The following is a 144,179-nucleotide window of genomic DNA, read 5'->3' on the forward strand; positions in this document are numbered from 1 at the left end:
AGTGGAAGGTGTTTTTTTTTCAGGATTCTTTCTCACCAAAATTGCTAGGCTTTTGGATTTCAGTTTTTAATTCAAACAGTGAAACCAATGATGGAGGAGGGATGGTCTCTGAATCTGTGGTGTGTATTAGAACATAACTTCATAAGATTTGCCATGCTGGGTCAAAACCAAGGGTCCATCAAGCCCAGCGTCCTGTTTCCAACAGTGGCCAAGCCAAGTCACAAGTACCCGGCAGGATCCCAAGGGGTAGAGAGAATCCAAGCTGCTTATCCCAAGAATAAGCAGTGGATTTCTGCAACTCCACCTTAATAATGGTTAATGGACTTTTCCTCCTGGAACTTGTCCAAAGCATGTTTTAAATGCAGCTACACTAATAGCTTTCACCACATCCTCCGGCAACAAATTCCAGAGCGTAATTATGTGTTGAGTAAAAAAATATTTTCTCTTATTAGTTTTAAATGTATTACCCAGTAACTTCATTGTGTGCCCCCTGGTCTTTGTACTTCTTGAAAGAGTAAACAACTGATTAACATTTACTCATTCTATTCCACTCATTATTTTATAAACGTCTATCCTATCTCCCCTCAGCCATCTCCTCTCCAAACTGAAAAGTCCTAACCTCTTTAGCCTTTCTTCATAGGGGAATTGTTCCATCCCCTTTATCATCTTGGTCACACTTCCCTGTACCTTTTCTAATTCTGCTATATCTTTTTGGAGATGCAGTGACCATAACTGTATACAATATTCAAGATGAGGTCTCACCATGGAGCGATATAGAGGCATTATGATATTTTTGTTATGTGCGCCGGCTGCAACAGACCCGCGGCTTGGCCCCCTCACCTCTTTCAGAGTAATCCAGTGCCTGGTCCCTCGTCTCTGGCGGCTGTGGGCCGCCGGCTCCATCCTTGGGTCGCCCCTGGTGCTTCCGGCTCTGTTACTGCTCCCAGTGCTCCGAGCCAGGCCTCTCCACGTGGCCCATGGAGAGACGCCGTTCCGACCAGCGCCGCGCCCCTCCCTAGGCACGCGCGCACAACCAGACCTTAAGTAGAGCCTGCAGCGGGAACCTAGCCACAGTCCCCGGATGATGTCGTCGGCGCAGCTCCGGTATATAGGCCGGGGCCCCGTTACCTCAGATTGCCTTTGCAACAGGTCCCCTCACTAGTCGAGTGCTCGTTGCTTCTACTGTTCCTGGTTCCTGATCCTGATTGCCTTCGTTCCTGTTTCCTTTTTCCTGAGTTCCTGTTCCTTCGTCTCTCTTTTGGATTGCTAACCTGATTTGACCTTTGCATTGTCTGACTACTCCATTGCCTCTCTCCAGCCCCGGACCTCTGCATCGCCTGACTACTCCGTTGCCTCTTTCCAATCCCGGACCTCTGCATCACCTGACTACTCCGTTGCCTTTCTCCAGCCCCGGACCTCTGCATTGCCTGACTACGCTGTTGCTTTTCTCCAGCCCTGGACTTCTGCTTCGTCTGGCCATCCTTGAGTCTCTCCTCATCCAGACCTCAGCCTTGCTTGCCACTGCTTCCAGCCTGCCAGCAGCCCTGAACTCAGCTTGCCTAAAGATGCCTCTTCAGCCTTTGTCCTGGACGTGGTTCATTCAGACTCCAGCCTGCTCTTGCTCGGGCGCTCTTTGTCAGACTGTGTTCCTATTGGCGCCCGGGTCTCCGGCACGCCGCCTTGTCCAGTACAGACTGTTATCTACCCTAATTGCTGCCTCTGGGCTGACCTCGTTCCACCCATTGACGACCACAGAAGGAGGCCACCTAAGTCCGTCCGGCCCCGGTACCCAAGGGCTCAACCTGCGGGGAACGAGGGCTGGTATTGGTGAAGCGCCAGCCATTCTCTGTCCGTCAGCCCTCTCTGCCTACCGATAGTGGGGACCCGTAGGATCCTTCCTACAGGTAGCATCAACCCCACCTCTGCCCACGGGTCCACCTCCGGTGGAACAGATTGCAAAGGCCATGGTCTCGGTGGAGCCACATGCCCTCCAGGCTATTCCTGGCCTGGCCCTAAAGTTACAAGAACAGCAACAGTTTCTTGAGGATCTGGCCTCTTCCCTCAAGCGTCTACATACATGGCTAGATGCCATATCCAGCAACTCAGTTCCAGCGATGGCTTCCTCTCAACCATAGCTGTCTACTTCCTCCTCCCAAGCCCTACTGGCCCTGCCAGCCCCGCCTTATTTTAACAGTGGCTCCAAACCGTGTAGGGGGTTTATTAACCAGTGCTATATGCAGTTTGCTCTTCAACCTCCATCTTTCAAGATGAATTAACCAAGGTCACCTTCATCTTGTCTCGCCTAGAAGGGAAGACGCTGGCATGGGCTTCTCCCTTGTGGGAGTGATAGGACTCACTCCTAAGGGAACTGTCTCGGTTTGTGGCCATGTTCCGGCGAACCTTTGATGACGCTGTGCAGCATGCTGTGGCAAATACTAGTCTATTACATCTTCGACAAGGCCAAAGAAGCCTTTTCGACTACACCATTGAATTCCGGACTTCAGCGTCTGAACTCACTTGGCAGGAGGACTGCCTGCAAGCTATCTACCTGGACAGGCTCATCCCGCAACTAAAGGATGAATTGGCAGCACAAGAGCTCCCTTCCTCTTTCGAGGATCTTATCGATCTAACCGGCTGAATTGACCATCATCTCCAAGAGAGTCACCAGGAGAATCGGATGCCCAAGAAATCCTCTCGGGTCCATTGTCACTCACCGCCTGCTACCAACCCTTCTACTGGTAGGAATTCTGCTGTGACCGAGACCGATGAACTCATGCAGTTGGGACATGGACGTCTGTCTCTGGAAGTGTGCCTCCGGAGGAGACAAACAGGCCTGTGTTTGTACTGTGGAGCACCCGGCCATCACCTACAGACTTGCCCAGTCCATCCGGGAAACTTCCCCGCCTAAGTTCAGTTGGGGTCCTGAACTTGGGCACAACGTCCCTGGCCCCTCAACTATCTGTGCCTGTTACCATAGTCTGGGACTCTTGATCGTTTCCTGTCCTTGCTCTGGTAGATTCCGGAGCAGTTTGTAATTTTATCCTTAAAGACCTAGTTCAACTCATGGGTATCAATACCAGTCCTCTCAAGCTTCTCTGTGCATTGCCTCAATCTATGGAGAACCGTTACCCGGTCGTATCTCCTTATCTACAGAGCCAGTTTGACTTCTTACAGGCGCTCTCCATTCCGAAGAAATTGAACCTTTGGTCCTAGAGAAATCCATCCACCCGGTAGTTCTGGGACTACCTTGGCTCCAATGTCACTCCCCCCAATTTGTTTGGGGGTCTCTTCAGCTGACAGAATGGGGCTCTGCCTGTCACCAGACCTGTCTATGTAAAGTGGCATCCCCACCAGTGGTTCCTCTGGCGACCACTTCTTCAGGCATACCTGCTCCCTACTCAGACTTCGAAGACGTGTTCTAGAAGCAAAAGGTGTACCTCCTACCACCTCTTTGGAGATTTGATTGTCCCATCAATCTTCTACCTGGGACCACACCTCCCCGAGGGCGTACCTATCCTCTGTCTCTTCCCGAGACCAAGGCCATGTCAGAATACATCCGGGAGAATCTTGTGAAGGGGTTCATTCGCCCCTCTACCTCCCCTGCTGGCTCAAGGTTCTTTTTCATCACAAAAAAGGATGGATCTTTAACACCTGTATTGATTACCGCGGTCTGAATGTGATCACTCTCAAGGACAAGTACCCTCTGCCCTTGAAATCTAAATTGTTTGATCAGCTACACGGAGCTTCTATCTTCACCAAGTTGGACTAATGTGGAGCCTATAACTTGATGCTTATTGACACCAATGACATCTGGAAGACTGCTTTCAACACCAGAGATGGACATTATGAACATTTAGTGATGCCCTTCGGCCTTTGTAACGCCCCTGCAGTATTCCAGCGAATGATTAATGAAATCTTTAGAGATCTCTTGTACATCAAGGTTGTGGCGTACCTGGATGACATTCTTGTCTTCTCTAAGGACCTGGCTACGCACCATACTGATGTTTGTTCCGTACTTCAACGTCTTCGAGAAAACCATCTGTACGCGAAATTGGACAAGTGCCTGTTTGAAAAATCCAGCTTGCCCTTTCTGGGGTACATAATTTCCCAATAAGGGCTCGCGATGGATCCTGAGAAACTCAAAGGAATCCAAGATTGACCACAAGCCCTGGGCCTGAAGGCATTGGGGATAAAGAACTGTTGGCAATAAAAATGGCATTCAAAGAATGGCGCCCTTGGCTTGAAGCTGCCCAACATCAGATTACTGTCTACACTGATCACAAAAATCTGGAGTACCTCCGTCACACTCAGCGCCTCAACCATAGACAGGCGAGGTGGTCCCTGTTCTTCAACAGATATGACTTTGTGCTGAAATACTGCCCTGGTGATAAAAATGTCACAGCAGACGCATTATCTCTCTCTTTTCTCTCAGAAGACGTACCTGATGAACCTCAGCATATTATTGACCCGAAGAGAGTGATTCTCTCAGCTACACATCCGGTACCCCCCAGGTAAGACCATTGTACTCTGCAATCTAAGGAAGAAATTGCTAAGATGGGCTCATGATTCAAAAGTGGCTGGACACCCTGGTCAATGGCGAACACTGGCCAAGCTACAAAAGTACTATTGGTGGCCCACCATGAAAGAAGATACTCTAACTTATGTGGCCTCCTGTGCCAATTGTGCCAGACAGAAGCCTCTGCCAGTACGTCCTTGGGGCCTGCTTCAACCCTTACCAGCACCGGATGAGCCCTGGACTCACATTGCAACAGATTTTGTGGTGGCCCTGCCACTCTCCGGAGGTAACAACACCATTTGGATTACAGTGGACCGATTCTCGAAGATGGCTTATTTCATGGCTCTCCCTGGCTTTCCATCAGCCATGGAACTTGCTAGGTTATTCATCACCCACATCTTTCGCCTACATGGCATGCCTAAACACATAGTGTGTGACAGAAGAACTCAATTTACAGCAAAGTTCTGGAAAGCCCTGTGTAAGAAATTCGACATCACTCTTGACTTCACCTCTGCGTATCATCCTCAGTCGAATGGCCAAACAGAGAGAATGAATAGAACTCTCAAACAGTTTCTCCGCGCCTATGTCGGTTCACGACAGAATGACTGGGCTGAACTGTTGCCCTGGGCTGAATTTGCCATCAATTCTCATCCAGCATCATCTACTGGATCTACACCATTTGAAGTGGTCTATGGATGACAACCCTTACCACCTTTACCACTTCCACTTTCTGTATCGTCCCCAGCAGCTCAATCTACTGCCGTAAACATCCAGCAGCTTTGGAGAAAGACTAAAGAGATGCTTCAAAAAGCAGGACATAGAGCAAAGAAAGGCTATGACGCTCACCATAGCAAGGATCCTGAATTCCAGCCTGGAGATAAAGTCTGGCTGTCTACCAAACATTTGAGATTTAAGCTTCCATCTGCTCGATTTGCTCCATGCTTCGTTGGACCTTTTCCTATTCTCCGACAATTGGGCTCTCTTACCTATAGTCTGAAACTCCCTCCAGCCATGTGGATCCACAATGCTTTCCATGTGTCGCTGCTGAAACCGCTTGTCCTCAGCGAGTTTTCCACCAAGACACCTGAACTATCTCCAGTTGATGCAGAAGAAGACATTGAATACAAGATTGATGCCATCCTTGATGTTAGAAAGAGAGGCAGAGCTTGGGAATACCTCCTGTCATGGGAGGGATATGGACCTGAAAAAACTCTTGGGAACCTTTGGCTAATATCAGGGACAAAGATATGCTCTGACAATTTCATCGATCGCATCCTCAAAAACCTAGACCAGGTAGGGGGTCTGGAGGGGGCCCTTTGAATGGGGGTACTGTTGCGTCCATCAGTCTCAGTTGGCTTCGACCTCTGTGCCTCAACTTTCTTCCTTCTCTCTCCTCAAGCCTTGGGAAGATGGCTGCTGCCGCATCTTCATGCCGCTCTCTCCGGCGTCCCCGGATCGGCAATGGTGATGATGTTCACCATGATTTCCTGAGGGCCTCCTAGGGTGTGCGCGCACATGCCACCCATGTCTATATTCACGTCATGGCAGGAACCTCGGGGGTGTCCCCTCCGAGTGACATCATCCCAGCCGGATATTTAGCCTGCCCTGCTTTTGCTGACAATTTGAGTTAGCAAGGATTGGAATGCTCTGGTCTAAGTTGCTCTGCCGCTTCCCATTGCCACAGGAAGCTCTCTCTGCCCTTTAGGGTATTCTCTCTAACCTGGGTACCCGCTCCTCGGGGGCCCTTCTTCTTTATTTCAGGTACCTATCCTGGACACTGGGTACTCGCTCCTCGAGGGCCTGCTCTCCCTAATCTGGTGCCTGCCACTGAACAACTTCTGCCTGACTGGAACTCTATAACAGCTACAGCTTCAGTGAGTACTAACCCTCTCAGTCTGTATTCAGCTGCTCCAGCGCTCTACTCTACATCTGGGACCTGTTCCTGCTACGCCGCGCTGCCTACCATTTACCTGAGTGTGAGACTGGTCTCCTCTGCTGAGGATCACCGGACTGCCTTCCTGGGTTACCTCCACAGCTGCCCGTTCCCCGGGCAGTATCATCAGCTGTATAATAAATTCAACTCCTCTGTGTTGTCGTGTCTCGAATCTAGCCTAGTACTGCGATTCCTCATGGGGCTCCTCCCCGTGGGTGTAGCCATCACCGCAGTACCCAAGAATCCACTCCAACACCTCAAAACCATAGCACATACATGCTTGCCACACTTTGTGATCCATGGGTGAAAGGGAATATCACCCTCTGGTCCCAGAATCTCGCATTCATGAAGGAGACGCTGGTAAAGAAGGTCTGTCAAGTGGCGCACAAGAGTCAGAGGCAGATCAGGAATGTAGCACAGGAGACAATGGCCACTTCAGAGACCAGTGCAAGCAGGAGCAGCATCCTGTCAGCTAGCACTTTGTCCTTCACCTCAATTTGCCAAAGTCATGTTGCTCACAAAGAACCATCTCTCTTGGCCCAGGCCGTAGCTAAAGCAGCTGGCAAGAAAGACCCTCGGCCCACTCTAGCAAAGGAGATGCCAGCACAAATGTCTGTGACACACTATCTCACTGAGCCCATTGAGGACATGGACACAGATTCACTGGCATATTGGGTCCACAAGTTCACCATCTGTCCAAGCCTAGCCAAAGTGGCTCAGCACTATCTTTCCTGCCCACCAACAAGTGTGCTCAGTGAATGTGTATTCTCAATAACAGGAGACATTGTGAGCTTTCATTGCTCAAGACTGGCACCACAGTTGATGGAAAAACTGATGTTTTTTTGAAAATCAATCTGCCTTTGTGTGAGTTTCCACTTTCCATGCGAGTGGCAAGATGGATGAAAGCATCTTGAGGGCCATACTTTTACTCTGCCTATCTGCTATACCCTGTATATCACCTTAAGGGTCTTGCTTCTGTCACTTTGCCTAACTGCCATGTCTCTTATACCACCATAAGTCCTTTCTGTACCACTCTGCCTGCCTGCCATACCCCGTACACCACCTTAGGGGTCTTGCTGCTACCACTTTATCTGCTTGCCATGCTCCTCATACCACCACGGGAGCCTTACTGTTACCACTCTGCCTGCCTGCCATATCCCATACACCAACTTAGGGGTCTTTCTGCTGTCACTCTGCCTGCCATGCCGATACACCACCTCTTGCTGCTGCCACTCTGCCTACTTGCCAGCATCTTATATCAGCACAGGGGTCTTATTGTTATTCTTCTGCCTGCCTGCCATTCTTCTTACACCCTGCTAAGGGTATTCTACCAATTTAGTTGCTATCCATTGCCCCTCATTTGGAGCCTTGGGGTAATCTTGTCACCCTGGGTGATTGTTTTGTATCTCTCATGGTACTGTGGGGGTCTTCATACCACTCCTTCACTTGCTTTCACCTGATATCACTGCTCTGAGGGATTGTTTTTGCCTCTTTTGGTGTTTTGTTCCCATTTCAAGGTGCCTTTAGCTATTTATGCCACTTTGACCTTCTTATACAGCCTTGGAGGGTTCATACCACTGTTGTTGGTCCCCTCTTTTGAAGTCTTGGAGTGTTCTTCCCATTCTAACTTTCTTATTTGTTGATTATATTGGGATGTTTTGTCCCCAGAGCAAAAATATAAAAAAATACTAAAAATACAAATTTTTCCTCCCATTCCTTCTAATTTATAGTTCTTTGTTTTCTTCAATTCCAGCTGGTTTTCCCACTCTTTTTTGTTGATTATATTGGGGTGATTTTTTTTCCACAACAGTCCTCAGTCAGAAGGAAGAAATAAAGGAAGAAAAAAATATACCAAAAAAAAGACCATTTCAATGTTCTGAATGTGATATAAGTTTCAAAAGGAAGCGAGAACTAAAGCAATACCTGAAAATCAACAAAGAAAAGAGACTGTGTTCAGTTATAGAATATGGTAAAACATTTTTTAACAAAGCAAATTTTACAACTTTCCAGGAAAACCACAGTGATGAGAAACCATTTACCTGTTCTGATTGTGGTACAATTTCATTTGGAAAGCAAATTTCAAAAGAAACCCATAATTCCATCCAGTAGCAAGAACAAGCTCAAGTAAGGAATGAAATAAAAGCTCATATCAAAAAAATTATACTGATGACATGTCATTCTCTTACACTAAATCTGTCAAGTGGCAGGAAGACAGACATCTCCCATGCTTCTCTGCCTTGCTGATTTACCCTTCATGCTACATATTGGGGTCTTTTGACACTCAGACTTGCTTCACACTTTGGGGTGCTTTCTGCCTCTCTGCCTTGCTGCCATTCCCCAGATTCTACACCTTGAAGTGTTCTTGCCAGTGTGGGGGGAACTGCTTTCCACTTCTTATGTTCCTTGATGTGTTGATGCCACTATTTGAGCTGCTTTTATCAGTGCCTTGGAGCTTTTCTTGCCACATTGTGTGCTTTGTTCCCCACTTCATTGTGCTGTAGGATGTTGATGCCATTTTTGGTGCCACTTTGCCTCCTGTCCTTCATTTGAGGGATCATGCTAGTGTTATTGGTGCCCTCTTCTGAAGTCATGAGGTGTCCTGGACACTATGTATACTTCTCTATACCTTTCATGGTGCCTTGGAGCACTCCTGCCACTGCTGATACCCCTTTTACCCCTTTATGGTGCCTTATGATATTCATGCCACTTTTGTGCCATTTTGCCACAGTCTAGGTACCTTGGTCTTCTTTTCCCCTTTTGAAGATGTCTTCCCACAAATTTCATGAGAAATGCTGAGAAACCTCTAATTCCAGAGCCAAAAATAGGCTGCAGTGCTTCCCCCATTGACTTTTATGGCAAACAAATGAATGAATAAATTTAATACATTTATTTTATTTTATTTATTAAGGCTTTTATATACCGACTTTCTTGATACAAATCAAATCAACTCGGTTTACATCGAACTAAGCAGTAACTACATGAATAAACCTTTCAGATTTGAAACTAAAGAAACAAATTGAGGTGCCCACAAAATGAATGAATGAACCAAATTGAATTTTTTTCTCTGCACATCCCTATTGCCCAGAAGTATTTTCTCACCTGATGAGGACTGAGGGTTTTTCTGGTTAATTGTTTCACAGTGACAAAATCTCCTTGAAATTGAGAAGGGCTTTTCAGCCCTTTGCTGCCAGCTGAGTATCAGTCATTCAGATCTGTTGCTTTCTGTCTGTTTGTTGTATCATATTTATGCCTGTTTTCGTTGTAAGCCATTTAGAAGTTGGGATAACCTGGCATGCAAATGCTTTTAAATAACTAAATAGACATCCTTTATTAATGCTCACTCTCCCTTTTCCAGCACACCCAAATTGTTAGCAAAGAAGAGCCTCAGAGGAATGGCTGGGATCCCAATGCACACCCGATAAGACAAAACTGCAGGAGACTGGCCTGGGGGGAACCCGCGAAATCAAGGCGGGCGTCTCTCGAATGTTTCAAAGGAAAGTTCGTGTTGCCAGATCCCAGCCCTGGTTCTGATCGAGCTGGAAGTCCAGAGGAGCACGAGAACAAATAAAGATAACATCGAATCAATAAACAGCAGGAAGAATGGAGGCGTGAAAGCGGTCGGTCTATTGCCTCCAGATGTGTCCTGTTGTTTCTGCAATACCACGCTTGCCTACATCTGCAGAAGAAGGTGAGAAGGGGGGTCTCTACGTGGGTGATAGATGTGCTGACCTCGTTCCCCTGGTCCTGCTATGAGCGGTATGCACGAAGGCAGAGCCCCTGTATGACTCTCGTAATATCTTGCCAGGTAGGTATGGCAGAGATGGAGTCCTTGTATGAGGAAGACGAGGCTCTGCTTACTAGAGATGTGAATCGTGTGCCCAATCGTCTTAACGATTGGGTTCGGCTGGAGGGAGAAAAAAAATCTGATCGCTGGAGATGTGAATCGGAATCGGTTCGATTCACATCGTTAATTTTTTTTTAGTGAGGCCCGACCCTTTAAAATTGACCCCTTACCTTCCCCCACCCCCGAACCCCCCCAAAACGTTTTACGAGTACCTGGTGGTCCAGTGGGAGTGCGGGGACCGATCTCCCGCTCTCGGGCCATCAGTGCCATTTTGACTGCCACTCAAAAATGGCGCCGATGGCCCGATTAAAAAAAAAACCCACCCGACCCTTTAAAGATGACCCCTTAACTTCTCCCACCCTCCCGATCCCCCCCAAAACATTTTAAAGTACCTGGTGCTCTAGTGGTGGTCCCGGGAGCAATCTCCCGTTCTCGGGCCGTCGGCTACCACTCATAAAGATGGCGCCAATGGCCCTTTGCCCTTATCACGTGACAGGGTATCCGTGCCATTCACCGGCCCCTGTCACATGGTAGGAACACTGGCTGGCCGGCGCGAGAATGGGAGATCGCTCCCGGGACCACCACTAGAGCACCAGGTAATTTAAAATGTTTTGGGGGGATTGGGAGGGTGGGAGAAGTTAAGGGGTCATCTTTAAAGGGTCGGGTGGGGTTTTTTAAAATCGGGCCATCGGTGCCATTTTTGAGTGGCAGTCAAAATGGTGCCGATGGCCCGAGAGCAGGAGATCGGTCCCCGCGCCCCCACTGGACCACCAGGTACTCGTAAAAAGTTTTGGGGGGGTTCGGGGGGGTGGGGGAAGGTAAGGGATTAGTTTTATAGGGTCGGGGTGGGTTTAGGGGTTGTTTTGGTGTGCCGGTTTTCCCGCCCTCCCCCCAAATTACTCCCGTTAGTGGACACTAACGGGAGTAACGATTTTTCACGATAAATCGTGAAAATTTCTATTGTATCGCGCACTGTACCGATTTTTTTAAATCGTCAAAAAACGATTCACATCCCTACTGCTTACCACTGGGTTGCTGTGTTTAATACTGCTGCCAGTTGTCCAGCCAGGCTACCATGGGAGGCGTTCACCTTAGGACCTTCTGCTACAGAGAAAGGTCTGCTTGGTCACCTGGCCTCACCCACTGTTGAACCTTAATGGGCAGGAGAGCTGCATCGATCACAGAGTGCAGACAGGGAAGCTTATTCTTTTCTATTTTTGCTATCTTCCATGACTGCCGTTCTTTTTGATGCTTACCGGTTTCCTAAGGTATGAGATTTTTTTTTTATATGGGGAAATAAGCCATTTTTCTTTCTGCGTGTTGCTACTGCTATTTTCCTGGGCTGCACGAGTGTTTGAGAGCATTTTTCAAATGAGACCAAATATGAACTGAAGTGTGGGGAAACTTTTTTTTTTAATCTCTTGCTCTTAGATGGTGTTGGTGGCCAAATCAGGACTCTGCCCTGTGGGCTTCCTCCGCTTTATTCCAGATGTTGATGATGCAAGCAGAGTGACTGCATTTCCAGAAAGGGGATAACCGGCCTCGTGCATATTACCGCGCTGCCTGAAAATCTATGACACACCCAAAGAAAAGAGGGTGCGGGGAGGGGCATACATCCGTGAATATAGGGGTCCATTTGACCTTTTCAAGATCTGCAGCTTTCTTTCAACGTGTACAGACATCCTAGTCACCTGACCTAGCAAATATCTTTCAGTCATAGGTTCTCTAAATCAAAGGGGGCTGAATCAAGATCAACGTGAATAAATGCACAAAGAAAAGAAACTGCAGTAACCTAAAGACCGCATGGCAAATAGTTTGTTTCGTTTGGTTTTGTGTGTGCTAATCGATTTGATGTGCATTAAATCATATTTGAGGGGCATTAAATGGGGTTTTACTTAATGCACACTAAACTGAAATGACATCAACAGAATGAAAAAAAACAAAAAACCAAACCAAAGTGAAATGAAATGAAAAAAAAAAATATCCCTTTTTGGCTGCAGACCCCTAGTAATGAAGCTTCCCAGCTCCGTAAAATCAAATCTCTTTTTTTTTTTCAAGACTTTATAAAGACCAGAAGGAGACACAATAAGGCCCTGAAATTCCATTCCATGAGGACCAAAAGCAGGTGACGGGAATTGGCTTAGGCCACACGGCTTTCCTAATGTCGCATTCCTGCAGGCCGCACTCTGTGAGGAAAAGCCTCCAGGGAGCCGGGCGCTGTTCTTGGAAATGGCAGGGACAACAGGAGAATTTAGATGTCAAAAAACAGAAAAGGGTGTGACCAAGCACGCAAGTTCATCTATAGACAAAAATATGTCTCCGATGCATATAGTAATTTTATTTATATGTAATTCAGCACAGTCAGGCGGTCTTAGTATTCACAATTAAGCTCACAGCACCGCCGGTCCCCTGTCGTTTCCCAGTGGCTGCATCGGGAGGGACAGAGAACGAGATCAGAAAGGTCTTCAAAACGGTAATCTAGCATCTTCAAGCAGGTGCGATGCACACTCGGGACTGTTTGGCTATCACAGACTGGCAAAATAGATTAAGGATCAGTACATTACCAAGTTGGCCATGAAATCCAGCAAGTTAAAGCCACACAGTTAAAAAAAAAAAAAAAAGGGGGTGCTAGAGCACCAAAGCAAAATTCATGGTGGCAAATCATTTTCATAAAGAGCCAGGTCCAAATGCAGAACAATCACCACAGTCATGGAAATGTAAAACGTGGTGGCAGAGAGGAACGCTGAGGCCCATCCAGTCTGCCCAATTCTCTTCCTGGCACAGTGCCAGAGACCCCTCTTGATCTCTGGCTTTCACGTCACTTCTTGCCTTTTCCACACATCCACCACCAGCAGCAATACTGTCTGAGGCGACTCCCTCGGTGTTTGGAAGTAGCCTGCCACTCCATGTCCACAGCACCTGGGGCAGCTTAGAGAAGACAAAACAGAGACTTGGCAAGTCCTAGAAGCAAACTGTGCACTGTGTGCAGGATACTCTGCTCCAAAGAAATCAGCTAAGACGTTTGCAAAAGTCGTGGACTGTATCAAAAGTTGCAAAGTTGTTTTGCAAGTGAGAGAAGAGGATATACAGCAAAAAAAAAAAAAAGAAAAGAAAATATTTGTCAAGGCCTCAGGAGAAGAGATTGGGAGCATGCAGGAGGAGGAGCCACTACAGACGCATTAATGCGTCATTAATGCGTCATTAATGACGCATTAACCTTCTCCACTCCAACTAGAGGCCTGCCCACAAACACCTGTTCACCTAAATACACAGGCACCTTCTATTCACCTCTGGCAGCCCTCGGATTCAAGTGTATATTCACTCCTGCTGAGGAAATGCTGCAGCCATGTGGGAATGAGTTTTACATATTTATTTATTTATTTATTTATTTATTGTGCAAATATAGGAAAGCTACCTGCACAGATCCTGCTTTTATGCTAGTAGATGATAGTATAGGAAAGTTTTAACCATCTCCCATTCATTTTAAACACTGACGAAAGTTTTCAGATGCAAAAATTGCTTTGATAGAGCCACTGCCACTATTCCCTTTGTGATGGCAACAATTGCCTCCCCCATTGCATTACTCTATACAACATTTCATGCCTGGTCTTTTATCCTAATCAAAACCTCTTCCTTTCCTCTACAACTTTACGATCTCCTCCTCTCTCTTCCCCACTCTCACACTCACCGCTGTATTTTACACTACCTGCACAGGCATGTAAATCCTTTTTCATATAGCCACGTACAAAACTCTTCCATGGGACTAGGGATTCCCAGGACTAGAGGGAGATCAAAAGACATATATTCCTGCCACTCTGCGCAGGTACATTACCAAACACGACTCAACCAAACTGAGTATTCATAGCTCTAGATAGCCCTATTGCATAACAGTCATTTCTTCAGCACCTAAGTCATTGCACATGTCTATCATCCCATATATACCCCCCTTAAAACCACACACATACCACCACTGCTAATAGTTCAATACTCATGTCTTCTCTGCCATGCTAAGGAAGCATACAAGAAGTAGCAATAGACCCAAGAGATGACATTTGAAAATGTTATCGTCAAAATATTACAGCCAATATCCAATCGTGCCACACCATTGTAAATCACTTTAGATTATTGTCCAACTATTCTATGTGATTTAGCAGTGACTTGTAAAGCATTGAGCACAAGCATAACTCTTCACTAAATTGTTAGAGGCACTCACTGATGTCTGCAGCATGTCATGTTTAGTGGTTGCTGGAAAGCATTTTCCTGACTTTGGGAGTGTGCTGATAGTAGCAGGAGGTTTTCTCTTTTTTTTGCTGGGAGCTGGAAACCCCCCCAAGGTATTCGGAGGTGAAAAACAACAGAACAGGGTCTACTTATGTCTCGGACATAGAACAGGCTGCTTTGTCTCCTCCAGATATCTTCCGTCTTCTCCTGCACTTCCTTTCATCCTGGCCACCACATCACTTCTCAAGGCCATGGCAGTGCTCAGTGTAATCACTGAAATAAGCTTCCGAGACCCAGTCCTTCCTTCTTAATGTGTCTTATGAATTCTTTATAAGTGGTGTATGTCGTACCAATGATACAGCTGGGATGACTGTGCAGTCTAGGGGAGGGGGGTCAGAATTTGGAAATATGAAACCTGTGAAGACCCAAATTCTAATTTCACCTCCACCACTTTGCAATCTTTAGCAAGTCAATTATGCTCCCTGTGCACAAACTGGATTGTAAACTGTTTGGGGTGGGCACCTGATATCTAGGTTATCTATCCTATACCGTACTACACATCAATATCACGATGAAAGCCACTGATGGGAGATGTGGATTGCAGTTTTGTGAACGTGTAATAGGAACAACATTTTACTCCCTCTCACAATATAATAATTGCTGGCACCGCAGTGCTGCAGAGTATGCGGCACTAGGTTAAGGGAGTGCATCATTCTGAGAATCTAACACGCTCTGCCTTCACATGTGGCAACTCAGAAGATGTCGAGCCAGTCTTCCGCTATTAATATTGATCTTTGGTCTCCTCCTTCCCTCTGCCATTCAAGTCCATTTGGGGGTACATTTTCAGCCATGGCTGAGTGACTGATCTAGCCGGCCAAATTGTATCTGCCTAGGTTTAAGGTAATTTTCAGCTGCAACCTAGCCAACAAACTAACAAATTTCCTATCTCTAGCCATCCTGATATGTGTTTGCTCAGGCTCAGCTCTCTGATTTAGCCGGCTAGCACTGTGCCAGCTAGGATCCACCTCCTGAGCTCTCCACACCTCCGGGAACTCCCTCTCTGAGAGTGGCTAAATCTATCTGCCTAGTGAAACTAAATGGCTGGAGTCTGCCAAGTTGAGGGAGAAAATGTTCACCCCACAGGAGGTCTAGAACGGGTAGATGTGAATCGGTTATTTACTCTTTCAGATAGTAGAAAGACTAGAGGGCACTCCATGAAGTTAGCATGGGGCACATTTAAAACTAATCAGAGAAAGTTCTTTTTCACTCAACGCACAATTAAACTCTGGAATTTGTTGCCAGAGGATGTGGTTAGTGCAGTTAGTATAGCTGGGTTTAAAAAAGGATTGGATTAGTTCTTGGAGGAGAAGTCCATTACCTGCTATTAATTAAGTTCACTTAGAGAATAGCCACTGCTATTACTAGCAACGGTAACATGGAATAGACTTAGTTTTTGGGTACTTGCCAGGTTCTTATGGCCTGGATTGGCCACTGTTGGAAACAGGATGCTGGGCTTGATGGACCCTTGATCTGACCCAGTATGGCATGTTCTTATGTTCTTAACTCCTTAGCTGGTTCGATCCCAGTGAAAATATCCCTCTGTGTCTCTCCCCATGAAGGAAGAGAGGAAGGGAGTTTGGTGGTTCTGTCATTTTTTTCTCAGCATGTTTCTGCAAATCTCAGGAATGTTTATTTGACTAGCTGCTCGGATCTGAAACTTTGCATCTTTCAGTGGCTGACTGGATTAGAAACTGGTTGAGTGGGAGGCAGTGGTAAATGGAGCTCACTCAGAGGAAAGGTCCTCAGTTCTGTTCGACATTTTCATCAAGCGATATTGTGGAACAGCTGTAGGGAAACATCTGCCTTTATGTAGATGATACCAGAATCTGCAACAAGCCAGGCACCCTGGAAGATGTGGAAAACAAGAGGAAGGGATCAGTGAAGTTTGAGAAATGGTCTAGAATCTGGCGACTAAGATTTAATGCTAAAAAAAAATGCTGGGTCATGCATTTGGGTTACAAAAACCCAAGAGAGCATTACAGTATAGGGCAGGAGTGGTCAACTTACGTCCTTAAGTGCTACAAACAGGTCTGGTTTTCAGGATATTCATAATGAACAGACCGCCTCCATCGTATGCAGCCACACCTCATGCGTATTCTTGGTGGATAAATCCTGAAAACCAGGCTTGGATTGCGGACTGGCACTGCCTACCCTTGCCCTATACTGCACTGCTCTCTTGGGTTTCTCCAACCCAATCGTATGCCCCTGTGTTTTTAGCAGTGGGGGTGAAGTTCTCCTGGGTACAGGACGAGAGCAGGATCTGGGGGCTGATCATAATCTGATGATCTTAAGGTAACCAAGCAGGTAGACAAGGTGACGGTAAAAGCCTGGGTGCCTAAGGACAGAAAGAGCCACTCTCTGGTGAGACCTCCTTTTGGAGTATTATGTACAGTTCAGAGACCGCAGCTTCAAGAGGGCATAAACCAAACCGAGCTGAGGGCAGGTACTAAAGCAGTGAATGATGTCTTCGTCTTTAAGCAGATGGGGGGGGGGGGGGGGGCTGACGTAAGGATCTACACATTTATGGAAAGGAGGGGAAAAGGGAGATGTGATAGAGAGACATTTAAATACCTCCAAGGAATAAAATGCACAGGAGGTGGGCCCCCGTTCAATGGGCTGAAGGAGAGAAGGAGATGGTCTCCAGAGTAACCGATGGAAATATTTCTTGACAGAAAGCGTGGTGGGTGCCTGGAACGGCCTCCCCGAGCAGGTGGAGCAGATAGTTGACCATTGTCAGAATGCAAGCCCAGAGGAGCTCTAAAGGAGAGAGGACTGTAAAACTGAAGAGGAGGTGAGGCTGGGTAGGCCGGACGAGGTGGATGATGTCTATCTGCCCTCATGTTCTATGTTTCCCAACTGGGGTGGTCTGGTTAAATAAATGCAAGGTGGATTCACTGTTAACCTGGCAAGGACTGACTATTCGGGGTGGCCGGGGCCTAGCTTGCTTGCTCCTAGACACAGAGATAGCGGATCATCGGGGGTGGGGGCTCTCTGGAGGGGGAGCTGTACTCTCAGCTTTGAATTTAGTTGCTGTGAATTTTTATTTTTTTTTTCTTAAATCAGATTCCAGCACATTTACAAGTCAAGTTATTTTTGGAATCATTTTCTTCATAAACAAAAAGGGATGTACCCCACGGGAAGGAGAGAATCTTAGCAGCTTACAGCTCCTGTCCAAGAGCCAAGAGAGAGGAACCGGGATCGTGTTTTACAGACGGCGTCTGCGCTGTGGCTGGGGACGGTGAGTGACACCGTGAGCCCTTCCGTCGTTTGCTCCCCTTCTCTCAGGATGTTAGGATAAGGAGACGGCCTGAGCCCCTACAGCTGATCCCTCGGCTCCAGGCTGGAAGGCCTGCAATGCTGCCGGTGTCTCAGGGCGGGGAAGACGTTCAAAAAACCACTGCTCCTCTCTTGTTTTTCATCCCTCTTGGATCTCTCCTGCATCTCCAACTCTTTTTTTTTATCTTTTGTCTTTCTTCCTGCTATCTCATCCCATTTTTCCGTCTTCTGTCCTACACCATCTTCTCATCCCTTCTCGTTTCCTCCCCTTCCATCTCACCTTCTACTGCTCTCCATCTCCACCTGTGTCTCGTCCCTCCATCTGTCTGGACTCCCTCTCCCACTGCCCCCCTCAATCTTTGCTTCCCACCCCACACCTCCCTTTCTGTTTTTTCCCAGTTCAGTCTTGCCTGTCCACCACCTTCACCATCAATGCTTCATGCCCCTCTCAGTCTTTCTTACTCCTCAGTCTCCCTTTCACTGCTTCTCTTGCCCTTCTATCTCTCTATTTCTCTCTCCGTCAGTGTCGACTCCCACCCATCCACTTTTTCTATCCTTCCTTTGCCTCTTTTCTCTCCACCACCCAACCACCTCCCCCCTCCGTTGGCCCATCACCCCCTTCTCATGCTCCTTCTCATACAATCTAAGCGGTCCCCTCTACTCCTAAAAATAAATCTTAAAAGTATCGGTTTTTGTCTCTGCTTTGGTGCCTGATGAGTTAATTGGGATGGTGTAGAAAGAGAAATCCTGCAGAAAAGATTGACAACAATAGGAAAACCCTGAAGGTCTGAAGCTGGAGGTGGGAGGGGAGAAGGTGTCCCTTCACCTTGTGAACTCTCCTGCTCGGTACCCCGCAGAGTTTGCCTCTGGTTAGCAGGTGGCCGAACCAGGAAGGACCTAAACGTGTCCCCTATTCAGGGAATGTAGGGCTGGCTCCAGATTTACTACTCCATCACTTTCCCCTTTCCCCTTTCCCCTTGGCTGCGCCGAATGCCAGGAACTGACTTCCTGAGTCTCGCTGCGTCACGCTCCCCCTCTGGCTGCATCCCAATCCAGTCCATGAACTCACCTTTCTGAGGCTGCTTTGAACTCCTAACCACTTCTCCACGTTCAATAAATAATTTCCCGTAGACTCTTGCTTGTCAATTATGTTTGCCAGGGCTAGACTGTAAACTCCATGGAGTAGGGGGTTGTCTCTTACGGGTGTCCCTGTACACATCTAGCAGCATTTTAGAAATGAAAAGCAGCCAGGGGTGGTAAACATACATTTCAGTGACACCCTGCCCCCTGTAGAAGATAAGCTCCAAGAAACAGGACGGTAGACGGTCTAGAAAAGCCACGAAGTGAAGAAATCAAAAGCTCGACCCATGCCTTGCAAAGATTTTATTAGACAATGCAAGTGCCCGACTCTGGCCAAAGTTTTGCCTTATGGCTGCATCAGGGGCTCTACAATAAAATATAATATAAATCAAATTTATTGCTAATATAAATAATAGAACAACCCAAAAAAATTATCATAAAGGTTTGGCAGGAGAACAGATAAACTAAAGAACAGAGACGATGTATTCAACATTACCTTTGATATTATCTACATGTAGATGCAAGGCTCGATGTCTTTTTCCAGCTAGTATCTATTCAATTAAAAATGAAAATAGAAACAATAAAATGTCATTTCACAAGATAAGCTCCAGACCTGCCCAGATTAGGAAACTCGTACCTCATTCTTTAGCCTAACTACTGACCCTTAACTAGATCCAGCACCACAGACCCTTTGAGTGATCCCTGGCCCTCTCTGTCCTGCTTTCACTCAGCTTTCGGGCTTGCTAGCCACTTAACCCCCCTGCCGTCCTAGAGTCCTAGCCCGGCCATGGGTTTCCAACCCTCCTTCTCCCGCTTTCGCTTTTGGATCGGGATTTCCGTGCTCCTTCTTCAGCGTGGACGTTTTTCCCCCTCGTTGGCGACGCTGGCCAGGCGTTTGCAGGTAATGCCGAGGCAGCAGGGCAGAGGACGGAGGGGAGCGAGCCTGCCTCTGCAACTCAAAGCGGCACTGGCGGCTGGAGAGGCAGCTCGGGGGAACCTGAAGCCAGCAGCATGTGAAGCTTTCAGGAAAGATGTTTTCTAGGGAGGAGCTGAGGAAAAGTGGATTTAACTTCTCCATCCTAGAAATCAGCATCTTCATTTTGATATTCCCATAAATACCTGACTCTAAATCAAGCCATACTGAGGACAATTATCAAAGACAGATTACCCAGCTAGATTGGCCTGGCGGGCTTCTACGGCACAGATGGGTTTAGCCAGTTTGAGGAGAAACATTCATGGGAGCGGAGCAGGGAAGCAGCGTGCGTAGATCTGACTTTCAAATCTACATGTGTTATTTACCAGAAAACGTTTGTCCCCAGTAAAAAGCGGGTGGAAAGTCCACAGGTATTTTATCCCTGTAGGCAATTACCCATATAGTTTTCCTCAGAAAATTAGCTATGATCCAGTCCTGATTTTTTGGAGACGTAGTTCCGATTCATCCAAGGAAAGCAGAAGCACGTGTCCGTGCAGGCAATGGGTTTAAACCAGGACTGGGTCAGCCTGAACCGGGAACCCTAGCTGCCAGCCTCATCGCTCATGGCGCTTATGCAGTGTGTTGGGGGAAACCTCTCCCTTAATGCTGCTTTTCACCATGGATGTCTTTCGTCCGATGTGCAACGGAGTAACCAGGGTACGTGAGGCCTTTTCTAGGTCGGTCTATGTATGCCTTAATCTGTGATTGACCCCACTTGGTCAATCACAGATTAATGCAATACATAGTTTCATGGAATTAAGGCATACATAGGATCATGGGATCTTCACTTGCACGGAGAGACGAGCATGCAACGTTCAGGCAGTATTGCTTTCCAGGGCCTTCAAGACCACATAGCGGAGGTTCTGTGCGCAGAGAGATTAAAAGTGTTTTGCGACAGGAAGGAAGGTTATTATCAAATGTAGGCTCTTCATGGGAACTGGGGCAGGTCTACTTGCTAGATTTCGTTGTGCTGACATGTTTGCTGGAGTTATGAGTTGTTTTGCTCTGTCATTGGGCTTGTATTGTGGGTATTATTGACTGTTGGCTCTGTGCGGCATTTCAAAATAAAAAGTTTGAAAAATTAGCTATAAGGTGCCCGTGAATGTTGCAGCTACGCCGACCGCCCCCACTGATTTTCCTGGGGGTTTATCGACGGACACGGGCAGCCATGATTCCCGCAGGAAGGCTCCCCAGCGTCAGGAGTCGGATCACAGGCCCGTGCTTTCAGGTGTCCTGTGCGCACGTCACTTTAATTCACAAATGTCAATGAACCAGATTTACATTCTGGATAGAGACGAAGCCAAGAGCCTTACATGTCAGTCTGCATCAGGAAGGAGAAGCAATTAAAAAAACAAACAAACCGTGGCTGCAAAAACTTGCACAAAAAGCACAAGCGTGGGGCTTTTTTTTTTAAGAATTGGGGAAAAGCTTGCAGGGCTATTTCAGATTATTTTGCTCGTGTGATTTATTTTGATAGGGAATTTTTTTTTTTCACTTTCCCTGAAGCTGGAGGAAATGAATCCATCAGCGGCAGGACACAATGCTGTTTTAAAATGTGTGCAGATGCTTTCTGTGCTTTGCTCACGGGGGATCACTTTCTCCACAAGGATTTCTTGCAATGCTGCATCATGGGGGAGGCTTTATTTCCTTAGACAGTGGCTACACAACTCTCCGGTGAGTCCCCCACCTTGAGAACGATGCTTAGCTCTGGAGATCACATCCACAAAAGGTAGGAGCATTTCAAGGAGGGCCATCAGAATGGCGAATGGCCACACACCGAGATCGAGGGGGCCAAACGCATCATTGGCATTTCCTATTTCATTTGAAACAAAAGCGCATCCCTCGTGTTTTTCTCTTCCCTGGCCCAGCCTATTTTTCCTATAGGTAAATATACCCCTCCCCCTCTCCTCCAGATGTAGCTAGATAGCGCCTTACAAGTTGCATTTTCGAAAAAGTTAGGTGGCTACACCCCAAGAGGTAAATCTTCCTCCCCTGCTCCCTCACTGTGGCTAGAATAAGCCGCTCGAGGTACGGGCAGGCCCCCTTAGGCGAGGTTAAGTCGGAGGAAGGAAATTTAGGTAACACACCATTTGTTTTTCAGCACAGTCGGGCCGGCGCAATATCGGCGCGCGTTAAGCGGGCGCCGATGTTTTGAGGGTCCCACTTTCTTTAACGCGCGCCAAACTACCCCCCTCTCTCGGGAGCTCGATTTAATATTAAAACGGGCTGCCGCGGGTAAAAAGAGGCGCTAGGGAAAATTTTCCCTGGGGCAGACGTTAAACATTTTTTAGGGTAAAAATGTGTGGGTCAGGCTCACGTCATTTTTTTTGCCTCGGGAAGAAATAGCTAATAGCCTCATCAACATGAATTTACATGCGATGAGCGCTATTACCCACGCACTCGGTTGGATGCGCGTCTCGTACTCGCCAACCCCCATTTTGCGCCAGGGGTTATGGACACGTGGCCGATTGCCTGGTGAGCCATGCGTGGCGGCTGGTGCACGGTATTGCATCGGTCTGTATGCACCTTAGCTTAGGCACCCAGAACTGGGCTTTACAATAACTGTCCTAAGTCTAGGCAGCCCAATTTAGGGGACCTTTCAGCCACAAACCTAGCTGCCTAGGTCCAGCTGACAGGCAAATCAGGCCACCTAGGCTGCATGGTCAGCCTGAACCGAAAATCTACCTCTTAACCACCCGGCTAGATCCCTTACAAGACTGCCCTTGGTGAGGGTAATTTTATAACTCCTCGTGACAACGCTTTGGGATCACCACTACGGTGCTCCTAGCGCCAACACCCGTTCAGTGTAAGGAGTAGGTAGCAGAGGGCGGGGTGTGCCTGCCATTGCAGAATAGCTCCTGCGCCGAGGTTGCTGGAATAGCCAGCCCCCTGCTGTGATAAAAGCAACCTAGCTGGGCGCAGCCTTTTTGGTTAGAAGTTGAAGATGAAAGAGCTATTTTTCTGAGTTAAACATTTGTTCCCCTACTCTCTGAGCTAGGCCTCAGGGCCCAGAACACTATCTGGAGCAGAAAGGGGAGCAATATCCCTTTAGGTGCTAGTTCCAGGGGATTATTTAAGGATTTTGGTCTTATCATTTTAAGGTTTTCTTTCTGCGAGAGCCCTGGTACCCCTGGCTGGAGGATTTTGGGGAACCAACTGGCTAGGTTAGCTCGGGAGGTAGGGAAGGGTTCTGCTGCTCATCAGGCCACCCAGAGAGGGCTGGATCAGGGTTGACTAGCGATAGGAGAGTTCCCAGAGAGTTTTTATGAAGCGTTTTTGCCTTCAGTCTCGTGAGGGGGGTGTTTGCTGCCACACTTCCTGCTCCGAAGAGGGGAACATGGAAGGGAGCTGCTGTGTTAGCTGCTGTTTGCACCTTTAAAAGGAAAGGCCTGTGTTTAATCATCTGAAGACAAGAGCTGTGAGCAAGAACGTTGTGATGTACTTGCCCAGTAGCCTGGGATCTTCTTGGTGTTTGGGTAATTGCCAGGTTCTTGTGTCCTGGTTTTGGCCACTGTTGGAAACAGGATGCTGGGCTTGATGGACCCTTGGTCTGACCCAGCATGGCATGTTCTTATGCTCTTATGTCCTTAATGCCCCTATTCAGAGCCTTCACCCTGGACAGAGGAGGTAAAAGTGGTGGGAGCTTGTGCTAAAGACGGTTAGCTTGTGGTTTTTGCTCTCAGTAATTTTGGAAGGGAATTTTTCCTCCCCACTGTCCACCTGAGAATCTTGCTTGTCCAAACCTGGATGGTGAGTGGTTTTCCCTGCCCCATCTCCTGAGCGTCACTTGCATTGGGAGAGAACATTTTGGAGAACTGGGACTCTCAGCTGATTGCATAAAGAACTGATGGGAAAAGTGCCATTTTTTTTTTGTTTTGCCATCTAAGGATTTCTATAGTAAAGATTTATTTTGGACACTTAACTTGAGCCTCCAGAGTACTTTGTTGGCACTCACATCCCTTACTAGCGAGCTTTAAGTGATACCTCCCCAGATGAAAGGAATCGAGTGTCACCCCGGTCACCTTGGGCCCTGGAGTATTTATTCCTCCCCCCCATCAGTAAGAACCTGACCCCCCCCCCAGGCCTTGGACTGTGAATGGAAGGGAGAGAGAAGTGGTAAAGTGGCCCTGGGACTTTCGTGTGCCCCAAACCAATACAGGGGTTACACCAGATAGCGGTACAATCTTTACCGTGTGCAACGAAGGTGCCGACTTTACTGAGAATTTTCAAAGCAAGCAGATGTGCAGAAACGTGCCCTCTTTCCTATGTTCTAAAGCATGTGCCTAAGTATCTAGGCAGGAGTTCTGCCTTGCTGGGAGCAGGTGTAAATCTGTGCGTGGAGAATTCTGTGCATGCCCAGCCAATCGGTGAAGGAATTGTATAAGGCGTATCCCTGCACCACCTCTGCCCTCCAGAAGGCCCACTTCCCGTGTGCTAACAACAGTCTGCACAAAATCAGGTTGTGCCGGGACTTTTACGCGCACTGGCACCCCGGTCGTGCACATGCGAAACGGTTTTAGGCACGCAAGTTGTTTGCAAATCAGGCTCAATATGGATAGTCCGTTTACTGCCAGGCTCATCCCAGCCTTGTCATGATTACAGCAGCGCGAGGGTGCTCCGACAGACTAACCAAAGAGGAGCGAGGCCATCCGTCCTGACTGGACATCAAGGAAGCGCCGCACGTGCACATCACCCGCCACGTCACCCCAGTGGCAGCCTGAAGAAGGAAATGTTTCGACCGAGCTGGGATCTTCAATGAGCCAGAGCCAGAACCTTTCCTGCTAAAGTTAAGTCCATTTTGGTTGTTATCTGTGCTTAGAAGTAGGGCATTATATCTGCCAATACTAGTGCACTGTCTTGTAAAAAAAAAAGCACAACTGAAATAGATATTTGGGAGGGCTGTAGTCTGCTTTAAACTGTTTCAAAAGCAGTCCCTTCCTCCTCAGCCTGGGTTTGTAAGGGGAGGCAGTAATTGGATTAAGTTGCCAGAGCCTCATGTGCATTGGGAACTGAATTCACTTTGGAGCTGGGATCTTCAATGAGCCAGAGCCAGAACCTTTCCTGCTAAAGTTAAGTCCATTTTGGTTGTTATCTGTTGTTATCTGTGCTTAGACGTAGGGCATTATATCTGCCAATACTAGTGCACTGTCTTGTAAAAAAAAAAAGCACAACTGAAATAGATAGTTGGGAGTGCTGTTAGTCTGCTTTAAACTGTTTCAAAAGCAGTCCCTTCCTCCTCAGACTGGGTTTGTAAGGGGAGGCAGTAATTGGATTAAGTTGCCAGAGCCTCATGTGCATTGGGAACTGAATTCACTTTGGAGCTGGGATCTTCAATGAGCCAGAGCCAGAACCTTTCCTGCTAAAGTTAAGTCCATTTTGGTTGTTATCTGTTGTTATCTGTGCTTAGAAGTAGGGCATTATATCTGCCAATACTAGTGCACTGTCTTGTAAAAAAAAAAAAGCACAACTGAAATAGATATTTGGGAGGGCTGTAGTCTGCTTTAAACTGTTTCAAAAGCAGTCCCTTCCTCCTCAGCCTGGGTTTGTAAGGGGAGGCAGTAATTGGATTAAGTTGCCAGAGCCTCATGTGCATTGGGAACTGAATTCACTTTGGAGCTGGGATCTTCAATGAGCCAGAGCCAGAACCTTTCCTGCTAAAGTTAAGTCCATTTTGGTTGTTATCTGTTGTTATCTGTGCTTAGAAGTAGGGCATTATATCTGCCAATACTAGTGCACTGTCTTGTAAAAAAAAAAAGCACAACTGAAATAGATATTTGGGAGGGCTGTAGTCTGCTTTAAACTGTTTCAAAAGCAGTCCCTTCCTCCTCAGCCTGGGTTTGTAAGGGGAGGCAGTAATTGGATTAAGTTGCCAGAGCCTCATGTGCATTGGGAACTGAATTCACTTTGGAGCTGGGATCTTCAATGAGCCAGAGCCAGAACCTTTCCTGCTAAAGTTAAGTCCATTTTGGTTGTTATCTGTTGTTATCTGTGCTTAGAAGTAGGGCATTATATCTGCCAATACTAGTGCACTGTCTTGTAAAAAAAAAAAAAGCACAACTGAAATAGATATTTGGGAGGGCTGTAGTCTGCTTTAAACTGTTTCAAAAGCAGTCCCTTCCTCCTCAGCCTGGGTTTGTAAGGGGAGGCAGTAATTGGATTAAGTTGCCAGAGCCTCATGTGCATTGGGAACTGAATTCACTTTGGAGCTGGGATCTTCAATGAGCCAGAGCCAGAACCTTTCCTGCTAAAGTTAAGTCCATTTTGGTTGTTATCTGTTGTTATCTGTGCTTAGAAGTAGGGCATTATATCTGCCAATACTAGTGCACTGTCTTGTAAAAAAAAAAGCACAACTGAAATAGATATTTGGAAGGGCTGTAGTCTGCTTTAAACTGTTTCAAAAGCAGTCCCTTCCTCCTCAGCCTGGGTTTGTAAGGGGAGGCAGTAATTGGATTAAGTTGCCAGAGCCTCATGTGCATTGGGAACTGAATTCACTTTGGAGCTGGGATCTTCAATGAGCCAGAGCCAGAACCTTTCCTGCTAAAGTTAAGTCCATTTTGGTTGTTATCTGTTGTTATCTGTGCTTAGAAGTAGGGCATTTTATTTGCCAAAACTAGTGCACTGTCTGTTAAAACGAAGCACAACTGAAATAGATAGTTGGGAGTGCTGTTAGTCTGCTTTAACTGTTTCAGCCATTAGTTCAAAGCAGTCCCTTCCTCCTCAGTCTGGGTTTGTAGGGGAGGCAGTAATTGGATTAAATTGCCAGAGCCTCATGTGCATTGGGAACTGAATTCACTTTGGAGCTGGGATCTTCAATGAGCCAGAGCCAGAACCTTTCCTGCTAAAGTTAAGTCCATTTTGGTTGTTATCTGTTGTTATCTGTGCTTAGAAGTAGGGCATTATATCTGCCAATACTAGTGCACTGTCTTGTAAAAAAAAAAAGCACAACTGAAATAGATATTTGGGAGGGCTGTAGTCTGCTTTAAACTGTTTCAAAAGCAGTCCCTTCCTCCTCAGCCTGGGTTTGTAAGGGGAGGCAGTAATTGGATTAAGTTGCCAGAGCCTCATGTGCATTGGGAACTGAATTCACTTTGGAGCTGGGATCTTCAATGAGCCAGAGCCAGAACCTTTCCTGCTAAAGTTAAGTCCATTTTGGTTGTTATCTGTTGTTATCTGTGCTTAGAAGTAGGGCATTATATCTGCCAATACTAGTGCACTGTCTTGTAAAAAAAAAAAAGCACAACTGAAATAGATATTTGGGAGGGCTGTAGTCTGCTTTAAACTGTTTCAAAAGCAGTCCCTTCCTCCTCAGCCTGGGTTTGTAAGGGGAGGCAGTAATTGGATTAAGTTGCCAGAGCCTCATGTGCATTGGGAACTGAATTCACTTTGGAGCTGGGATCTTCAATGAGCCAGAGCCAGAACCTTTCCTGCTAAAGTTAAGTCCATTTTGGTTGTTATCTGTTGTTATCTGTGCTTAGAAGTAGGGCATTATATCTGCCAATACTAGTGCACTGTCTTGTAAAAAAAAAAAAGCAAAACTGAAATAGATATTTGGGAGGGCTGTTGTCTGCTTTAAACTGTTTCAAAAGCAGTCCCTTTCTCCTCAGCCTGGGTTTGTAAGGGGAGGCAGTAATTGGATTAAGTTGCCAGAGCCTCATGTGCATTGGGAACTGAATTCACTTTGGAGCTGGGATCTTCAATGAGCCAGAGCCAGAACCTTTCCTGCTAAAGTTAAGTCCATTTTGGTTGTTATCTTTGCTTAGAAGTAGGGCATTATATCTGCCAATACTAGTGCACTGTCTTGTAAAAAAAAAAGCACAACTGAAATAGATATTTGGGAGGGCTGTAGTCTGCTTTAAACTGTTTCAAAAGCAGTCCCTTCCTCCTCAGCCTGGGTTTGTAAGGGGAGGCAGTAATTGGATTAAGTTGCCAGAGCCTCATGTGCATTGGGAACTGAATTCACTTTGGAGCTGGGATCTTCAATGAGCCAGAGCCAGAACCTTTCCTGCTAAAGTTAAGTCCATTTTGGTTGTTATCTGTTGTTATCTGTGCTTAGAAGTAGGGCATTTTATTTGCCAAAACTAGTGCACTGTCTGTTAAAATGAAGCACAACTGAAATAGATAGTTGGGAGTGCTGTTAGTCTGCTTTAACTGTTTCAGCCATTAGTTCAAAGCAGTCCCTTCCTCCTCAGTCTGGGTTTGTAGGGGAGGCAGTAATTGGATTAAATTGCCAGAGCCTCATGTGCATTGGGAACTGAATTCACTTTGGAGCTGGGATCTTCAATGAGCCAGAGCCAGAACCTTTCCTGCTAAAGTTAAGTCCATTTTGGTTGTTATCTGTTGTTATCTGTGCTTAGAAGTAGGGCATTATATCTGCCAATACTAGTGCACTGTCTTGTAAAAAAAAAAAGCACAACTGAAATAGATATTTGGGAGGGCTGTAGTCTGCTTTAAACTGTTTCAAAAGCAGTCCCTTCCTCCTCAGCCTGGGTTTGTAAGGGGAGGCAGTAATTGGATTAAGTTGCCAGAGCCTCATGTGCATTGGGAACTGAATTCACTTTGGAGCTGGGATCTTCAATGAGCCAGAGCCAGAACCTTTCCTGCTAAAGTTAAGTCCATTTTGGTTGTTATCTGTTGTTATCTGTGCTTAGAAGTAGGGCATTATATCTGCCAATACTAGTGCACTGTCTTGTAAAAAAAAAAAAAAGCACAACTGAAATAGATATTTGGGAGGGCTGTAGTCTGCTTTAAACTGTTTAACACCCTCCCACCCTACCCCTCTACCCACCCACCCCTAGGTTTGTGTTTCTTATATACCCTGCCTAGATTCATAAATGGCAACAAGGTTAATTAGTATTTCCATAATTGCTATTCATCAATAGTCAAAACTTACCAAAATGAGGATTATCCAATGTAACTGCTGTGGAGCCTTTATTCTGAGGGAAAGCATCTGGAAACATAGAGCTTGCCCAATTTGTGCACAACTCTCTTCCTTGAGAAAGGAGCTGAATGAGGTTAAAGCTCAATTAGCTTCAATTACAAGAATTACACCCACATTGCATTACTCGGAAAATAATTCCCCAACATCACAGAAAAACCAGAAGTCAAGAAAAAGAGATTCATTAGGCTCAGGCAGGACCCACAGTCACCCATTCTTGACAGATGGACAGCCAACAGGTACACCCTCCCACTCAAACAGGTCATTAAAAAATTATTTAAAATCCAGGATTACAGTGGGCTCTGGTAGAATTAGACCTGTGATGAGGAGACACACAATGTACCGAATGCAAAAAGAACAAAAAGCCTTCTCTAGATTAAAAACTGAAGAAGTTCTTGAGAAAAACATTGAAGTGCTACCAGAAAAGAGAAAACAAACACAATGCATGCAGAATTTCAAGATCCATAAACAAAAGAAAAATCTAATTGAGATGGATAACTCTGTCAACAGTGGCACAACTGCAAAAGGAAAGAGTGAAGTGAATAACAAATCTCAACTAAAATCTCATAAGCAGTCCAGGAAAAGCAATAACCTTAAAGAGAGTACCTGGAAGGCTATGACCACAAATGCTCATAGTTTGGGAAATAAAATCCCAGATCTGCAGGCCCTAATGGCTGAGGCAGAATTGGACATTGTTGCTATCACAGAGACATGGTTCACTGAATCTCATGATTGGGATACAATAATACCAGGCTACAACTTGTTAAGGAAGGACAGAGAGGATAGAAAAGGGGGAGGTGTGGCTCTTTATGTCAGAAACAACATCCAAGCACCTGAGCTACAAGGAAGTTGGGGCAAGGAAGAAGCTCTATGGCTCTACCTAAAAAAAGATGACGGAGCGTCCATTTATATTGGAGTGGTTTACAAGCCTCCAAACCAAAAGGAAGAGCTGGACAGAGATCTGGTTGAAGACATCCATAAGATAGGCAGGAAGGGAGAAGTGGTGATCGTGGGAGACTTTAATATGCCAGATGTAGACTGGAAAATCCCATCTGCTGAAACTAAAAATAGTAGAGCGATAGTGGATGCCATGCAAGTATCTTTGTTCAAACAAATGGTGTTGGAACCCACGAGAGAAGGAGCTATACTCGACTTAGTGCTCACTAATGCAGATAATGTCTCAGATGTCCAGGTGGGCGCCCACCTCAGCAGCAGTGATCATCAAACGGTATGGTTTAATATCACTAAAAGAATAGGGAAAAGAACCACAAAGACCTGAGTTTTACAGTTCAAAAACACAGACTTTGAGGAAATGGGGAAGTACCTGGAGGAAGAACTAAAAGGATGGGAGAACGAGAGAGATGTGGATCAGCAGTGGTCCAATCTAAAAGGAGCAATCACCAAGGCAACTGCTCTATATGTTAGAAATGTAAAGAAAAGCAAAAGAAAATTGAAACCTATCTGGTTCTCAAAGGAGGTGGCTGACAAAATTAAAGCGAAAAGAACAGCATTCAAGAAATATAAAGGATCCCAAAGGGAGGAGCACAAAGAAGAATATTTATATCAACTGAGGGAGACAAAGAAATTAATCAAGTTGGCAAAAAGTCAAGCAGAAGAGAGGATTGCCAAGGAGATAAAAAATGGTGACAAAACATTTTTCAGATACATCAGCGAAAAGAGAAAGGTCCAAAGTGGTATAGTGAAATTGAAAGGTGGTAATGATCAACGTGTGGAGAGAGACGAAGAAATGGCAGAAATATTAAACGAATACTTCAGCTCTGTGTTCACTAAAGAAGACCCTGGAGAAGGACCATCTCTACACAACAAAAAACTGGAGGGAAGTGGAATAGATGAAAATCCTTTTACAGTAGAAAATGTGTGGGAAGAGCTAAAGAACCTGAAAGTGGACAAAGCCATGGGGCCTGATGGGATACATCCAAGGATATTGAGGGAGCTCAGAGATGTTCTGGCGGGTCCGCTGTGTGACCTGTTCAATAGATCCCTAGAAACGGTAGTGGTGCCGAGTGATTGGAGAAGAGCGGTGGTGGTCCCGCTTCACAAGAGTGGGAACAGGGAGGAGGCTGGCAACTACAGACCGGTTAGCCTCACTTCGGTGGTGGGAAAAGTAATGGAGTCACTGCTGAAAGAGAGAATAGTGAACTATCTACAGTCCGGAGAATTGATGGACCAGAGGCAACATGGATTCACCAGGGGAAGATCCTGTCAGACAAATCTGATTGACTTTTTTGACTGGGTAACCAAGGAATTGGATCGAGGAAGAGCGCTCGATATCATATACTTGGATTTCAGCAAAGCTTTTGATACGGTTCCGCACAGGAGACTGGTGAATAAAACAAGAAGCTTAGGAGTGAGTGCCGAGGTGGTGACCTGGATTGCAAATTGGTTGACGGACAGAAGACAATGTGTGATGGTAAATGGAACCTTCTCTGAAGAGAGAGCGGTTTTAAGTGGTGTACCGCAAGGATCGGTGTTGGGACCGGTCCTGTTCAATATCTTTGTGAGCGACATTGCAGACGGGATAGAAGGTAAGGTTTGTCTTTTTGCGGATGACACTAAGATCTGCAACAGAGTGGACACGCCGGAAGGAGTGGAGAGAATGAGACGGGATCTAAGGAAACTGGAAGAGTGGTCGAAGATATGGTAGCTGAGATTCAATGCCAAGAAGTGCAAAGTCATGCATATGGGGAGTGGAAATCCGAATGAACTGTATTCGATGGGGGGGGAAAGGCTGACGTGCACGGAGCAGGAGAGGGACCTTGGGGTGATAGTGTCTAATGATATGAAGTCTGCGAAACAATGCGACAAGGCGATAGCAAAAGCCAGAAGAATGCTGGGCTGCATAGAGAGAGGAATATCGAGTAAGAAAAGGGAAGTGATTATTCCCTTGTACAGGTCCTTGGTGAGGCCTCACCTGGAGTACTGTGTTCAGTTCTGGAGACGGTATCTACAAAAAGACAAAGACAAGATGGAAGTGGTACAGAGAAGGGCGACCAGGAAGGTGGAGGATCTTCATCGGATGACGTACGAGGAGAGATTGAAGAATCTAAATATGTACACCCTGGAGTAAAGGAGGAGCAGAGGTGATATGATACAGACTTTCAGATACTTGAAAGGCTTTAATGATCCAAAGACAACGACAAACCTTTTCCGTAGGAAAAAAATCAGCAGAACCAGGGGTCACGATTTGAAGCTCCAGGGAGGAAGATTCAGAACCAATGTCAGGAAGTATTTCTTCATGGAGAGGGTGGTGGATGCCTGGAATGCCCTTCCAGAGGAAGTGGTGAAGACCAGAACTGTGAAGGACTTCAAAGGGGCGTGGGATAAACACTGTGGATCCATAAATTCAAGAGGCCGCCAATGAAGAGTGGGGGACTCGCCAGAATGATGGCTACTGCCTGGAAACAATACCCTTATCCAATAAACATATACATGGTTACTGTGACTCCAACATCACTCTAAGCTTCAACAGCAAGAGGAAATATGGAAAAAAGGATTTGCACTCACAAAGAGGGGAGTAGCTGGCTTGTTACGGCGGTTACTACCCCAAACCAAATAAGCCTGATACTTCACTTTCAATGCATATCCAGCATAGTTCTCTGCTTCAATGGCAGGGCTGAAGAAAAACTGATACTTCACACATCCAGCAGAGCTCTCTACTTCAACGGCAGGGGAGAAGAAAAAAGGGTTCGCACTCACAAAGCGGGGAGTAGCTGGCTTGTTACGGCGGTTACTACCCCAAACCAAATGTGCCTGATACTTCACTTTCGATGCATATCCAGCATGGCTCTCTGCTTCAACGGCATGGGAGAAAGACTGATACATCACGCATTTCCAGCATAGCTCTCTGCTTCAACGGCAGGGGAAAAGAAAAACAACCAATAAGGGCTGTATAACATAGTCTGGGTAAAACAAATAAGCATGGGTGTAGCTTGCTTATTGTGGCAGTTACTACCCCTACAACCCCTAACTAATCAAGCTAGACATTTCACTTGGATGCAGCTCCATCACTGCTCTCTACATTAATGGTGGGGGTGGAAGGGAAATAGATCCAAGAGCTAAGAGAAACAGATAAGTATGAGAGAAAAAATGTGTGAGGCTTGCTGGGCAGACTGGATGGGCCGTTTGGTCTTCTTCTGCCGTCATTTCTATGTTTCTATGAATAAAGACTGGCAGAACGCTTGAAAGGGACACTGGAAGGACGCTGAGAAAACACAGCATTGGTGAAATCCTTCAGGTTACCTACCAAAGACCTAAGGTTAGATTTTAATTTCGAACACATTAAAACATGCGTGATAACAATCAAATGGGTCTTCTCTCCTTCCCTCAAGTGAAACCATTTGGCTTTGAATACTATTGACATCAGACACAAGATTACAACTCAACAGTGATAACATCCAATAGTTTAATTGACATCTTGAATATATAATACCAGGGGAAGGAATGATAGCATATATCTGAAATCTCCACCAATATTTATACATATATTCCTGTACATTTATAGACACTGTATATATGTGTACAATGTAATAATGGTAACATATGGTCTTAAGATAGAAAAGAGTATTTACTTTCTGTTCGGTCATTAACAAAGAGGATGATGTGTGCCCTGGATAATCTCTTGGGTTTGTGTCATCTTGGACCCCCAACTGAAAAGACCGTAATATCTTCGGGAAACTAACTTTCAGTCCTGCCTTCCATTTGGCCACTGAAAACCATTATCACCTCCTGGTTGAGGCATGGCTTGGATACTGCATTCAGTGCTGGGGGGCAAAAAAAAAACAAACAACAACCACCCTCCAAACAAAATATGGCAATGAAATCAATTTGACAGAAATGACGACAAAATGAACAATTTACTAGGGATACTCTTGGAATGTGCCCAACTTTCCACTGCTATTTTGTGGGCCACTTTGGACCCCCATGTACTGGTGAGTAAAGGACAAATCAATAAAACCCCTTTGAAATGCACTGGACTGGATACTTGGTTTTCTTGGACACAGCATAATTATGTTAGATAAAAAAAGAGACTGGGCCCACAAACACAGGGCCATTAGCCAACCTAATGACTGGCCAAATATGAAATAAATGGAGACAAGGGCAAACAGTAGTATTGCCACTGATCCCAGGTCAGTTCTGACAGGCTGATCTAGTTCTGGTTATGCCCATTGGCATCCAAGGACTTGTGATCTCCTGTCTTCCCTTGATAAACTGGAACCACAAGTAACTAGACAACCATGAGTCAAAATCAGAACTGGATCGGCCTGTTACGTTTGTCCTGGGGCAAATAGAAACACTAGGGAAAGGACACTAACCAATTTGTAGATGAGTACAACAGAAATCCTGGTCTTATGCCATCACTGGCCACTCTCTTTATAAAGAGGGAAATATATCTTGAGCTGGAAAACAAATGAAGGTGTTGACTGATGTGCTGAAATACTCCTTTATATCCTGTTATAGCTAAGCTGCAACGAGTTGCAACCAAACACAAGGACCACGGTTGCCCCTAGAATCCGACTACAGAACTGAGGTAGACTTGGAACAGTGGCTTTCCTGGCTTCCTGAAACCTGCTGAATGGCCACCTCTTAGCCCCTTGGTTGCTGGTGCTACAGCCTTGGCCTGGATCCACAGTCAGGCAGTGCCTACAGGTCTCACTCTATCCCCGCCGTCGAAGTTTGCCTCCTCACACACAGCCGCATGATTTGGCTGACAGTTCCTTGATGGTGTAATAGTGGTTGAAAGCATCCAGGAACGAGACATCGTCATCATAGAGAAGTGGCCGGCAGCAGGGCCGGGCCCTCACTTTCTCCTTCTTGATCTTTTTTTTGCTCCTCATGTTTTTAAGCGACAGATCATAGTTCCTCAGGGAAGTGTCACAGGTCCCACTGCAGTAGCGAAACAGTATGGTCTCGTCTGATTCGTAGCCCAAGCCCAAGTCACTGACGCTAACCTCCAGCTCCTTCAGCTCGCAGGGTTTGTGCCGGGCCCGCGCCCGCTTCATCCTGTTCCCGCCCTTTGGGGAAGAGGGCAGTTCATGTTCCCCAGAATTTGTGGACTGTCTGTACCGTTCCACGAGCGTAGAGATCAGCTCTTTCACTTCTCCCTCTGTGTAACTCTCAAACAGAGTGCTATCTGCAATGGAATGGGAACAGCCATTACTCTATTTGACAAGGAAAGAGCACAGAACAAATACAAAAACCAAGACATTACAGGACTTAATAAGGAGGTAGCAACCAGATCGGGTTGTTTTAAAAAGGCTCAGCTGCATCAAGCTTCAACATTGACTGGGAGCAGGTCGAATAGCTGGCGAGTTATGCAGTTCAATTTATAATCACAGAGGCATTAATATGGCCAAGAGTGCTGATTCTTGTTCCTGTTGTAGGCTGGGCTCTTGACTCCATCTTTGATTAAAGAAGGCACAGAGCCCTTGGAAACTAAACAGGAGAGGGAATGTAGGAAAGCATGAAAACAGCCACTTCTTCTCACAATTTCCAGAAACAGCTGCTCAAGACCATACAATACACAAATAATAATAACGTATATAAAAATCTGCTGTTCCCTTGCATTTAAGTATGCAGCAGATTCCCTAGGATTCCTTTGAGTGTTCAGTAGGACTTTTTGTGATATTCAAAGATGGCCACCAAGAGTCTGTGACTTAATCCTATGATGAGTACACAAGATTTACTATGAACTCTATGCATACCATACATATTATCTGCTTAATTACAGCCATTTCCATGCCAAGTCTTTTAAAGAATTAACCTGAACGTGTTACATGAGGAGGGAAACCATTTTGAAAAGATGACCCACTGTGTTCATAAAGCATCATTTATTTTAAAGAAAAGAATTTGAGAATGACAAGGACTCAACATTTTTTTAGCCTCAATCTCATGTTGATGAATTGATAGGAATTTATTTTTCATTTCAAAAAGGGGACAAAATTAGTAGGAAAAATTGGTAACCCCTAGTTTAGACTCTAGACCAGTGGTCCCCAAACCTGTCCTGGAGGGCCACCAGCCAGTCGGGTTTTTGGGATATCCACAATAAATATGCATGAGAGAAAATTTGCATGTTATGGAGGCAGTGCATGCAAATTTTCTCTCATGCATATTCATTGAGAATATCCCAAAAACCCGACTGGCTGGTGGCCCTCCAGGACAGGTTTGGGGACCACTGCTCTAGACCTTTGCTCAGCAGACTTTCTGCAATGCTATTATCCCAGCATTATTTATTGACACTAATGAAAATGTGAATATGCTAGGATCACAATGTACCATGATGTCATCTCTAATATTTGTTTATATCCATGGTGCAATGGGAGAGATATGCAAATTACAATCAACAGAGACTCAACAGCTGAAAAGGAACTGGACTCTTAAGATGGGTCAATTCACTTACTGCACGGTAAACTACCGCTACCCTCAGGAACGAGTAATAAGAAATAGATCTAGTTTTTGGAATTGGCCGGGTACTTGCAGCCCATACTGGCCAATGTCGGAGACAGGATGTTGGGCTCAGTGGATCTTGGTCTGATCCAGCAGGGCATTTATTATGTTCTTATGTCCAGGATCTCCAGACTGTTAAGAAATTGGCAAGTTCAATGGTGAACATAATGTGTGATAATTCAAGGAGACTCACTGTGTGGTCAGATGGACACAATCTCCCTGTTTTCATGACAAGTCATAGTGAATGACTTATGTGGAAGAGGTTATTTACTCATTCTGGGAGTAGCCATCTTAAGTCAGCAGAGGCGCAGGAAGTTTTGCTACGGTGCCTCTGATTTCCCACCTCGGAAAGTGCTTTCTGACATATTTGCTCAGCCAGTGCAGGGGTAGAGATCCACTGAGATCTGAAACTTTTCAGGTGGGATGGTTATCCTGGCCACGTAGTCATCCAACATTTTGGCACCAGGTTTCTCCTCTAAGGATTTTGCCTTTCAAAACGATCCATATTATAAGTTTAAACAGCCACTCTTGGGTATGGTGAAGCAGACTATACCACACTTTCCAAGACGGTTTTAGGTGCATAAATGCTTTTGAAAATGACCCCCAATAGCAATGTTTTAATATCAGAAAACAGCAGAAATAAAATGTATAATTCCTTCATGCTTTATGCTCATTTTCCTTCCCTCAATGACATTCTGACATATTTAATACAGGAGTACAATAAATTAAAGAGAGAAACCTTGTTAAAGTGTAATATGCCAATGCATGTCAATCTTTTTCTCTAAAAATTACAGGCTCAATATTCAGCACTATTTAGCCAGCTAAATGGCACCATTTGAATACCTGTCTGCAGTCAGTAGCTGCTACCTAGCCAGCTAACTTTTCATCTGGGACAGAGCCACTTGTTTGGCTAACTTTACCAGATAAATGCTGATTTGCAGTGTTAATCCAGCTTAATCTATGTATTTATTTATTGATATCTCTAACTCACAAATTCCATGTAGTTCATGGTGGTTTACACTTTTACATATATAAACTGAGTATGTACAATGATAATAAGGCGATAAAACAATAATATTCAGGTGTAACAGAAGTACAATGTGGACCACTTAGATTTGGTATGCTAGAGTGAAGAAGTGGGGGGGAGGTAGCGGTTTTTGAAGGACTTTTGTGACAGTGAGATCCACAGGTGTGAACCTGCCAGAGAAGTCTAGGATTGCTACTTAGTTGTCCTCAACTTAGCTGGATAAGCTTCCCCAGCTAACTTTAAGATAGTCAGGCCCCATATTGAGCTGCTACCCAACTGCCTACATTGCCGGATAAACTTAAGCAGCATGAACCATAGCATGAGCACCCCAAGGCACTGTGAGATGGGCAAAGCAACATGAACCATAGCATGAGCACCCCAAGGCACTGTGAGATAGGCAAAGCAACATGAACCATGGCATGAGTAACCCTAAGGTGCTGTGAGAGAGGCAAAGCAATATGACCCATGGCATGAGTAACCCAAGGCGCTGTGACAGAGGCAAAGCAACATGAACCATGGCATGAGTAACCCCAAGGCAGTGTGAGAGAGGAAAAGCAACATGACCCATGGCATGAGTAACCCCAAGGCAGTGTGAGAGAGGCAAAGCAATATGACCCATGGCATGAGTAACCCCAAGGTGCTGTGAGAGGCAAAGCAGCATGAATCATGGCATGAGTAACCCAAGGCACTGTGACAGAGGCAAAGCAACATGAAACATGGCAAGAGCACCCCGAGGCACTGTGAGATGGGCAAAGCAACATGAAACATGGCATGAGCACCCCAAGGCACTGTGACAGAGGCAAAGCAACATGAAACATGGCATGAGCACCCCAAGGCACTGTGACAGAGGCAAAGCAACATGAAACATGGCAAGAGCACCCCGAGGCACTGTGAGATGGGCAAAGCAACATGAACCATAGCATGAGCACCCAGAGGCACTGTGAGATAGGCAAAGCAACATGAAACATGGCATGAGCACCCCAAGGCAGTGTGAGATAGGCAAAGCAACATGAACCATGGCATGAGTAACCCCGAGGCACTGTGAGATAGGCAAAGCAACATGAAACATGGCATGAGCACCCCGAGGCACTGTGAGATAGGCAAAGCAACATGAACCATGGCATGAGTAACCCCGAGGCACTGTGAGATAGGCAAAGCAACATGAACCATAGCAAGAGCACCCCGAGGTACTGTGAGATGGGCAAAGCAACATGAACCATGGCATGAGTAACCCAAGGCACTGTGACAGAGGCAAAGCAGCATGAACCATGGCATGAGTAACCCCAGGGCATTGCAAGTATGGCAAAGCAGCAGAACTATGGCATTAATAGCCTGAAGCACCAATAATGGTGATATGAACACCTAAAACCATGAGAGGGGATAAGCAACACTAACAATGTCTTGAATGTTTCAAGGCACCATGAGAGGGGCAAAGCAGCACAACTGTGGCATGAACAGCCCAAGCCACCAAAAGAGGGACAAAGGGTACCAAAACACAGTGGCAAGAACACCCAGCCTAAGGTACAGAATGCAGAGTAAGGCAGCAGGAAGAGTAACATCAACATCCCCAGGCACTGAGTGAGGGGTAAGACTTCAAGTACATTGGCATCAACATCTCAAGGCGTAGAGTGTAGAGTGAGGCAGCAAAAAGCAGTGGCATCAGCACAAGAAAGAGGCGTGATAGAAGGAGCAGAACAGAGAACAGCAGCAGCAGCAGTGGCAACAAGATCCCAAGGCATGCCGAGAGGGGCAGAAGCTTTTTCTTTTCTTTTTTTACAGTATGTTTATGGTTTTGGGGCCTTTTGCCCAGAACAGTGATGTGGAACACCACCCCATTTGCTCCATGGTGGCTTGCTGCTAATGCAGGGAGGGGGGCTTTTGGCCTAGGAACAGCCTAGGGGTTCAGCTTGGGAAGTGGACCCCTTTTCTGTGGCCTTCCTGTTGCTGTTCTGAGGACTGCCTCCCCTGAAATCATCACTAATGGGTGTTGCTTTTGCAAATGATACTAAATAGCACTATTTAAAAGATGGCCTAGGATTGGGGAATCCAAGATGGCCGCTGGTTAACGAGAGCAGCTCCGTGGTTCTCCTTTACCTCTTTAAAGATTTTGCTTCACATTTACCTTTTTCTTCTTTTTGGTTATGGGTAAGAGGAAGGGTAAGGCCAGAGTATACCCAGAGGTTTCCGAGGCCTCTACTCCAATTGGCCTGGTGGTCAAGCATATCTTCCAGAGCTTGGATCTTCCTAATTCTTCTGGTGTGGTGTCATTGGACTGCCTACTGAGCAGTGGTCTGCCGGTGACCATCCCAGACATGGAGGGAGTCATCTTTAACCCCAGAGATGCGCCATATTCCTCTGCAACCCGGATTTCCCTTGGTCACTGAAGCTGTCAATGGTAGCATTTTTCTCCCATTGCGCTCCTATGACATCAGAGCGACCATCTCAGCGGCGTCTGGAGGTATCTGAATGTCGGCGTTGAGCCAGGTTTCTCTTGATCGGTGTGCTCAGGGATCTGAATCTCTGCCTGCTTCATTGTCTTCGATTTCCATGAAAGAGACCATTTCTAAAGAGGTACAGTTTGTTCCTTTGATTAAGCCTACCAATAGTATACTGGATATCATCTTGGGAAGCTATTGTAAACCTTTCCACTCAGGTTGTAGAGTTTGTCTTACAGCAACAAGACCTTTCCAACTTGGTTCAAGCTACTCACTCTCAAATGCTTGATATTTCATCTAGAGTTGATTAGTTGGAAATTAAAGAACTCCTGTAGAGCTGTTACGCAAATATTTTATGGAAATGTTGTCTATTTCTGAAAGTTTGCTTCCACCTATATCAAAAGCCTATTATGCTCCTATGAGCCAGAAAAGTAATCAAGTGAGTGAAATTCCTGCTGTTGCTGATCTACTTGAATCTTTACATCTCTCTTCCTTCCTTGAAAAATCAGAAGTCAAAGATATCCAACCTTCAACTTTGCTTGTTACCTTTGCGTTAAACTCTGATTGTGACTTTATTTTAAAATTGTTTTTTCGGAAGAGGGATATTCCCTTTTTAGGGCTCAAGATTTGCATGTTTCCAGATGTAGCTAAGACCACCCAATCCAAAAGAAAACGTTTCCATTTGATGCATCCTGCTGTTTTGAACTTGGGGGCATTATTTTGGTTGTTTTTTCCTTGTAAGTGTGTCATAAAATATCAAGGAATCAAATATGTTTTCTTTGATCCCTCTCAATTGAATGTTTTCCTCAATGATTGAAGCAGACAGGATCCTATTCCCCCAATAACCAGTCGATGATTTTCATGGTTTAGTGTGGCTATTATATTTTGTTGAAGATCCCCCTTTATTTTATTTATTTATTTATTTATTTAAAATCTTTTCTTATACCGTCATTAAGTTATATACTATCACAATGGTTTACATACAGGCTAGAGATGTGAACCGGAATCGGTTCGGTTCCGGTTCAAATCTTATAATTTTTATCGTCCGGCCCGATTGGTTTTTTGTTTATCGGCTGCGCCCGATCCGATAAACAAAAAACCCACCCGACCCTTTAAACCTGATCCCTTAGCCTCCCCCACCCATCCAAACCCCCCCCCAAAACGTTTTAAAATCACCTGGTGGTCCAGTGGGGGTGCGGGGAGCAATCTCCCGCTCTCGGGCCGTCAGCTGCGCTAATAAAAATGGCGCCGATGGCCCTTTGCACTTACCATGTGACAGGGTATCCGTGCCATTGGCCGGCCCCTGTCACATGGTAGGAGCACTGGACGGCCGGCACCATCTTTAAAAATGGTGCCGGCCGTCCAGTGCTCCTACCATGTGACAGGGGCCGGCCAATGGCACGGATACCCTGTCACATGGTAAGTGCAAAGGGCCATCGGCTCCATTTTTATTAGTGGCAGCCTCCCCTTCACCAGGAGACCCCAGTGAACCCTGCTTGGAACTGTACTCTCCGGCACGTCTCTAGTCTCTGGCCTCCACCTGCTGCACTACCTCTGCTCCACCAGGGGATCACCATGAGGACATCCCTAGGGCTGTCCAGGCCCCTCTCTCCTGCCTGCACCACACCCAGACCCTTATCCTACTTAAGCCTGCCTGTCCTTTCCCTCAGTGCTTCAGCATCGAGTGCTATTCTGCTCCTTGCTCTAGCCACCTCTGCTTTGTGGCCTTTCTAGGCCTTTCTACTGTCTGTCTCGTGCATCTGGGCCTTCTGATTTCTAGTCTGCCTTGTTTTATCTTGAGGTCACTGGCTCTCTGTTCCTGGTCTTTTTTGTGACCATCTGGTCTTCTGAACTTTGTTCCTGTCTTGTGGCCTCCCGGCCTTCTGCTATGTCTGCTCTAGCCCTGAGGCCTCCGTAGGTCTCTTCCTTGATAGTAGGCCTCTGTCCGCCTTGCCCCTTGGGGCCTTCTTGCCTACGCTACCTTCATGTTTATGTTTCCTTGTCCTGTCCTGTCCTGTCTGAGTCCTGTGTTCCAGTCTGTCCCTGAGTTCACCCTTACTTCCACGCACCTTCAGTTTGTTCCTGTGTTTACTCTTACCTCCACTCAGCTCCGGCTCAGCCCCTGCTCCATTCCCAACCTTTCCTCCAGTCTGCACTCCACTCCTGAGCTTCAGCGCTGCCTGCACATCATGCCTTGCTCCAGCCTCACTAGACTGTCCGCACCTAGTTCCTGCCTTGCTGTCCTGTGCCACTCCAGAGATGGTGTCCACAGCGCCCCCTCTATAGCAATTCCCTCAACAGTGGTCTTTCTGTAAGAGATTGAAACCAGGCCCGCTTTCCATTTAGTAGCAAGCAAAGCATTTGAGGAAGCTCCCAGGAGAGAGAGAGAGAGACCTTTAACACTCTGCGGTGCTCAACTGTTTGGTTTTTCATCTAGCAAGTGCCACCATCAAGAGGGACTTCTCCATTTTTTTTTTTACTGTTTTTTTCCCACACAATTTTGTGTGTGGGACAGGGTGCATCCTTTACAAACTGATGACATTGGGGTGGATCTGTTTGACCCCCTCCCCTTTGGAGTACTCAGGGGTAAAGATAATATTTGAAAGCTGCGTGCTTCACTGCTTTCCCCCCAGCCTCCCTCTATCTGCCTTCCTTAGTGTTTGTTACTAGCCATATGAGTAGAGTTGGTTGCCCTGGCTAACAGGCCATACCCAGTGTTAATTCTGCATTGCTTGATTTAATATAAGAAAACTGCAAGTTTATATTATACTGCACTGCTGTACTTTTCCCATTTAATGTTCCTGTTGGATTTACTGTCTTCTTACACAATACTAGACAAAGGGTTAATTACTGTTCTATTCTGGTGTGATGGTTTTATCTGGTCTGTGGTGCCACAAGTGAGAGGTTGTTTGGGAAGGGCACAGAATTCTGGTATCAGGGTAACCAGGAACCTGTCTCATCCCCTACTCAGGCTACAAACCCAAAGATAAATCACATTAGTTAATATCATTTCTCATGTGGCACTCCCCACCCCAAGCCGAGGATCCTAGACTGTAGGAAAACTATACCTTGTGTTACAGGGAAAATGATGGCAACCAGGGTGCTCTACTTTGGTATCCAGACCAAGGGGAGAGGAGAGGGGGTCCACAATAGAGAGAAGCTGGGATAGGCTAGTTGAAAACTGCTTGCAAGTGATTGGTCCTGCTCTTTGCGCAATCCCCCACTGCCTTAAGCAGAGACTAAATATTTTTTAAAAAAGCATTGCTTAATGCATAGACTTGAAGAGTAATGAAACAAAATAAATGAAAACTAAACACATTTCTCATTTTCTGTATTATTTTATTCTGATGCCAACGAAACAAAAGAAAAATTGTTCATTTTGTTTTGAAGTGATTGCACATCCCTATTCTGCAGAAGAACGTAGTAACAGGCTTCTCCTTCCTTCAAATCACAACCTTTGCATAGTGCTCAGCAAAAGGCTATTCTCGTTAAGGAGAATCAGTCCTCGCTTCCCCAAAAAATGCCGTCACTAAAAGTAGTTGCCTACCAGCATTCCTGAAGCTAAAGGAAGACAGATATAAGGACTGGGTTAAAAAACAAGTATTAAGATTATACGGGCGTGGGAATGGTAACCGTCCAACCAGCATGAAACGTTAGCGATTGTAACTCCCCACACCACACTCTCAAATCACACCACAGCAGAACATCCTGTCTCCCATCGTTTTCCCGGTAGTACAAGGTCACAGGCAGACAAACACACTCTCCCTATTAGACATTCTTGCTTTTCTTCAAGCAAGACCACCTAAAAACTATTTATATTAGAAATTAATTTTTATATAACAGTGGTCTCAAACTTTAAAGATAAGCAGTTGGGATTTTTTTTTTTTAGCACACGTTGTGAGATGTGTGGTTTTTGCAAGGTTCTTGTGGAATATTTGTGGAGGGCTCGTAGACTATTTATTTTTTAGAAATAACACTTGTTTTAGTGTGGCGATTTTGTCTGAAACAGATGTCCTATTTTGTGAATATGGTATCTGTCAAAAGTTTTCACCAGGAACACTGAGACAAGTAGGTTAGTTGTCTTTAAAATATTTCCTTTTAGTTTTGCCCCCTGTTCTACTTCTCCTAGATTGTCCCATGCAGATAACGACTCTTTGAGTACTCTACCAGTCTAGGATCCTCTCCTCGGAATGAATAGTCATCTCCTGTGCTCTAACACTGCCCCACACCATCCTATGGTCACTGGATCGCAGACGATGGTCCACTACAACATCAGAAACACCGTTGCCGTTGGTAAGCACCAGGTCCAGTATCACCCCCCTCCCGTGTGGGTTCCCGTTACCAGCTGACAGAACAGTTCTCCCTGCACAGCATCCAGGATCTCTCTGCTTCTGGCATACACCACAGCTGGGATGTCCCGATCAACATCCGGCAGACTGAAATCTGCCAGCAATCAGCAATTTTGTGAACGTCCTCCATACAATCTCTATCCATTTCTTCTGTCTGTGATGGAGGTCTGTAAGGTATATTACACCAATATAAGCAGATGTTCCATTCCCTCTTTCCAGATTAACCCAGTTTCCTCCTCCTTACCTCGTAAGCCCTGCACGTCCATTGATTTAATATTATGTTTTATATATAATTCCACTCCTCCTTCCTCCCTTGTCCTTCCTGAATAGATTGTAGCCTGGTATAACCTTATCTCAGTTATGGCTTTCCGTGTACCACGTCTCCATGACACCTCCTACATCCAAGTCAGCTTCTTCCATGGCTGCCTCTAGATACGCGACTGCGCTTTAGTGTACATAGCTTTCCAGATGTTGCTCTTTTTTCCCCCCATTTTTATAAAAGTATTCAATGTTTTTTTTAGGGTTTTGTTCACCCATCCCCAGGGATTGTCTGAAGGAAGCCTTCCAGAAAGGGTCCTGTCTGCACCATGCCGACCCTTATCGTCCTTTCCTAGTGAAAGTTGATACCTCCGCCATTGGGGCTGGGGCAGTCTAGAGTCAACGCACCGCTTCAGGTACCATAGTTCCCTCCTCTTTTTATTCCTGTAAATTTTCATCTGCAGAGAAAAATTACAGGATCGAGGATCGTGAGCTGCTCGCCATAAAACTGCCTCTTTAAGAATGGCATCCGTGGCTAGAGGGCGCACAACACAAATTCACTGTGTTCACCAATCAGAAGAATCTGGAACATTTGAGTCAAGCACAACGTCTCAACGCCGCTCAATGGGCCTTGTTTTTCTCCAGATTCGATTTTGAACTTCGCTATCGCCCAGCCAACAAAAATCTCTGGGCAGATACCCTATCACAATCCTTCAAGCCTGAAGACACTCCGGAAGAACCTACTCATATCATAGACCCGGCCTGTATTAGTTTATCTGCCATTCATCCAGTTCCTGCTGGAAAGAAGGTCGTGCCCCGACGAGTTCGTGAAAGAGTTCTCCACTGGGCACATGATTCCAAATTGGCTGGTCACCCAAGACGAGCACGAACGTTGGCACTGCTCCAGTGGTTCTTCTGGTGGCCCACCATGGTCTCCAATGCAAAAGCATAAGTTGAATCCTGTGACATCTGTGCACAGCAAAAACCTCTGGTCGGTCAACCTTGGGGTCTTCTACAACCACTTCCAGCACCCAAAGAACCATGGACTCACTTGTCTACGGATTTCACCGTGTATTTGCCGCCTTCAAAAGGTCACACCGTAGTATGGGTAAACATAAGATTGATTTTCAAAAATGGCCCATTTCGTCCTTCTACTGGGCCTATCATCTGCTCCAGAGCTAGCACATTTATTCTTCCACCATATCTTTAGACTGCATGGCCTACCCAAGGACATTGTTTCAGATAGAGGTCCTCAATTTGTTGCTAGGTACTAAATTCGGTATTTACATCAGCTTAACGACCGCCCATCATCCCCAAGCCAACATAAGAACATGCCATACTGGGTCAGACCAAAGGTCCATCAAGCCCAGCATCCTGCCTCCAACAGTGGCCAATCCATGCTACAAGAACCCAGCAAGTACCCAAAAACTAAGTCTATTCCATGTTACCGTTGCTAGTAATAGCAGTGGCTATTTTCTAAGTCAACTTAATTAATAGCAGGTAATGGACTTCTCCTCCAAGAACTTATCCAATCCTTTTTTAAACACATCTATACTAACTGCACTAATCCTCTGATCCTCTGGCAACAAATTCCAGAGTTTAATTGTGCGTTGAATAAAAAAGAACTTTCTCCGATTAGTTTTAAATGTGCCCCATACTAACTTCATGGAGTGCCCCCTAGTCTTTCTATTATCCGAAAGAGTAAATAACCGATTCACATCTACCCGTTCTAGACCTCTCATGATTTTAAACACCTCTATCATATCCCCCCTCAGCCGTCTCTTCTCCAAGCTGAAAAATCCTAACCTCTTTAGTCTTTCCTCTTAGGGGAGCTGTTCCATTCCCCTTATCATTTTGGTAGCCCTTCTCTGTACCTTCTTCATCGTAATTATATCTTTTTTGAGATGCGGCGACCAGAATTGTACACAGTATTCAAGGGGCAAGCTGAGCAAATGAATCGCTCCTAGAAGGCCTTCCCACGAGATTACATCAATGACCAACAAGATATTTGGTCTGACTTCCTATCCTGGGCAGAGTTTTCGCACAACTCTCACATCGCCACTGCTACTGGAACATTACCATTCTCAATTGTCTATGGGAAACAACCACGACCACCATTGCCCATACCTTTCTCAGTGATGTCCCCTGTGGCACAGGCTACTGCGGATGCCCTTAAGACGTTATGGGAGCAGAAAAATCTCCGCTTGCGTCAGGTTGCTTCCTGGACCAAGAGAACTGCTGAGAGTCGACGTCGCTCGGCTCCTGAATTTCTCCCTGGCCAGAAAGTCTGGTTAAGTACTCAGTATATCTGGCTTCGAATACCATCCCAGAGATTCGCCCCTAGATATATTGGACCTTTCTCTGTTACCCGACGCATTGGACCCGTTACATACCAGCTTCAGCTGCCTCCTTCTCTGGGAATACCTCCTTTCCTGGGAGGGTTACGGACCCAAAGAGAATTCGTGGGAACGAGCTCAGAACATCCTGCACAAAACCCTCTTCCTGAATTACCATCGTGCCCATCCGGGCAAACCCCGACCTCCAAGAGGGGGCCTAAAGGGGGGGGTACTGTTACGCGTACCGTCCCCAGCGGACCTGCAGCACAGCCCTCTCACCTTCTCACACAGACTCCAGCTCCTGGTTCCTCCTTGCTAGCAGTAGTGGGCCGCCGGCTTCGACCTCAGGATACCCCTGGTACCTTTGGCTCTGCCTTGGTCCCCAGTACTGCAGCTCAAGATGCCACTGCTAGTCAGGCCTCTCCACGTGGTCCGCGGAGAGACTCCACTACCCGCGCCGCACCCCTCCCTAGGCACGCACGGGTGCATCTTTGATCCTTATGAAGGGCCCGTGGCGGGAACCTGGCCGCGGCCCCGGATGATGACGTCAAACTCTTCAGTGTATTTAAGCTCAGGCCTCGCTGCATAGCGTTGCCTTTGCAACAGGACTCCTCACTACTCGAGAACTCGTTGCTGTTAGAGAATACTTTCTACTCTTCATTCCTGACCTCCGTTGTTCCCGGTTCCTGTCTTCTTCGTTCCTGCCCTGCCTGTGTGTCGGACTGACTCTATGGATATCGACTTCGCTTCGCCTGACTACGCTACTGCCTATCTCCAGACCCAGACCTCCACTACGCCTGACTATGCTACAGCCTATCTCCAGACCCAGACCTCTGCTACGCCTGACTACGCTACTGCCTATCTCCAGACCCAGACCTCTGCTATGCCTGATTACGTTATTGACTTCTCCGTGATCAGACCATTGCCTTGATTGACTAACGCTATAGAGTTTCTCTGAGATCAGAACTCAGCATTGCTTGCCATGACCTCCGCTTTGCTGCCGGCCCTGATCCAAGCCTGTCATTGATGCCTCCTCCAGCATATTCCCTGGACGTGGACTTATTAGGCTCCAGCCTACATTTGCTTGAGAACCCTCAGCTAATCTCTGTTCCATTGGTGCCCGAGTTCCAGTACCGTACCCAGTCCAGGGTAGGACTACGCCATCTATCATCTGCTGTCTCTGGGCTGAACCAACCTTTCCTATTAGCCAACCTTGAGGCCCACCTAAGTCCTGCTGGCCCCAGCACCCAAAGGCTTAACTCACGGGGAACGAGGGCTGATATAGGTGAAGGTCCAGTGGCCTCTACCTTCAGCCCACTCCACCTGCCGGCGGTGGGGACCCGTAGGTCCTCATGTACGGGTTGCGTCAACCCCACCTCGGCCCAAGGGTCCACCTCTGACACAACAGTAATTGCAGGCAAGTGTAGCCAGGTCATTCTGGCACGCTAAGCATTTCTCGTATCAGCTGAGTCTGTCTGGCAGGCCAATAGCAGCCGGATAGGTGTGCCAGCTAAAACCAGCAAATTAGGAATGACAGATCAATACGATGCAATATCTTATATTTTGTTTGCACAAGCTGAACCTTGAAGAGATAGTTTGGATGCATTGGATGTATTGTGTTTATGTTTTGCTTATAAATAAAGCTGTGGCCAAAATGTTTTCCACTAAGACTCCTCATGATTCTTAATGTCAGCAGGCATGTGGGGGGAGGGGAGGACAGTGCTGTAGATTAAATTGGGCCTGTGCTAGGGACAGGCCTAAGATGCCCACTTTTTATAGCTGTGCTGAAAAGCACATTTCTCACCAAGGCTGGCTAAAATTGTCCAGATATTTTAATTAAATAAGAAGGATAGATGTCTTTATGAAAATGTTCAGTTTATATTGTCAAATTCTGCAATTTTGGTGAATGTTTAGACATCAAGCTTCAAGACCGTCTTGTCTGTATGGTTCATCACGAAGCTCTTACAAAGTCACCTCCTCATAAAGCTCAACCTAACGATCACAGTCCCTCAAGCAAAGGCCATTGCAACTGAGATCACAGCAGAAGACATGAAAGAAATCTGATCAGATTGTACTAATGGAAACACTGCACAACTGCAATGATTGTTGCCCACATCACCCATCGAGCCAGTAAATGCAAGAGAAGACAGATTCCGCATAAATACTTCCACTGTGGTTGAAATCACAAACTGGATTCACTCCATTTCAAGGATGCTAAGTGTTGCTTTTCTAAGAAAAAAGGTCACACACAAATACACGACATCAAGGCAGAAAGAAGAACCACGCGAGTGGCTGTCGACCTTTTCAATGCATGTTATTAAGTCAGCGAAAGGATCAAAGCAGCCATATCTCTGAACGATGATGATTCTAAATTAAATATTGTGACATGGAAGTGGACTCGAAAACCACTTTTACCATTGTCTCACAAGGAACATTTACCAAGCCCTCTAGACTCAATATTGTCCAAATGTACAATAGTATGAGAAAAAAAAGTGCAAAACTTGCTGGGCAGACTGGATGGGTCGTTTAGCCGCCTTCTGCCGTCATTTCTATTTTTCTATGTTTCTATAATTGTCACCCTTGCTACATGACTACCAGATGAACAATGTGAACACTGCAACATTTTATGCTATAAAAGTCCAGAACAGCTAGGAGCTCTTCAGGATCAGGAGGGTTTAGTCAAGTCTTTGGAGGCGTACTAAAGGAAAAATTCTCACTGGAGTTGGACCATTTACTGAAACTTATCAGAAGGAAAATACAAAATGTCTTTTTCACTCAAGCTGCAAACTGATCCATAGATTTAATAAAATGTTTCACAACATGCTTTATTATGTTCCCCAACTGGTCAACATTCTTCAGGCCTGTGGAGAAGCTAGAAGAAATCAATCCTGCCAACGTCAAGAAAGAGGTTACAGTTAGGAAAGTCCTTACGCACATCCCTATCTAACGCAGTTGTTGTCAATAATCCAAGGCGTAATTTTTGATAACACAGATGTGGCCCAGGTCTGTCTGCAGCAAGAAGTTGATAAAGAATCCATGAATACACAAAGTCATTACACATTGATGAGAGCGCCATAGTAAATTCTGAGAGTTCACAGTGGCACTTGCACTAGGAATATTTTTTCAATTCATGGGTACCCTTTTAGTTAAATTAAAAGGAGTCCTTCCATGCTTTGATAATATCTTGATTTTTCAGGCCCAGTAGAGTTACCTGAGATCGTGCTAAAGTCACTATGCTGTCTAGGTAAAGCTGGCTCATGTCTATAGATGGAAAAGCTGATGGGTTTTTTTGGCATGCCTAACATAGTTGTGAGGTTATTGCAATGATGAATGATTTCTTCGTCTGATGGATCAGTAGGTCCCAATAATCCATGAAGCTCCTTTGCTTCAATCCTCAAGAGAGTCACAAATATTTTCTTAGTTTTTTGAAATACAAGGTCACTATCACCATCTTCTGGACATGAAAACACTGCAGAAGTAGATGATCTGTCATAAAGATACCTTCCATGCAGTTAAGCATCTGTTAGGATCCGTGGGTTACTGGGCCCTTGGCCCAAGGTGAGAGTTGGTACCACCCACAGGGAGGAGCCCCACTGGGCCTCATGTCGGGAGGCGAGGTCTGTAGCAGTAGATGACACAGCCCAGAGAGTACGCAGACAGAGAGAGGCTGGGATGTGGGTGCAAGTGCAAGAGTAGGAACTCACTGTGGTGGAGCACAGAGCAGGCCCCCGAGGAGCAGGGAATGTGAGACAGAGTATTGGAGGAGTGCCAAGGGGACAACCCCGAGGGGCGGAGCCACGTGGTGAGTCAGCACAGGAGAAATCACATAGGTTTACCCAAGGAGCGGGGAAGCCCTCTGGTAATGCACGTAGGCACTACCCCGAGGAGTGGGGAAGTGTGAGCACAGTCCCTGAAGTGAATCAGGGTGCTGCCCTGAGGAGCGGGGAAGCACGGCACAGTCACTGAAGTACACAAGGCGCTGCCCCGAGGAGCAGGGGAGTGTGGCACAGTCACTGAAGAACACAAGGCGCTGCCCCAAGGAGTGGGGAGTGTGGCACAGTCACTGAAGTAGAAAGGCAATGGCCCGCAGAGCGGGGTACACCAACGCTGAGTCTCCAAAGAAGCAGTGTAGTTCCAGGAGCGACCCCAAGGAGCGGGGAAGCCAGCTAGCAGGTCTTCTGAGGTGCAGGGCCTTCCCGAGGAGCGGGATAGCCAGAGTCAGTAGCGAGACCCTGAGGAGCGGCTACCCGGAGAGTGTCTCACGCCAGGAAGTGCAGGATACGGGAACCACAGGTCTGAGGAGACTGCAGCAGGAATCAGCAATAAAGGAACTCGTTGCCAAGTCAATTAGAGCCAGGCCCAGGTGGTGCTTAAGAGTCCAGGGCTAGTGATGTCATCAGGAGGAGACGCCCCTGAGGTTCCCGCACTAGAGTCCTTAAAGGAGGGCCGAGTGGCGCGTGCGCGCGCTTAGGAAGGCCCGGAGGAGACATGGTGGTCAGCGGCGTCCCTGCCGCCATTAGGACTACCAGGACAGGGCGACATGCGTCGGGAGCGGCTAGCCACAGCCGCGAGTTCACCCAAGGAAGAGAGGGCGGCAGCCCATGATGTGAGTAAGAGCAGTCGCAGCCGTCTGCGACCGACGGTCATAACAGCATCTAAGCATCTACTATCGTCTGAAGCATTAGGTGAACTATGAGAAGTTTTTGCTGATTCCCATGAGTGAAGCTTCAATATTCAGTGAGGGTGCTTTATTGAGATACATGATGCCAGACGATATTGTCAACATTTACTTCACACTCTAGGACATGACCATCCACCATTTGAAACTATGGGATCAAATTTATTTATTTATGTATTTATTTTTAGATTTTTATATACCGGTGTTCCTATATGAAATAAAGATCACATCGGTTTACATTGAAACAGAACATGAAAATTGCCAAAAGGCATTACATAGAACAAGGTTATGAAACTTGGAACAGTGTACATAAGTTCAAAATTTAACAATAACGTTGTAACATTGATGACCAAAAGATAAAGGAGAAAAAAAAAAAAAAAAGACTTAAACAATTAAGTTGACAGGTCTTATTGAGCATAAAAATTATAACGTATAAGTGAGAAAGTCTCAAGTGTCCTGCAGCAAGAGATTAGATACCGAAGTAGATAGTGGTATGGAAAATGGGGGTTTGTGAAGAAGATATGTTCTTGCTGGTTGGAGGGGAAAAAATGATGATCATGGTCCTGGAAAAGCTTGGCTAAAGAGCCAGGTTTTAAGTTTTTTTTTGAATGAAGAGTGGCAGAACTCAAGCCGAATGTCTGGTGGGAGCGCATTCCATTGAATGGGGCCTGCTGTAGATATGGCACGTTTATGATGCGAGGATTTTGTTGAAGGTACATAGTGTGCCTTTATATGCTCCTCTGATGGGTCTAGAGGAGGAGTGAGGGCGTAGTTGGTTACATAATTGAAGAGGAGAGATATTGTGAATGGATTTATGAATTACGGTGAGTACTTTATATAGGATCCTTTGCTTTATAGGCAGCCAGTGGAGGAGCTTGAGAATGGGGGTGATGTGATCTCTTTTATTCGTATTGGTAAGGATTCTGGCTGCAGAGTTCTGTAGCATTTGGAGGGGTTTGATGGATGAATATGGAAGGCCAAAGAGAAGCGAATTGCAATAGTCGACTTTTGATAGAATAATGGCTTGTAGGACCATCCGAAAATCGTTGAAATAAAGAAGAGGCTTCAATTTTTTTAAGACTTGTAACTTATAAAAACAGTCTTTGGTGGTTGTGCTTATGAATTTTTTAAAATTGAGCTGATTGTCTAGCATGATACCTAGATCTCGAACATGTGGTGAGTGATTTAATATGGGAGTGGATGAGTTGAGTAGGTCAGCTGGGTTTAGAAGTTTGATGTTGATGTCTTGATTGATGATTAGGATCTCAGTTTTGTTGTTGTTAAGAATGAGGCAAAGGCTGGAGAGAAGATGATTGATCTGTTGCAAACAATTGTTCCAGTGAGCCAAGGCTTTTTGTAAGGATTCTGAGATTGGGATGAGTATCTGGATGTCATCCGCGTAGAGATAGTGAGTTAGGTTTAGTTTAGTAAGTAGATGACATAGAGGTAAGAGGTAAATGTTGAAGAGGGTAGGGGAAAGGGAGGAACCCTGAGGGACCCCCCGGTTGGAAGGGATCGGTTGTGATTCTTTGTTGTTAATCTTTACTTTGAATTGTCTATTTGCTAGGAAGGATTTGAACCAGCTGAAGACTGTTCCTTTAATGCCTATATCTGCCAGACATTTTAATAGAGATGAATGGTTGACAGTGTCAAAGGCTGCAGAGAGATCTAGTAGTATCAAAAGATGTGGTTGTTTTTTGTCCATATTAGATAGAATAGAATCGGTAAGAGAGATAAGGAGAGATTCAGTGCTTAACGATTTCCGAAAGCCATACTGGGAAGATACAAGAATGTTGTTTTCTTCCAAATATTCAGATAGTTGTTTATTGACTATCTTTTCCATAATTTTGGCGATCAATGGCAGATTAGCTATTGGGCGGAAGTTAGCTGGATCTATTTGCAGATGACACACAATTGTTCAAAGTTGTTAAACTACAAGAGGATTGTGAGAAATTGCAAGAGGTCCTTGCCCAACTGGGAGACTGGGCATGCAAATGGCAAATGAAATTTAATGTAGACAAGTGCAAAGTGATGCCCTTAGGGAAGAGCAACCCAAATTATAGCTACACAATGCAAGGTTCCACCTTAAGAGTTACCATCACTCAGGAGAAAGATCTAGGTGTTATCATTGAAGATACATTGAAATCTTCTGCTCAGTGTGCAGCAGCAGCCAAGAAAGCAAATAGAATGCTCAGGATTATTAAGAAAGGAATGGAGAATAAAACAGAGAATATCACACTGCCTCTGATTCACTCCATGGTGAGACCTCATCTTGAGTATTCTGTGCAGTTCTGGTCACCGGATCTCAAAAAAGATATAGCAGAATTAGAAAAGGTACAGGGAAGGGAAACCAAAATGATAAAAGGGATAGAATGATTCCCCTATTAGGAAACATTAAAGAGGTTAGGATTTTTCAGCTTGGAGAAGAGACGGCTGAGGGGAAATATGATAGCAGTCTATAAAATAATGAGTGGAATGGAACAAGTAAATGTGAACCGGTTGTTTACTCTTTCAAAAAATAAACACATAATGGGGATACACAATGAATTTACTAAGTAAACACATAAGAGTAGGAGACACATAATGAAGTTACTAGGTAATACATTTAAAACTAATAAGAGAAAATATTTTTTATTCAATGCATAATTAAGCCCTGGAATTCATTGCCAGAGGATGTGGTGAAAGGTATTAGTGTAACTGTGTTTAATAAAGGTTTGGACATGTTCCTGGAGGAAATGTCCATTAACCATTATTAAGGTGGAGTTGCAGAAATCCACTGCTTATTCCTGGGGATAAGCAGCTTGGAATCTATCTATCTACCCCTTCAGATCCTGTCAGGCACTTGTGACATGGATTGGCCACTGTTGGAAACAGGATACTGGGCTTGATGATCTTTGGCCTGACCCAGTATGGCATATCTTCTATTCTGGCCACTCTCTTGGGCGCATGATCGAGTATGCAAATGAGGGCCCGCGCTAATAAGGAGGCGGCGGCTGTCAGCGGGTTTGACAGCCGACGCTCAATTCTAACGGCGTCGGTTCTCAAATCCGCTGACAGCCATGGGTTCGGAAAACGGACGCAGGCATAATTGAGCGTCCGTCTTCCGACCCGCGGGCTGCCGGCTGATTTAAAAATAATAATTTTTTATTTTTTATTTTGGGGCCTCCGACTTAATATCGCTATGATTTTCTGCTTTTCTGTGCACTTTCCCGGTGCCGGCAGAAATTAACGCCAGCCTCTGGGTAGGCGTTAATTTCTGAAAGTAAAAATGTGCGGCTTGGCTGCACATTTTGCTTTCTGGATCGCGCGGGAATAACTAATAGGCCCATCAACGTGCATTTGCATGTTGCGGGCGCTATTAGTTTTGGGGGGGTTGGCTGCGCGTTTTTCACGCGCTATTACCCCTTACTGTATGAGGGGTAAAAATAGCGCGTCAAAAACTCACCGCCAAACCTGGGCTAACAGTGTGCTCCACCGGAGTGCACTTTTATTGTATCAGTTTGTGATACAAATTAATCACAAACTGTTAGCCAAGAATTAAGAACTCCCATTATTACATCTCTGGTTGTGAAATACAGATCAGAGAAACTCTCAAGCTGATATTAGGGTTGGTGGTCATGGATAAGCCACGTCCAAGGCATAATCGGTCTTTGTGAATAGCGACAGCTCTGGACCAAAATGAATGCCAGCTACTACGTTCAGGGCATCAGGACCAGTGCAAGGGAAATGCACAGCCCCTCCTCACACACGCTTAAAAATTATGCGATTACAGTAGATTTCACATGCAAAAGGTAAAAATAAGCACAACATATATATTATATTTATATGCACTACTGTGGTACCAACCAGAAAGCCCTGGAACTCATATGGATTAAGCCTATTATAAGTCTTTCTAATAACCTTATTTTCCTTATTTAGCAATTCTGACCTTCAACGTCTGAGCAGAGATTTTGCCAAAATCAGCTCCTTGACCCTTCCTCCCAGTCTCCATTGTCCTGCCCCCCAGGACTGGCCATAGGAAGGTGCAAGGCCAGGGTCGAGTGTGTCAGCGCACGATAGGAAGGGGGGCATCTGAGGGGGGTTGGCACATACGCACAGACCATGGAGTCCCTGCCCCATCCAAAGCATAAGTGGAGACCTCTGCTCTCCTCACCCTCTAAACGCCACCCCCCGGCCTGCCCCCTCCCAATATCCTGTTCCCTTGCCATTACACTCCCCATCCTCCTAATCTCTTGCCCTCCCTGTTGTGCTGCTCCCAGTCTCTTCCTATGACTGACCAATCTGCTTGTGAAGAGAAGGACGCAACTGCGCTATTAACAAACAAAGGCCAGGCCTGAACCCTGGCTTTCATGAGAGCAGAAGCTTGTACCTCACTCTTCTTTCATGGTGGCTGAGTCCTCCCCCTCCTTCCTCCTCCCTTTACCCTCAACAGACACCGCCACACTCCCCTATCAATGGAAAAACAAGGCCACATTTCTATTGATCATACTTTCAGAAATTCACATCCCAAATTCACATTATTCAAATCCGCAGACCACAGCACCGCACTGCATTCCTATATCTGTAACAGCAAATGAGGACCTCAAAGGCCCCATCTACTCTGCCTACCTTCCTTCCTCTTCCTGCAGACCCCACTCGATCTGCAGCCGTAACCCCTCAGAGGCTCCTCTGTGATTATCCCTGGCTTTCATGAAATCTGTTACTGTTTTGGCCCGAGAGATCATTCCATGCATCTCTTTCTGTCAAGAACCGTTTCCTTGTGTCACTCCTCCTCGGTCTAACTTTTTTCAGCCTTGCCCCTCATTCTAGACTCCACTTTCCACCAGACAATGCTTCTTGTGCAATTATTTACACCTCTGAGATGCCAAATTCTGACACTCACCATTCTGACACCCCGTATTCTGGTATGGAGACTCCTGCAGACTAACGTTTCATAGCTCTGTGTGTACACTGGCATGGACACCCTGACCTGCCTCCTGTGAATCTGCACACACCGGCTCTGACACTCCGAACCGTGACACGTAACGATCTGTGGACACTGGCACTGCCATCCGTGGTTTTGTGCGCCCTGGCACTGATACATCTGAATACTAACACCCTCCTCCATTGTGTAAGTTGGCACAGACACCCCTGAATACTGCCACCTATTGCTCTGTGCAAACCAGCACTCACATCGACTGCTGTGTGTACACTGGCACTGCCAGCGATGGCTCTCTGTGTGTACACTGGCACTGCCACAGCTGAACACTAACACTGTATGGTCTGTGTACCCTAGCATAGATTCCCCTGAGTACTGCTAGTCCACAGCTCTGTGTACACTGGCACCCCGAAATACTAATGCCCCTCTATTTTGTGTCCATTGGCACAAACATCCCAGCCACTGCCACAGCCACCCAGCGATCTCTATACCCTCGCACTGATATGCCTGAATTTTGTATGTTCCGTCAGAAAAAATCAGCAGAACCAGAGGCCACGAGCTGAGGCTCCAGGGAGGAAGACTAAGAACCAATGTCAGGAAGTATTTCTTCACGGAAAGGGTGGTGGATGCCTGGAATGCCCTTCCGGAGGAAGTGGTAAAGTCTAAAACTGTGAACGACTTCAAAGGGGCGTGGGATAAACATTGTGGATCCATCAAGTCTAGAGGGCGTGAATAAAGAGGAGGCAGCAAAACACTGCACGAAGCAGCAGTAGCCACAGCGGCATTCAAACACTGCACGGAGCGGCAGTTGCCACAGCGGCATTCAAACACTGCACGGAGCGGCAGTTGCCACAGCGGCATTCAAACACTGCACGGAGCGGCAGTTGCCACAGCGGCATTCAAACACTGCACGGAGCGGCAGTAGCCACAGAGGCATTCAAACACTGCACGGAGCGGCAGTTGCCACAGCGGCATTCAAACACTGCACGGAGCGGCAGTAGCCACAGAGGCATTCACGGAGCGGGATGCCAGTGGCCAGTAGTTGGTGTTCCACCTTCACGGAGTGGAAGGATGGAGGGCTGCTATCTCCAAAAAAAAAAACAAAAAACAAACAAAAAAAATAAAAACAGGGGTGGGTAAGAGTATGGGGTTAAGGGTGTGGCCTGTTTGTTACAGAGGTTGCTTCCCCTAATTGAGCTGGACGTTCACTTGGATGCAGATACAGAGCTGCTCTCTAAATTGGGTGGAGGGGAATTAGGGCTGGAGGGTACTGGAAGCCAATAGTAACAGGGGGGAGAGAAAAAAAAAAAAAGGGGAAAAAAAATGGATAAAGTGCGTAGCTTGCTGGGCAGACTGGATGGGCCATTTGGTCTTCTTCTGCCGTCATTTCTATGTTTCTATGTTTCTAGGGATGTGCGAAGCTCCAACCTATGGGTTCAGGCTTCGTTTTCGGCCCGCCGCAGGAAATTTCGTATTTCCCGCGGTTCGGGCCTTTAAAATTCTGGGAGATCCGAATTTCATTTTAGCCCGCATTAATGGGGTTAGTGAGCGCTAACTCCCCGTTAGTGCGCGTTAACATTTTTTCGTTAGCGTGCACTAATGGGAGTTAGTGCACTAATGGCACTGAACATGAAAACAAATTTTTCACGAAATTTCGAATTAGGCAATTTTGTTGAAATTGCCTAATTCGTCCTGGAAGAATGCACATCCCTAGTTCTTACGCGCATTGGCACAGACACCTTTGAACACTGCTGCTCTGTGTACACTGGCCTTACCATCCTAATGGTTTCACGGTGTCACAGAGACAGATATTACTGCAGGGTCTGATCAGAGATGTCAGATAAATGCCACGCATAGCAGCCTTTTCATCCAGTGTTGGCAGCTTCATGTGGTGCAGACTGCACGCTCATCAGTCTACACAAGCTCTCCAGCAAGCTGAATGCTTGGGGGCTGAGCACTGGTCTCCCAGCCAGTGCCTGTGCTCACAGCCAGCGCACACGTGCTTAAAGGGAAATGTTTGGTTGTAAGAAAAGTAAATAACCAGCGGGTTTAAGATTTCCAGATGCCTTGCTGCTTGACATGTGCAGAGAAAAAAAATTGTTTATCTAGCAAATGCAAAATCACTCTCAAGCTGAGACTTCAGGGGCAGAAAGTTGGTTGGATGCACAAATGGACAAGAATAAACTGTGATACTTCCATGCTTATGGGACAGAAAGCACAGGGTGCAAGAATAACACAGCCTGGCCTTCTGATAGCTAAAGCCAGAAGAATGCTGGGCTGCATAGAGGGAGGAATAACCAGTAAGAAAAGGGAAGTGATTATCCCCTTGTACAGGTCCTTGGTGAGGCCTCACTTGGAGCACTGTGTTCAGTACTGGAGCCCATATCTCAAAAAGGATAGAGACAGGATGGAGGTGGTCCAGAGAAGGGCAACCAAAATGGTGTGGGGTCTGTATTGGAAAACCTTGAGGAGAGGCTGAAGGATCTGAATATGTGCACCCTGGAAGAGAGGAGGTGCAGGGGAGATATGATACAGACCTTCAGATACCTAAATGTTTCAATGATGCATAAACTTCAAACCTTTTCTGTTGGAAAGGAAACTGTAGAACTAGGGGTAATGAACTGAAACTCCAGGGGACACGAATCAGAACCAACATCAGAGAATATTTCTTCATGGAGAGGGTGGTGGATGTCTGGAATACCTTCCAGAAGAAGTGATGAGGACGAAAACAGTAAACAAATTCAATAAGAGCATGGGATAAACAGTGCAGTTCCCTAAAGGCTAGAGTTAGGAAATGAAGGAAAAGGTGCACAGGAGTAACCTACATGGAGCGGAAGTTACTACCCTTAATAGAAGGCACAGAGATTACTACTCTTAATCAATTAGCCTTGATGCTTTTGGTGCAACTGCAACATCACTCTCTGCTTTGACGACAGAGGAGAAGAAGGTAATTGGTTTCAGAAGACAGCCAACGCTGCCCAGGGTACTGATACGCAGACATTAGGGAATAAAACACAAGACTGCTTCTACGGCCAAGAGCAAAAGCAAAGCACATTCAAGTAGCATTGTCTGAATTGTCATGAAGGCTGCTCACCCTGTAAAATTGTTGCTAGCAGTAATTTTGCTCTGGACTTGACAATTTCTTGGTTTTGATTGTAAATATTACTACCCTTAACATAAGACTTGGGGGTAACCAGCATGGAGTGGCACTTGCATCCCTTAACCGAAACATGAGTTAACCTGCACGAAGTGGCAGTTACTAGCATAAGAAACTGGTGGGCAGACTGGATGGCCATTTTACTATTTTTCTGCCATCATTACTATGCTACTGTGTTAGGCTACTATGATTCCACTCTGGCCATGTGAAAACCAGGCAGATATAAAATGCAGGGGATGGAAGCCAAAGGAATGCTTAAGGTAGAAAAAGCACAATTTGGCTGGATCTGTCTGTGTGCGAGGGCAGAGACAGCCAGGAGCTGGAGCCAGGAGCCAGGAGTACATCTGGCAGCCCTGCAATCAGTTCTTGTCCTGTTGAGCCAATTATCAAAAGGAAGAGACAGAAGTCTGCGCTCTGAGGAAATAGGGAGACAGACAGCTGTTCTTGTTTCAAGCCAAGCTACATGTAAAATCCCATCAAGGGACAGAGGAGCCAGGAGCTGAGAGACTGAGAGACTTCCTTTCCATAGATATTCAGCCCCAGGAGAACATGGCTGGATCACCCTCCTAAGAGACTGAGTTAACTAATGTAAACTTTGCACAGAGAGTATCTTAGCAGAGGAGGGAGAAGGTTTATTTCCTTGCCTTTTGTCAAAAATTCAGTATCTCATCTTAAATGCGTCAGCCTTTCAGCCGAAGTCAAGCATAAACCCTTGCTGGCAGGTACTGGGAAAGAAAAATTGGTGGAGCGTGCAGTGATGGATTTAGGATTTTGGTGCTCCTAGGCACAGTTGGTGCTGTCACCTCCTGTCGTCCCCTTCTCCCCTCCCTCACCAACATTGGACAATAGGAAGTAGAAGGTCTAAAGCACAGTCCCCCCTAGTTTCCTGTGGCAGCTCAGGGATAGATCCTGTGGCAAAAAATTTAGAAATTCTGAAACAAAATGGCAAACATTTACATCTTTTATATTACATTATGAAACTAAAGTAGTTTTACACTTAATTTATTAGTATAATTTATATTATTTTTATTGCACATGTTCAGCCAGCCTGCTGCCCCTCCCCCACCTCCCCCCCACTGATTTCTGCTGCCCCAGGCAGAGGCCTAGAGTGCCTATTAACAAATCCAGGTCTGGGACTGTGGCCTTTCTATAAGAGACTGAAACCAGTCCTGCTTTCTATTTAGTACCAAATAAATCATATGGGGAAGTTCCCAGGAGAGAGAGATCTTTCACTCTGCAGTGCGCATCTATTTGGTTTGTCTTCTAGCCAGCGCCACCATCAAGAGGGACTTCTCCATTTTTTTTAACTTTTTTTTTCCACACAATTTTGTGTGTGGGACAGGGTGCACCCTTTACAAACTGATGACATCGTGGTGGATCTGCCCTCCCCCCCTCTTTGGAGAACTCAGGGGTAAAGACAATATTTGAAAGCTTTGTACTTCACTGCTTTACCCCCAGCCTCTCTCTATCTGCCTTCCTTAGTGTGTTTTACTATCCATATGAGTAGGTTGGTTGCCCCGTCTAACAGGCCATACCCAGTGTTATTTTTGCATTGCTTGATTTAATATAAGAAAACTGCAAGTTTATATTATACTGCACTGCTGTACTTTTCCCATTTAATGTTCCTGTTGGATTTACTGTCTACTTACACAATACTAGACAAAGGGTTAATTACTGTTTTATTCTGGTGTAATGATTTTATCTGGTCTGAGGTGCCACAAGTGCAACAGAATTGTAGTATCGGGGTGACCGGGACCCTATCGTCCCCTACTTAGGCTACAACCCCGAAGATAAATTATATTAGTAAATATCATTTCTCATGTGATACTCCCTACCCCAAGCATAGGGGTAATTCATAGTCTGGACCAACGGGAGGTCACAATTACAAAAAACATCAGTGGAAAAATACTTTGTTATACACACAAGAGAAAAATCAGTGGAAAAGTCATTTCCCACTGATTGTTTTTTGTTGTAACATTGAAATTCCCAGGAAGAATAAAATAAAAACTGAAAACAAAGTTCCATTGGTTCCCAAGCCTCTCCCAGAGGCACACCTAACCAGGCAGGTTTTAAGGATATCCATAATCAATATGCATGAGATAGATTTTCAAATATCAGAGACCCAGGATATGCAAATCTATCTTATACATATTCACTGTGGCAATTCTGAAAACTCAACTGGCTAAGTGCGCCTCCAGAGGACGGTTGAGAAACACTGCATCAAACAGTAATGTGGATATGACAGAGCCCTGGAGAAGTCCAAAGGCAACTCACGTGAACCACCACACTCACTTTCTGCTTTGGGCCCCCCAACACACCACACCACCACCTATGACACATGTGACAAGACGCCATCAGTGATTTCATCGCGGCAGAATGATGACGAACCCTACTCAGCAGGTCCTCCTTAGGCATGCGCAGGTGTCTCCTTTTCTCTATTTAAAGGAACCATGAAGGGAGGTTCCCCCCGTAGCCACTAGTGATGACATCAGGCTAAGGCCCTATAAAAAGGCAATGCTACGGACTCAACTCATTTCCGCAACAGGTCCTACTACTCCGAGTACAGCGTGTTGCTACAGCATTTCATCTTCAGCCTAGCCTCGTCTTCAGCATTTTGTCTTCAGTCCAGTTCTTACCTTCTGTGCTTTTCCTCGCTGGACCTCCCTGCCTATCCATCCCTTCTTCCCTTCAGATGGATACCTGGATTGACCTCGGCTTGACCTCAGATTACATTGACCACTGCCTGCCACCGACCACCGCCTGCTCCTCAACAGACCTGATCACCTCCCGGCGCCCGCCTATGACCCTACTATCCAAGGACCTCTGCTTCTGCTTACAACAGAAACCCCACCTAAGACCCGCTGGCCCATGAGATCATGGGGAACAAGGAATGGTATAGATGAAGCTCCAGATGGGTCTCTGCTTTCTCCGGGTCGGTGTTAACATTTTTGCTGTCCTGCGCGAAAGATTGCTCTGCTGCCCCCTCCACTCCATTCTGGGTTTTTTTTAACACAAAATTTTTATTGTTTTCCCCAGTCACCAACATACTATAGAAACGGCCAGTCACACGCTCTGCCCAGGCCCCTTTTACCAATGAAAAATAGCTCTTCTTCCCTCCGGCAATCCAAAATGTAAAAATTGACACGCACCCGCAAACCATTTTTATCCTATCCAGAGGTCCAAAATTTCCAAACTGTGCAGGAATGATCCCCAGTTGCTCTTGCCGCACCTACCAGTACATAAAATTGGTGCCAGTTGGACCCTGTAGATGGCGCTAAGTTTGTTGTACAGAAAAACATGCACTGTGTTGTGTTGCCGCCCAGAAAACCCTGCAAAGAAAGACACATAGAATCCATATGGTATTAGGCCTATTGTAACGCATGCTAGATGTGGGTTTGGCCCTTGGACAGCCCTGAGTAAACTGAATGACAGCAAAAGAGTAAAATTCCCATACCACAGCAGTACTAACTGCAAGCATTCAAACAGGAAAATTCCTATCTATGAAAAGGGAACACTGCAAATATTACACCAGGCCCTAAAACACCTCCTATTAGGAAAGCAGAACAAACCAGTCTGCTGTAAATTGCATGCTAGAAGAATACCTCACCTCGCTTACACATGAAGAACACAGACAGACCCTCAGCAAATACCGAATAAAGAGACCGTAAGGTATAAATAGAAATGTGTGGATAGAATCTGAACTGGAAACTGCAACAAGCCAGATTCCATATGCAATGAAGCAATGGAAAACAGAAATATCACTATTCCTCATAAATCAAACAATAAAATTAGGAAATGTAAATAGATCATAATAAACCAATCGGAAGAAGTAGTGCAGAATAAACTGAGAGTCCGCACAGATGTCTGAATCATTTTTATAAGTATTTACTTGGTATGGCAACTCCACTGTTTCTGAGAAGCACATCATCATGTTAAGGGAAGTCCCCCGACACGGAACCCGTGTTTCGCCGCAAGGCTGCGTCGGGAGGGACAAACATGGGACTTATCAAATCTGAAAAATACAAATAGAAAACAGTGTGGAACATAATATCGATGGGACACCTATATGGTGAAAGAAGCATAAACATACCTGTGTTGTTTACCACACAAGTTGGCTGGGAGTGCACAGGTAAAGCAAAACAGTAGTCCATTTAACGCAGAAAGAATTGGCGCGAAAGTCACCGACCAATCAAAACTGGTTAAAGACGCAGTGCGGACAGGACGTGAAAGGGAACCGAATCAGTCCAATACTATGTGAAAAAATACCATTCAATCTCGCTGGTCAGACCTTGTGGAGCAAGACTATTGAGATGATAGATCCATTTCTGTTCCTTACGAATTAGCATCTTCGTATTGAAGATATTCTTAACTCTCGCACCACTCCGGCATGCGTCCCTACGGATTTTCTGATTTCTCTAACTCGATCGGCACTAACCAAAAAACTTTTTTTTTCTCTTTGATTCGGTCTTTTTCCAACAGGTTCAGGGAACCACGATGGGCGCCACGATGGCCCTCCAGTTTGGCATGTCTGTATGCTTCTGATTTTGAGGGGAAAATGTATTTACCCCTCTAGTTGGAAAGAAAACTGTAATCATAATATGAAGCCAAAATAAATCGGCGATTTTATTTGACACGTCTCTGCACCAATAAAGCGTTGAAAAAGATCCAGGCATCTATTCTTTTTGTGTTCACCTGACGGTATCATAGATCGCCTACCTCTTTGTTTTCTTGGATCGTAATATGAAGCTCCAAGGGGGTTGAGTCAGGACCAACGTCAAGAAGTATTTCTTCATGGAAAGGGTGCCCTCCCAGAGGAAGTTGTGAGGACAAGGACAGTGAGGGAATTCAAAAGGGTATGGGATAAATGCAGAGGATTCATAGTGGCTAAATGATGGAGACGAAGAAGAGGATAAACTGTGCTGACTGTGATAATAATATAGAGCAGCACATATGGCACTTGTGCTGCAGAACTTTGTATAAGGTTAAGTCCACAAGTACAAGTCCCGTAATGATGATTCGGGCTGCACTAGTCCAACAACTTTCTCATGCCTCATTCGACAAAAAGCTGTGGTGGGGTCCCTTTTCTCCTAAAACCTAAAAGGGTATTTAATCCAGATCCCTTTTGTCTCTGCACACCAACCGTGGTAGGAGTCAGGAAGGGTCCAGTGGTTTTGGTGTTCTGGGTGTTTTGGAGGGAACAGCACGTTCATGGAGAGCCAAGAGGAGAATTCTGCTTTCTGTTTGTTGAACTGAAGGATGCAGTCGGGTCCTGGCGGGCGTCCTTTGCCGTCACGCCTGGAAGCTGCTGCTATTTCTTGTTAGAGGGGCCCTGCTGCAGAGCAAGGGCTGTGTGGGGTGGCCCCACTGTGATTGGCGAAGAAAAGGCCTTTCTCTAACCCTCTTCACAAAGCCCAGGCTCTGGACACTGTCTTCCTGGGAGCTGTGCTTTCACTAGCCAGGGAGGCAAACCCCGATAGCTGGAGTAAGCAAAATGCATTCATTACGGGCTGGAACCGAATCCTCCCTGACGCTGCTGCCTAGGATTCCGAGGAGATGGAATAGAATTCATTGACTGGAGAGCGCTAATTCGGCCATGGCTAGATATTTGGTTTTCACCCAGCAGTTTCCTCCTGCTCCTCGGGGCTTCCAGCTCAGTAAGAATCAGGGCCAGGATCTGGCACCACGAGCCTTTGTTCGTAACTACCCGAAATGGTTTTCCATCATTGCAGTGACGGCCTTCGGCCACTAGGTGTCACCGCTTCATGATGACCAGCTCTTCCTCCCCACCACGAAGGCTCCTGGTGCCAGATTCCAGCGCTGACTCCGATTGAGCTGGTAAGCCCAAAGGAGCAGGAGGAAACTGCCAGATCAAGCCCCCCCCCCCCCTCCTCCCCCATCAACCTTTAATCAAATCAAAATGAGCTAATTAGTGGCAGAGGGGAGGAGGTGGGAAAGCAGCCTGAAGAGTCAAGCATGTTCTAGGAGACAAGCCAAACAATGCCACAAAATGCAGGCAATGGCAGTAAAAAACAAGAATTCATTTTAGACTCTACCCAGGACATCTCTGATATAGAAGTTTTAGTTTTTTTTCTACAAGAAGGTTCCATAACCTTAGGCTCTTAACTTCCAGGGTCAAGATCCCACAAGAAATTCCGATGACAGTAATTCATGAGAAATCATTAAGACCCTCTAAAGCCTGTATGAACTCAGATTAGTACAGGATAGCATCTCCCCAAAGTCAGATACACCAATACTACACACAGTTGAACATGGCATGCTAAGGCTGATTTTTATTTATTTATTTATTTATTTATTTATTTATTTATTTAATGGTTTATATACCGACATTCATCAATGATATCACATCGGTTAACACAGGGAGGTCTGTCTCCCCAGCTCTACTTAAAACCCTTCCACTCTCTGTCTTCAACCTGGGAACCTGACCCCATTGGGAGACCTTGCTCGCACCCCACAGGTACCTCCCTTTCCCAGTATCTGACACCCTGCAACAAGTGTTGAGCTTGGCCCAGAGAAGTTACTACTCACTCTAAGTACACAACCAGTGCTGTAGCCTCTCTCCACCCTGCCCCCCTGAGTGAGCACCTCTCTCGCTCATTGGAGAATAATGGTAAAAGATGGAGAATCTTACATTGCGAAAGGAGGGGCTGGTGGGGATCCAGTGACCTTGGAGATCTCTGCCGAGCTTCAGATGATGATGTCATGGAGGAAGATGATGCTGACAGTGGTGGAAGGGAGGAAGAGGGGCTGGGCTTCCAGATTCCGAGGAGCGCGTCTCTACAAACTAAAACGGACAACATGGAACTGAAGAGCATCGAGGCAATGGCTGCAAACTTCCATACCTTCATCTTAGAGCAAGGCAATACATTGAAACTCTGCAAAACAGGCAAAACAAAGAGCTTTAGATTGGAAACGCCTTACTCACCCTGCGTCCCTTCCCCCTGATATGCCTCCTCCTACGCCTCTACCAACCTGGAGCCCCACTCACAAGTTAACTCTTAACAACCGAGCACAGGGTTGCGCCATCCAATGGAAGCCTGGCGCTAATGGCTTCCCACTGAGCTCAGGACGTTGTGATCATGCTTAAAACCCTACACACACTGCTAGAAACATAGAAGATTTCAGAAGATAGGGACTGTATGGTCCTCCCAGTCTGTGAGCTGTCCCAGAGCTTACTCAGCCTGCGGTCTTCTCCTTCCCTCCCTCCTTCTGCCTCTCTTAGGCCCCTCTGTGATCATCATCCCAGGAGTGTTTGAATTCTGCCACTGGTTTGGCCTTTCCCATCTCAGCTGAAATCCTGCTCCAGTTGTGCCCCCTCCCTCTCAGTGAAAAATATTTTCTCACGTTCCTTTTGGCGCTTCCGTCCCTTCGGCTCTGTATGATGACCCCCACCCCCCCTTGTCCATGAGCTTTTCTTTGCCTCCTTCTGATACCTGAATGAAGGCCACTGGATGTTTGAATGCTTGCACCATCTCTCCCCTTTCAAGCTTTCTTCCAGAGAGCACATCTTTCGCTACCTCAGCCTCTCTGTGCGCAGCTTAGAGCGCAGGCCTTGCATCAGTTTGGTGACCCTCTTGTGGACTGCCTGTACCTCGTCAATGCCCTTTTGAAAGCTGTGGCCTCCAAAACTGAATACAGTCCTGAAGGTGGGCTCTCACCAGTGATCTCTCTCTCGTCGTGCACCCAGGTATATCAGTAGCTTTCCCTCCCGCTTAGCTACCTTGCGGTCATCAGAGCTGATGAGCCCTGGGTCTCTTTCCTGCTTGCTGACTGCTGGTGCTTCCCCTCCCAGATAGTCTATCACCCTTGGATTTTTCTACTCCCAAACGCATGTTCATACTGTCAGATGCTCAGATAAAATCATACTGCATGAAGGGACGGGAGGTCTGATTTAATAGAATCTGATTCCGTATCTTTTTTTTTTTTTTTTTTTTTTTTACTTTCTGTGAGAATGGAGGTAAAACTTCAGGGCAGCCGTACAATCTCCCCGGGGGGGGGGGGGGTTTGCATCAGATGGAAAGTAAGCAGAAGCCACAAGGAGAAGAAATAAAATCACATTTAAAGATTCTGGAGAATTAATCATTCTCAAATTAGCATTTGTTTCTTAAAAAGAAAAACCTTGCAATGCGTGTCTCTTTGTAACTGAGTTATGGTTTGACTACACCTATAAGGCCTCTACATGAGCTACTTAGCAGTATAACTACAAGTTTCTTTGTGTTCCCAGTCTGTTTAATGCCCAATAGTGAGCAGAGGTGGTAGGTTTGGAACTTGGGTCTCCAGGTGCCCTTGGGCTGTGAACAGGGGCAGGCAACAGCAGTTCTCAAGGACCAGAAAAGCAGACATCTGCTGTGTGATCTCCAGAATTAATTTTTATCAGCCAGGCTTGCTGACATTTGGTCTATGAACTCTCTTCATTTACATTATTTTTTATATATATACCGACATTTGATCTGAGATATCACATCACATCGGTTTTACATTATTTTGCATTATTTTACATTTACATTTATTTTACATTATTTTTTATTATTTATTTTACATTATTTTACATTTACATTTATTTTACATTATTTGTTTATCCTAAACATTGGACCAGTTGAGCAGCCCAGAGGTGCAGGTCTTCTGCTCCCTGGGCCAATCAGAGCTAGGAATTCTGTGGAAGAAGTGTTCACAGCCCCTAGTGGGTGAGGGGGGTGGGCGGGGGACGGGAGTGTGGAGAGAGCGGAGAGGAGGAGAAAGGAGTCTTAGTTACCATGCAAAGATGCCCCCTAGTGGCTGGATTGATGGTCCATTCTGGCAGGGTTCCTGAAGGAGCCTTGGTGCTTGGACACAGGCCGAGGGCTATCACGGCTGAGAATTGATGCAAAATAGGGGGGGAAATCCCTAGCGAGTTACAAATGAAGCCTCATGGAACTATAACCCGACAGAGTTCTGATTGAGCTAGAAGTCTAAAAATGCAGGAGGAGGGTACAAGATCATCAAAGAAAACTTAGACTGTCCCTGGCTTCTGAGGACTCCTACCAGTTTATAAACGCCTTGTTGCCGTCGTTGCCCCGTTCTCAGAGCACACAGCTATTAGACCCAGGCTCTAACCCCACCTCTGACTTTTGCCAAGTTCCTTAACCTGTTTTCGGCAGACTTCAATTACAGGCTCATGGCAGGCTGCCTGTCACCTTGCAGAAAGCTTACACTGCGAGTCTGCGCGGCTCCTGAGATAGGGCTGCACGAAACGTTTACCGCGCTGTCGCATGACCCTGGGCTTTCACAAACGCATCCTTGAAAGCACACGTGGACCAAGTTTCAGGTGTCCAGGCTTCATAGAAACCCACCCAACATTCACACAGCTCAGAGCCCACCCACAGATTCTGTGATGGCGTGAGCGCAAGCACGCCCGGCCTACGTACTCCGGAAGCGGCTGCGCCTATCTGACCATGCAGAGAGATGAGGTTCGGACGAGAGAAGCGGCATCAATGCAAGCTATTGATATAGGAGACGCTGCTTCTTAGAACTGTGCTACGTTTCCAAATCAGGTGCTTTGCCAGTAGCAAACGCTGTGGCGGTAGGACCCCTGCAGATGGGTCCTGTGGAACCCGACCGCTTCTCCATGGACATATTCGGCTGAAAACTGGTAGAAGAGTTTCTTTTTACATGTTGAAAATATTTGTATTACTGTGAGCAAACAACACCCAAATATAACAGAACATCACATTCCATATAGGAAATCAGTATTTGCGACCAGGAGACAACTTATCCTGAGAGGAGCTGAAACTCACATTTTTTAAAACTACCCTGGAAATCTTTTTTTTTTTTTTAATCAACCCACACATACTACACAACCAACATAGCCGATCTTACCAGACCCCATTCATACACAATAGCATCATCAGATGACAAGATTAGGAGTTCCTGCGGTCCCAAAGCGTAAAATACGTCCTTGGTGTCAATAAAGGTTTAGGCCCTTGAAGATCTCTTTCTTTATAGAGTTCCCGAAAAACCAGCATCTTTTGTTTTCCAGGCTCGAAATGTCGGAAGGTCAGCTGTACACCAGCAAGACAGAAGAGCTTTTTCTGCTAACGTGAGCGAGACACTTGAAAATTTCAGGCTGCTCTCGGGGAGGTTCAATGCTTTATCAGACCAATATGAATGCATCCATTTATTATCCCATTCGGACGATCTCTCCAGCACATGGTCCAGGATAATTGCGATTCTTTTCCAGGATGCCTGCAATTCAGGGCATTCGGTGAATATTTGACAGAGGTTTCCCCGCATTGACGATTACTTTTTAAACACAAGTTAGTTTCCCACAGTTGCAGTTTGGCTCCCCTCTCCCTAGTTAAATAAATCCCTTGGAGTGCCTTAAACTAAATTTATCTTAAATTAGCTGGTTTTCAATGTTTATACAGCGTTGCAAAAGCTGCTCGAAAGTCATCAGTTTCCAGGACAAGGTCTAAATCAGGCCTCCACTGGGCTGCTAATTTATTCAAATGTGACTATTCTGTTGCTTTTAATATGATGCATCCAAATATTCATTTCTTAAATTTGGGTACAGCTTCTAAAAATGTCTCATCCTTTTCTGCAAAAGTAATCTCCTCTAATCCCCCTTTGTTACAACACATGCGATAATGCCTGGCTTAAAAATAAGCAAATATGCCCCATCCTAGGGATCGACCACTCCTCCGGCAGCTGCTGGAAAGAATATATCATTGCTTGTGTTCTGGACGAACAAACTGACCCAAGCAATATAAACCTGTCTTTTTCCAGATCTGAAAGCTGCTGTGCTCCAAGCCTCCTGGGAAGTGTGGATTTCCCACCAAAAAACAAAAAGGGGGAGATAGCACCACCGTGATGATGAATACCGTGCCACCATCTCCAGAAGCTGGAAACCAAAAACCCCACGTGCCTAATATTGTAACTTTATTTCTGGAGAAATGTAATGCATTAACTGACGGGTAGGGTCTAGCCAACTCTTCCAAAAGATGATTCAGATTAAATGTATGTTGTAAAGACACCCAGTCCTGTATATAGCATAACAGTACAGCTACATTATAAGCCCTTAAATCCGGTAATGAAAACCCACCTATCTTTTTGTCACTGGATAGCGTACTGTACTTTAATCACGCTCTCTTGTTGCACCATATAAATCTGCTATCAGAGATCTAAATTTTTTAATCTCCTTTTTGTCTTATCCACCAAGGAATCATTTGCCAGCTATATAATATTTTTGGCAATGCTACCATTTTGACAACAGCACAACATCCCATTAAGGACGGTGGGTATGCCACCCATTTAGTAAGTAGAGCAGAAATATTAGGCAGTAGAACGGCGTTAATACAAAATGTAAGCTCTTTTTCAGACTGGATCTGCCAGATGCCTGGATAGCTCATGGTAGTCGCCTTCCACTATAGAGGAAAGGGAGAATCCCATCTGTCTATTAGGCCTCTATCACGTGGAAAAGCTTCAGACTTTCCATAATTTATTTCTAATCCAGGGGAAAGACCCCAAAATTTCTAGAGCTGCCATATCATCTCCCAAACATTCTTTTGGGTTGCCAAGAAATAATAACAGGCCATCAGCAAAAAGACTTAGCTTAATTCATTTCCTCCTGATATGAATGCCTTTAAAATCTGCCATATCACGGAATTTGTTTACCATAGGCTCCAAGAACAGGACATACAACCATGGCGCTAGGGGGCAGCCCTGCCTAGTACCTCTGAAGAATTGAAATTGTTCAGATAACGCTCAATTCACTATCTGTGCCATAAGGTTCTCCTACAGCAGGCTTAACCCGTCCCAGGAAACGTTCTCCGAAATCAAATGTCTCTAATGCCCACCACAAGTAAAGCCATTCCACCCTATTGAAAGCCTTTTCAGAGTTGAGGCTAACCAGCATCCCCTCGGTGAGTCAACTCAACCTTCCCTTCTATAGCCAGCAACGCCTTTAACAAATTTGAGGAAGCGTGGCAACCCCCAATGACCCTGGTTTAGTCTGGGGAAACTACGGGCTGTATAACTTTGTTCAATCTGTTGGCCAGAACTGCCACTAAAATTGTTATCTCTTGATTCAGAAGAGATTTCGGTCAGTATGATTCAGGCAACAAAGGAGCTTTACCAGGCTTTGGAACTGAGGTTACAGAAGCCAAATTATGCCCGGGCTCGAAATGACCCTTCTCCCAAGCAAGTACGACCATTCTTTTAGGGGGCTGTTACACCTCATCTCCCAAAATTTTGTATAATTTGGAACCAAACCCATCTGGGCCTTGTGCCTTCCCCAACTTCCGTTGTTTGATGGATAGTTTTATTTCACCATCTTGAATCTGGCCATCTAACGCTGCTGCTGCTCCGCATATCTGTCAGATGAGGAAATTTCAAATCCCTAAAGTAATCCTGAGGGGAAACAGCAACCGACACTGCCCTAGTGTACAAATTCTTGTAGTGACCCGCAAACATTTCCATTCTGTTTCAAACGTGTGATCATTGTTCTAGGCTTTATTACTTTTTAGCAAGTTCGCTATTAATTCTCCAGCTTTATTACCCAATTTATATCTATAGTATAGGAGATTGTTTTGGGCTTTCTATTCCAAAATGACATTTATTTCTGCACGAACTGCACCCATCCCTTGCGGTATCATCGGATCGAATGATCTGACATAATTCCTTTTTAACTGCATAATTGTCCGGGGTTGCTCCAAAATGTTGTTATTTTTCCTATTTAGTTTTACTCGCCTGATAAGAAATGATATGGCTTCTAAGGACATGGCGTAACTATCAGGCATATCATTGCCTTGTTGATATTTTGGCCATTTTTCTCTCAGGCATTTGACAAAATTGTTATCATGGAACAATGTGAGCAGCAATCTCCATTCCAACTTCATTACTCTCCTCAGCAAGCTTTAATTGCATAGATATGATAGAATGATCCGAAGAGGACATCCATTATTTAACTTGCAACAATCCTGTCAAATCACTTCTCAGAAATCAATATATAATCAAGTCTGGAAGTACACGTGGTGAATATGCGAATAAAATGAGAATTCTTTGTCCTCAACATGCATGCAGATATCTCCGAGTGTCAATAAGATTTAGTTCCTGTGACATAAAACCAACTCCTATGTCAGCCTGATTTCTCTTAGGACTTTTATGAAGATTACAGTCTACGACAGGATTGTCCCCCCAGTATTAAACATATAATCTGACCATTCAGATACTAATTGAGAAAAAAATGATGTGAATATTTATTTATTAGGGGCATATACATTCGCCAACAGTAATTTAACCCCATATATGGATCCCAGTACAATAACGTAGCACCCATTAACATCTACAAATTGATTCTCAGCCTGGAAAGGCAGTGACTTGTTTATTAAGATGGCAACCCTTCTCTGTCGAGCAGAAAAGGATGAATAAACAGTTAAACACATCGTCCTACCCACTCCCTTTTTAACTTGCAATGTTCCATATCCTCCGGATGTGTCTCCTGAGGGAAGAGAAGGCTAGCGTACATCTTTTGGAGATACATTAAAACCTTCCTCCTCTTTTTGGGCGAATGAAGCCCATCAACATTAAGCGAACACACCTTAACATTTACCATGAGAAAAAGGAAGATATGCAATGAGATTGCATATTTTGATATTTAGTGTACGATGGGCAGGTTCCTCAGCCTAAACCACCCATCTTCCTATCATGGTAACTAGCCCACATGCTGAATCATCCCGCCATAAATTGTGCACTGAAATCGCCAAAGCAAACTATCACACAAAACAACCCTTCACGCCACAAAATACATTCCCACTCACACCTCCCATCCCTCTCTTCCATTCCCAAACTATTTCATTGAAACCCCCACACCACCCCCCTTATACCCTCAAATTTCCTGGCCTCCAGCCAAAAGGAAATCAATCCGTCCTCCGAGGTGGTTTCTGTCCTCCGACACAAGATCCTCCTCCCTGCCTGAGTTCAGGAGTTTCCCCAGAGCCAGCGAAAAACATATTGAGGGGGTCCCAAGTCTCAAACAAACAACACGTTAGGACAGCGAATCTTAGAAATATTCAGCTGAGAATCACCTTCAAGCAGTCTCCTTCCGCTGTCTGATGATCCGGCCGTACAGAATTCGTATTTTCATCAAAAATGGTATACCTCCTATCAGAAGGGTACGAGCACTGAAAACTATGTACAATGGTATCACAACACTATTAACTATACCAGTTTATTAGCCCTGGAACTTAGCCGCGAACTTGCAGGCAATACTTCTCTTGTGAAAAGGTCTGGTACTCTTGTATGCACAATTCGTGACTGCGGCATAACAGTAGTCTTGTGTGCATGATACAAGCTTTAAACGTTGATTCTACATCAACGGGCAGAAGAAAAAAGTGTCGAACATACTCAGAGCACTGTTGTAACTGAATAAAAATATAACTATAAGAAATAGCCAAAGCTTCCCTTTCATAAATTGTACGGTTCTCCTTAGACAGTAGGTCTCATAGTTTCTTCATAAATAACTTTGCTTCTGCACCTGTTGTTATTTTAGTCTCTCCATTATGAAAGATGTGTAATCTAACTGGGAATTGGAGTGTCAACTTAGTTCCTTGATGAAAATGCTGTGAACAAAATGGAGGAAGTTCGCATCGAGAGGCCATGATTTTGGCTAAATAGTCCAGGAAGAGCAGTATTTTTAAACCCTATTTGAGTTATTTACACTGCCGATATGCTGTCAAAATTCACAATTTTCCAACATTATTGAGATACTTGACAATGATTTGCCTCAGTCTGTCTTTATTATTTTGACCTGCAGGCCCTATTCGGTGTGCTCTTTCATCAATTATTGGGCGATCCATCCAGCTAACACCCAACAACTCTAGCAGCCAGTTTTCGCCGAATTTCAACAGCTTATCTGCCAATAAGGACTCTGGAATGCTTGTATGAATATATTATTATGCCCAATCCTACTTTCAAGCTCAGCAAGCTATTCTTCTATTGCTTTATTTTTGGCCCGCAAGGCCGCAAATGAAAAGTTGACACTATCTAGGTAGTCCTCATTTGAGGCCACGCGACCTCCCAAACCTGTAAGCAAAATGGTATAATATTTTACTTTCTTTTTTAACTCATCAACCAAGGGCTGCAGCTTTTGCAGTTGATCTGTCACTGCGGTAACCTCCTGTGTCAATTCACAATTCTTTAATCATAGCATCCAAAAACCCCTCATGAGATGGGCCTACTTCTGACGCCATCTTGTCCTCAGTCACGGCCGCCTTTTTATCTGCTCCCATCCTCTTTGGGCAAGTAGCCATTTCGATTGGTTTCTTTATTACAAAATTGTCCATCAACTCACTCATCCAAAATATATCCATGTGAAATGTTAGGACAGCTCTTAAATGCAGATTTTTCACTTTTATCGCTGGCCCCTAAGAAGCGGATAATTGGAGCTTCCTCTAATTGTAACGTCATCATTGGAAGCCAATAGAAGAGTTTCCTACTTGTGTTCCAGCTCTCCTACCAAATTTCATTCAAATCCATCCATAGACAGTGTTCAGATGTGCTGGGAGAGCAAATAACAGGTCCAAATTTGCAAGAACAGAAATGCACCTTTGTGCCATGCTGCAGCTTGCAAGTGGGCGATTTTTTTCCGACTTGTTTTTTTTTCTTTCAGATTATGTTTTTATGGCACCTTTGGTAAAAATCAGCCATTGTCCACACATGGAGCCATGCAGGAAAGGTGAAGCAGAGCTGAATGGCCAGAAAAGCAGCAGACAGCATACGTAGGGGGGCTTACAGCAAAGAAAGGGTGGAACTGGAGAACCAGCAGGAGCTTGTCCAGAGATGCAGAGCTAAAGCCGAAGTGTGAATCTTCACAAGGATTCAGAAGGGCAGAGTAAGAAGTTGAGACAGAGAGGGAAACAACAGGTAAGTGCTCCGTATGTTGTTATTAACGACTCGATGTATGAAGGGAAAGGATCAGGAAGATTAGAGGAAGGAAGTAAGATTATAAACCATGTGAGGCAATAATGCCAGGACACAGCGTTCGAGCAGCATTGCAAAGCAAAAAAAAAAATTACCTGTAATAAGAAACGCAGAGTCTGGCAGGGGCCAAGCCAGCGTGACGGAGGCAAGGAAGCATTTTTCACACACACAGACAAAATGTTCCCACAAAGGTTTCAGTAACCAGCAGTCACCACCATCACAGCGCAAGGCTCCCTCGGCCTTCCGATTTCGTTACCCTCACTCATTCCTCATTGCCTGAGACAGAAGTATTCCCTCGTGTGCTTCCGGCAGCAGTACTGAGAGCCCAGAGTCGTGGAGAGCCGACCCTGCAGCGTACAACACCCAGCTAAGCCAAGATGTAAGATGAAACATGGGAGGCCGCCCATCTACCCTTCTCTGCCATTACCCTCCACTTTATCCTCCTCTCTACCAGGCTGCAGGGCACTGGAATGTAAACTGCGGCTTTCTGTGCCGCTCAGAGGTGGCAGATGTTTCTGCCTTTGTTGTGGCATACACTTTGGGATATATAGCACAAACTGTGGCGGAGACTGGCTTAACGTACAAAACCACTCATACAGAAGGATTATACATAAGATGCAGCAATAAATATCCCTTCTAGCTCATTCAAGAAGATGTGTACTTAGACCTTCATATTAGGGACCTTAAATCGTCTGTAACTTTCTTTGAACTATCTTGGAGGAAAAGCTTGTAACAAATACATGGAACATTCCATTTCAAGTGGACCAATTTAGAAAATCATCCACGCTCTACTTCCTTCAAAATGAATACAATTTTGTGTGGATATTTGCTAGGGCCTCAAACATAAATATGCATAGGTCTTCAGCTGGATCTCTGTTGGTTCAAGAGCTAGAGACAATGACTGAAGGTTACACATTGGGGTAGATTTTATAAATGTGCGCACATCACTGTGGACAACCTTCAGGTGTTTTCTCTACCCTGGGAGAGAGAGATTTCCTCTCTGTGCCATAGACTCTTTGCCATTTTATCAGCTTGGAAGGGGGTTGTAGACCATCCTAAAGAGACCCTGCCCTCCTGGGAGCTCCTGGATGTTTCCCAGGCCCTGATGTGTGAGTCCTGCACATCGAGGGAAAGAGACTGTTAAGAATTCAAGTCTATGGTGCTGCAGTGTGAGTTATTGGGCCATTCCTCATCGTTGTTTGAACAGTCAAGACTTTCATTTTGGACACTAACCCAATGACTCCAGTGCATTTCTTTCGCACTCACTGCGCCCATTGTAAGGACAAATCCCCTCTCCCAAGGGAACACAATAGGGAATGTGTACAAAGGACACCCCTGTCACAGTGGGCCCTGGAAGCAAATCCCCCCACACACACCTATAAAGGATCCAGCCCCAGCAGTAAGAGAGATTGTGAAAGAGCTAAGCCGGCGCGTGGTTCCAGCCCCAAAGAGCAACAAATTATTTTATGGCCCTCCCCGTGCAGGACAGGCACACCAGGGTGAGGGTTACACTAGTATTTGAAAAGAAGACGAGTGTTCCTCAAGCTGCTTCCAAGCCCTCGGCTCCTTCTACGCTAGCACTGTCACAGGGAAAGAGGCAGGCAGCACCCAAGCTGGTGAGAGGAGCGCTTTGGCCCCTGCAGGTCGCTGAGACTGTGGGGCCCCAGGCATTTACCGCAGCTCCTAGCGCCAAGCTATAAAGTGCCCTCCGGTGCCAGGTCATCCCCTGTTTGCACAAGCATTGCCGTAGCCGTCTGCAGGCGCCGCTGGTGAAGGCACGGGGGAGCGGTGTGTGCGTTTCACAAGTGGCATCTGGACATCCGCAAACGCCTCACACTCCTTCCTCTCTCCGCTACTCTGGTGGGTTCTGACTGAGACAGAGGCAGGCAGCAGCTCCACAGGGGCCAGAGCCACAGGACGCAGGCGGGCTTTGCTGCACACTCACCTGGCGGACAGCCATCCTCTGCCATATATTTTAGGAGCTGTTAGACATATGCTGGAGGGCTGGCAGCTGGCTCAGAGAACCAGAAGTCTCAACGCAGGTTTATCACAGGCAATGGCTCTAATACGGTCAAGGCAGTATCCAATGGCAGATAGCAGGGTTTATGATGCTTTGCTCACACCCTGCACCTAGCAATGAAGGAGGCCCTAGGGCTGGGGTAGTCCTGGGGGAATTCTGCGCTTCTGCGGAGCGCAGAATTTGCGCAGAATTCCCCTCCAGTGCAGAACTGCCAAATTCTGCGCAGAAAATGGCAGAGGAGACTCCAGCATGCCGCAAACGGAGCATGCACCGTTCACAGCGAAGAGGAAGGTCCTGGCGCATCATTCGCAGTGAAGAGGAAGGCCCTGCTGCACTGTGAACACAGCGCGCATCGTTTGCGGCAAAGAGCTAGTCCCTGGCGTGCCGTGAACAGAGCACGCACCGTTCGGGGCAAAGGGAAAGGCCGCTGCGTGCCACGCTCTGCTCACAGCAAAGAGGAAGGCGCCGGTGAGAGTGAATGTGTGTAGAGAGGTGTGTGTGAGGGGAGCGGGGAGGGGGGTGAGAGAGAGAGCAGGGGGTGAGAGAGCAGGGGGATGAGCAGGAGTGTATGAGAGAGGGGAGGGGGTGTGAGAGAGGGGGGAGGGATGAGAGAGAAAGCAGGGGTGAGGGGAGGTGAGAGAGCAGGGGGTGTGTGAGAGAGACCGGGGAGGGGGTACTTGAGTGTGGGTTTCAGAGAGAGGGAGCCTATATGAGGAGATTGTGAAGGAGTGTGAATGTGTGTGAGAGATTGGGAGCTCGTGTGTATGAAAAAGGGATCATGTGTATGCGAGGGTGCTAGCCTGTGTGAAGGGATTGTGTATGTGTGAGACAGAGCCTGTGTGAAGGGGTGCGTGAGAGAGAGACATAGGTAGCCTGTGTGAGGATGTATGTGTGAGAGAAAAAGGGAGCTTGTGTGGGTGTGTAGGCAAGAGAGAGGGAGCCTGTATGAGGGTCTGTGTGAGTGTGTGTGAGAGAGTGAGGGAGCCTGTATGAGGGGGTGTGTGGGTGTGTGCGTTAGAGTGAGAGCCTGTATGAGGGTGTGTGTATGTGTATTAGAGAGAGGGAGGGACAGAGGGAGCCTGTGTGAGGATGTATGCATGAGAGAGAAAAGGAGTTTGTGTGGGTATGTATGCAAGAGAGAGAACATAAGAACATAAGAAAATGCCATACTGGGTCAGACCAAGGGTCCATCAAGCCCAGCATCCTGTTTCCAACAGTGGCCAATCCAGGCCATAAGAACCTGGCAAGTACCCAAAAACTAAGTCTATTCCATGTTACCATTGCTAATGGCAGTGGCTATTCTCTAAGTGAACTTAATAGCAGGTAATGGACTTCTCCTCCAAGAACGTATCCAATCCTTTTTTAAACACAGCTATATTAACTGCACTAACCACATCCTCTGGCAACAAATTCCAGAGTTTAATTGTGCGTTGAGTAAAAAAGAACTTTCTCCGATTAGTTTTAAATGTGCCCCATGCTAACTTCATGGAGTGCCCCTAGTCTTTCTACTATCCGAAAGAGTAAATAACCGATTCACATCTACCCATTCTAGTCCTCTCATGATTTTAAACACCTCTATCATATCCCCCCTCAATCGTCTCTTCTCCAAGCTGAAAAGTCCTAACCTCTTTAGTCTTTCCTCATAGGGGAGTTGTTCCATTCCCCTTATCATTTTGGTAGCCCTTCTCTGTACCTTCTCCATCGCAATTATATCTTTTTTGAGATGTGGCGACCAGAATTGTACACAGTATTCAAGGTGTGGTCTCACCATGGAGCGATACAGAGGCATTATGACATTTTCCGTTTTATTCACCATTCCCTTTCTAATAAATCCCAACATTCTGTTTGCTTTTTTGACTGCCGCAGCATACTGTACCGACTATTTCAATGTGTTATCTACTATGACACCTAGATCTCTTTCTTGGGTTGTAGCACCTAATATGGAACCCAACATTGTTTAATTATAGCATGGGTTATTTTTCCCTATATGCATCACCTTGCACTTATCCACATTAAATTTCATCTGCCATTTGGATGCCCAATTTTCCAATCTCACAAGGTCTTCCTGCAATTTATCACAATCTGCTTGTGATTTAACTACTCTGAACAATTTTGTGTCATCTGCAAATTTGATTATCTCACTCGTCGTATTTCTTTCCAGATCATTTATAAATATATTGAAAAGTAAGGGTCCCAATACAGATCCCTGAGGCACTCCACTGCCCACTCCCTTCCACTGAGAAAATTGCCCATTTAATCCTACTCTGTTTCCTGTCTTTTAGCCAGTTTGCAATCCACGAAAGGACATCGCCACCTATCCCATGACTTTTTACTTTTCCTAGAAGCCTCTCATGAGGAACTTTGTCAAACGCCTTCTGAAAATCCAAGTATACTATATCTACCGGTTCACCTTTATCCACATGTTTATTAACTCCTTCAAAAAGTGAAGCAGATTTGTGAGGCAAGACTTGCCCTGGGTAAAGCCATGCTGACTTTGTTCCATTAAACCATGTCTTTCTATATGTTCTGTGATTTTGATGTTTAGAACACTTTCCACTATTTTTCCTGGCACTGAAGTCAGGCTAACCGGTCTGTAGTTTCCCGGATCGCCCCTGGAGCCCTTCTTAAATATTGGGGTTACATTTGCTATCCTCCAGTCTTCAGGTACAATGGATGATTTTAATGATAAGTTACAAATTTTTACTAATAGGTCTGAAATTTCATTTTTTAGTTCCTTCAGAACTCTGGGGTGTATACCATCCGGTCCAGGTGATTTACTACTCTTCAGTTTGTCGATCAGGCCTACCACATCTTCTAGGCTCAACGTGATTTCATTCAGTCCATCTGAATCATTACCCATGAAAACCTTCTCCATTACGGGTACCGCCCCAACATCCTCTTCAGTAAACACCGAAGCAAAGAAATCATTTAATCTTTCCGCGATGGCCTTATCTTCTCTAAGTGCCCCTTTAACCCCTCGATCATCTAACGGTCCAACTGACTCCCTCACAGGCTTTCTGCTTCGGATATATTTAAAAACGTTTTTACTGTGAGTTTTTGCCTCTACAGCCAACTTCTTTTCAAATTCTCTCTTAGCCTGTCTTATCAATGTCTTACATTTAACTTGTCAATGTTTATGCTTTATCCTATTTTCTTCTGTTGGATCCTTCTTCCAATTTTTGAATGAAGATCTTTTGGCTAAAATAGCTTCTTTCACCTCCCCTTTTAACCATGCCGGTAATCGTTTTGCCTTCTTTCCACCTTTCTTAATGTGTGGAATACATCTGGACTGTGCTTCTAGAATGGTATTTTTTAACAATGACCACGCCTCTTGGACATTTTTTACTTTTGTAGCTGCTCCTTTCAGTTTTTTTCTAACAATTTTTCTCATTTTATCAAAGTTTCCCTTTTGAAAGTTTAGCACGAGAGCCTTGGATTTGCACACTGTTCCTTTTCCAGTCATTAAATCAAATTTGATCATATTATGATCACTACTGCCAAGCGGCCCCACCACCGTTACCTCTCTCACCAAGTCCTGTGCTCCACTGAGAATTAGATCTAAAATTGCTCCCTCTCTCGTCGGTTCCTGTATGAGGGGATGGGTATGTACATGAGAGAGGGGGACTCTGCACGAGGGTGTCTGTGTGAGAGTGAGGGAGCCTGTATGAGGGGATGTGTGTGTGTGTGAGTCAGGGAGCGTGTATGAGGGGGTGTGTATGTGTAAAAGAGAGAGGGAGCATGTGTGTGAGAGAGGGAGGGACAGAGGGAGCCTGTGTGAGGGGCAGTACTGAGAATGGGGTCAAACTCTGGGACTGGCAATAGAGTGGAAGGGGTTGAGCCTAGAGGTGGAGGAGAGAGATACTGGCAGGTGAAGGAGTTGGGGCCTGAGAGAGCAAAGTGGCCAGGGGAGTAGGGAGAGCGAGTGGAAGGGACACTCGTACAGTGAATTTCTAGGGAAATTCTGCTCAAAATATTTAAAACTCTGCATCTTTAAGTAATAACTTTTTTCTGTATTAATTTAAAATGTAATTACTTAAAGACTGTCATGTAAATGGTGTTATTTTGACCAATATAAAGTTTGCAGAATTTTACATTGTTTTTTGCGCAGAATTCCCCCAGGAGTAGGCTGGGGTCCAGGGATGCAGAGCACGCGTACCTGCACAGTTTACTAGAGAAGTGCAGAAAAATAGCTGGGCACTTCCATCAAGGTGTGAAGGCGGGGGAAACCGTGAAAAGCAAGAGGTATCAGAGATGCCTCCCTAGCATCTCATTATTGATGTAGGATCTACCTGCGTGATCCTTAGAGGCTGGTGGAGCAGCGGACACCCCTCCATGATCTGTCTCAGGAAATGGAGATGGGTGTGCAGGCTCCCCTAGGGCATCACGAGTGGTCAGTCCTGAGACAGCTTGTGACAATCCTGAAGCCCTTCAAGGATGCCACGGAAGAGCTGATTGCCACACGCGCCACCTTGGGAGATGTCATCCCTACGGTAAACATCCTGTTAGAAAGGTCGGAGGGCTTTCAACGGGAAGAGGGGATGAGATGCACTGTTTAGTGTCCTTGGAAAAGCAGGTGACAGGGAGACCAGGACCTCTGACCACAAGCCCCAGGCACACGCTCGCTACATTATGTGATCCACGTGCGAAAGGGAGACTCGCACTGCAGGCCAACAATCTGACACATAGGAAGAGCAGGCTGACAGAGGAGGTCTGTGCACTGGAGCGCCTTCGCTTGGCTTTCCAGATTTACCATGTGAGTGGCGAGACGAATGAAAGGAACTTGAAGGTCCCGTGGCTGCCGGCTGCTCTGCCTGTCTGCCTGCCGCGCCTCAATAACAGCAAAGGGGCCTACGCCCAGCATCCAGAGACAGGCCGACTGCATCTGAATGCTGTGACCCCCAGCACTGCCAGCTGGGCCTCACTTCAACAACCACACTGCCATAGCCTCCCCGGCACAAAGAGCCAATCCAAGAACATAAGAAAATGCCAGACTGGGTCAGACCAAGGGTCCATCAAGCCCAGCATCCTGCTTCCAACAGTAGCCAATCCAGGCCACAAGAACCTGGCAAGTACCCAAAAACTAAGTCTATTCCATGAAACCATTGCTAATGGCAGTGGCTATTCTCTAAGTGAACTTAATAGCAGGTAATGGACTTCTCCTCCAAGAACTTATCCAATCCTTTTTTAAACACAGCTATACTAACTGCACGAACCACATTCTCTGGCAACAAATTCCAGAGTTTAATTGTGCGTTAAGTAAAAAAGAACCCTCTCCGAATAGTTTTAAATGTGCCCCATGCTAACTTCATGGAGTGCCCCCCTAGTCTTTCTACTATCCGAAAGAGTAAATAACCGATTCACATCTACCCGTTCTAGACCTCTCATGATTTTAAACACCTCTATCATATCCCCCCTCAGTCGTCTCTTCTCCAAGCTGAAAAGTCCTAACCTCTTTAGTCTTTCCTCATAGGGCAGCCGTTCCATCCCCTTTATCATTTTGGTTGCTCTTCTCTATACCTTCTCCATCACAATTATATCTTTTTTGAGATGCGGCGACCAGAATTGTACACAGTATTCAAGGTGCGGTCTCACCATGGAGCGATACAAAGGCATTATGACATTTTCCGTTTTATTCATCATTTCTTTATTCATCATTATTTCATCACCTTTCTCTACCTAACACAAACAACTCGTTCTCATCTGACGTCAGAGACCTTGGAGCATGGCTAGATAATCATCTAAACCTAAAAAAGTTCGTAAACAATACTACAAAGGACTGCTTTTACAAACTGCAAGTCCTTAAAAAACTTAAACCCCTCCTTAAGAACATAAGAACATAAGAACATAAGAAATTGCCATGCTGGGTCAAACCAAGGGTCCATCAAGCCCAGCATCCTGTTTCCAACAGAGGCCAAACCAGGCCACAAGAACCTGGCAATTACCCAAACACCTAGAAGATCCCATGCTACTGATGCAATTAATAGCAGTGACTATTCCCTAAGTAAACTTGATTAATAGCAGTTAATGGACTTCTCTTCCAAGAACTTATCCAAACCTTTTTTGAACCCAGCTACACTAACTGCACTAACCACATCCTCTGGCAACAAATTCCAGAGATTTATTGTGCGTTGAGTGAAAAGAATTTTCTCCGATTAGTCTTAAATGTGCTACTTGCTAACTTCATGGAATGCCCCCTAGTCCTTCTATTATTCGAAAGTGTAAATAACCGAGTCACATCTACTCGTTCAAGACCTCTCATGATCTTAAAGACCTCTATGATATCCCCCCTCAGCCGTCTCTTCTCCAAGCTGAACAGCCCTAACCTCTTCAGCCTTTCCTCATAGGGGAGCTGTTCCATCCCCTTTATCATTTTGGTTGCCCTTCTCTGTACCTTCTCCATTGCAACTATATCTTTTTTGAGATACGGCGACCAGAATTGTACACAGTATTCAAGGTGTGGTCTCACCATGGAGCGATATAGAGGCATTATGACATTTTCCGTTTTATTAACCATTCCCTTCCTAATAATTCCTAACATTTTATTTGCTTTTTTGACTGCTGCAGCACACTGAGCTGACGATTTCAATGTATTATCTACTATGACGCCTAGATCTCTTTCTTGGGTGGTAGTTCCTAATATGGAACCTAACATCGTGTAACTACAGCTAGGGTTATTTTTCCCTATATGCAACACCTTGCACTTGTCCACATTAAATTTCATCTGCCATTTGGATGCCCAATCTTCCAGTCTTGCAAGGTCCTCCTGTAATGTATCACAGTCTGCTTGTGATTTAACTACTCTGAATAATTTTGTATCATCTGCAAATTTGATAACGTCACTCATTGTATTCCTTTCCAGATCATTGATATATATATTGAAAAGCACCGGTCCAAGTACAGATCCCTGAGGCACTCCACTGTTTACCCTTTTCCACTGAGAAAATTGACCATTTAGTCCTACTCTCTGTTTCCTGTCTTTTAACCAGTTTGTAATCCACGAAAGGACATCGCCTCCTATCCCATGACTTTTTTAGTTTTCGTAGAAGCCTCTCATGAGGGACTTTGTCAAACGCCTTCTGAAAATCCAATACACTACATCTACCGGTTCACCTTTATCCACATGTTTATTAACCCCTTCAAAAAAATGAAGCAGGTTTGTTAGGCAAGACTTCCCTTGGGTAAATCCATGTTGGACTGTGTCCCATTAAATCATGTCTTTCTATATGCTCTACAATTTTGATCTTGAGGATAGTTTCCACTATTTTTCCCGGCACTGAAGTTAGGCTCACTGGTCTATAGTTACCCGGATCACCCCTGGAGCCTTTTTTAAATATTGGGGTTACATTGGCCACCCTCCAGTCTTCAGGTACAATGGATGATTTTAATGATAGGTTACAAATTTTAACTAATAGGTCAGAAATTTCATTTTTGAGTTCCTTTAGTACCCTGGGATGCATACCATCCGGTCCAGGTGACTTGCTACTCTTTAGTTTGTCAATCTGGCCTACTATATCTTCCAGGTTGACAGTGATTTCGTTCAGTTCGTCTGACTCATCACCCCTGAAAACCAACTCCGACTTCAGGCTAGTACTGCAATCCATCATTCTTTCCAAGCTTGACTACTGCAACTCCCTGCTACTAGGTATTCCCGCCAACACTATCAAGCCATTACAGATGGTTCAGAATTCAGCGGCTAGAATTCTAACTAGCACTAACAAAAAAGACCATATCACCCCAATCCTTCGGAGCTTACATTGGCTCCCCATTAAACAAAGGATACTCTATAAGGTATTCACTATCATCCACAAAGCGACAAACAATCTAGCCCCCATCACATTAAGCTCTCAACTCCAACCGCACACTTCCTCCAGACCAATCAGAAGCGCATACAGAGGAACACTGCATGCTCCGCAAATAAAATCATCATTGAGCAAACGTGTGCTATCTTCAGCAGGCCCACACCAGTGGAACACGCTTCCCCCAGATCTTAGACTAGAACCCAGTCATCAAGAATTCAAAAAAAGACTGAAAACTTTTCTCTTCCAACAAGCTTTCCCAGACGCTTAATCTTACTGTGACTGACAGACTTCCATCCCTTAACTATGGACACTGTATAAAGTACTACTTTTAAGAATCTGCAACTGGACAATTATCTGTGAGCTCAAAAATTCACTTTAAAAAAAAAAAAAAAAATTCACTTTATTTCATATATATATTAGGCATTGCCTATATTTATATTTATTGCTACGTTAAATAGTTATACTTCTTATATAAAATATTATATTTCTTTATTTATTACCAGTTAAAATATTATCACTTTATTTAGCACTATGTTAAATTGTCAACCAGTTATACTGTTCCATATGTTATACGGTTCCATGTAAAGCTCCGCTATCTGTTGAGCAGTTCTTCGTTTTATGTAAACCGGAGTGATTTGTAGTCCCTACTAGAACTTCGGTATATAAAAATTAAAAATAAATAAATAAATAAATAAATCATTCCTTTTCTAATAATTCCCAACATTCTGTTTGCTTTTTTGACTGCCGCAGCACACTGCACCGACGATTTCAATGTGTTATCCACTATGACACCTAGATCTTTCTTGGGTTGTAGCACCTAATATGGAACCCAACATTGTGTAATTATAGCATGGGTTATTTTTCCCTATATGCATCACCTTGCACTTATCCACATTAAATTTCATCTGCCATTTGGATGCCCAATTTTCCAGTCTCACAAGGTCTTCCTGCAATTTATCACAATCTGCTTGTGATTTAACTACTCTGAACAATTTTGTGTCATCTGCAAATTTGATTATCTCACTCGTCGTATTTCTTTCCAGATCATTTATAAATATATTGAACAGTAAGGGTCCCAATACAGATCCCTGAGGCACTCCACTGTCCACTCCCTTCCACTGAGAAAATTGCCCATTCAATCCTACTCTCTGTTTCCTGCCTTTTAGCCAGTTTGCAATCCACGAAAGGACATCGCCACCTATCCCATGACTTTTTACTTTTCCTAGAAGCCTCTCATGAGGAACTTTGTCAAACGCCTTCTGAAAATCCAAGTATACTATATCTACCGGTTCACCTTTATCCACATGTTTATTAACTCCTTCAAAAACGTGAAGCAGATTTGTGAGGCAAGACTTGCCTTGGGTAAAGCCATGCTGACTTTGTTCCATTAAACCATGTCTTTCTATATGTTCTGTGATTTTGATGTTTAGAACACTTTCCACTATTTTTTCCTGGCACTGAAGTCAGGCTAACCGGTCTGTAGTTTTCCCGGATCGCCCCTGGAGCCCTTTTTAAATATTGGGGTTACATTTGCTATCCTCCAGTCTTCAGGTACAATGGATGATTTTAATGATAAGTTACAAATTTTTACTAATAGGTCTGAAATTTCATTTTTTAGTTCCTTCAGAACTCTGGGGTGTATACCATCCGGTCCAGGTGATTTACTACTCTTCAGTTTGTCAATCAGGCCGAAGAGTAGTAAATCACCTGGACCGGATGGTATACACCCCAGAGTTCTGAAGGAACTAAAAAATGAAATTTCAGACCTATTAGTAAAAATTTGTAACTTATCATTAAAATCATCCATTGTACCTGGAGGATAGCAAATGTAACCCCAATATTTAAAAAGGGCTCCAGGGGCGATCCGGGAAACTACAGACCGGTTAGCCTGACTTCAGTGCCAGGAAAAATAGTGGAAAGTGTTCTAAACAACACACCAAAGCTGAGTCCTGATGTGTCTCCCAGCTCCCAGCACCGCCAGCTGGGCCTCACTTCAACAACCACACTGCCATAGCCTCCCCGGCACAAAGAGCCAATCCAAGGGCCACAACACACCAAAGCTGAGTCCTGATGTGTCTCCCAGCACTGCCAGCTGGGCCTCACATCAACAACCACACTGCCATAGCCTCCCCGGCACAAAGAGCCAATCCAAGGGCCACAACACACCAAAGCTGAGTCCTGATGTGTCTCCCAGCACTTCCCGCTGGGCCTCATTTCAACAACCACACTGCCATAGCTTCCCCGGCACAAAGAGCCAATCCAAGGGCCACAACACACCAAAGCTGAGTCCTGATGTGTCTCCTAGCACCGCCAGCTGGGCCTCACTTCAACAACCACACTGCCATAGCCTCCCCGGCACAAAGAGCCAATCCAAGGGCCACAACACACCAAAGCTGAGTCCTGATGTGTCCCCAACACTGCCAGCTGGGCCTCACTTCAACAACCTCACTGCCATAGCCTCCCCGGCACAAAAAGCCCAATCCAAGGGCCACAACACACCAAAGCTGAGTCCTGATGTGTCCACAACACTGCCAGTTGGGCTGCATTTCAACAAACACATGACTGCTGCTGCCCAAACCAGAAAAGCCAGATCCAGGGCTGCAACACATGCCATGCACATGCCAAACACAGCCAGTTGGGACACACACCTCCTGCTTCTTCCTGCCATGTCTCCAAAAACATCACAGGGGCAACATTCACTGGCGCAATCCGCCTGCCTTGTCCTTACCAACATCACAAGGGCCAACATGCAGAGACTCAATCTGCCTTCCTAGCACAGTTAGGGTCTACCATCCCTGGAGGCTGACAAATCCTTCTACCTCCTGACTTGTTCCCATTCAGAAAGCTGGGGGCTGTCACACCTTACTTCCTACTGACTTGTTCCCATCCAGATAACTAGGGCCAGTCACACCCTGCTGCCTCCTGACTCACACCCATCGATAAAACTGGGGCTTGTCACATCCTGCTGCCTCCTGGCTTGACCTCATGATGAAAACTGGGATCTGACTCAGCTTACATCTTCCTGACTTGTTCACCATCCACATCCTGCTGCCTCCTGACTTGTCCCCTTCAAGAAAATTAGGGCCTGTCACAGCATGCTACCTTCTGACTTGCCTACACCCAAATAACTAGAGCCTGTCACACCGTGCTACTTCCTGACTTTTCCCCATTCAGAAAAATGGGGCCCTGTCACACCCTGCTGCCTCCTGACTTGTCCCAACCCACAAAACTGAGGGCTGTTATACCCTGCGGCCTCCTGTCATGACCTCATGATGAAAACTGGGTTCTAACAGCTTACCTCTTCTTGACTTGTCCCCATCCAGACAACTGGGGCCTGTCACAACATACTGCCTGCTGACTTCTCCCTACCCAGAAAACTGAGGTCTGTCGCATCCTGCTGCCTCCTGACTTGTCCCTTTCTACAAAATGGGGGCCTGTCACACCATGCTACCTCCTGAATTGTGCCCATCCAGAAAACTGGGGCTGTAACACCTTCCTGCTTCCTGACTGGTCCCCACCCAGGAAACAGAGGCCTGTCACACTGTGCGGTCTCCTGACTTTTCCCCATCCTCAAAACTGGGTCCTGTCAAAATATGCTACCTCCTGATTTGTCCCCCTTTCAGAAAACTGGGGCCTATCACACCCTGCTGCCTCCTGACTTGTACACATCCAGAAAACTGGGGCCTATCACACCCTGCTGCCTCCTGACTTGTACACATCCAGAAAACTGGGGCCTATCACACCCTGCTGCCTCCTGACTTGTACACATCCAGAAAACTGGGGCTGTCGTACCCTGCTGCCTCTTGACTTGGCCTCATGATAAAAACTGGGGTCTGACTCAGCTTACCTCTTTTTGACTTGTCCCCATCCAGAAAACTGGGGCCTGTCACACCCTTCTGCCTCCTGACTTGACCTCATGCTGAAACTGGGTCTGACTCAGCTTACTTCCTCCTGATATGTCCCTCATCAACAACAGTGGGACCTGACACCACAGTTGTCTGGCAGCGCATCCTGCAGCAGCCTTACACTGCCAAACACTTCACACAACCTCGGGGATTTAATACATCCTCTGTCTGCCTGCCATGTTCCAAGCACCTCTGAATGGCCATGACTCGACTGAATTCCTCTGCCTCCTTTTCCCCAAATGCAACCTTTGAGGCATGACTCCACTCAGTCCCTCTCTGCCTCCTTTTCCCCAAAAACCACTACCAAAGCATGATTCCACTTACCTCCCCTGCCTGCTTCGCGCCAGTTGTTGAGGTGAAGCAGGCAGAAGAGGTCTTGGGAGCCGTGCCTCAGTTTGCCAAACACCCCCCACTGAGGCGCAGGATTCCACTAACTTTCTCTGCTTGCTTCATCCCAAACAGTTGTTGAGGAAAAACAGGCAGGGAAGACAGTGGAGTCATGCCTCAGGAGCGGTGTATGCAAGACATCACTGGAGCATGAGTCCACTGAGATCCTTTGCCTCTTCTCCAAAAACCACCACTGAAGAATAACTGATCCTTTATCAGCCTGTCTTATTCCAGCCCTAACCGCTGTGGCCTGACACTTGCAGCTGCAACATGCTATTTTCAAGCCATAAACACTGTGGACCGACACAGCTACGGCATACCATATTCCAACCTTAACCACTGTGGCCTGACACTTACAGCTGTGGCCTGACACTTACAGCTGTGGCATGCCATTTTCAACCATAAACATTGTGGCCTTGCAGCTGTGGCATGACATGTTTTAACCATTAACACTGTGGCCTGCCACTGACAGCTGTAGCATTCCATACTCCATCATATCTGCTCAGGCCTGATGTATCTTGCATAAGCCTGTCTTGCAGCAGCCTTATCGGCTTTATTGTTTAACATCTATCTAGTCCCTGTTGGTTTGATTTTGGCTGACCTCTGTGAGGTATTTTGAATCTATGCAGATTCTGGGCAGACTAGATGGACCAATTGGTCGTCTTCTGCCGTCATTTCTATGTTTCTATGATATTCAGTTTTACATACCAGTGAATGGGACTTGGTTGGAAATGCAAAACCAGGATTTCCACCATTACGGCCACAATTAATCCTTGGCTAATTTCGAATAAATTAGCTTTGAATTTATCAACGACCCAGATCATGCTTCTAAGCATCATTCATCTGTCCCACTCCATTATCAATTCGATCAATGGCAACAAGAGAAAAATTGTTGGCCAAGCAAGGAGCCTAGGAGTCATTATTGTCCCAAAATTGTCATTCATTCCTTAAATTAGAGTGGTAGTTAAATCCGGATTTTATAAGCCACAATTACTGCGATCATTGAAAGTCCTTTTGCAACCTACTGACTTTAGGTCAGTAGTCTAGGCTTTACTGACATTGCTATCTGATTAATGTAACATTTTGTTTTTAGCTCTCCCTGCCTGTGCTATCAAGTCTCTGCAGCTTTTGCAGAATGCTGTTGCCCGTCTCATGTCTAGCCGTCTAATTAGAGATCATAGAACTCCGGTCTTGGTAAGCTCGCATTGAAGATCAAATAACTCCAGTCTTGGTTAGCGCGCATCGGTTACATATTGCTTCCAGAATTAAATTTAAGATGGCTTGCTTAGTCTACAAGCTAAGAGTTCTTGTAGCAACACCATGGATTTCGCTGATGCTGAAGCTTTATTGCCCATCGAGTTCCTAACACTCTTCATAGACAGCTTTTCTGGAGGTGCCTTCCATTAAACAGGTTCAGCTACCTGAAATTCAAAAATCGGCACGTTCAGTTGCAGGCCCAGATTTTTGGAATAGCCTACCGGACAGGCTGAGATCTGTAACCTGCCTGAAAGCTTTTAAGAAACTTTTAAAAACCTTTCTCTTTGAGCAGTCGTTATATTAAAGATATTTTATCTTCTTTTTGAACTTAATTGTTGTTGTTGGGTTGTTGTTTTTTAAATTTAGTCTCCTCTTAATTTCGGTTGTTGTACTTTCGCCGAATTGCTTTTGATTTGATGTGATTTTATCATATTGTTTTTATTATTGTGAAGCTTGTTGTGCTTTTTAAATGGTTTTAGCATGCCCTATTTATTCATATGTTTTTAGTATATTGCATTTTTAATGTGTTATTATGTATGTACGGCTGTGAGCCACCCCAGATAAGGGTGGCATATAAATAAAGTTAACCATAATCATAGCCGCTACCTCCATGGCCTGACACTTCCAGCTGCAACATCCCATGCCCCACCATATCCACTCAGGCCTGACATATCCTGCATAAGCAGAGGCGGATTGACCTATCGGGGGATCAGGCATCCCCCGGTGGGCCGGTCTAGCTGGTCACGTGGTCTCGACCGCGTGGCTCTTCCTCAGCGCCACCCAGCCAGCCCGGGCTGAAGAAAAGATGATCAGCCAGCCCCCGCAGAAGCCAAGCCGGCAGGGGCCGAAGAAATGAAGATGGGAGCCTCCCAGCCAGCCCCCGCCATAGACCAAGCTGGCAGGGGGCCCGACTAAATTAAAATTGAGGCCGGCGGCGGCCGAAGAAAAGAAGATGGGCGCCTCCCAGCCAACCTCAAGCGGGGGCTGGCTGGGCAGTTGCCTATCTTCTTTTCTTTGGTCTCCGCCGGCCTCGATTTTAATTTCTTCGGCCCTCTTGGTCTCCGGCTGGGGCCGAAGAAATTAAAATCGAGGCCGGCAGGGACTGAAGAAATTAAAATCGAGGCCCCCACTGAACAGCTGGTCTCCGGCGGCTGATAGCAGCACCGGTGTTCACTTCTTCAGCCCCCGCCGGCCTTGATTTTAATTTCTTCGGCCCCAGCCGGAGACCAAGAGGGCCGAAGAAATTAAAATCGAGGCCGGCGGGGGCCGAAGAAGTGAACACCAGTGCTGCTAACCAACGCCAGAGACCAGCTGTTCAGCGGGCTCCTTGGATCAGAAGGGTGCTTCTGTGTGTGAGAAAGGAATGGAGCTTCTGTGTGTGTATGTGATGTGTATGTGAGAAAGGAATCTGCCAGTTTAAAAAAAAAATGAAATGTGATAGTACATATACCTCAACGTTTGTGCTGGTAGTGCAACTTTTGAAAAGTTGGATGAAAGATTAAATTATTGAATGTTAAGCCTCCCTCTTCTGGAAAATAAAATTTAGCAAAGTGGGTAGAGACAAATACTAAAGCAAAAAAAATTAAAACTATTTAAAATGTTCATCTCAGCAAAATCACAAATTTAAGATACTGATGCCAGGTGGGGTTTGTTTGTTTTTTTTAAGCATAATTTAAGCCTGAAGACTAGAATAGTTCCAATCTGAAACAGTTTTGCTATTTTTTTTTAAGCCTTTAGAAAATGTATATTTTTAAATGACTAAGACTGGAATCTTCCCATTTAAAAGGGAAGTTGACTAAGGATGTCTTTCGGTTCCATATCTCCCACATGAATAATCATATGACTGATAGTTTGAAGAAAGACACTTGCTTTATTGCCTGAAAGCGTAAAACAAGAGAAGCTGTACTGTGTGGGTGGCTGTCCCTTGGGAGGACAGAACCTGAAGGAAGGGTGTCATTTCGCCTTCTGATAGGAATGTGGTTTTCTTATTTAATGGTTGGGATCATCACTTTCACTTTTAGTAAAAGTTAAAAAGTGCTGCAAGTCTGAAAGCAAGGTGCTTCTGTGAGAGTGTAATGTGTATGTGAGACAGGGAGGGTGCTTCTGTGTGTCAATGTGTGTGTGCAAGAGAGATGGAGCTATTTTTTGGCTGGCTTGAGGCTGTGAGATAGAACATGTGTGTGATTGAGAGCTTGTGTGTAAGTGAAATAGAGAAAGCATGTGTGTGATTGAAAGCCTTTCTATAAGTAAGAGAGAGCAAGAGCATTGTGTGATTGAGAGAAACTGGCCAGAGAGGTGACGTGTATATGTGTGAGACTGATCAGGGAGATGACGTGTGTGTGTGAGTGAGAGCGAGGGAAGAGATTGGTTGTGGTCCCTAAGGAAGAGGACCGTGAGGACAGCTTCAGCAGCTACTGCTGCTTCTGGTGTGGCCTGCAAGGGAAAGGAGTAGAAGAACTGCTGGAGAGGGTAAGTAAAGGTGGCTTTTTAAGTTCATTTTTCTTGATTGACTACCATTTTAATTATTGGGTAGTATGTGATGTGTCTGCTGTTTGAAATATTTTATTGGTGTTTGGTAAAGGTTTCAAAATTTGCTTGAGTCTTTAATTATTGGATATTTTATTCATCAGCTGTTTTGAAATTATTTTATTTGTATGATTTTATAATTATGATTCATGATTTATATATCTTGATTTTATTGTTTGTTTCATGAGGAATGGTGACATTTTTGTTTTTCCATTGTTACACTGTCTAGAGTCTGGCGTGATGCGTTTTACAGTTCAGTTTTTGTCTGCACATTTCTATTTATACTTTATGTGGCTTTATTCTGTATTTGAGGGTTTGTGTTCTGCATGCAAAGACTGAGATGAAGCATTCTTTTAGCATGTGGTTTCTCTGTAGGGATCTGTAGTAGCTTGGCCTGTTCTGTCTTCCTGATAGGAGGTGTATTGATATTTTAGATTCTGGTGTAATATTTGTGGTATTCTTTTTCATAGGTGGGGTTGTTGTTCTTTGAATTTTGGCAAATAGTACTGTGTTAATACGGGAGGACCATGCTGAAATATAGGGGTGTGTACATATATATGTATATTATATTGTATATGTAATTGGGTACCCATGGGCCAGTATGGAGAAAAATCCCCCGGGCCACTATTTTCCCTCAATCCGCCCCTGTGCATAAGCCTGTCTTGTTCCAACCACAATCCCTGGGAGCTGACACTTCCAGCTGCGTCATCCTCTAACCATATCAAGTCTTAGCAGGGCTCAGGATCCTTAATTATTTCCAATAACTTTTGCAGTCCCTAAGAATGCTACATTTTCTACCTGCAAAGGTATTTCTCAACTGCTACATGGACCTAAAACTGACCACACAGCTTTGGGGGTTTTACAGCTGCATCCCTCGCTGTGTATCCCTGCAACTACCATTCCATTTTTTTTTTTTTTTAAATTATAAACAGACACCATTTTGCTGCCTCTGCTCCAAGCCATTCTGGAACAGCTCCCCTATGAGGAATGGCTGAAGAGGTTAGGGCTGTTCAGCTTGGAGAAGAGACAATAAAGCTCTGGAATTTGTTGCCAGAGGATGTGGTTAGTGCAATTAGTATAGCTGGGTTCAAAAAAGATTTGGATAAGTTCTTGGAGGAGAAGTCCATTAACTGCTATTAATCAAGTTTACTTAGGGAATAGCCACTGCTATTAATTGCATCAGTAGCCTGGGATCTTCTTAGTGTTTGGATAATTGCCAGGTTCTCATGGCCTGGTTTGGCCTCTGTTGGAAACAGGATGCTGGGCTTGATGGACCCTTGGTCTGACCCAGCATGGCATGTTCTTATGTTCTTATGTTTGTATTATGAAGCTCACCTTCTCTGCTGCTCTGTGCATGTGCAAGAACTGGCAAATGCCTTTGTGGGTATTATGTGGATATCCTTTTCGCTGTATTGCTCTGCTCCTACCATTCAAGTTCTTAAGATACACCAGCACCACTATAGGCCACTGCCATTCCAAGCCAGTCTTGGTACCTGAGGGGGCTCCTTTCCTACTACTGCAATTGTGTTCAAGGTCGTTGCCAAATACCCTTCCCCGACAGTACCTGCCCACGTTTCGTTATGCCCTAGTCATACACTGCTTTACAGTCTTAAGCCTGGATTTTAAAAGCCCTGTGCACATAAAAAACTGGGGGTTATGTGCGTGGCAGGGCCCTGTGCGCGCCAAGCGCATTTTAGAAATTGGAGGGAACTGGTTTAGGCCTGATCGCGTCACCTCACATATTATTCTAAAATCCCCCCCCCCCCTGCACACAGAGCAGGCCACCCACCTGCACACACGCGCGTGGACGGGAAACGTATTTTATAACACGTGCGTGCTGTAAAATCGTTGTGTGCGTGCGCCAGGAACCGCGCGCACATGGACGCACACGCGCCCTTTAAAATCAACCCCCTCAGTGAAACACTCCTCAGGGTTTTAATACCTTCCTTCATCTATGGTGCTCTACGTCTTGCCAACTCACAGTTCCACTGTGACGCGCGTGGCTTACTCCATGATACAAACATATCCTACTGGATTGGTGGATCAGCCAGATGCAGCCACACGTTGGCAGGAAGAGGCATCCACCCCCTCTATGGTTGTCTGTGTGCGCCAACGGAATGACTGGCATCTCCCATGCCACTCTGCCTTAATGCTAAGCCCCTCATCCCACACCTTCAGATCCTTGTGCCACTCAAGCCTTGCTGCCATGAGCTGATTTTCCACCTTGGGGTTCTTCACTTCTTTCTGCCTGTACCTTCCTGGCACACTCCAGCTCTTACACTTTGAGGTGGTCTTGCCAATCTGGGGTGCTGCTGTACACCTCTCCTATGCTTTGGAAATCTTAATACCAGTCTTTCTTTCTTTTTTTTTTTTTAATTATAATTTTTATTTGTCAGCACAAAGAAACAGTACAGAACAATAAAAAATACACGACAATAAAAATTGTTTTCATTTTAAACCGAACTGACCCCCCATCCCCTCGACCGAGAACATCACAGACATGTTATCAAAGACCTGGTATATGGTATGATGATGATGTACAATTTCCAGAAGGCAAAAGCAGACCATGCGCACTCTAACAAGAAGCCCTGGTGCACCCGTTATGGAAGGACAATGTACATTCTCCCAATTTAGATAGGGATCCCATATCCTATAGAATCTGGGCAAACTACGATTTTTAATCGCAGTTAACTTACATAAGGAACAATTTCGCCCCAGGCGCGAAGTCACATCCTCCATCGTGGGAAGAACGGACTGTTTCCAGAACAAAGCAAGTTCGCATCTAGCCGCTAATATAATTTGATGAACCAATAACCATTTTGTGGTGGGGATTTCTGGAGGCAAATTAAGCAAGACGTGTTCTGGAGCCTATGGCACGGTAAAGCCTGAAATGGTAGAGATAAAAAGTATAAGTTCTTTCCAGAACTGTCTCGGCTTGAGGCAGCCCCACCACATATGATAGAAGGTACCCGTCTCTCCACAATGTTTCCAACAAGTGGCGCTAATTAGGGATGTGAATCGTTTTAGGACGATTAAAATTATCGTCCGATAATTTTAATATCGTCTTAAACCGTTATGGAACACAATACAATACAGATTCTAACGATTTATCGTTATAAATCGTTAGAATCGTGAGCCGGCACACTAAAACCCCCTAAAACCCACCCCCGACCCTTTAAATTAAATCCCCCACCCTCCCGAACTCCCCCCAAATAACTTAAATAACCTGCGGGTCCAGCGGCGGTCCGGAACGGCAGCGGTCCGGAACGGGCTCCTGCTCCTGCATCTTGTCGTCTTCGGCCGGCGCCATTTTCCAAAATGGCGCCGAAAAATGGCGGCGGCCATAGACGAAAAAGATCGGACGGCAGGAGGTCCTTCCGGACCCCCGCTGGACTTTTGGCAAGTCTCGTGGGGGTCAGGAGGCCCCCCACAAGCTGGCCAAAAGTTCCTGGAGGTCCAGCGGGGGTCAGGGAGCGATTTCCCGCCGCGAATCGTTTTCGTACGGAAAATGGCGCCGGCAGGAGATCGACTGCAGGAGGTCGTTCAGCGAGGCGCCGGAACCCTCGCTGAACGACCTCCTGCAGTCGATCTCCTGCCGGCGCCATTTTCCGTACGAAAACGATTCGCGGCGGGAAATCGCTCCCTGACCCCCGCTGGACCTCCAGGAACTTTTGGCCAGCTTGGGGGGGGCCTCCTGACCCCCACAAGACTTGCCAAAAGTCCAGCGGGGGTCCGGAAGGACCTCCTGCCGTCCAATCGTGTTCGTCTATGGCTGCCGCCATTTTTCGGCGCCATTTTGGAAAATGGCGCCGGCCGAAGACAACAAGATTCAGTAGCAGGAGCCCGTTCCGGACCGCTGCCGTTCCGGACCGCCGCTGGACCCGCAGGTTATTTAAGTCATTTGGGGGGGGGGTTCGGGAGGGTGGGGGATTTAATTTAAAGGGTCGGGGGTGGGTTTTAGGGGGTTTTAGTGTGCCGGCTCACGATTCTAACGATTTATAACGATAAATCGTTAGAATCTCTATTGTATTGTGTTCCATAACGGTTTAAGACGATATTAAAATTATCGGACGATAATTTTAATCGTCCTAAAACGATTCACATCCCTAATGTTCTGTAAAGTTGGACCTGCGTTAGTGATCTGCCCTCCATTTTCTGTGGCTGAGGCATGTCTCCATTCTAGGTAAAGATGCAGGCTGAACCAGCATTCGGATTATGCATGTTCTGCCTCATCTGCAGTGAAAGACTGCACTTGCGCAGCACATGTCCATCTCTCATCACCACCTCTTCTAGTGTGACAATTTCCTTATCGTCAGATCACCAGATAAGGCATTTCTTGAAAGGAGCCTGCCACACTCGAATGCCTTCAGACATCTCCACTGACAGCCTCACGGCACAGCTGGGCTGTGACTGCGGGCCACCACCCTTTCTGCCCTGAGAGGCAGAGGCAGGGCATGAATGCAGGCCCCATTACCTCTTACGCAGTAAGGGGCAGAGCCAGAGGGTGACCGCAGGCTTTAAAAGCCATGGAAAGGGGTGTGAATTCTTGTTCTCCAGTCCCGATATTATACCGCAGTAATGTTCCCCAGTGTGGTCCTATTTACCTCAGTAAACGCAGAATAGAAACCCAAATAGTAAATTCACTACACTGTCATGTGGCACGGGATGCTGAAAGTTATGGCACATTGCAGTGGATGCTACCTCACTAGGATGAGTAAAAAATGTTCTGAGCAGGATTTCTATCCTGGCAGGTAAACTATGATGACAGATAATTACACTGGCAAGGTCCATCCAGTCAATACATTATCTCCTGAAAACTCTGGGAGACTCTCTAACCAAGTTTTTTTGCCGTATGCTCCCTTCCTCACTGTTAAGAATACAAAACCAGAAAGATTTTCAAACATAAAACACACGCGTAAGATGGCCAGATAAAAATAAATAAATACACCCATTGCACGGGAGGGTGCAAGTGTATGCGCATTCTATTTGTAAGTAACGAGATGTAAATGTATGCAAAATATATGCACATTCTATTTGTAAGTACAATGTTGCAGAAAGTAATTTTGTATATTTAAATCCTTCCCATGTTCCAGAAATGCCCCCTGAAAGCCACTTTATTTGCATTTTTATATGTATAGCTCTGAGGTCCATATTCAAAAGCATTTGGCCGCCTAACTCAGAAGTTAGCCAGCTAAGTGAATATTTGGGCGCTTATCCAGATACATTCTAGGCAGCTAATAAGATAACCGACTACAAATTAGCCAGCTAAGTTAGGGGCGTTCCTTCCAGGGGCATAACTGGAAGGAGTTGAGTTAAGCCAGTTAAGCTAGCCGGCTAACTCCAATATTCAGAGTTAGAAACAGATGACATAGCCGCTAAGTCTGGTCAGGCCAGTACGGTTTCACTACTGAATAGACCTCCAACCAAAGTTAGCTGGATAAGTTCATCCGGTTAACTTTGCTAGCCAGACTGTGTCTGAATATGGACCTCAAAATTACTGAACATACAGATAGTCACAATTTAATGGGACAAAGCCAACATGGATTTCGCCAAGGGAAGCCTTGCCTCACCAATCTGCTACGTTTTTTTGAAGATATAAAAAAACCTGTGGATAAAGGTGAGCCAGTTGATACTGTGTATATGGTTTTCCAGAAAGCGTTTGACAAAAGTCCCTCATGAAAAACGTCTGAGGAAACTAAAAAGTCATGGGATTGAAAGCAATGTCCTATAGTGGACTGGGAACTGGTTACAAGGTAGAAAACAGAGAATAGGGCTAAATGGTCGATTTTCCCAATGAGGAAGGTGAATAGTGGAGAGCCCCAGGGATCTGTTCTGGGACCGGTGCTTTTTAACATATTTATAAATGACTTTGAAATGGGATTGAGTGAGGTGATCAAATTTGCCGATAACACAAAGTTATTCAGCGTTGTTAAATCACAAGAGGAGCGTGAGAAATTACAAAAGGACCTTGCAAGACTGGGTGACTGGGCATGCAAATGACAGACGACATTTAACGTGAACATGTGCAAAGCGATGCACCTAGGGAAGAGCAATCTGAATCACAGCTACACCATGCAAGCTTCCACATTAGGAGTCACCACTCGGGAAAGGGATCTAAACGTCGCTGTGGATAGTTTGTTGAAATCCTCTGCTCTCAGTGTGCAGCGGCAGCCAAGAAAACAAACAGGTTATTAGAAATTATTAGAAAAAGAATGGAGAATAAAACAGGGAATATCATTATGCCCTTTGTATCGTTATTCAAGCTGGTGCTAAATGAGTTAAAATATTTTTATAAGGGAGAGATCTTATGCCCGTGTCCTAAACCTAACGGCTGCATTTTAAATCGGCCTCGCGGGTGTAAAAATTGCCATTCCCGGCCATGCGCGCCATGCACGTTTTCGAAAGGGCCAGCCATACGCGTAAGTAGTGATACGCGCACAAGTGCTGGGCCCTGACCCGGGGAAGCAAGCGCTGGCAGCCGGCCAGTGCGCGTAAATTACTTCCGCTCCCGAGGAGCGGCAAGTCATAAAATAAAAAGATTGAGGCAAGGTAGGTTAGGTTTAGGGGATGGGGAGGAGAGGGGAAAAGGGGTTAGGGAAGTTCCTTCCTAGTCCGCTCCTCAATGCGCACGCCGCTCACACATGCGCACGCGGATTATAAAATCTGGTGCGTATGAGACGTGGCAAACGGATTTTATAACACGCGCGGTGCCAGTGCACACATGTTCTGAAATCGGCACATCCATGAGCACGCGCGTATGTTTTAAAATCTACCCCTAATTTTGCATGGAAGTCCCTAGTCCCATACTCTAAATCTGAGATGGTGTCACCCTATTTATTTTATTTTTATTCATTTAAAAAAATTATACCAGTCTCTGCTCACTCAGTGTTTTGGGTGTGCAGTGTACCAGTTTCTGCTCTGTATGTGCAGTGTACCAGTCTCTGCTCACTCAGTGTTTTGGGTGTGCAGTGTACCAGTTTCTGCTCTGTATGTGCAGTGTACCAGTCTCTGCTCACTCAGTGTTTTGGGTGTGCAGTGTACCAGTTTCTGCTCTGTATGTGCAGTGTACCAGTCTCTGCTCACTCAGTGTTTTGGGTGTGCAGTGTACCAGTTTCTGCTCTGTATGTGCAGTGTCCCAGTCTCTGCTCACTCAGTGTTTTGGGTGCACAGTGTACCAGTTTCTGCTCTGTGTGTGCAGTGTACCAGTCTCTGCTCACTCAGTGTTTTGGGTGTGCAGTGTACCAGTTTCTGCTCTGTATGTGCAGTGTCCCAGTCTCTGCTCACTCAGTGTTTTGGGTGTGCAGTGTACCAGTTTCTGCTCTGTATGTGCAGTGTCCCAGTCTCTGCTCACTCAGTGTTTTGGGTGTGCAGTGTACCAGTTTCTGCTCTGTATGTGCAGTGTCCCAGTCTCTGCTCACTCAGTGTTTTGGGTGCACAGTGTACCAGTTTCTGCTCTGTGTGTGCAGTGTACCAGTCTCTGCTCACTCAGTGTTTTGGGTGCGCAGTGTACCAGTCTCTGCTCTGTGTGTGCAGTGTACCAGTTTCTGTTCTGTGTGTGCAGTGTACCAGTCTCTGCTCACTCAGTGTTTTGGGTGTGCAGTGTACCAGTTTCTGCTCTGTGTGTGTGCAGTGTACCAGTCTCTGCTCACTCAGTGTTTTGGGTGTGCAGTGTACCAGTTTCTGCTCTGTGTGTGTGCAGTGTCCCAGTCTCTGCTCACTCAGTGTTTTGGGTGCGCAGTGTACCAGTCTCTGCTCACTCAGTGTTTTGGGTGTGCAGTGTACCAGTTTCTGCTCTGTGTGTGTGCAGTGTACCAGTCTCTGCTCACTCAGTGTTTTGGGTGTGCAGTGTACCAGTTTCTGCTCTGTGTGTGCAGTGTACCAGTCTCTGCTCACTCAGTGTTTTGGGTGTGCAGTGTACCAGTTTCTGCTCTGTGTGTGTGCAGTGTACCAGTCTCTGCTCACTCAGTGTTTTGGGTGTACAGTGTACCAGTTTCTACTCTGTGTGTGCAGTGTACCAGTTTCTGCTCTGTGTGCAGTAGCCACAGAGGCATTCACAGTAGCCACAGAGGCATTCACGGAGCGGGATGCCAGTGGCCAGTAGTTGGTGTTCCACCTTCACGGAGCGGAAGGTTGGAGGGCTGCTATCTCCCAAAAAATAAAAATAAATAAATAAACAAACAAACAAAAAAATAAAAACAGGGGTGGGTAAGAGTATGGGGCAAGGGGGTGGCCTGCTTGTTACAGCGGTTGCTACCCCTAATTGAGCTGGATGTCACTTGGATGCAGATACGGCGCTGCTCTCTAAATTGGTGGTAGGGTGGAGGGGAATTAGGGCTGGAGGGTACTGGAAGCCAATAGTAACAGGTGGGAGAGAGAAAAAGGGAAAAAAAATGGATAAAGTGCGAAACTTGCTGGGCAGACTTGATGGGCCGTTTGGTCTTCTTCTGCTGTCATTTCTATGTTTCTCTGTTTACCAGTCTGGCCAGTGCCTGCAGTTAGCAGTCTCTGTCACTCACTGCTCCATATATAGAATCTGGTGCAGCAATTGCTACACTAAATCCTCTTTTGATTACCCACTTTAACAAAACAATCTCATAAAATGCTCCTAAAGTGGAGAGACTGCAGCTGCTGTTGGGACGTCCCTGTAGTGCATCGCACTGAGGGCTGCCACGGAGCTTCTTTAAGACGAGTTGCCTGTATCGTACCTTGCAGTGCTCTGCTATCTTTTCCTCAGGAAAACACTGAGATGCTAAAACCCTAATAAATTATTCTGCCATTCTACCCCAAAAAATTCTCCTGGCACTACACGTCATGAATACTATGTGTCTGAATGCTGAGGTGCACAGCGAGAGGTATAATTAGCAGTAATGCTTCTGTACAAGTCATCTCTGAGTATTGCAGCCCGTTCTGCAGGCAATCCAGAGAGGGGCTGCCTTATAGCAGGGTTCATCTTTAAAGTACCTTTCCTTGCTTCTTCCAAATTGTGGCACTTGCAAGCAATATTCAGTATTGGGAAGTATCTGATTCCCCACTAGCAAAAGTCATTTCAAGGATGTTATCATCGTCTGTACCCCAAATTACCAGCACCAGTCAGCTCTTCCCTTTCAACCTTAAGGAAATCTTAGCTCCAACCCTTGAACTTCATCAGTTTGCTGTTTCTCAATTCCCGAAACTGGGAGGATGCCTTGTCTTACGTCTCCCGCTTCTTCCCAGGGCATAGGGTATGGAAGTAACTTCACTTGGGATGTCATCATCCTTCCCTGGAGCCCGAGGAAGCTGTGCCAGGGAATTAGCTGGGACTCTCCCATCCTGAGTACTCTCTGCCCCTCTCCGCAGGCCCTGAGGATGGATTTAGGATTTTGCCGTCCATGGGGCACCGTTGGTGCTGGTCCCCTCCCCTTCCACCACCACCACCAGTCAAGGGGGAGCAGACGGGTCTAAGGCACAGCCCCACAGTTTCCTGCAGCAGCCCAGGAATAGATTAGGTGGAAGAAAAAAAAAAACCCCAGAAATTTCTGATGCACATTAGCAGGGCATTTCCATCTTTTATTTGCATTATAAAAATTAAGTAATTTTCCAACCATGGTTGTGTCTCTATAATTTAGTACTTTTTGTGTCTCTAGAATATATTTCTCTTTTTTTTTTCATTGAGTGAGGAAAAGGGATCTGAAAAAGCAGTGCAGGGAGGAAATCTCAGGGGTGAGGAGAGAAGAACGAGAGGGTGAGAGGTCCAGGTGTGGAAGAGAAAGGGAGAGCAGCCAGAAAGGAAAGAGGAGTGAGGATGGGAGGTGGGGGAGAAGGAGATCAGGAATCTGGGAAGGGAGAGGAAGGGGCTCTGGGATTGAGAATGGGGAGGCAGGAGTAGCGGGGGCTTGGAAGTAGGAGGGCTCTAGGACCTGGGGAGAGATAGGAAGGAAAGGAGGGGTCAGGATTTGGGGGAATAGAGTTTGAGATCAAGGGAGAAACATAAGAACATAAGAAGATGCCATACTGGGTCAGACCAAGGGTCCATCAAGCCCAGCATCCTGTTTCCAACAGTGGCCAATCCAGGCCATAAGAACCTGGCAAGTACCCAAAAACTAAGTCTATTCCATGTAACCATTGCTAATGGCAGTGGCTATTCTCTAAGTGAACTTAATAGCAGGTAATGGACTTCTCCTCCAAGAACTTATCCAATCCTTTTTTAAACACAGCTACACTAACTGCACTAACCACATCCTCTGCCAACAAATTCCAGAGTTTAATTGTGCACTGAGTAAAAAAGAACTTTCTCAGATTAGTTTTAAATGTGCCCCATGCTAACTTCATGGAGTGCCCCCTAGTCTTTCTATTATCCGAAAGAGTAAATAACAGATTCACATCTACCCATTCTAGACCTCTCATGATTTTAAACACCTCTATCATATCCCCCCCTCAGTCGTCTCTTCTCCAAGCTGAACAGCCCTAAAAAGGATCTGAATTGTAGTGGGGTGAAGGGACGGAGAGGCAGAAGTCCCTACCGTGCTCCATTTCTGTTTCTCCTTGCATCCCCTCTCCAAGACCCCACCCAAAGTGGCACGCACACACGCACACACACACACACATACACACATACACACGCACACACACACACATACACACGCACACATACACACATACACACGCACACATACACACGCACACACGCACACGCACACACGCACACGCACACACACGCACGCACACGCGCGCACACACACACACACATACACGCACACACACATACACACGCACACATACACACACACACACACATACACACGCACACATACACACGCACACGGCAGCCAGCCCTGATCGCTCACAGAAAGTCACAGATAGATGTATACAGTCCAAGGATGACCCTTAATTCTACATAGCCAAATCGTCTATCAGGTAATCACAATTCTTTGCTCGCACACACCCACACGCATCGCCCCGTTCCCCTATCTCTCACACGCAGACGCATACCCCCCCCCCCCAGCCTCTCTCCTCACCCCAATGATCGACACTCAGCATCTCTTTATCTCCCCAACACCATCCTCCTTTCTTTCAGACTGATACAGTAAAGTTCGCGGGAGAGCGGGCAAGTAAACTAAAATATTTAAATTAGGGCCGGCGGTAAAAAGAGGCGCTAGGGACACTAGCGCGTCCCTAGTGCCTCTTTTTGGACAGGAGCGGCGGCTGTCAGTGGGTTTGACAGCCGATGCTCAATTTTGCCGGTGTCAGTTCTCGAGCCCGCTGACGGCCACGGGTTCGGAAACCGGACGCCAGCAAAATTGAGCGTCCGGTTTTCAACCCGCGAGCCAATTTCAAAATTTTTTTTTTAACTTTTTTAAACTTTCGGGACCTCCGACTTAATATCGCCATGATATTAAGTCGGAGGGTGCACAGAAAAGCAGTTTTTTGCATGTTGCGGGCGCTATTAGTCTCGGGGAGGGGGGGGGGGGTTGGATGCGCGTTTTTGACGCGCTATTACCCCTTACTGAATAAGAGATAAAGCTAGTGCATCCAAGACGCGCGTCCAAATGCCGGTTAACAGTGCGCTCCACCGGAGTGCATTGTTCTGTATCGGCCTGTTTGTCAGCTCCAGACTTACTCCCTCACCCCTGTTGCTGGTTGAGAGGATTGGAGGGGCTGGATTAAGGGGGCTCTTCTTTCTTGTGCTATGTCTGCTCCGGTCTCACCTCCTCCCCTTCCTGCTGCCTGGCAGGGGAGGGATCAGCAAGCAGAGGGCAGTTTTCTGCTGCCTGAGAGTCAGCACGGCTGAGACCTAGCTCATCGTCAGCTGGCCTGCTGGTCCCCGGATTTCTGCCACCCTAGGCAGAAGGCAGCGTAGCGTGCCTATTGACAAATCCTGGCCTGGCAGGCTCCTGTCTTTTTTTTCTCTCTCTCAGAGATGATTTTTCATCCTCCTTTCCACTTACACCCCTGGACTCAACCATATGGCAGTCTTCCTTCCGTATGCTCCTGGCACATCCCATTATTTAGCCACAGACAGAGCCATATTCAAAAGCGTTTAGCTGGCTAACTCGGAAGTTAGAATTTAGGCGGCTATGTTAGGGGCATTCCAGGGGCGTAACGGGGAGGAGCTGAGTTAGCCGGCTAAGCCTGGTCGGGCGAAAGAGCGTTCCTAAAGTTAGCTGGCTACAGTGTCGTAAGGAAGCAGGTTTGGGATTTATTGGGGGCTGGAGCTGTTTATGGAACAGTAAAAGGCTTATATGGTAGAAAAGGTGTTCAGGAAGAGCAGCAAACTGTTTAATCTGGAAAGCTATGAGCACAAATGCTCCACGCCTGGGCAATAAAGTTCCAGATCTGCAGCTCCTAATGCTGGAGGCAGACTTGGATATTGTGGCTACAACGGAAACCTGGCTCAGTAAAGTCTCATGAAACGGGATATAACCTGTTCAGAAAGGATAGAGATAACAGACATGGAGGAGGAGTGGCTCTTTATGTAAAATAAACAATGTCCAGGCAACTGAAAAGAGGAAGCGCTGAGGGCCGTCTTAAAAAGAGATGATGCCACTTCCATTTACATCGGTGTGGTCTGCAGGCCTCCAAATCAGACAGAAGAACTGGAGAGAGATCTGGCTGAAGACATCCAAAGGTTGAGAAGGAAAGGGGACGTGCTGCTCATTGGAGAGGTTAATCTGCCGGATATGGATTGGAGCATCCCTGCTGCAGAATCTGCAAAAGGTAGAGAGATGATGGATGCCCTTCAAGGGCCCATGCTCAGACAAATGGTGATGGAGCCATGAAGGGGCAAGCCAGATGGAGACAGTATCTCTAACATCCAGGTTGCCAATCTGGGCACCAGTGATGGTATGCATGGATATAACCGGCCAAGAGGGAGGGAAGTCACACGAAGGTCAAGGTCCTAGATTTCAAAAACTCAGCCTTTGGTAAAATGTCAACATACCTCAAGAAGGAGCTAGAAGGCTGGGAGAAAATAAGTGAAGTGGAACAACAGTGGACCAAATTAAAAGGAGCTATAACAGTTTTCACTAAGGAAGACACAGGAGAAGGACAGTTACTGGCTAGCAAGAATACTGATGACAGTAGGGTAGATCCATCCCCACTTACAGAAGAGAGTGGGTGGAACTAGGAAACCTAAAAGTGGATAAGGCCATGGGGGCCATACATCCCAGGATACTGAGGGAGCTCTGTGCTGGCAGGTCCTCTGAAAGACCTGTTCAATAGATCTTTGGACATGGGAGTGGTGCTGCAGGGCTGGAGAACGGAGAGTGTACTCCCACGTCACAAACGTGGTAGCAAGGAGGAGGCTGGAAACTACAGGCCAGTTAATTTTACCTCAATGGTGGGAAAATTAATGGAGACACTGCAAGAGGAAATGATAAACTATCTGCAATTCAATAGGTTACAGGATGCGAGGCAACATGGCTTTACCAGAGGAAGGTCCGGTCAAACAAATCTGACTTTTTTGGTTGGGTGACTAGAGAACTGGATCAAGGAAGAGCACTTGATAATATGGTTGAGTTGGATTTCAGGCTTTTGATACAGTCCCGCACAGGAAGCTCATAAATAAAATGAGAAGCTTGGGAGTGGGTCCCAAGGTAATGAAATGGATTACAAATTGGCCAACTAACAGACATCAGTGAGTAGTGCTAAATGGAACTTATTCTGAAGAAAGAAGAGTGATAAATGGAGTTCCTCAGGGATTGGTTCTGTTCAATATCTTTGTGAGCGATATTTCAAAGGGATTAGAAGGTAAAATTTGTCTTTTTGCAGAAGACAAAAAGATCTACAACAGAGTGGACACGCCTGAAGGAGTAGAGAGAACGGGAAGGGACCAAAACAATCTCAAGAAACGGTCGAGGGTTTGGCAGTTGGGATTCAATGGCAAGAAGTGCAGAGTCATGCATTTGGGGCACAGCAATCCGAAGGAGTTGTATGTGTTAGGGGGCAAAAGACTGGTGATAGTGTCTGATAATCTGAAAGTGGTGAAGCGATGTGACAAGATGATAAATTAGGCCAGGGGGATGTTGGAATGCTTCGAAAGAGGCAAAAATAGCAGGAAAAAGGAGGCGATGATGCCACTGTACAGATCTTAAATGAGGCCTCACTTGGAATGCAGGCTTCAATTTTGGAGACCTCATCATCTGTCTAACTATCTATTTAGAGGTTTATTCTATGCCACTTTATTTATTTATTAGTTTTTATTGAGCGAGAAAGCAATGCAATACAGCATAAATATGGAAAACCCCTCAGTTCTCTTTCACTAACAGAACTAGACAGTATTGTAACTCGCCAAATTTTCTTTCCCGATGCTCACGCACACACTAACATTCATGCCAATCACACTCCAAACACACCTCCACCCAGCCAGACCACAGACAGGATGAAAAGCCAAGCTCTAAAATACAGCAGCTGCTATGCAGACAATAGGCACCAATCTGTTTTTAGTACCTTTTCCTGCAATCCAAAAAAAAAGAACCCCTCAAACGCAGTGAGGTCCTTTCCAGCCATGTCGTGTTGTCTCAAGAATTCCGTGGATGCTTGGTGACGCGGCGCCACTGTCCACGAGCTAAAAAAAAGGGGGCGGGACAGAACTTCTTTCGTTGCCCATATGAGTGACGTGGCCAGGAACCTCTGTCCACCCTTCGGCAACTTGTCAAACAAGTACAAATATAATATTTTTCCAGACCATGGAACTGGTTCACCCAGGCATTTTTCCAGAAACCCGCACACTTTTTCCCAGTAATCCTGTAATTTACTGCATTCGGTCAACATGCGACAAAGATCCCCCTATAAATGAATACATGTGAGACAGATATCAGACAAGATTTGAAATTGTATCTCTTTTAGATTAGCGGGGCAATCGATATTTGATATACAATAGGGAAAAGCGTGCACCAGATCTTCTCCCACAACCTCACGCCAGAGCCAAAGCAGGTTCACAGAAAAACATTTGCATCACTAAAACACCAGAATAGCAATATTCATAATCAAGATAAGGAAAAGATAAGGACAGAATGGAAGCGGTCTGGAGAAAAGTGACCAGAAGGGTGAGGGGGGGGTCTGTACGGCAACAACCTCTATGAGACGTAACTGAAGGAACGTAATATATCGTGTAGGTCTTGGAAGAGAGAAGAGGCAGGGGAGAGATGATAACAGACGTTCCAATACTTGAAAGGAATAAATGATGCGCAAACATCAAATCATCTGATGGAAAGGAAGCTGTAAAACTAGGGGGGGGGGGGGGGGTTACGATACGACACTCCAAGGGGGAAGACTCAGGAGCGATGCCAGGAGATACGTCTTCATGGAAAGGGTGGTGGATGCGGTGAATGCCCTCCTGGAAAGCGAGAAACGGAATGGAATTCAAAAGGCATGGGTCAAACAGACAATCCCTGGCTAGAGAACGGAAATGAAGACATGGGGTAACCTTTCTATTACATCTTGGGGGTAAGCTGCACAGAGCAGCAGTTGCTACTACCCTTAACAGAAGGCATGGGGGTAGCCTGTACAGAGTAGTAGTTGTTATTACCTGCCTCCCTCCACTCCTAAAAAAAAACCCAACTTGCCAGGCAGACTAGAAGGACCGTATTGGTCTTTATCTGTGGTCTTTCGCTATGTTTACTAAGCTCAACCTGGTCATTGGAGACTGATCCCAAGATACGGGATCTTTGAGGACGTTTCCTGCATTCCTCTAGAGATGTGATAATCAAGCAGTAATGCTCATTTGGGATCTGCATTTGTTGCATGAGTGTCCAGGAGACCGGTTTATTAATTTGACATCTGGAATGGAAAAGCGGTAGAAACTGCTCGGTGCCAGCAGACAAGCTCTACACATGTGCTTTGAGTTAGCATAGTTCTAGGGGTCTGAGATTGGTAACATATCTAAGGCGTGATTTGTACTGAAGATTTTATCTGTTGCTTTAGATGGAGTGTCTAATGACTGCACTCTTGTTTGACTTTTGTGATCCTCTGCGTTAAATCTGAACCTAAACATACCTCGTGGGTACCTCAAGACCCACGTGTCACCTGGTTCTTGCAGAAGTAGAGTGATACTGCATGGATCCCTAGGACCAGGGTCTTCAACCATCTGTTTTGCCCCTATGGACAAGAAGCTTGGCGAGCTTGCCTCGTGCCCCCTGAGAGCAGGGGGCTGGGTGTGTAGTTCAGTGGTGCTAGGATATATTATTGCTTGGATGCTATTATCTTAGGAATGAGAGAAGGTAAAAATGGCAGACTTGTGAGACCATCAGAACTGCAAATCTATGCAAACATGCAGTCAATGGGGGCAGAGCCAGGTCTGGATCAGTCTGTCCCTGTGCCTTCACCACCCTCTCACTCATTTGTGCCCACACAAATCCTCTTCCCAAAGACAGAAGCAAGGGGCTGTCAGCAGGGACTGAACCTGGGAATCGCTGCGGAGGCTGCGTGAGAGGTACGGGACATGGCAGAGGAATGCTGGGGGAGCTCTCTGCAGATGCTGGAATATTTAAGACATGAAAACTCAAGGCTGACTCCTAGGGAGGCCAAAGTCAGAAGTGAGAAATGAGGAATACTTTGGGAGCACGTTTTTTTTTTTTTCTGCAGACCACCAGCAATGGAAGTACCCATTTGTTTTCTACTTACGCAGCATCACAATGGGGGTCAGGAGGAAGCAGGGGGTAAATGCTATGCAGTCTCACTCTCTTACTAATATTCTATTCATGCTGATCTTTTTCTGTGACCGGGCTATGTATATGTGTGTGCCTCTGTATACATGTCCTGTGTACATGTAGCTACCACTTCTGCCTTATCTATTCTGTGGTGGGGCAGAGTGTGTGTGTGTGTGTGTGTGCTAAGCTCGCAGTACCACTGCTTGTCCTGTATTTATACGGTGGTGAGGCAGTGTGTGTGTGTGTGTGTGTGTATGTGTATGTGCTAAGCTCGCAGTACCACTGCTTGTGCTGTATTTATACGGTGGTGGGGCAGTGTGTGTATGTGTGTGTGTGTGTGCATGTGTGTGTGTGTGTGTGCTAAGCTCGCAGTACCACTGCTTGTCCTGTATTTATACGGTGGTGAGGCAGTGTGTATATGTGTGCTAAGCTCGCAGTACCACTGCTTGTCCTGTATTTATACGGTGGTGAGGCTATGTGTGTGTGTGTGTATGTGTATGTGTATGTGCTAAGCTCGCAATACCACTGCTTGTGCTGTATTTATACGGTGGTGGGGCAGTGTGTGTGTGTGTGTTAAGCTCACAGTACCACTGCTTGTGCTGTATTTATACGGCGGTGGGACACTGGGACCCCACAAAGACCAGGGTGCACATACTTCCTAGAAATGCGCCTACAGACAAAAAATGCCAAGATCAGCAGTCAGTCACAGAGACAGAGCTAAAAAACTAAACAGAACAAACAAACGGAACAGTGAACAGAAAAAAGATGCAAATTGCAAAAAGCCAACAAGTAGAATAACAAGGATTCATACAGTTAATCCTGTCTAGATAGGTTTCACTATATTTAGCCAGTGCCTGGGAGGTTCAGGATATGTTACCCTCACAAAATTGTGTCTAGTTCCTCTGTAATCCCAGACAAAATTGAAAACATCTAGTGAATTCTGGCTAGTTCCCACTGGGGCTAGTAACCCACTAGAGCTGGTAACCAATGATAGCCCAAAGCATTGGTTTCCTGACCAACTGTAATACAGAATATTGCAACATTACACCTTGTTTTGGAGATTAGGGGAGTCTGCATTCCAAGCCTCACTTTGGGGTAAGCAGCAGGTTAATCTGTTTAGTCCTAGCTGCAAGAAATTGTAGAGCATAAAAAGAGTTAGGTTGCCACTGCCTGTCAGTTCAAGGATTGCAAAGAAAAGGAGGCCTTATTGAAAAGAACAAAAGTTCTAGGGCAAAACAAGGAATCTTAGTGCACACTGAAATGCCTGTTTTGCCACAGTTGTCACCCTTGCGTGATAAGTACGACTTCCACCTCCTCACCCTCAGAAGTTGAATGCTGCCTCTGCACCAACTCTAGCTGACATAGGAAGTGTAAGATCTAAGCTGGTAATAAAAATTCAGGCCCTCTGAATAGATCTACCGTTGAGCCACCATGTTGGCCCCAGTGGTTCCTTCTGAGTTCCTCCCCAGAATCCCTCTTCACAATTGGTATTACATTGCATGCAGGACATTTTCCAGGCCAACCACTGCCCCAATCAGTCTGAAGGCCTGGCTGGTTGTGGGAGTGGGGTCAGCTGCGGAGAGGGGGGGGAGGAGGTAACAGTTGCTTTCTCCATCAAATGATGTGACTAGCCTGCTGCGGTCCCCTTCCATTGGCATGGCCACAAGCTAGTGACTGTATAACAGCTATAGAAAGCACCTTCTACTATAGCAATGGCATATAGTACTAGTGTCCAGGACCTAGCAAGGAGTGCTGGCGCCCTAGGCCTGCTGCCCATCTTGCCCATCTCTTCAGATGGCCCTCATTGCACACATTAAGGCGAATTTTAAAAGCCCTATGCGCGCCAAAGCGGGGAGATATGCGTAGAAGTCGTGTCAGCATATTTTCAAAAAGTGCATGAGTATGCACATATCTCCCAGTATGCACATATCTCCCAGTATGCGCACAAACAATGGTCTGGGTGGGGCATGGGCATTGCTAGATTTCTCGATGAAATCTGCACGGAAGTGTTTACCCATACAAGCACGTGCCGGGGTCCCCTACCACGTAACTTTATTTTACTATGGGTGGCGTATAAGTTCTGAAACAAAAAAAAACAAAAGAGGTTAGTGGGGTTTTAAGGTTTGGGGCTAACAGGGTAAAAAGTAAGCTAGTTAACTAGGGGGTTAGGAAGTCCTATCCTTTACCTGAGCAAATTGGGAATGAACTGGGGGAAGTGGTAATTGTGTTGGCGCATGCGTCTACTAAACTCCTCCCCCGACTTGCATGAGAGAGGCATCATTTGCATACACGTGCGCATCCATATAAAGTTGTGTGCACGCGTACAGCCTATTTTATAACACTCGTGCGTCCTTTGGTCTGAGCTGGCACACGTGTGTACATTTGCAGTTTCAAAGTTATCATTCCTGTTTTTTTATTTAATGGAGCATTACTGATACTGTACCCATGCATACAGGAAGAGCAACCAGATATATGGGGTTTTGTGAACTTTTAGAAAACTTCTAGCTATTTACAGAACATTTGAAGTTTAATTAGAACAGCTCTGATGTCTAAAATCTTTGAAAAAAATATAGTTTCTTCAAGCGATGTTAAACAGGCAGTGAGAGACGATAATAAATATTATAGTAAATCAATAAATTGTTGTGTGGTGGCATATGACCGAAAGGACCATCAACCTGCTCCCTCTTACTGGATCCTAGCCTGAAGCCCCAGAAACAACCACCTCATCTCCCAGTTTAGATTTAGCTCACACTTTTTCCATTGGTATCCGAAGGCAATTTACATTTGGGTACAATATGTATTTCCCTGACTCCAGTGTAAGTTTGTACCGGACGTTTTGTGTGGGTAACCCCAAAACGTTCCCCAGACAAAGCTTTTCAATCTCGACCTCTCCATTTTTATTAGTGTTTCAGTGTTGCAGCAGCTGGCACAGCGTCCCTAAAGCAGCCGCTGGCGGGCCGCAGAGTGACTCTGGTGCACTGCTGGCTATATCACTCGTAAGCTCTCTGTTTTCATTCCATTTGAATATTTACAACTTTTAAAGTCTCCGAAGCATAAGCTCGGTTTCTTTTAAAAGCATTCTAGGCTTCTCTCCATCGTGGTTTATAGAATCCTGGTATTTTTTAAGACGCATCATAGGGGCCCTTTGGTAGCTAAATGCTTTCCTGCTAAGTGTGCAGCAAATTCCTTTCTGCAAGCATCAAATAATTATAAGAAGAAGAATTAATGAGAACTGAAAATATCGTGTACTTTAACATGGCTAAAGCATATATGTAGCCATCTCTGGGGTGGATGGGCTGAGAATGTGCTTCTGATAACGTAAGATAAAGAGACACAAAGTAACCCGTGTGAAGTTACAAGAAGCCACTGTGAGCCCAGGGACTACCAGGGAGGCACAGGGAGATGAAATGGGATGGCTTTTTCCAGGGTCACACCGAACACCGAAAGTCAGTGGCAGGACTGGGACTGGAACTGAGAGGTACAGGGAGATAAATAACTTAGTTAATAAGGCACCAGGGAGAACTGACAGCTATTCGTAAGAAGTGTGAGGTTAGGTTCTCCTTCATTTGTGCGGAATCATACATCTACGCCTGAATTTTCGAAGTCCGGAGCGTGTAGAATCCGGAAGACGCGCTCGTGGCGGGGCCTGTGCGCGTGTTGAGTGCATTTTGGAAATGGCCAGACCGCGGGCGTTATCTCCCAGTATGCGCAGAAGTGCCGGGCCAGGCAAAAAGGGGCGGGCCAGGGGGGTGGGGTCTGGGAGGGGAGGTGACCGGAACAGCGGCCACTAGGGCCGGCGCGCGGAAGTTACTTCTGCTCCCGAAGGAGCAGTAAATATTAAAACAAAAAAATTTTAACTTGCTAGGTAGGGGTTAGTGGTCAGGGAGGAGAGGGGAAAAGGTAGGAAGGGTAGTTAGGGAAATAGGGAAGTTCCCTGCCTGTCTGCTAAGGGTACTGATACATAAGTCATTAGGGAAAAAACACAGGACTGTTTCTACGTCCAAGTCCAAAAGCAAAGCATGTTCAAGGCTACTCACCCCATACAAATGTTGATAGTAGTATTACTACCCTTAACATAGAAACATAGCAATGACGGCAGAAGAAGACCAAATGGCCCATCCAGTCTGCCCAGCAAGCTTTCGCTCTTGATTTTTTTCTCATACTTATCTGTTACTCTTGGCTCTTAGTAACGTTTGGTTCTATTTCCCTTCCATTCCCGCCATTAGTGTAGAGCAGCGATTCTCAACCGGTGTGTCGCGACACACTAGTGTGTCGCCAAGCACCGGCTGGTGTGTCGCGTGCTCCCGGTCTCTCCCGCTGCTCTTTCTTCCCTGCTGCCGTTGCCGCCGGGCTTTCAACAAGTTCAAGCCCAGTGGGAACGGCAGCGGTGCTAGAAGAAGCTGTGGCACCCGCGGCTGGCCTTTTCTTCTTCCCGCGCCTGCCCCCCACCACCCCCCCTGTGACCCGGAACAGGAAGTGATACATGGTGCGCAGGAAGGAGAAAGACCGCGCCGCGTGATAAAGTAGCAGCGGCGGCTGCAGCATCGGCCCCTGAGCAATTGAAGCAGCCAGTAATCGAGAAAGGAGACAGCAGCAAGAGCCTCCCGCGGCCGATGGGATTCTTCTTTCTTGGCTTGCGGGGGCTGGAGGAGGAGGCTGCTGCAGCTACCATTTGGGGGGGGAGGAGGAGGAAGTGAATGAGAGAGAGAGAAGCAGCCAGCCAGCTTGTGTGTAAGTGAGAGAATGTATTTGATTGAGAGCCTGTGTGTGACTGAAACTGGTCAGAGAGCTGATGTGTGTGTATATGTGAGAGACAATGAAAGTGACTGCTCAAGGAGATGACTGATGTGTATATGAGAGTGTGAGACAGTCAGGGATGTGACTGATGTGTGTGTATGTGAGAGAAAAAGCATGGAAGTGAGAAATCTGGGTATGTGAGAAAGCATGGGAGTAAGAAGCCTGGTGTTGTGGGTGTGGGTGTGAAAAAGCATGGGAGTGAGAAGTCTGGGTGTGTGTGAGACACAGCATGGGAGTGAGAAGCCTGATTATGTGAGAGAGAGCATGGGAGTGGGAAGCCTGTGTGTGTGTGTGTGTGTGTGCATGCATGAGAGAGAGAGACTTGTTGGTAAGGTGACTGTGTGTGAGAGAAAGAGACTGGTGTGTGTGAATGTGAGAGAAAGAATGTGATTCAGGGAATGAGAAGCCTGTGCAGTGGAGAGCGAGCATGGAAATGAGAGAGAGACTGGTGTGTGTGTGTGTGTGTGTATGTGTGTGTAACAGAGAGAAAGTGATTATGGGAATGAGAAGCCTGTGCATGTGAAGAGAGTGAGCATGGGAGTGAGAAACCTGGGTGTGTATGAGACACAGCATGGGAGGGAGAAGCCTGTATATGTAAGACAGAACATGGAAATGGGAAACCTGTGTGTGTGTGTATGCATGAGAGAGATCAGGTGACTGGTGTGTGTTTGTGTGTATATGTGTGTGTGTGAGAGAGAGAAAGAAAGTGATTATGGGAATGAGAAGCCTGTGCATGTGAAGAGTGAGCATGGGAGTGAGAAACCTGGGTGTGTGTGAGACACAGCATGGGAGTGAGAAGCCTGTCTATCTGAAAGAGAACATGGGAGTGGGAAGCCTGTGTGTGTATGCATGAGAGAGATCAGGTGACTGGTGTGTGTTTGTGTGTGTCTGTGAGAGAAAGAAAGTGATTATGGGAATGAGAAGCCTGTGCATGTGGAGAGAACAAGCATGGGAGTGAGAGACTGGTGAGTGTGTGTGTGTGTATGTGTGAGACAGAGAAAGTGATTATGAGAGTGAGAAGCCCGTATATGTAACTAGAGCACAGGAGTGGGAAGCCTGTGTGTGTGTGTATGGCATGAGAGAAACTGTTCAGGAAGGTGACTGGTGGGTGTGTCAAAGACTGCTTGGGAGATGATTGGTGTGTGAGAGACAGAAACTGGTCATGGGGGCATGACTGGTATGGTGTGTGTGTGTGAGACATGGGACTAAGGAAGAGGACCATGAGTATAGAGCTTAGCCTCTACTGCTGCTTCTGCTGTGTGCTATGGCCTGCATGGAAGAGGAGTAGGAGAGTTGTTGGAGGGGGTAAGTAAAGGTGGCTTTTTAAGTTTATTTTTCTTGATTGACTGCCATTTTAATTATTTAATATTATGTGATATCTGCTTTTTTTGAAATATTTTATTGGTGTTTGGAGAATGTTTAATAGTTTTTATGAGTTTTTAATTGTTGGATGTTATTCTGTTCATAGCTGTTTTGAAACATTTATTCTGCTTATTAGTATAGTTTTATAATTCTTTCTGTGTGGGGGATCTATAGCTGCTTGCTAGTTCTGTTTTCCTAATAAGAGGTGTATTGGTTTTTAGGGCCTGATTTAATATTTGTAGTGTTGCCTTTTCATAGATAGGGTTGCTCCTGTTTGAGTGTATTCCATAATACAGGTGTAACTGTGCGGATTAGTTTATGTGCAGATCCTGGGAGTATGTTAGGTCGGTTCTGTGTTACCTAGATGAGATATTTTACTAGCATGTAAGTGTTTTATCAGTCTTATTTGTTGTGTTTTCTCAAGAGGACATGCATTGATGGTAAACTGCTGTCTTTTCATAAGTAGGGCTATTGAGCCTGGAAGTAGAAGGAGTTTGAGTTGCTGTTACTGCGATGACACCAGAACCAGAATATCTTTTTTGTAGGGTGAGTTGTATGGGGAATGTCATAATTTTGCTTTACATCCATTATTGTGGGTCAGGGGGGTTCCCGTGGATGCAAACTGTACTTTTACATCTAGCCCCGTGACGATCATGGGTCAGTGTGTCACGCATGTGAGAACCATCTGTCAGGTGTGTCCCGACAGAAAAAAGGTTGAGAACCACTGGTGTAGAGAGCAGTGTTGGTACTGCATCTAAGTGAAGTATCTAGCTTAATTGGTTGGGGTAGTAACTGCCGCAATAAGCAAGCTACTCCCTCGCTTATTTGTTTACCCAGCCTGTGCAATTCAGTCCTTGTTGGTTGTCTGAATATAAAACCACTTTTCTTCATTCCCCCTGCCGTTGAAGCAGTGAGCTGCGCTGCATATGTATTTCAAGTGACGTATCAGGCTTAATTGATTCGGAGTAGTAACCACCATAACAAGCAAGCTACACCTATGCTTATTTGTTTGCCCAGACTATGTAATTCAGTCCTTGTTGGTTGTCTGAATATAAATCCACTTTTCTTCATTCACCCCTGCCGTTGAAGCAGAGAGCTACACTGGATATGCATTGAAAGTGAAGTATCAGGCTTATTTGGTTTGGAGTAGTAACCACCGTAACAAGCAAGCTACTCCCCTGCTTTTTTTTTAATGGAAATCCTTTTTTCCACATTTCCTCTTGCTGTTGAAGCTTAGAGCAATGTTGGAGTCGCATTAACCGTGTGTATGATTATTGAATAAGGGTATTATCTCCAGGCAGTAGCCGTCATTCCCGCAAGCCGCCCTCTCTTCATTCACATCCTCTAGACTTTATGGATCCACAGTGCTCATCCTGTCACCAAGGCCTTGACTAGGCCCGGCACTGGGTTCTGCTCTTGTTGGCAAGGCCTAGGCCCAGCCCTTGACCAGGATCCAGTGCTGCAGCCCAGTTCAAGACCTGGTCCCATCACCGAAGCCTAAGGCAGGGGCTGAGGCTGAGGCCCGGCCCAAGGCCTGGTCCCATCACCAAGGCCTAGGCCTAGAACTGATGTCAAGGTCTGGTCAGTCCCAAGGCCTAGGCCTAGAATTGATGTCAAGGTCTGGTCAGTCCCAAGGCCTAGGCCTAGAACTGATGTCAAGGTCTGGTCAGTCCCAAGGCCTAGGCCTAGAACTGATGTCAAGGTCTGGTCAGTCCCAAGGCCTAGGCCTAGAACTGATGTCAAGGTCTGGTCAGTCCCAAGGCCTAGGCCTAGAACTGATGTCAAGGTCTGGTCAGTCCCAAGGCCTAGGCCTAGAACTGATGTCAAGGTCTGGTCAGTCCCAAGGCCTAGGCCTAGAACTGATGTCAAGGTCTGGTCAGTCCCAAGGCCTAGGCCTAGAACTGGCACCGGGGCCTAGTTCAAAGCCTGGTCCCATCACTGAGCCTTAGGCCTGCCACCAGGCCCAGCCAGAGGCTTGGGCCCATCGCTGAGACCTTGGTCCAGCAATGGGCCCAACTGGAGGCCTGGCGCTGTTGTCTAGGCCTGGCACCAGGACCCAGTCCAAAACCTGATCCTTTTACCAAGGCCTAGGCCAGTGATGGTGAACTCCAGGACTTGAGTGCCACAAACAGACCAGGTTTTCAGGATATCCACAATATATATGCATGAGATATATTTGCATGCAGTGCTTCCATTGCATGCAAATCTATCTCATGCATATATATTGTGGATATCCTGAAAACCTGACTGGCTAAGTGTGTCCCGAGGACTGGGTTGAGCTGCACTACGGTAAGAACCATAAAAGTCACAGTTCAAATGTTGCTTCTCCCTCTATGCCCTTTGTAATCTCAGCCAAGTTACTTCACCCTCCTATGCCTCAGGTGGCATTTGTAAGCAAAGGGAGGAGAGGGTTTTTTTTTTAAACCGCACAACTAACTTTGGTGATGGTGAGGATTATTGCAAAACATTTTTATCTGTATCGCTCCATGGTGAGACCGCACCTTGAATACTGTGTACAATTCTGGTCGCCGCATCTCAAAAAAGATATAATTGCGATGGAGAAGGTACAGAGAAGGGCGACCAAAATGATAAAGGGGAATGGAACAGCTCCCCTATGAAGAAAGACTAAAGAGGTTAGGACTTTTCAGCTTGGAGAAGAGACGACTGAGGGGGGATATGATAGAGGTGTTTAAAATCATGAGAGGTCTAGAACGGGTAGATGTGAATCGGTTATTTACTCTTTCGGATAGTAGAAGGACTAGGGGGCACTCCATGAAGTTAGCATGGAGCACATTTAAAACTAATCGGAGAAAGTTCTTTTTTACTCAGCGCACAATTAAACTCTGGAATTTGTTGCCAGAGAATGTGGTTAGTGCAGTTAGTATAGCTGTGTTTAAAAAAGGATTGGATAAGTTCTTGGAGGAGAAGTCCATTACCTGCTATTAAGTTCACTTAGAGAATAGCCACTGCCATTAGCAATGGTTACATGGAATAGACTTAGTTTTTGGGTACTTGCCAGGTTCTTTTGACCTGGATTGGCCACTGTTGGAAGCAGGATGCTGGGCTTGATGGACCCTTGGTCTGACCCAGTATGGCATTTTCTTATTTTCTTATGTTCTTACTTATTTATTGAATTTCTTTCTCACCTTATACCATTAGCACTCTAGTTGACTAACAATAAAAACCTCACAAAAAGAACAACCTACAATATACAAATATCAAACAGTTTAAAATACTTTAGCAACTAAAACTAAACCATAATTTTGGTTTAACTTATTCTTACCTAACCATCCTAGAGCTATGCAATAGCAATCAAATCAAAGCTTCCATCAGTGTTCCCTCTAATTTTTTGTGAGCCGTGTCTGCAAACGAGTTCCTGTGTGCAAAATAGTGTCCACGGTTGTGCACAGTGCTTTCTGAAACACCATTCTATTCTCTTTTTCTTATGTGTGCTATGTTTTCCAGGGTGTGCTTGGTTCATGACCACTGTGCCCCTTCCCTAGCACCTAAGCAACCCCATAGAGCATAACAAACCTCCAAAATCCAACTTGTACATCCCACAGCTTTTACCTTCATTAGTCTAAATCCTAGCAGGAGTTCTTGCCCTATCACTACCCTATCATTTCGTCAGATAGTCTCATCTTCCATAACCACTTATCAGATTCCCCAAAATGAATCGGTGAAAGCTTTCTCAAAAAGAGCCGTTTTAACTTGTTTCCTGCTTGATGAGTAATCAGAGGTCAACGGTGTGCCCATATGTCAATGGCTCCATAAATATGGCATGCAAGATTTAAATGGTCATAGCCACAAAAAAAACAAGTGGACTTCCTTCTGCATAAGTTCCATATGTTAACCTCCTCGAAAAGAGCGTAAGATCTGGCTAGGGGAATACCATTTCAGCTCTCGTGCAGCCTCATGGCACCCTGGTCCCGCAAAGACTTTTATACCAAACAAACAGGCTGATACAGTACAGTGCACTCCTACGGAGCGCACTGTTAACCCTCTATTGGACGCGCGTTTTCGACATGCTAGCGTTACCCCTTATTCAGTAAGGGACCAAAAGCGCGCATCCAACCCCCCGAACCTAATAGCGCCCGCAACATGCAAATGCATGTTAATGGCCCTATTAGGTATTCCCGTGCAATTTAGAAAACAAAATGTGCAGCCAAGCCGCACATTTTGCTTTCAGAAATTAGCGCCTACCCAAAGGTAGGCGCTAAGGAAAGTACACAGAAAAGCACCAGGAAAGTACACAGAAAAGCAGTAAAAACTCATGGCGATATTAAGTCGGAGGTCCCGAAAGTTTCCAAAAGTAAAAAAAAAAAAAAAATTGAAGTTGGCCGGCGGCTGTCGGGTCGAAAACCGGACGCTCAATTTTGCCGGCGTCCAGTTTCCGAACCCGTGGCTGTCAGCGGGCTCGAGAACCGACGCTGGCAAAATTGAGCGTCGGATGTCAAACCCACTGACAGCCACCGCTCCAGTCCAAAAGGAGGCGCTAGGGTCGCGCTAGGGTCCCTAGCGCCTCCTTTTGCTTGTTTTTACCGCTGGGCCTAATTTGCATAGTGAATCACGCGCGCCGGGAGAGCGGGCGTCCCGCGGACTTTACTGTGTCAGCCCTAAAGCATTTTAAACTCAATTCCAGATTCCATAAGAAGCCAGTGAAGGATTTTCAGGAGCAGTGTCATCCAGTGCCATAAGTCATTACTAAACGGGCAGCTTAATTTTGCATTAACTGCAGACAGTGATTCTAGTTCTTGAGTACCCATAAGAGTAGGGCATTACACTAGTCTATCCCTGAAGAAGGCAGAGAGAAGCATAGCAGCTTCAGACCTTAGTGGGAGGGAACAGGAGAAACAGAGAGAGAGAGAGGTTGAGTGTTTCAGGCCTTATGCGTTGGAGCAGAATAGGACATATCTTGTTTCCAGACTGCATAATATCTTTCAAAGTGACATGAAGAAAGGGAACAATGTGATTAGTATTATCCTAAGGAAGTTGGGAATGTAATGGTGGCATAGTAACATAGTAATGACGGCAGAAAAAAGACTAAAATGGTCGATCTAGTCTGCCCAGCAAGCTTCCCAAGGTAGTAACTGCCGCTCCGTGCAGGCTACACCCATATTTCTGTTAGGGGTAGTAACTGCCGCTCTGTGCAGGTTATCACCAAGCTTTTTTATTTATTCCCATTCTCTAGCCTTTAGGGATCCACAGTGTTTATCCCATGCCCCTTTGAAATCCTTCACAGTTTTAGTCTTCACCACTTTCTCCAGAAGGGCATTCCAGGCATCCACCACCCTCTCCGTGAAGAAATATTTCCTGACATTGGTTCTAAGTCTTCCTCCCTGGAGTTGTAAATCGAGGCCCTTAGTTCTACTAAATTGTTTCCAATGGAAAAGGTTTGTTGACGACCATGGATCATTAAAACCTTTCACGTATCTGAAGGTCTGATTCATATCACCCCCTGCTCCTTCTCTCCTCCAGGGCGTACATATTCAGGTTCTTCAACCTCTCCTATGTCATTTGATGGAGACCACCCACCATTTTGGTCGCCCTTTTCTGGACCACCTTCATCCTATCTCTGTATCCTTTGAGATACGGTCTCCAGAACTGAACACAGTACTCCAGGTGAGGCCTCACCCAGGACCCATACAAGGGGATTATCACTTCCCTTTTTTTATTAGATATTCCTCTCTCTATGCAGCCTAGCATTCTTCTGGCTTTGGCTATCGCCATGTCACACTGTTTCGTCGACTTCAGGTTGTTAAACACTATCACCCCAAATTCTCTCTCCTGCTCCATTCACATCAGCCCTTCACTCTCCAACGCATACAGTTCTTTCGGATTACCACATCCCAGATGCATGACTCTGCACTTCTTGGCACTGAATCCCAGCTGCCATATCTTCGACCACTCTTCCTTAAATCCCGTCTCATTCTCTCTACTCCTTCTGGAGTGTCCACTGCGTTGCAGATCTTAGTATCATCCACAAATAAACTTTACCTTCTATCCCTTCCGCAATGTCGCTCACGAAGATGTTGAACAAAACTGGTCCCAACACCGATTCCTGTGGTACTCCACTTAATACCATTCTCTCTTCAGAGTAGGTTCCATTTATCATCACCCGTTGTCTTCTATCTATCAACCAATTTGTAATCTACGCCATCATCTTGGAGCTGACTCCCAAGCTTCTCTATGTGGGGCTGTATCAACAGCTTTACTAAAATTGAAGCAAATTACATCGAGCGCTCTTCCCTGATCCAGTTCTCTAGTCACCCAATCAAAGAAATCAATTAGATTCATCTGACAGGACCTTCCTTGGTGAATCCATGCTGCTTCTGATCAAGTAACCCACCAGATTGTAGATAGTTCACTATCCTTTCCTTCAGCAGAGTCTCCATGAATTTTTCCACCACCGAAGTGATGCTAACTGCCGCACCTTCCCTAAACCTTTTCTAAACTAAAGGAGAGTTTTGCATTTGTGGAGATCCTCTCCCAGCCGTTGGCCTTCCCCTTTATGGGAGATATATATAGATAGATAGATTCTTTCTGAGCATGTTGAAGGGAATTCCCTTTCAGACCTTCTGAGGTTGGAGAGGAGGGATTTTTTTTGGAGGTGATGTGTTGGTAGGCCTCACAGTTTATCAGTGAAAGATTTCAGAGGATTTTTGAAGATTTGTGTCTTGTTGGAAGAAGCTGGGATTTTGGGGGATTTTTTGTTCAGTTTCCAAACAGGAGGGGAGGTGGTCAGACACATCTCACTGGAGGGGTTGGCTAGCCTGGTGCTTGTCCCTGCGCTAAGTTTATCATATGGTCAGAGCTTGCTGGCTTGGAAGAAGTTTTTTGGATTCCAGTTGGAAGCCAATGAGTTCCTCCCTTTTATCAGTTTTCCCATTGGCATATGATAGTGAGAGAGGAGGGTTTTCCCAGCCTTTTTTTTTGGGTGGGGGGGGGGGGGGGGAGGGAGTGCTGGACACTGATTCTGACCGCAATAAAGTGCACCGTGGACAAAGAGACCATTGCCTTGGATGTAGTCATCTTTCTGTTAATATTTATGATTTTTTTGCAGTCTTGGTGTGGATTTTATTTTTCAAGTTGAATTAAATTTTCTTTTTTTTTTTTTACTGAACACCACTTCTGGCTCCCTACTGTGTTATTTGGTGTCTTTCCTAGCCTCTCAAACTCTTCTTCAGTGAGGATCTACCGATGGTGATTGACTGAGACATGGGTGAGATTGAGTGACTGGATTTTACATCCCCACCAGCGCATCAAGGACGCCAGAAGTCTAGGCTTCCTCCTTGCTGGTGAGTCACAGCATTGTCTGATGCGATGGCACAAAGAATCAGAGGTCCAGGCTGTTGATAGTATCCTGGGAGCTATGTGGCCTCTTCACTCTATCAAGCGAAAGGTGTGTATGTGGCAGGGGGGGGGGGGGGGGGGGGCGGGGGAGAGGGTAGGGGGGTTTACAGGAAGATGAAGTGAAGATTAAATGACTTTCCTGCGTTACACATAATCACTGGGAAAGCTGGGATTAGAACTGAGTCACAGGAAATGATTTGCCTAAATTCCCACTGGGATTAGAACTGAGTCACAGGAAGGTGATCTGACTTTCCCACGGTTACACACAGAGTCGGGGTTTGAATAAACTAGTCGTGTCCTCCTTTAAATGAATTTGTAGTAAACCCAAAGCAGTTTACCTAATTCAGTAAGCAGTAAGAATAAGCACAATTATTCAGATTTGCCTTGTCATGAAACTCCTCCTCAGACACTTGAGAACCTCCTTCCTTTGAGAACTATAAATCACAACTACTTTATCATTACCGAGATCTAATTCGCAGTTATCTCCAAGAGCTCGGCCTGTGTTGTTCCCAAGACCTGGAGTTCTATCTACACTATGAGCTAGGCTTATGTCATCCCCATATCCCCAAGAGCTGGATCTGTATTAACAGCAAGAGTTTTACCTAAAGCTGCACAGAAAGATGGGCCTCTAGAATCACCAAGAGCTGGGCGAGTATCATCTTCGAGAGCTGGGTCTCTTATTATCCCCAAGGGCTTGGTCTCTGTTATCCCTAAGAGTTGGGCCTCTCTTAATACCCAGCACCCAGACAGTAGGAAAGCTGTAGAAACAGCGGAGGAGTAATCTAGTGGTTACAGCAGCTGGCCATGAATCAGGGAAGCCAGGGTTCAAATGTTGTTGCCACTCCTTGCGACCTTGGATAAGCCATGTCACCCTCTATTGCATCAGGTATTGCGGTAAATTTTCCACTTACGGGATTTTCCACCGCACAAACGTACAGGCCTGATTTACTAAGGCTTTTCTCTCCATCCTGGGTCTATGGGAAAAATGCTTGGCAAATGAGGCCCTGAGATTGTGCGCACTCTGGGGAGAGGGAAGTAACTACGGTACCTGAATGTAATTTGCTTTGACGTGCCTGAAAAGCAGAATATAAATAAAAATAAATAGCTAGTCAGTTACCATAAAGGAAGGGATTTTTCAGAACGGGGGCACGCATTATTTTAAGAACATGCCTGGTGACACACTCAGAGAGCAGTAAACAGGAGTAGCATTGGTAGCAGTGCTAGATCTTTATTGGAAATCCCCATGTTTTCAGAACTTTTATGAGTCAGGTTTCCTTGTGGAATATAAATGCGAGACATGGCTGAAAATGCCTGCCATCACTTCCTGATCAGCAGCCATGAAGAATGGAAACGCCTGCCCACGGTAACCAGGCCTCTCTCTCTCTCATCAGAAAACTATTCCTGTTATTATTCAGTATTACTTGTTACATATTATTATAGCTTTGTACTGGCAAATTTTGATGATTATTTAGGATGGTTTTTATCCAAGGCATATGCACAAATACATTTGTTGAGAAATAGCTGTGGTTAGCAGCTGCACAGAGAGGTCAAAATCCATGTTTTGATAATTTTAAGGAGGGGTGCAAATTGCCCAAAGAGAAGGGAAGAGCACAACATGTCGGCTTCAGGAGGAGAAGAGCGGGCTAGGAGAGGGACTTGAGCAAGGTCTGTGTTTTGTCCCCACCAGGGTTTGTGTAGGTTTCTTTATTGTGCTGCCACCTGGTGTCATCTCTTGAGATTGCATAGCTTACATCTTCTGCAGGGTGTGGTGCCCTTTTTCCTTAATTGGTTATTACTAGTTGCTGTTCTGAGCTTCCTATTGGATCTGCTCCTACATGCGCCCTCTCTCTGATTGTCCCAATTGATCCCTTGACCCCGGGGCCATGCTGGGACTATTTCCCTGCCTGGAAGGATTTTCAGTTTCAAAAGGCTCTCGGCAAGCTGAGACCTCTCCAAGCTCCTAAGAAGCATCGCTCTTTTACCTATCTGTTTCCTAGATCCACTGTTATTTTCTACTGTTCCCTAATAGCCACAACTTCTCCTCCAGCTGCAGCTCTTCATCTGATTACTGGGCTTCCAGGGACTCACAGAGGCTGAACTGGCTGCTGCCTGAACAGCTATTCTTTGTGCCTTGGCACAGGGTTTATCATTCTAATAAGTGTTATTTGGTATGCAAGAACTGAGTCCTCTGATATATTTAAAGTTGCGAAAAAGAAGGCTTAACTGTCTAGGATCTCAAGCTAAAGATTGAGGGCTGTGTAGGAGGATCTTGTTGCTTATATCACTGCGGCTGTCTACTTGTACCAAAGACCTTAAACATTTGTTGATAACTTATCTGTGTGAGCTGGATTGTAGCATTTGATTGTGTATTCATGAGGGATTCAGTGAAGGGCTGAGCCGTTGTCCTTATCAGTGATTGTGACATGCTGGGCTTTTTCTGTGTATTTTGTTTTATTCCGCTTTTGGCAGTCAATGTTTCCATATCATTGATTGTGAATGTTTTTTGTTTTGTAAACCCGCTCAGGGCTGTGTATGAGTGGGATATAAGAAATTTTAAATCAGTCGATAAATCAATAAAATAGAGCCTCAGTGGGTGAAGAGGCAGCCCTGGGGGCTGATGACATCAAGCATATGGAATCAATGCCAGTGAGGGTAATTGAGGAACAGGAGATCGTCAGAGGGACTCTCGTTTCTATTATATTAAATATATTTCTATTTTATTTTCTTTAATAAGAAGATTTTAGTTACTTGTTTTTATTTTATATTGAATTTTATTGTATTTTATTCTGTTTCTAACTTTTTATGATGATGTTTGCCTATGTAAACCGTAAAGATAGAATCTTGTGTTCTGTGTAACGGTATATAAAATTTGCATAAATAAATAGAAAATAAAATAAATTGGGACTGCTCTGCTGCTGCTCCTTGCTAATTTCAGTTTACAAGGAATGGAAGGGTTGAGACACTCTGGGTTCTCCTCCTTCTTCTCCCTGTGGTCACTGCTCAGATCCTGACATTTCTAAGGGTCTCCCGACATTATGGATATTGTCCAAAATGACAAGGGGAATGGAACAGCTCCCCTATGAGGAAAGACTAAAGAGGTTAGGACTTTTCAGCTTGGAGAAGAGACGGCTGAGGGGGGGATATGATAGAGGTGTTTAAAATCACGAGAGGTCTAGAACAGGTAGATGTGACTCGGTTATTTACACTTTCGGATAGTAGAAAGAGTAGGGGGCACTCCATGAAGTTAGCATGTGGCACATTTAAAACTAATTGGAGAAAGTTCTTTTTCACTCAACGCACAATTAAACTCTGGAATTTGTTGCCAGAGGATGTGGTTAGTGCAGTTAGTGTAGCTGTGTTTAAAAAAGGATTGGATAAGTTCTTGGAAGAGAAGTCCATTACCTGCTATTAATTGAGTTGACTTAGAGAATAGCCACTGCCATTAGCAACGGTTACATGGAATAGACTTAGTTTTTGGGTACTTGCCAGGTTCTTATGGCCTGGATTGGCCACTGTTGGAAACAGGATGCTGGGCTTGATGGACCCTTGGTCTGACCCAGTATGGCATGTTCTTATGTTCTTATATCCTTAGATCCAGTCTGGTATTTGTGTGGTGTGGGGAGGGAGAGACTGCCGGCTGGATCAGAAAATAGAATTGTGGAGCCAGTGCCAACTTGCAACCAAAAAAAAAGAAAAAACCATTGAGAGTAATTTTCAAACAACTGTGCGTAGTCACATCTACTCGTTTGTATACGACTGCGTGGAGATCTACCACAGTTTTATAACCCGTGAGTATGTGACGGAGCATACCAACAACGCCCTCATTCTACCTTCAGGGGCCCGGTTCATGCTTAAAAGCCAGGTCGCCTTAACGCTGAAGAGCGCAAGGGATTCTGGATGAAGGGAGGTTTCCTTCACTCTGCCCTAAGAGCCCAGGCCTAGAGAGCCTGAGGAGGCCCCAGGGAGCTTGTAGGACCTCCCGGTATACTCAGACAATGGATATTTACTCAGTGGCGTACCTAAAGTACTTGGCAACCCCTTCCCCCCCCCCCCCCCCCCGTTCACTTCTCTGTCCCCTCCTCCCCCTCGTCCTCCTGCTTCGGGTCGCGACCGCACGACCTTTCCTTCTTCCCGCCCCCGCGCGGACGCACCATTTCCTCTTCCGGGTCGCGTGGGGGGGGGGGGGGTGGGAGGCGGGAAGAAGGAAAGGCCATGCAGTTGCCGGCTCGTGGCGCTCTGGGCGGGCCGCCCAGTGCTCCCACCGCTCGCGGCCCGGAGGCCCTCCCTCTTCTAGCGTGAGTGGGACGGGATCCGCTCGCGGGCCGCCCACCTCCCGGCTGTCACCTGGGAGGTCGGACCCTCACCCCGCACCCCCCTCTTAGTATGCCACTGCGTTTACCTGTTGGCTGTGCCTGATGCGAGGTGAGCTGCCATTTTGATTCTTGTACCTTTTGAAGCGCTGTAAATAAATACCTGCGCCATAACTAAGCTGGTCCAGTCTTACTGTATTCCTGAAGTTTTCCGGCAGCTGCAGCAGGCCTGAATGAGCTACCCCGCAACATACGCACGTCCTGCAAGTAGGCTTACACACAAATGCATGCGGTGCATTGAAAGTACTTCAATGCATTCAACACGTCTACGTTTCCTACCAATTTAAAATATATACCCTGTTTCCCCGAAAATAAGACATCCCCCAAAAATAAGACCTAGTAGAGGTTTTGCTGAATTGCTAAATATAAGACCTCCCCCGAAAGTAAGACCTAGCAAAATTTTTATTTGGGAGCATGCCCGTCGCACAGAACACCAGAGCATGCAGCTGTGATTTTTTTACCCTGCAGGATTCACAGTTAGTTGTCATCACAAACCAGCATAACCAACAACTATTCAGAATATAATAAATGTTCATTTTTTTGTTCAACAATATATGTGAATTCTTCTTCATGGAAAAATAAGACATCCCCTGAAAATAAGGCCTAGTGCATCTTTGGAAGCAAAAATTAATATAAGACACTGTCTTATTTTCGGGGAAACAGGGTATATACATATATGTGTGTGTGTCTTATATGAGAAAATGAAGTAGGACGTGCTCACCTAAAACCTGATTTACGCACAAAGTTGCTATCTTTCAAAACATACGTGCATAATTGAAATTACCAGTTTTCCCATTCCCCCACCAGTTCGCCCAGTCCTTCTCCAGCTCATCGGGACCCTCCTGGTTCTTCAGCCTGAACTCCCCCCTCCCCCCCGCCCCAGATCACCCAGACCTCCCACCGAGCCAATGGTACACCATATACCGGACTGATGGGATTTAAGCAAGACAATTAGCAGGGGTAAAATTACACGAATATGTGGGCAAAGGTACACAGGCAGGTCTCTCATAACATGGGACCATGCATCTGTGTGTACCTGTTGGCCCCGCCCCAGAACACTCTTAGACCTCCCCTTTTTTCACACATATACGTGCGTGGGAACCTAAAGCATGCAAATACTTTCGATGTTTATAATAGAGCTATTGCTTCAGTATATGCTCATTTTTAGGCACATCACTTTTTGAAAATTACCTCCAAAGTCTTTAAATGTACAAATTCCACACCTCAAGCCCCTAAGGATCAAATGCAAGAAAGAATATATTCCTCTTCCCCCACCTCTTTCCCTACCCATCCTATCCTTTCTCAGATAAGAGTCAAACGTGATACCTAGTGTTTTTCTCAGTCATATTTTGGGTTTAGTAAAGAATGCCATTCTGTGTACAACTAGTGAGAATAAGCATTTCCTACTTGTTTGGTTTTTGTCTGGATGATGTGGGTTTGAAAATGTTCCATTGTTGAGTTTGGTTTGTTTTTATTGAGTTTGTTGCATTTGGTTAAAATGGGATCCTGGATTGTGGTTTTCATCTGATTGGCTTGGATCTATGATTACTGGCGAGTTGGGTTGCCTTTGTGGTTTTTCTTCTGATTGCATTGGGTTGGCTTTGTGGTCTTTGGCTGATTGGGTTCAGAATGGAATTTTGGTTTGCTTGCGGTTAGGGTTGAGTTTGAGGGGGTGGATTTTGTTTTTGGTGAGTGGCTGTAATTGGGGGTAACGACTCTTTCGTTCTATCTGCAAAGCAGTTTGGACAGCAGTACTGCCCAAAGAGCACAAACGTACCTGTTAACTTTGCGATGGGTAGCAGTTTTTCTTTTAAGGCAAAATATGACGGCAGATTTCTCGTACACTAATTCATCCTGATTTTGTGAATGTTGGCCAGCGTTTACAAGGGAATGTACAGTTAGTGCAGCAGTTCTCAACTGGTGTGTCGCCGCACTTCCCGGTCCCCCGCTAGCCCAGCTGCTCCCCCTGCCCCAGTGAAATGGGAACCCTTCCTCTGCCCGGGCTTAAAATGCTGATAGCCCGGGCAGAACGCGGCAGGAGAGCTGGAGTCAGCGGCACCAGCATGGTCTCTTCTTCCCGCTCCCCCCCCCCTCCACGGCCCGGAAGAGGAAGTGGTGTACAGCGGCCGCGCACACAGGAAGAAGAGACCATGCTGGTTAAAGCGCATGCAGCGTCGTCGGCCCGAAGAAGAGCAGTGCGGTCCGGAGCAAAATGAGGAGCCTCGTCAGCCCCTGCGGCCGATGGGATTTCTTTCTCAAGGCCGCGAAAGATGGAAGAGGAGGAAGCTGTTGCTGCCGCTAGTTCAGTGGGGGGAGAATAAGTGAGTGAGCGAGCATATGTGTTTGAGATCATGCGTGTGTGTGTATTTGAGACAGCATGTATGTAAGTGTGTGACTGAGAGCTTTTGTGTGTGATTGAGCGTGTATGTAAATGTGATTGTGAACCTGTGTTTGTGTGTAAGAGAGAACATGTGTATGTATGATTGAGAGCCTGTGTGTATAAAAGAGAGAGAGAGCATGTGTGTAATTTTGTGACTGAGAGCCAGTGTAAGTGAGAGAGAGAGCATGTGTATATGTGAGCGATTGAGAGCCAGTGTGTGAGAGAGAGCATGTGTATATGTGAGCGATTGAGAGCCAGTGTGTGAGAGAGAGCATGTGTATATGTGAGCGATTGAGAGCCAGTGTGTGAGAGAGAGCATGTGTATATGTGAGCGATTGAGAGCCAGTGTGTGAGAGAGAGCTTGTGTATATGTGAGCGATTGAGAGCCAGTGTGTGAGAGAGAGCTTGTGGGTGACTGAGAGAGGAGAAAGTTACAAGCAATGCCCTCCCCCCTCCTAATTCACAACAATCTCAGGGCTCCTGGAAATCAAACCTTCCCAGGTATGCAGTGCAAAGCATATTTTAATCCTTATTATTTTTAATTATTGGGTCTTTGTGTCTATTTTGAAATATGTTATTGGTGTCTAGAAATTTTTTATATGAATTTTTAATTATTGGATATTCCATTCATCAGCCGTTTCGAAATAATCTGTTCTTTTTATTATGGTTTTACTGCTATTGATTTTATATTTCTTGATTTGTTTTATAAGGACTGGTGACGTTTCTCTTTTTCCTTTGTTGTACTGCATACAGAGACTCTGGCTTGTTGTGGTTTCCAGTTCAGTTTTTGTCTGCAGGCTTCTAGTTATGCGTTTTGGTCTCTTTATTCTTTGTTAGCTGAGGGTCAGTACTTGTGATTCAGGTGAGGATTTCTGCTGGCGTGTAGTTTCTGTGTAGGGCTCTTATAGCAGCCTGACTTGGTCCATTTTCCCAATAGGAGGTGTATTGGTGTCTTAAGGCCTGGTGTAATATTTTCAGTGTTGCCTTTTCTTAGGTAAGGTGGTTGCTGTTTGAGTGCTGGAAGCTGCTGTTCTGGTATGGGAGGTTTACTATTTATATAATTTCTGTTCATACAAAATACGTATCTTTTCCTTGTGTCATTCTTAACAATAAAAGTAATACAGGGCCTTTTTTAAAATTTCCGCCGTAGATTGTAATGAGCAGTGTGTCACGCATGTGAGCGTGGTCCGTCAGGTGCGTCAGGATGGGAGAAAGGTTGAGAACCACCAACCTAGTGCACACAGAAGTACCTTGCGATGTTAGCAGTGCTAGGAGGGCTGCGTTTCATGTATCCCCCCTCCTAACCTGATCAGCAGCCAGAGAGCAGAGCTCGCTGCGTTCACATTCTGAGGCAAAAAAAAGCACCGTAAGCTCAGTCTCAGCAAATTCTGGAAAACCTGCAATTTCCTGCAAAGAACCATAAATCTTTAAAAGGAAATTTCCTCCTCCAGCGTCTCGCTTTTCATATGGCAGGAAAGCAATAAGGACGCAGGGAGCTTCCAAATAAACTCGTCAGCCTGTTGGGAGGCGTGGCAGAACTGTTGCTCGCCCGAGATTTATAGCCATAAGCTGTGAAAACCCCTAGTTTGATAGCACAGCCGCCCCATATATAAATAACGCAGGCTTAGAGCGGTGCTGATTTTCTTGGCTCCTGCAGGATGTGTTAACCCTCACGCCCAGGACAATTCACAATTAACATCTAAGTGAAGTGGGCTCTTTCCTTGGAAAGCTCACGTCTCAATAAATCGATTAGGTTGCCAGCAGCCTCTTTATGGGTTTTTTTTATTGCAAGTATCAGGTGTGTGCCTCCGGGCTTATATCTCGGACCTTGGCCTACTACAGTGGTCACTTTCGAAGGCACTTTGTTTCATGCATCTAAGTGGCTGTGGAAATGGCCCTAGTGGGTGTGTGGATAAAAGCACACGTGGAATATGATTAAACGTGTACTTTAACATTGTGAGCTGGAGAGGAGATGGGCTCAGCATTTACATACCTACAAAGTTACACCTGCTCAGGAGCTGTGACTTTATGCAACTGTGCCAGGCAGGGTTCCGCACATGCCCACAAACGTACAGAGTGGATAGATGCAGACCTAAGTTATGATGGCGTGATTTTGACGTTATGATGGCGTGATTTTGACGTTTCCGAATGACGGCATATAAAACGCATTAAATAAATAAAAATAAGTAACAAGTACCCGCAGACCCGACCTCATGCGAGCTGTTTGAAAATGACCCCTCCCCGATCCATTCAGCTTTTGGGACCTGCCGTTGTTTCGTGCAAGATTTTGGCTCACGCCCGCGCAGGACACTGAAGTGTGCGACCGACGGTCTACAGCAGAAAGGGTTCTTCTTCTTCCGCACTACTGTCATCAGATGCACGCAGCACTATGCAGAGACATGGGGAGGATCATTTTCAAAAGGGACTTCTGCGGCTAAACCACTGAGTTCCACGCAGAAATGGGCGTCTAGAAAACCACTCCCCCGAGACGCGGGTAAAGTGACACGCGTGCGCCCTGCCCGTGCTTACGGTTACCCAGGCTGAGCGGTGACGATCCTGTGGACAGAGCTGGTGGAAGGGGTTTGGGCTTTCGCAACTCCTTCTGCATTTTAGAAAGCATAGGTGAAAGCTTTCACAGAAAATTGGTGCGGATGTTAATTTGCGAGCGTAGTTTTACGGGATCATTTCCAAAGCAGAACCATGCACGTAAATCCACCTAAACCGGTGCAACCTATGCATGTATTTGCCCCACTCATTTATGTGCGAGATTACAAAATTCCCCCTTCACGCACGATCCCTGCTCCTTGAAATTTACAATCTAGTCACAACAGACAGAGCGGACACACAACTGAAACAGCAGGGAGGCCTCAGGTAAAGCAGCAAGGCCAGGACTAAGAAGAATTAAAGCAGGTGATTACAGGTGGGATGAAACTGAAGATATTCATTGACATGAAATATGATGTTCGGGCCTGTAAATAGTTAAAGGAGCGCTCTGGTTATGTATTATGTTATTTAGTGTGAACAGGCATGGAATAGGTTCTTAAGAACATAAGTTTTGGGTACTTGCCAGGTTCTTATGGCCTGGATTGGCCACTGTTGGAAGCAGGATGCTGGGCTTGAGGGACCCTTGGTCTGACCCAGTATGGCATGTTCTTATGTTCTTATGTCCATCGCAATTATATCTTTTTTGAGATGCGGCGACCAGAATTGTACACAGTATTCAAGGTGCGGTCTCACCATGGAGCGATACAGAGGCATTATGACATTTTCCGTTTTATTCACCATTCCCTTCCTAATAATTCCCAACATTGTTTGCTTTTTTGACTGCCGCAGCACACTGTACTGACGATTTCAATGTGTTATCCACTATGACACCTAGATCTTTCTTGGGTGGTAGCACCTAATATGGAACCCAACATCGTGTAATTATAGCATGGGTTATTTTTTCCTATATGCATCACCTTGCACTTGTCCACATTAAATTTCATCTGCCATTTGGATGCCCAATCTTCCAGTCTCACAAGGTCCTCCTGCCAGTCACACTGATGAATCTGTTATATGAGCTGCAAGATCACAGTTCCAGTATTAAAGACAGAGGGGGTCTTAATAACAGGAAGGCTATGATTGGTGGAAACCACACAGCCAGAACAGGTACAGTTAATTTACTGCAAGGTGCTATTGTAATATAAAGTGAAGGTGTACTAAAGTATGATATCACGCCACGAGGTGCTAGTGCACTGCAAGGTGATACTGTCCTATAGTGTGAAAATGTACTACAGAGGGAAAAGAACCTGCAGCAGAGGTTGGTGTTGGCAGATTTTGCATTCAGACACCATAGTACAAGCTTGAAGATTTTCCTGATCCAGCATTAATTTTGATAAGAACATAAGACATGCCATGCTGGGTCAGACCAAGGGTACATCAAGCCCAGCATCCTGTTTCCAACAGTGGCCAATCAAGGCTACAAGTACCTGGCAAGTACCCAAACATTAAATAGATCTCAAGCTATTGTTGCTTATTAATTAACAGCAATTTATGGATTTTTAATCTAGGAACTTATCCAAACCTTTTTTAAACCCAGTTACAGTAACTTCTCTAACCACATCCTCTGGCAATGAATTCCAAAGCTTAACTGTGCGCTGAGAGAAAAAGAATTTTCTTAAATTTGTTTTAAATGAGCTACTTACTAACTTCATGGAGTCCCCCCTGGTCCTTCTATTATGTGAGAGAGTAAATAACCGATTCACATTAACCCGTTCAAGTCCTTTCATGATTTTGTAAACCTCTACCATATCCCCCACCCCTCAGTTGTCTCTTCTCCAAGCTAAAAAGTCCTAACCTCTTTAGCCTTTCCTCATATGGGAGCCGTTCCATCCACTTTATCATTTTGGTCATCCACAATCTCTCCTGCCGGACAGTAGTGGTCTCATAACAATATTTTATTCTGCTCCCCTGAACTCTCAGAAGCTAAAGAGGACTGGGCCTGAGCAGGGAGTTCTATTAATGGTGAAATATGGGCACTCTTCCTTTTGACTGGTATTGGCTCACTGCCCTACTATGGTCTTAGGGGCACTCCTCTGTCTGAGCTGGTATTGACACAACATCTCAGTATGGTATCAGTGACATACCTTCCTCTGAGTCAGTACTGAACCACTACTTCAGCATAATCAGGCCGATACAGTACAGTGCGCTCCGACGGAGCGCACTGTTAACCCTTGATTGGATGCACATTTTCCCTTACCCCTTATTCAGTAAGGGGCGGAAAACGCGCATCCCACCTGCCGAACCTAATAGCGCCCTCAACATGCAAATGCATATTGAGGGCGCTATTAGGTATTCCCGCGCGATTCAGTAAGTAAAATGTGCAGCCAAACCGCACATTTTACTTTCAGAAATTAGCGCCAACCCAAAGGTAGGCGTTAATTTCTTCGAGCACCGCGAAAGTGCACAGAAAAGCAGTAAAAACTGCTTTTCTGTGCACCCTCCGACTTAATATCATGGCGATATTAAGTCGGAGGTCCCGAAGGCTAAAAAAAGTAAAAAATAAAAAATTTGAAGTCGGCCGGTGGCTGTCGAGTCGAAAACCGGACGCTCAATTTTGCCGGTGTCTGGTTTCCGATCCCGTGGCTGACGCCGGCAAAATTGAGCATCGGCTGTCAAACCTGCTGACAGCCGCCGCTCCAGGCCAAAAGGAAGCGCTAGGGACACGCTAGTGTCCCTAGCGCTTCCTTTTGCCTGTTTCTACCGCCGGACCTCATTTAAATACTGAATCGCGCGCACAGGCGAGTGGCCTGTGCGCGCGCCGGGAGAGCGGGCATTTGCCCACTCTCCTGCGGACTTTACTGAATCGGCCCGATTGTTAGGGGCACTCTTTCCTCTAAGCCGGTATTGAGTCAATGCCCCAGCATGGTGTCCCAGCCTAATCTTTACGGACGCTCTTGTTCCTGTCCTAGCACTGAACCAGTGCCCCAGTGGTGGTCGTCCGGGCTACGCGCCCCTTATCTGGCAGACTAATTATCGCTTTATTACTTATTGGCTTGATTCATTGCGATATCTTCCTACAGATCGAGTCGCCGCTAATCCTGGTATCAGGGTGAAATTCAAACACAAGTTTGTATAATTTTGCAGGTGTTGAAATCTCCCGCGTGGAAAGAAGCGAAAGGGGGCCGGACAACCTCTGCCCCATCTGCAGAAAGTCCCTTTGGATGAAGGGATGAAGAATAATAATGAGCAGCATTAGCAGGGCTGGCACGAGCCGGAGACCCCTCCTGTGCAGCACAGGCTTCTCCTCAGCACTCTGTAATGTGCCCGCCGTCTTCCCGTTCACTGACTGCAGGATGCCTGCGGGAAGTGGCCGGATTTACTCCTGCTTACTGTCCTACGTGATGGATTTCAGAAGGGGACCGCTGGGATGAGTAATCCACACCCATGATCCAATTACCGCCCTGGAACAGAAATAATGCTGATTACTCGCCCCTCCCTTTTTTAAGCCTGACAGCTGCCTTTCTACGGGTTTCCTGTGGCAGTGGTTTTTCTCTTTCTGCCCCCCCCCCCCGGGACATCAAATTGAATCTAAACAGCAAATGCCCACCACTCGCTTTCTAAATTCCCCGGTGCCTGTGATCCATGACCTGGAAGTGATGATTACGGGTATTTTTCTCCGGTGGTATCGACAGCGCCCCCCACAGGTGCTGACGCTCAAGGCACCGAAGGGAATTTTTCCATCTCGGTGGCTCCTTCCCTGCCGCCGACTGAAGATTAAACTGGTGGAAATTACTGGATAGTCCTTCCGAGTTCCCGAATCATCTCAAGGCGTGGATGGGGTAAGAGAACGGGCCCTGGTGTCTGCTGAGGTCAGGATACCCGGCCAGTGCAGGGAGCTGGGGCAGCGGGGGGGGGCATTGTGTGTGCAGGACCCTGGCTGGGGGCGCATCACATTCAGAGTAAGGCTGTCAGCCGTGCGCCCCTCATTTCGGCGCCCGAGTTTATCGGAGAGGCCGCTCTGCGGCCCCGGCAAAGAAAACACCCAAGGGAATAACTTTTGGCACAATCACGGAATAATTCGTTAACAGAAATTGGCAAAGAGCCGGCCAGAGAGGTTCCAAACTTATCTCTCAGGTAATTGCCAGTAAGTCACTTAACCCTGTAAACCTGAGATTCTTATGTAGGTAATGCCGGTGCTTAATCAAACGTGCATCTAAAAAATATGAGGGTGGGGTGGGCAGCCTGATGGTTTAGTGGCAGCCTGGGTGCAGCTCCCAGGTTGACCTCTGCTCTTTCAGGCCGGCCGGGGCGAGGGATGCGCTGCAGAGGGTAGAGATGACCACCTCCTGGGTGGGAGAAGCGCAGCCACCCCCCCCCCCCCGCGATGACGGCATCCGTGGCCGGACGCAGGGTAACGCGCACACACACGCTAAACTGGGGTCCAGCGGGGCCCACGTGGTCTGCTCACTGCGGTGGCCGGGCTAGAAGAGTGGAGGGGGGGGAGGGGAAAGGAGTTAAAACCCGGGAAATTCCCAGGCACTTGTAACCCAAGGTTCCCGGTGCTGGAAAGGCTGCTTCCCAAGGAGCTGGGAAACAAAATGAAGAGGCGATGTCCCTAAAGCACATATCATTTGCATTTTATTCTACTTGTTTTACTAAATATCACACATTTTAAGGAGCGGGCGCTGAATGGGAGGAAGAGAATCCTAGGCTCAGACTCCTAAGCCTTGAAAATCTGTTATCCTGCTATCAAGGATGAAACGGGTCAATGCCAGCTTCCTCAGGACATTCCTGCGCTATCACAGGCCGTTCGCCCTCCTCCTTCAGCCTCTGCTGGAAAACCTTGCTGCAGGCCCCCTCTGCAGTACTCTGTGTTCCTGTCCTCGCACGTCGGGGGCTCGCTGCCAGCGCTGTACAGGAGAGCTCAGGGAAAAGGGACGTCTCACGCTGCCTCGCTCCAGCAGCAGCACAGTGCAGAGAGGGGTTTCTGTCACCCCCAGAAAGAACGACCTGCAGTTTACTGCTCCTTCACACGTCCTGCTTCCTCACTGCCTGTGACCCTCTCACTGCCTGGCTCTCTCTTACAGCTCACATTCTCTCTCTATCTGTGCCTGTCTCACAGCTCTCCCTCTCACTGCCTCTCTACCTCTCACAGCTCTCCCTCTCACTGCCTCTCTACCTCTCACAGCTCTCCCTCTCACTGTCTGACTCTCACAGCTCTCCCTCTCACAGCTCTCCCTCTCACTGCTTCTTTACCTCTCACAGCTCTCCCTCTCACTGCCTCTCTACCTCTCACTGCTTCTTTACCTCTCCCTCTCACTGTCTGACTCTCACAGCTCTCCCTCTCACTGCTTCTTTACCTCTCACAGCTCTCCCTCTCACTGCCTCTCTACCTCTCACAGCTCTCCCTCTCACTACCTCTCTACCTCTCACAGCTCTCCCTCTCACTGTCTGACTCTCACAACTCTCCCTCTCACAGCTCTCCCTCTCACTGTCTCACTCTCACAGCTCTCCCTCTCACTGCCTCTTTACCTCTCACAGCTCTCCCTCTCACAGTTCTCCCTCTCACTGTCTGACTCTCACAGCTCTCCCTCTCACAGCCTCTCTACCTCTCACAGTTCTCCCTCTCACTGTCTGACTCTCACTGCTCGCTCTCTCTCTCTCACTGCCTCTCTACCTCTCACAGCTCTCCTCCTCACCGTCTGACTCTCACATTTCTCGCTCTCTCTCTCTCACTGCCTCTCTACCTCTCACAGCGGTCCCTCTCACGGCCTCTCTTTCACAGCTCTCAATCTCACTGTCTGACTCTTGCAGCTCTCCCTCTTACTGTCTGACTCTCTCACAGCTCTCCCTCTAACTGCCTCTCTACCTTTCACTGTCTGACTCTCACAGGTCTCTCTCTCACTGCCTCTCTACCTCTCTCAGCTCTCCCTCTCACTGTCTGACTCTCGCAGCTCTCCCTCTCACTGCCCCTCTCTTTCACAGCTCTCCCTCTCACTGCCTCTCTCTTTCACAGCTCTCCCTCTCACTGTCTGATTCTCACAGCTCTCCCTCTCACTGCCTCTCTACCTTTCACTGTCTGACTCTCACAGCTCTCTCTCTCTCACTGCCTCTCTACCTCTCACAGCTCTCCCTCTCACTGTCTGGCTCTCACAAGCTCTCGCTCTCTCTCACTGCCTCTCTACCTCTCACAGCTCTCCCTCTCACTGCCTCTCTACCTCTCACAGTTCTCCCTCTCACTGTCTGACTCTCACTGCTCTCTCTCTCTCTCACTGCCTCTCTACCTCTCACAGCGGCCCCTCTCACTGCCTCTCTGTCTTTCACAGCTCTCCATCTCACTGTCTGACTCTCGCAGCTCTCCCTCTTACTGTCTGACTCTCTCACAGCTCTCCCTCTCACTGCCTCTCTATCTTTCACAACTCTCCCTCTCACTGTCTGACTCTCACAGCTTTCCCTCTCACTGCCTCTCTACCTTTCACTGTCTGACTCTCACAGATCTCTCTCTCACTGCCTCTCTACCTCTCTCAGCTCTCCCTCTCACTGTCTGACTCTCGCAGCTCTCCCTCTCACTGCCTCTCTACCTTTCACTGTCTGACTCTCACAGCTCTCCCTCTCACTGCCTCTCTCTTTCACAGCTCTCTTTGGGTTCCCAGTTCAATTTTTGCCTGCATCTTTCTATTTTAAAGGTGTGACCCCTTATTCTGTATTTGGTAAGGGTCTGTCTTATGTTCTGCATGTGTGACTGAGGTGAAGGATTCTGCTAATTTCTGTGTAGGATCTTTAGCAGCCCAGCTTGTGCCCTTTCCCCAGTAGGAGGTAGGTTGGTGTTCTAGGGCCCCGTGTCATATTTGGAGTGCTGCCTTTTCCTAGGTGGGGTTGTTACTGATTGAATCCTGGCAATTAGAGCTATTGTGAACGGGAGCTTTGTCACATCAGTGCCGCACACGTTTTCCACAGGGGTTTGTGTTACTTTACAGCATGCCTGGTAGTGATGGGAGTCTGTATCCCTGTCTAGGACGTTAACCCCAGGACATCGAGGTTCTTCTTTCTCTGCGTCACCTCCAGGCACACAATCTTCCTTGTCAGTCCTGATAGGCACGGCGCTTGTGTGCATGAGCGGAGCCGGCCATACCCTGAGATAAAGGCTCACAATCATCACAGCGGGCAAAGTCAGGAGAGCTTTCCCCACACTGCGGTTTTCAGAAGGTGATGCCTGCAGCCAGGGGACGGTTGAATATTTTCTGATATCACAGCTGTATTGGAATATCTAGCTAAACTTCCTGGTGCATCATTACAGATCTTCAAATCCAAATAACGGGGCAAGGGAAGGAAGGTACATGAACCTGTTCACTGCCTTTGGTTTTAACCATTGTTTTAAATACATTAAATTCCCAGAGTGGCCTTTATCCTGCATGTTTGTCTTAATTAGACTGTAAGCTCTATGGATCAGGAACTGCCTCTTATGATTAAGTAGGAGTAGTAAAAGATGAGAGAAGAAACAGTAACAGTTCTGGCCAGAAATGCATTTCAATGAATGTACTTAGCATTTTTGCATTACTTATGATAAGCGTTTTTAATAGCAATTGTTTTTCTTACAATAACTTTATTCAGTCACACCTGTGCGGTAATCGCGCGCGATGCTAAGGTGTGCTGCTGGCATGAGGCCATTAGCGTTCACGGGGAAGGGACTTGTGGCCAATCAGGAAATACAGAAACTGATGAGAAAAGCAAAAAAAAAAACAGAACATGTTCCCCCCCCCCTCCCCCCCAAAAAAAAGCAAAAAATGGAAAAAAAATGCAGGCTGGTCGGCGCATTGCAGGGAAAAAGTGCAGAGCGCGATCGGTTTTCTCCGGAAGGCCTCAGCGAGATGCGTTGGGGAGGGCAGGAGCCTGAGTCGCGGTCCAGCTTGGAGAGGCCCCTTTCGCTTCCCGGGGCTGTGAGGAGCTGCCCTCTGGCACCTGAGCAGGCTGGCGCTGCTGCCTCCCTCCACGGGGACCTGAAGCCAGCCCAGGAGCCCCCAGGGGACAGCCGAACTGGAAAAACGGGGGAGCCGAGGGAGCTTCTGCGGGCTGCAAACGTCCCCTTGCCCTCTGCGTTTGTAGCGGTCGAAAGGCCGCCGCATCGCCACGAGCGGAGGAACGACGACGGTGCGCGGCATGCCCTGGCAGCGCGGAAAAGACGCTTGCGGACCGCGGGCAGAGTTCGGATGCGGAAAAGGTCTCGCTCCTCGGGCTTCCTTCGCGGTCTTGTGGCGCCCCTTCCAGGCGCGGGATGCTCCCCGTTCCTTCCTCCTTGCATATCCTGCTTCCGCTCTCTCTCTCTCTCTCTTCCTACCATCTCCTGGCTCTTTCTGCTTCTGCCCCCCCTTGCTGTTCCTTGCCCCCTCTTCGGAAGCAGAGTATTTCTCTCTTCCCCTGCTTCCAGACTGCTCTGCTGTCTTGTCACGAAGCCTCCGCACTCTCTTTCTCAGCCTCTCCAACTCATCCTTGTCTTTGTTTTTTCGCTCGCGAGCCTTTCTTGCTCCTTTCCTCTTACTTCTCTCTGTCTAGCCCCGATAAGACTCTTCCCGCCTGCTTCCTTCCTTACTGAAGTCCAGCTTTACCTTCTTCGACCTAGTTCTCATTCAGATCTGGAAACAAAGCATTTGTAATGCCCACAGAGAAGATCATCACTTGCCACCAGAAGGTCCAGCGGGCAGCCCTGCGAGAAGCACCCTCTTTTCTGGATTTGAACCCAGGCTAAGGGCAGGCAGTGAGTGAAACCTTATTTCTTTTCTTGTGATCTAAACCCAGTCCTGCGGACACACCCGGCCAGCCAGGCTTTCAGGATCTCCATGCTGAATATGCATGAGGGCAGATTTGCATACCGTGGAGGGCGGTGCGCGCCTATCGGCCTCATGCATATTCGCCGGGAAGATCCTGAGAGCTGGGCTGGCTGGGTGTTTCCCGAGGACCTGGTCGAGAACCCTGACCAAAGCTGCTTTGCCTCCCCCTCCGATCCTCTCCGCTCCCCCCCTTGACTTAGCTGATCCCCCAGTGTTTCAAATGAGGCAGGAGTGATCCCCCAGGTGCTCTTACCTCCTCTGGCGCCAGGCTCCAAAATGGCGCCTGATGACCCGGGGCTAGCGTCATTTCAGAGTCCAGCACCAGTGGAGCAGGAGCAGCTGGGGATGGATACAGCTGTGGGGGTAAGACGCAGAGGCGGGGGGTGGTGTTCCTAGGGTGATGGGAGCCTGCAGTGAGGAGCCTTGTTTGTTCTTAATTACAAAGGAAATTAGTTTTTTAGGAAGAGGGTTCAAAACACAAAAGTAACTACGCAAATAAATACATAAAATGAAATAGGAGGTGGAAATGGACATTCTATTTCCTTTGAACTGAAATCACATCCCTAAATCATCCTTGGTTCTGAAATAGGCAAGTGGTTAGCAATTGCATCGTCCCTCCAGCCTTGGTGGTTCTGCAGCAGTGCATCCGAGTTTCGTGCGGGCATCGGACAACCACTGGGACGGGATCATTTTTACAGAAGAGAATTTTTTTTCCCGTTCTCCTTTCTTAGCTGCTGCGCTCAGGAAAGTGGTCAGGCCGGCAGCCGCGAAAACGGGAAAAGCCCTCTGTTGATCCACCGAACAGCTACAGCGCAGGCAGCAGCCGCAGAGTCCCAGCATCGAACAGATAAACATCATGGGCAGCGGGAGTACAGAATCCCCTGCTCCGGGAGCAGCGCAGAACAGGGACAAGCTTACCCACGCGCCCTGCCCTGCCGCCGTGCCTCGGCCCCGCTCTGGGGGAGCCACGTCTGACGGTGGAAGGGGGGGTAATAATTCGCTCTGTGGCGTGTCTGCTAAGATGGCCAGCAGCAGCGCTGCCCAGCGCCGGCAGACTGCGGTGGCAGTTTTAGGGCTGTAGACGCCTCGCCACCACGAACCGGACTAGGACCACCAATCTGACCCCTCTCTGAGCTGCGCCCGGACTGCTGGCCTCGAGTTGACAGGCTCCCCATAGATACTGTTATTTTTCATGCAGAGTTTGTGCCGTAAACTGAGTAGCTGCGGCGAGCGAGCGCTCCCTTCTCCTCGGTGCTTTTTCAGTAAAGAAGTCGCTGGGCATTGCGCCATGCATGATCCCCCAAGTCCCATAAATCCTTCACTCCACCCAGGGGGGTGGTCCTGTGCAGTTCTTGCTGTCGGAAATAAAAAAAAACAAAAAAAAAAACCTCCTCCATGAGTTCAATTTTGGAAGTTTTCCCACGTTTTTCCAGTTTCAAAAGCCTTCCAAGTCCCTTTCTAAAGCGAGAACAGTTCGGGTCACTGCCAGCACAGCCAATCTTCCTGTTCCACTGCAACTGTTTATTTGAAGGAGCAAACTCAAAATTTCCATCGGACGACTTCAAAAGCTCTGGACTGGATCATCCCTGCTGGTGCCTATTTTTTACTATCAATCCGCCTATCTCTAGCAAACGGATTAATATAAATTCATTTACACCGGCCTTTTTCATCTGGACAGGTGACAAGGGCACTCAGATTCTTTCGTGTTCAGGCCGCGCGCGTGTGTGTGTGTGGATTGGGGGTGCCTGACCAACTGACCATGTGGCAGCCCCGAAAAATGAAGAGGTGCTATCCTGTTTGACCAACAGTAAGCGGCCGCAGATGTACACGTGGAGGGACCTGCCCAGAGAGACTAATCTACCTAGGGGTGACATCAAGACAGGGGGACAGCCAGACCTGCCCTGCTTCAGTATGAAATGCCTAGTGGTGCAGACCCACTGCTGTTACAACTGCCTCTTATTATTTCTAGACCCCCGTTGCCTGCTGGGGACTTATTCTCATTTCCCTATTGCATTCCCTATGAAAAGCAAGACCGGGAGTACCTGCAGACGGGAGGGGGGGGGGGAGGAAAACCAGGACTGGATCGAGCTGCCCTGAAAATCCGGAGCCAGTTGGCAGCCCCGAGGTTGCTTGCATTTGAAAAACAAAATGAAAGAAAACTGAACAAAATTCTGTTCAGTTTTCCATTAGTTGTTTTCCACACGGAGCAGTGGTCAGCCCTAGCGTACACCTCCCCTCCCCCCACCTAAAAAAATCACATTCCAGACCCCTTGGGCCTGTCCGCACCCTCCCCCCACCCCCCATGTGTCTTTTACCCCATCGCTGGACTTTAATGTCTAAATGAGAAGCGGGGACGCACTAGATTGACCTTACATTTTTTTTTTATTTTTCAGGAGTCTCATTTTGCTTTGCTTTTATTCAGGCTGCTCTTTATTTCTTTTCAAACCAACAACATAAACCACAAATAGAATGAAAAACAAACAAAACAAAAAAACAAGGCACGTGCAGGCCCCTGGAAAGAAGGGAACCCGAAGTTGGGGGGATGCCTGGAAGGAGGGCAGAAAAGAAATTCCAGATCTAAAAACAAAGCGACTTCTAATCAGAGAAAGTCCAGCTGGGTGAGGACAGGCTGCACTCCCCGCCCAGAGAAAGCAGTT

General features: G+C 46.2%; 1 protein-coding gene across 1 annotated transcript; it reads right to left on the reverse strand.

The window, feature by feature from the left end:
- Window positions 1–33,241: 33,241 nt before the first annotated feature.
- On the reverse strand, window positions 33,242–66,782 carry NRTN (neurturin). The gene is made up of 2 exons (XM_029614943.1): window positions 66,110–66,782; window positions 33,242–34,989 (listed from the first exon to the last, which is right to left on the reverse strand). The coding sequence occupies exons 1-2, from the start codon at window positions 66,324–66,326 to the stop codon at window positions 34,541–34,543; spliced, it is 666 nt and encodes a 221-aa protein (XP_029470803.1). The 5' UTR covers window positions 66,327–66,782; the 3' UTR covers window positions 33,242–34,540.
- Between the last annotated feature and the right edge of the window lie 77,397 nt (window positions 66,783–144,179).

The sequence above is a fragment of the Rhinatrema bivittatum genome, chromosome 8 (assembly GCF_901001135.1).
Source record: "Rhinatrema bivittatum chromosome 8, aRhiBiv1.1, whole genome shotgun sequence".
Taxonomy (NCBI): domain Eukaryota; kingdom Metazoa; phylum Chordata; class Amphibia; order Gymnophiona; family Rhinatrematidae; genus Rhinatrema; species Rhinatrema bivittatum.

Coding starts and splice junctions, on each gene's coding strand:
- NRTN (XM_029614943.1), bottom strand. CDS start 66,326: ATGAAGGTATGGAAGTTTGCAGCCATTGCCTCGATGCTCTTCAGTTCC. Junction 34,990..66,109: donor CCAGCCCCTCCTTTCGCAAT/GTAAGATTCTCC, acceptor ATTCCATTGCAG/ATAGCACTCTGTTTGAGAGT.